Source organism: Talpa occidentalis, unplaced genomic scaffold (genome assembly GCF_014898055.3).
Source record: "Talpa occidentalis isolate TD23 unplaced genomic scaffold, MPIMG_talOcc4v2.1 talOcc4.12, whole genome shotgun sequence".
Lineage (NCBI taxonomy): Eukaryota > Metazoa > Chordata > Mammalia > Eulipotyphla > Talpidae > Talpa > Talpa occidentalis.
This window is the reverse complement of record NW_023601212.1, coordinates 17,935,104-18,076,048: the sequence shown is the minus strand read 5'-3', so window position 1 is coordinate 18,076,048 and position 140,945 is coordinate 17,935,104. Positions and strand designations below refer to the sequence as shown.

General features: G+C 48.8%; 4 protein-coding genes across 6 annotated transcripts in view; 2 read left to right on the top strand and 2 right to left on the bottom strand.

Annotated features, from left to right (window-relative positions):
* SCN4B (sodium voltage-gated channel beta subunit 4) overlaps positions 1-18,741 on the top strand; it is a 19,033-nt gene extending 292 nt beyond the window's left edge. The window contains exons 2-5 of the mRNA XM_037505362.2: positions 8,087-8,259; positions 9,135-9,363; positions 11,719-11,848; positions 14,955-18,741. Of these exons, the coding sequence (XP_037361259.1) occupies positions 8,087-8,259; positions 9,135-9,363; positions 11,719-11,848; positions 14,955-15,048 (626 nt within the window). The 3' untranslated portion in view covers positions 15,049-18,741. The remainder of the gene's footprint in view (positions 1-8,086; positions 8,260-9,134; positions 9,364-11,718; positions 11,849-14,954) is intronic.
* An 8,353-nt stretch (positions 18,742-27,094) lies between these two features.
* TMPRSS4 (transmembrane serine protease 4) lies at positions 27,095-43,141 on the bottom strand. Its single transcript, XM_054693935.1, is given in 13 exon segments — positions 27,095-27,116; positions 27,535-27,684; positions 28,945-29,087; positions 29,273-29,371; positions 30,154-30,320; positions 31,378-31,537; positions 33,722-33,762; positions 34,719-34,820; positions 37,277-37,406; positions 38,743-38,895; positions 42,805-42,870; positions 42,873-42,918; positions 43,115-43,141. Coding segments are annotated over 12 exon segments (1,269 nt in total). The 5' UTR covers positions 43,115-43,141; the 3' UTR covers positions 27,095-27,104.
* A 10,304-nt stretch (positions 43,142-53,445) lies between these two features.
* On the top strand, positions 53,446-112,463 carry SMIM35 (small integral membrane protein 35). Of its 3 annotated transcripts, XR_005124181.2 has the most exons (6): positions 53,446-53,468; positions 102,719-102,835; positions 103,873-103,906; positions 104,648-104,761; positions 111,875-111,997; positions 112,274-112,463. XR_005124181.2 is itself a non-coding variant. In XM_054693135.1 (5 exons), the coding sequence occupies exons 1-4, from the start codon at positions 53,462-53,464 to the stop codon at positions 104,745-104,747; spliced, it is 258 nt and encodes an 85-aa protein (XP_054549110.1). In that variant the 5' UTR covers positions 53,446-53,461; the 3' UTR covers positions 104,748-104,761; positions 112,274-112,463. The 3 variants fall into 3 exon arrangements, 2 of the variants coding, with proteins under 2 accessions (XP_054549110.1, XP_054549109.1); XM_054693135.1 differs by lacking the exon at positions 111,875-111,997; XM_054693134.1 differs by lacking the exons at positions 111,875-111,997; positions 112,274-112,463 and adding an exon at positions 105,416-109,131.
* A 1,204-nt stretch (positions 112,464-113,667) lies between these two features.
* IL10RA (interleukin 10 receptor subunit alpha) lies at positions 113,668-127,404 on the bottom strand. Its single transcript, XM_037505360.2, has 7 exons — positions 127,332-127,404; positions 125,213-125,333; positions 124,458-124,651; positions 123,402-123,571; positions 122,634-122,784; positions 121,148-121,269; positions 113,668-117,668 (listed from the first exon to the last, which is right to left on the bottom strand). The coding sequence occupies exons 1-7, from the start codon at positions 127,396-127,398 to the stop codon at positions 116,742-116,744; spliced, it is 1,752 nt and encodes a 583-aa protein (XP_037361257.1). The 5' UTR covers positions 127,399-127,404; the 3' UTR covers positions 113,668-116,741.
* Positions 127,405-140,945: the final 13,541 nt, after the last annotated feature.

The following is a 140,945-nucleotide window of genomic DNA, read 5'->3' as shown; positions in this document are numbered from 1 at the left end:
TTCCTTGGATGGGGTGGGCTTTGGAGTGCGGCACGCATTGGACACCGCTGCTGCCGGCTTCTTGCTGGACGCCTGGCTCGAACCGCTGCGGTTCCCGGGCACTGTGGGCATGCATCCCTGCTCCAGCGGTCAGCCAGCCTCGGGATGAGTTTTTTTTTACTGTCTCTGGTTCCTTTACTCCAGGCTTCTGGAGCAGGGTAGTGGGGTGGCAGCGCAGCGCGGGTCTTCGGTGTCAGCGGTCTAGGTGTGCTGCGGGAGGGTGTCCATGCCTTGGGTGTAGGAGATGCCAGGTGGGTTGCACGTGTGATGGTAGGGACGGTGCTTTCTCCCCACTGCCCAGAGCTGTTTGCAACTTGGATGCTTGTTACCCAGATATCAGACGTGCACCCACTGGGAGGGGGAGTGAACGCCTGCCTTCTGGTCCTTTTTATTTTTGGCTGCTCTGCCCTCAACCTCCTCCACTGCCCACTGCCTTTCCAGCAGCCCACACTAAGGACTGGAGGGTGTTGGAGGGACTTAGAAGATCGTTCAAGTGCCGGGTTAGGAAGGCTCTTGTCTCCTGCACAGAGATTCCACAGGGCGGGCTGGTCTAACCTGCTCCAGCTCTGCAATTTTGGGACAAATATGAAGACTGAGGACACACATTCAGAGACACAGGGAACAGGGTTTTAATATCCATTAATATGTACCTGATAGATTTGAGCATCAAACACTAAGAGATTAGGGGACGATATTTATTAGTCCGAATGCAATCGCCTACTAAATCATGGCGGGATTTCTATGTAAGCTGACTCCATCTCTGGCACCTGCACCTCTTCCTGTTTATATTTGTCAGATTTGGCTTTAGGCAGCCCCCTCCCCCATTGGGTTAGGCATACAAAGTAAACATTTGCACTGAAAACGGGGAGATAGCAGCCTTTAAGGGCGCTGTTTCTGCAAAAGGTACACACTGTGCAGACCTGTCATGTTGGCACCTGGTGATGGAGGGGGACAGAGTATTTCTTTTACTCTGGAGCCATGCATTTAATGACATCCCTTCGGCTGGGTAGAATAGAATATTCTGCAGTTTGCTCTTGTACCTTTGGCACAGATGTATCCTGGTTTCACAGCAATCCTGATGAAGAGGGCCTGAGACCTGCAGCTCCCCTTCATGGGGTGAGCACAGTGCCCTGCACCTTACTTTCCTATCCCCCACCTCCATCCCGTCCCTGATCAGCCAAATTCCCTCTGTGGCCATGGCAGAGGTCAGGGGCGAACAGGGAATTCAAACTCCTCCAGTCATTAAACTGACCCACCTAGCTACACCTCTGGCTTACCATCTTCTTGCTGCCTGGATGGATGGTGGATGCCAGCAACTAGACTGTTAAAATATTCATAGAACCAGTCGTCTGTGAGAAACCACACTACACACACACACACACACACTCATATGTATATGTGCACGTGTGTATATGTCCTGCGGGCAGAATCTTGGTATTTTTTCCAGGTGGAAGCCCCTACCTCCTCCAAGGACTGTTCATCTGGGCAGAACAGGTAGGGGAGGGGCCCCTTGAGCAGGTTAAGATGAATCCCTGAGCTATCCTCTGGGAACTCTAGGGATAGTGGACTGGTTTGCAAGTGGGAGACCAGCAGGCCTCACCTGCTATGCCCCCTGCCCCTCTGGTCTGCAGAGTGAATGCAACCTGGGTCCTCCCCATGACCTTCTCCAGGCAGCCCCAGTTGAATCCTCGGAGCAGCACTAGGAGGGGAGATGCAGAGATGGCTAGACAGTCAGCTGGAGAGGCTCCTGGCAGCGCCAGAGCTGGACACCACAGTACAGTGCTTTCCTAAGACCCAGGAACCATGGTCCCGAAAAGATGATGATTTATCCAAGGGTTCATGGCCAATTGGTGGTCAAGTAGTTGAGAATCCTGGTCTTTTGGGCTCTTTATATCAAGTTGCCTCCCAGTTAAGCAAAGTCTGGTGAGAGGGGAGGGTAGCAGGGATTGTGCTGAGGGGCTGAAGGATGAGTGAGGTTGGGGGGGCCTGGACATGGCAGGGGGCAGAATAGGGGTCCTAAAGCTGTTGTTCTTACAACTGTGGAGGCTGAATCCAGCAGCCCTCTACCTCTCTGCTCCCCCCACCCCATATCAAACTCAGGCTGAGACTAAAATGATTCTTGATAACCTGACAATATACCCTTTTCTTAAATTGCGAAGCTGTCCCCAAGGCTGTCGTGTTAGAGTGGAGATTTATGTGGCTGCCAGCCCCTTCCTAAACATGCAACCAGTAATATATCTGTCCTGCCCACCCTTTCCTTGTTCCCTGATTTGCTTAATTGCTATGATCTGTGTTAATTATCACTTGTGAGAGTGCTATGTTGCACAACCTTCTTTCCCTTGGTATGTATTTATTAAGGGCTTGTTTAATGAGAATGCAATTAAAGAAAGGATGCTCAGGGCCTGCTCAGAGGAAGGAAGAAGAACTGGTAAGAACAGAGTTCATGGGCAAGAGGACAAGACAGGAAGGGGAAGCAGTGAGGGAGACTCAGGTTTGAATCTGGAACTGGAGATCTGATCTTTTTCTGGAGATGCAGGTACTGGGCGGGGGGGTCTCCTTAAACCCTTATGACACCCCACCTCCTGGTGGATCAGCCTGATGGGTAGACACACTAGACACAGATTCTCCCACCTTGTTGTGTTGCCGTGGGCATTGGCATCTCTCAAACCACGGGCTGGCCATGCCTCCATGCCCATTCTGTGGTGTGTGAGAGGAGGGACATGGCATGCTGCATGAACTTGTTTGCAAAGCTGGATTTGTTGCGTATCCCGTGCCCTCTCAGGGGTATGTTTTGATCCCTGCAAAGCTCCTGAGGGTGGGCAGGAAGCAGGCACGTTGCCTAGAGAGAGGGAGGTGAAATCTTTCCTTTGCCTCTGGGCCCAGGGGCCTTGCCTAGCTCAGCCCTACTTCCCACAACCCCCAGGGCTTGCACCCCAGGAGGGGGCTTGTCCTGCTGGCCTTGGCCCACTTTCTGCCTCCAGCTTGAACTTGGAGACTGTCTGCCTTCCCTGGGACCAGAGTGTATCAGCTTCCCTATTTAAGTAAGCCGTGTTTCCACCTGCCGTGCCAGGCAAGCCCTGGGAGCTAAATTTAGAGTAGGCACACACACCCCTGCTCCTCTTCCTTCCTGCACTTGGGGTGGGGGTGACTGATCCTTGGATGTGGGAAAAGGTGGTAGAAAGTCTCCTACCTCGGCATTTACCTTGGAGTATCTGATAGTAGCCATGAGATTCCTGCTCCTGTGAGTATTTAATAATAACCTTGGCAGATATGGAATATTTTTTTACTTGACTAAAACATGGGGGTCCTCAGTTAATCCTCCTAGGTGCTAAGTCAAGCCTTAGCACCCGGATGTGGATGGAGGTAGGGGGAGTTCAGATAATGGCAAAGAAAATGATGGCTCTGAGGGTGGCCAAAAGGTTAGAGATTTTTAGTGAGCAAATGCAAGGCTATGGGTTTAGGATTGATTTCCAAGGATTATGAAGAGGTGGATTTACTCAACAACTCCATAATTCCAGAAAGAGGCTCCCAATCTCCTCCCCTCGCACCCCCAAACACAGCCACCATGTGTGCACCTGGAGGTTCTAAAGAGTTAAGTGTTGGGCAGAGCAAAGTCCTTCTTTACTCCAGGGATATAGCTGCATGGAAATAATGACCTCAAGGGTGGTACAGTATAAAACAACGTGAATCACCTGGAGACATTCTTGGTCACTAAGTTAGGGTTGCCCTGGTTCCAGCCAGGCTGTGATGGAGGCCAGCCCTGTTCCCCTCCCTCCTTTTGAAAAATATCCCTCTCTCCCTTAGGATCAGAGACAGGGAAATAGCCATCCCTGCTTTGGGGCAGTGCACACTAGATATGGCACCTCTAGCTTTCTCAAGGTCAACGGCACAGTGCGGTCTGCTTTGTGTCTGCTGACTTCTCTGCTTCTTGCCTGGCCAGCTTGCTGGGGGATCTCTAGCAGATCAACCCCTGCCCCTGCTCCTCCTCTCTAGCAGATCAACCCCTGCCCCTGGCCTCATAGGCCAGAAAGCCTGGGTGCAAGGCAGGACCTGGGCTTCAGTTCTCCCAGACCTAGGTGGTAGGACTTGCAACATCTGGCTGGGAGGGTGAGCACTGGAGGGAGCCAGACTGGCCCAAGCCTCTTGATGCCTTCACTCGGGCAGGGCCCTGGATTCCCTAGAAACATCCCCTCCATGCTACCGTGGCAATAGCGATGCTTCACCCTGGGAGGCTGGGAGTCCTGAGTGTATTAGAGTTAAGTCATCCACATAGGCGCACACTAATCAGGCAGAAATGTGCACTGTCATGCACCAGAACTTAAAGAAATGGTTTTCTCCTCTGTCTGGATTTTTTCCCTGCTTCTATCTATTTAAAGCAGCCCCAAAGATTGTACTTTTGATGTATATCTTTGGTGTTCTTGGGTGTTTTGCTCTGACTAGGGTTGGGAGGGGGAATTGGCCCATGATCCCCAGGATCCCCTGTTCCCGTCAGGGAAGGGGTGAAGCTTGCACCAATGGAGCCCTGGTGGGCACCTTCTAAGGGCACAAGCTTGGGCCCTGAGGGAGGCTGTAGCTAGCAGGAGGCTGCTTTCTCCTGAGAGTTTCCCTGTTGATATGCTGCAATTTGTTCTTTGGTTTGAGGGGGTAGTAAGGGTAAGGGCAGAGCTGGGGGTCTAGGCTGGAGGGTGGAGATCTGTTCCCTGACCTCTGGGGGAGGTGTTGATGGGGGTGGGGTGGAGAGGGGACAGAAGTGAAAAAACCAAGAAACCTGGCCCTGACTGCACTGTTCTCTTGCAGAATCATAAGCATGGAGAGGTGAACAGCAGACCTACGTCTGAATACTGCTTGCTCTGTTTTCAGGATGTGTGGCCTTGAGCTAGTTAATCATTCTGAGCTCGTGTCTCTATTTTGTATAGTGAGGATAAAAATAATAGCGACCTCATAGGATTATGATGAAGATGTTACGAGACAGTATATCTAAAACGTCTGTCCATCCTATACAAGTGCTCAGTCCCAGATCCATTTATTCTGTGGTCCTGGGGAAATTAGTCAACCTCTCTGAGCCTCAATTTCATTCATAAAACAAAACAAACAAAAACTAGACCTACCTTTGGCATTCTAGTAAAAAGCTGACGTTGCTATGTATAAAATCTCTAGCACGGTGATTCTCAAAGTGCGGTCCCTGACTACAGCAATCTCTGGGAACTTTTTAGAAATGCAAATTCTCAGGCTCCACTCTAGAATTTCTGAAACAGAAACTAAAGGGGTGGGACCTCTTTCCAGGTGCCTCTGATATGCTCAAGTTTAAAAGCCATGGCTCTAGAATAATTCCTAGTGCACAGGAGCTGATCAAAGAGTGAGGGCTAATTAAAAGAATATCTCAGCTCTAATTGTAGCCCTGCTGGGCAAATCCTGTTATGTTAGAAAGGAAGGGAGGGTTTTCTTGCTTTGGGGCTTGGGGATGCTGGAAATGTCTCCTGTTGACTTTAGGCACATCTCCTAACCTTCTTGTGCTTGGTTGTCTTGCCTATTACTTGGTGTGGTGATAGTATATCACTTGTAGGATGCGTTTGAGGATTAAGTGTGCCTGACACATGGTAAGTGCTCAGTAAATACCAGCTTTTATTGACAATGGCAGGATCCTGATTGGACCATGGGGCATTATTTCTGAGCTTTGAAGCAAGGGCATTCCACTTTGCCATCAGCAGCTAAGGGACCGAGAAGAAGCCGAGGGGAGCCCAAGAGCAGGAGCAGGTCTCTCCTTGCAACTCCTTCCCTGTCATTTAAAAAGCATCACTCAGATGGCATATGCATCACCATCTCCACTGGACACAACAAGAGGAGGCTGGTTTACGATGTACCCCGTGATGATTAAGTTAGACAAAAGAGGCTTGTCCTGGAGAGTGAGGATGGGCTGGTGACCTTTAGAACAAAGACTGTCTCTGGCTGTCTGGGAAACAAGAACCATTCTGGAAATTGCCTGCAGAACTGAAGCTGACCTGGGCTGAGGGATTCTCACCCAGGTTGGGCACTAAACCCAGGCAGCTCAGCCAAGACTTTTTTTTTTTAAAAAGGTTTATTTATTTTATTTATACAAGCACTGGGTACAGTCAGAAGTACGGGAGGGTGAGAGAATTCACCAGAGCCAGAGCGGGGAACAGAACAGTCAGACTGACGAAATACACTGCTGAGGGGAGCAGCGGGCAGCAGGGTAGGTCTGCGTGCCATGTGGGACCCTCGCTGGTGGCTGGAGATCGAACTGGCACTGCAGAGGCTGCGGGCAGCTTCGCAGCCCAGTGCTCAAGCGCTGCGCCACCAGGGAGGCCCTCAGCCAAGACTTTTCCCTTTTGGGGCTGTGGGTGGCCTGTCTCTAAATGAGGCAGTGGGATTAATGGATCAGGCTGGGTCCTTTAGCTCTGACATTCTGGGTACACCAGGCTGGAGGCTCAAGAAGCTGCAGTCTGGGCGGGGAGCACAGGAAACCTTGGCTGCTTGCCACTGCCCTTGAGTCAGACCCCAGTTGAGATTTCAACTACCCCTAGAAGTTGCACCACACCGCGTACTTTGCTCTTCAGGGCCTCACTTTTCCCACTTGTACAATGTGATTAACAACGGCCGCCTTCCAGGTTTGAGGTGAGGATGAAATGAGATTATTCACCTGGACCACTGAGCCAGGCGCCCTGTCCAGAAGATAACGCCCAGGGTCCCTACTCTTGGCATCACTGGAACCCAGAACAAGGCCCCCCTGAGTCCTCACCTGGGGCCACCTAGGGACATCATCTAGGGACAAGGAGAGGTAGGCATGGATTCTGCCTGTGACCTTGAAGTACAGTGGGGTTTCCTTAAGGACCTTGCAGGTGGAGAGACGAGCCTGGGCCTCCTTGCAGGGACTTATGAGGTGGCCCCAGAGGCCAGGAGTGGAAACTGGCTTCCACCTGCCCAAACAGCAGAAGTATATTAATGTACTGGGGGTGCAGAGGGCAAGAAGGGGACAAGAAGGGGGATGGGCATTTGCGGGGCCTTCCCAGGTCTAGGAGCCCTGTTGGGTTGCCAGATGCCTCCAGGACAGCTCCTCCTCCGAGTCGGGAAGGGACAGAGGTCCGGAGCTCTGTCCTGGCCACCCTTGCACACATTCCGCCTTCCTGGCGTCCAGCTCTGCCGCGCTGCTGTGTCTCCACCTTCTTCTTTCCCTCCCATTACTGTTCACTCGCTCCGCCCTCGCTGCTGCCGCTGGCCAAGATGCGCCCGGTCTCCACGCCATCCCCACGTTGTTTCATCCTGACCGTTAGTCTCCTTCTAGTTCTCAGGGTCGCGTTCAGTGGCCGGAGGGCGTTGCACTAGAGGGGCGAGCACAGTACCCCGGAGTGTCCCTCTGCCTCTGAGCCCCGAGTGGTCGGCAGGAGCCCCCAGGCTTGGTGATGAGAGGCGCCCTGGACAGTGTCCAGGACTGTGGCTGCTGCTTTTCTCTTGTTCACCCTAAGACACCCTACTCCACCTCCTTCACCCCCACCCCAAGCGCCCGGAAACCGAGAGCACAAGGGGGAGGCCCCGCACCCTCCTAAGGGGAATTCCCTGTGCAAACAGAAGGAGCCACCCTGCACTTGGAGGGGCTGTGGGGACCGCGCTTCCCGAGACTGCTTCTGCAGGTTAGGGGGCGCAGCCGGGGTGCAGACGCGGCGCGTCCATGAGGGCCTCATTTTCTGGTGTTGGGGTGACCCCTGGCGGTCATTCAGAGCGCTCAGCATGCTGGTAACTGGTAAGTGCTCAGTAAATACCAGCTTTTATGGACAGTGACAGGATCCTGACTGGACCATGGGGCATTGTTTCTGAGCTTTGAGGCAAGGGCATTCCGCTTTGGCATGCTTAGCATGCGAATTCAATCCTGCCAGGCCATGGTGAGGAAAGGGAGAATTATGGCTGGTGGCCAGTCGGTGTTACTGTAGTAAAGAGGCTCTGGGGGTGACAGAGACCTCCCCGTCCTGCTGTAGAGTCCCCTTCCAGAGCGGCCCGCTGCAGCTTTCATTAAAGGAGGTGGCACCTCCAACAGGTCTCCTCCTACTCCCGGTGTCGCTGTCGCTGGAGGTGTCTGTGGGAAAGGCCACCACCATCTACGCGGTCAACGGCACGGAGATTCTACTGCCCTGCACCTTCTCCAGCTGCTTTGGCTTCGAGAACCTCCGCTTCTGGTGGTCCTACAACAGCAGTGATACGTACAGGATTGTAAGTAGGAGGGGAAGGGACAGGACAGCCCAGATGTCCCTCCCCGACTTGGCCCCTCACTTCTGACTCCCATCCGAGGCAGCATTCCCATCGCCACGCGCCCACTTCCCATGGTGCCCAGAGCCACCCTCTCTCCCCTGAGGGTTTTCAGAGTCTGTCTGGAAGGATCTAATGGGAGGGCTGCTTAATTTGGGATCTGTTGGGATTGTAGGTTAGAGTCCTTTGTCTGGTCTGAAGAAATACCTGGGACTTGACTGCGTATGTAAACATTAATAATTTGATTTCAAAAAACAGGAGAGAGAAAGACCTAGAGAACTGGACTTGGAGAAAGGGAGAGGAAGCTGGAGGAGAGAAGGATCTGGGCAGGGCCAGGGTCTGGGGGTGGGGAGGACCAATGCGTGGATGTTCACTGAGTACTCACTCTGCAGTCTCATGGGGTCTCAGGGCCACCACAGGGAGACCACAGGGACCTACTCGGGACAGAGGAAAACACTGAACTCAGAGGGGGCTGATGGATGATGCTGTGGGATTGACCCAGCTCCTGATGCAGGGCGGGAATTCAGCTGAGCAGAGGATTGGGGGTGGGGGTCAGTCAGCAAGGTTTGGCAGCAGTTGACTGAGTGTGGCATCTGCAGGAGGCCTTATGAAAAAGCTTTTATGAAGGAGGCAGTAAGAGAGGGCCTCCATTCCAGGGTGACCTTAGTAAAAGAACATGGCTTGGTCTGAAGCAAGCAGAATTCAGGTTAGATGGGCGGGTTAGACAGAAGACCAAGGGGGAGGGGGCATCTCTGACCGCAGGAGTGGGATGGGGTCATGTCATGACCTTGAGGACTCTGATTCTTCCTTGGCCACCTCCCTTCTCTCCCCTCCTCTAGCTCATAGATGGGACTGTGAAGAATGAGAAGTCTAACCCCAAGGTGAAGTTGAAAGACGATGACCGCATCACTCTGGAGGGCTCCACTAAGGAGAAAGTGAACAACATTTCTATTCTGCTGCGGGACCTGGAGTTCAGCGACACCGGCAAATACACCTGCCATGCGAAGAACCCCAAGGAGAATTACCTTGAGCACCAGGCCACCATCTTCCTCCAAGTTGTTGATAAATGTATGTGCGGCTGAGGAGGGGCTCTGGGGGTTGGGAGACAACGGTGGCTAGTAAGAGGGACAAGGGGTGGAGGAGGGTACCCAGCTCAGAGTTACTGTGAAAGAGTAAAATGGATCACATTGGTGTTTTCTTTCACTTGATCCTTTCGAGTTGCATCCGGGAACTTGAATGATTTTGCTTGAATCCTCATTGAGCCACTGAATAACTTGTGAGTTACCCTTAGCTCCTCTGAGCCTCATTTTCCTCGTCTATAAAATGGGAATATGGCTGCATTTTCCTAGGGGTGTAGTGAGAGGGAAGTTCCTCGAGTGTTTGAGACAGGTACAACACTTTCTGTACTTGCTATTACTACTCTTATATCCCCCGAGTCCTGGCTGCTTTGTGTTCTGATGGCAAAAGTTGATGGAATGTCAGATCTCATACCAAAAAGTGCTGCGTATGAACACAGTGTTCTTCCTTGAGCATTTACAGTTCAGAGTAGGACAGAAGCCTGGTAAACAGATGACTGACATTGGGGACCAGCATGGTCAGGCGCAGTCAACAGATACTGATAAGAGTGGAGCATAAGTCCTCCTCGGGGTTGCCAGACTGACGCAAATGGACCAGTTAAACCAGGAGGGAACTTGCCATGAGGTGTCAGGTGCTCACATGTCCCCAGACATTGAAGGTGGTGAGAGAAGGGGGTGGTAGGATAGGGGATTGAGGAATTAGGCTGGGCTTTCTTGGAGGAAGGATCCCAGAAAGATAGGGAGGTGCAGCGCAGAGAAGAAGGAAAGGAAACTGGCTTCAGGGTCCTGATTGTACCTGAGGCTTCCCTGCCCTCCTGGAGGGTTGGAGAGGGGCCGCCTGTGGGTTCAGTGTTGGCCATGTCAAGGGCAGAGCTGGAATTCATCAGGTAGCTTGTTCTAGCCTGGAGTCCACTGAGCCAAGTATGCTGATAAGGTCACCTCTTATGGAAGCCTCTCTGGAAGTCACCCCACTTTGTGCTCAGCCTTTTTAGGAGCGAGGAGAAGGGGCGGGGGATTAATCTTACTGGAGCACTTCTGGGTTCCTTTGCTTCTCACACACTGCTTTGAGGTGGATCTTCTCTCCATTTTTTTAGGCTCATCTATCCATCTAGTCAACAAATATTTATTGAGCACCTACCATATAACAGATTACTTTAGGTGCTGAGGATACAACATGAACAAAATAGATTTCTGCCCTTATGGAGAGTTTCTTCTAGTTAAGGAACAGGATACACAGTAAACAAAACAAAGAAGAAAATATTGTATGGGAGAACATGGCTAGTGTTATGGAAAAAATGTAAAATGGGAGAGGAAGGTTAGGATTCAAGCAGAGTCACTTTGGAAGGCCTCTCTGGAAAAGGCAACAGAGAGCACATTTGAAGGAGGCAGAGAGGAAGCAGTGAGGGTATCTTTGGGAGGACAGTCCAAGTCAGAGGGAATAGCAAGTGCAAAGACCCTGTGGCAGATGCATGAAGAACAATAAAGTGGCCAGTGTGGCTAGAGCATGGTGAGTAGTAAGAGGTGAGCCAGAATGAGCCTAGGTATGTAGGGTCCCGTTCGCATGAGTGAGATGGGAGCCACCGAAGGCTCTGAGCCGAAGAGTTAATGCTAGAATAGCCTTGCTCTGGCTACTGTGCTAAGAATAGATGATAAAGCGAGGAGACCATAGGAGGTTATTACAAACATCCAGGCAACAGATGTCTTGAGGCAAGGTGGTAGTGAGAAGTTAGGGTCTGGAATGTTTAAAGTTAGGGCCATCAGAGTTTTCAGGTACCTCAGATATGGGATTTAAGGCAAAGAAAGAAGTTAAGGATGCCTCCCAGGATTTTGGCCAGAGTAACTGGAAGGATGGATGATAGAGATGGGGTAGACTGTGTGGAGCAGGCTTGTGAAGTCAGGGGTTCAGTTTTGAGATGAGGAAACTGAGGCTAGAGGGCTAAATGGCCAGGTCAAGTTTACCAAATAGCGCATAACCTTGAGATCCTGTGATTTTTTCTGGCATGGACAAAGGAGATCTAGAGAGAGGAACTGAAATTCTCAAGTGACAATGTGGGGACCTAGTCATGACTCAAACCATGGGTGTTGTGGGTGTCGAGTCTGAATGATTCCAGAGCTTGTGTCTGTGGGAGGTTAGGAGTGGGAGCGGGGTGGGAGGGCCCCCTTCATGTGTGCCTTAGCATGTTGGGAGCCGCGTTCCAACTGTCCTTCTTTTCCACCGCAAGACCTGGGGAAGGTTATGTCCTGGAGGCCGGGCTTGTAGGCTGTGTAGCCCTGAGATTCCATGGTGCTCAACTCCTGGTGACTCCTGCTCCCCTTGTCTCCCCACCTCTTTTCTTCCTGCACACAGTGGAAGAAGTGGACAACACGCTGACGCTCCTCATCCTGTCCATCGTGGGCGGCGTCATTGGGCTTCTCATCTTCCTCCTGCTGGTCAAGAAGTTCATCACCTTCATTATCAAGAAGACTCAGGAGAAGAAGTGAGTTGACGCCATGGCATGTTTCTGCCCTCCCACTAGCCCACCACCCAGTCCCATCTCAAGGGTCTTCCCAGAATCTTTGTGTTCCACTGTCATCTGCCCCCATCTGCCTTCATCCTTCCATAGGTCTCCTCTCACCCTCTCTTCCTAATCCGACCACTCTCTTTCCATTTCCTGCAAGTCTCCTCCCCATCTCCCAGCTCCTTGTCTCCTAATCTCACCTCCTCTTTCCCAGCCTTCCAATGGGCATTTATTGAATTCGTTGAATATGTAAATACAATCCACATACTCTCCTCCTCTCACACTCTTCCTGCCCACCCTATAACCCCCCGTCTTTCTGTTAGTATCACCCCAATCTAAATTACTATCAAAGCATTTAGGAAGCCCCCCATTTTTTCAATCAATCAGAGAAGATATAAAATTCCATATACATAAGCTCTATACATAAACATACACATAAACTCCAAAATGAGAAGACCCCGGTGTGAGGGAGCCCTTTATTATGAAATTTTGAAAATTCAAATAGGGGAGAGAAAATCTAAAAAGGTTGATATGACCTTCTAGGAAGTTCTGGGATAAGTTCAGGCATAAAAACAGAGATCTGCTGTTGTTTCAAAGCTTAAACCATTGCCACCCTACCCCACAGACTCACTGGGCACATGTAGAGTTCACTCAATCATTGCTCCATTCTGTGGCTGCTTCGGAGGTCCTGGGTGAGGGCTCTGTGCAGTGCTGTAGGAGACTCTGAAAGAAATGAGATTCTGCCCTTAAATAAAGAAGCCAGGACCTGGACACAAGTGCATGGAATCCAAGGTAGAGGGACCTTCAGAGAGCTCTGGTAGACTGTTGAGGGCTTCAGAAGATGGTGGAGCGCTCAGGAGGGACTTCTGGCATATTTTGGTAGGCCTTGCAAGATGGATATAATTTAAACTTTGGGGATAGTGGTGAGAAGGGTATTCCAGATGGGGAACCATCCAGAACAAAGGCAGAGAGTGTCCTGGGTATGTATCTGGAGAACAAGCTGTTTTGTTGGTTGACAGGGTGGAGGCATGGTAGGGAGGAAGGGAAGAACATACCTTCCAAGGGGCCTAGGGAGAGATGCTTGGGGCCTGGGAGTCCAGGCTGAGTGAGGCTCTCCTTCTGGCTGTGGGGAGCTGCTGGCCTCACAGCTGGCATGCTCAGGGGACTTTGGAAGAAAGGGCCTGGTCTCTGTGGGCACAGGAACTGGACAGGGAAGGATGGAGGTAGAGACAGGCCATGCGGAAGCCAGAGAGGGTGGGTGGTATTGGATGGTGGATGCGTCTTGGGGTCAGTTCTGAGCTTTCACTTCCGGTGTGGTTCCCTCTGCCTGAAATGTCCTCTCTCTTTTCCTGACCATCTCTGGTGGTCTCAGCTTAAATTGCCCTTCCAAAGAGCCTTCCCTGACCCCTAGACGGAGGCTTCCTAGGTTGGGTCCCTCCTTCATCCATTCCCCTGCTACCATTTACCACATTGTGCTGACATCATTTGTTCAATGTTACTTTCTTTGAAAGACTGCAAGTTTTCTGAGAGCAAGCATGCATTACATTGTGCACCTCTCTCTAACTTGGCACTGTTCTGGTACCAGGCAGTTTTGCAGAAAAGAAATATGGACTATTTGAGAGTCCAGTTAGGTGGATAGGAATTGACTGGGTTGACTGTACCTGGGATACAGGCAGAACTAGAGATAGGTAGATAGATAGGTGATAGATGACAAACAGATAAAAAATAATAGGTAGCTAGCTAGCTAGCTACATAGCTAGACAGACCCATTGAACAAGTCTCCAGTGGAATGCCACAGACTCTGCTTGTCCTTTGTTAATGTTAAGATTTGAGTGACATGATGAATGACAAACTCATTCAGTTTCTAAGAGTCTAGTGATTATGCTGGAGAATCAAATTGAGCTCCAGGAGGATCTTGACGGGCTGGAGCTATACACTGAATCCTGCAAGAAAAACTGATGAGGACAAATATTAAGTCTTTCCCAAAGGTGACAAACCAGGCAACATGAGTCCTGGGTGAAGTTAAGCTGTGGTTAAGTGGCAGCAGCTGTGAGAAACACTGGGGTGTTTTCATGAGCAGGAGCTGGCAGTGAGCAGCAGTCACGTCTGCCCTGGAGGACTCCGCGCATCTGGGCACTGCCCCGGAGGCGGGAAGATGCAGACTGGAGGGTATCCAGAGCAGTGCAGTCTGGGTGGTGATGGCCTGGGGTGTGTGTGCTCATCTAACCATCTCTCCTTCCTGCTGCTTCTGCCTTGTCCTGTTATGGCAATTTTCCAGAGAAATCAGAAATCCACCTCAGAGAGGTGGAGAGATTTACTTGTCACACCGGTGGGCTCAGTGGGATAGCTCCCAAAAGGCTGAGCGCCCAAGAGTAAAAATGGCAGGGTTTTATGCAGCTTGTGTGAGGAAACTTGCTATCCCATCCATCATAGCTAAGCATTCTGTATTGTTCGGGAAGGGGGTCAAGGTAGCCATGGCTACCACTGTGTACAAGCAGTGCAGTGCACCCAGTAACTTCTCCGCTCCAGCAGGCGGCAGAATCTAAGGAGCAGACTCACCCAAGCAGCAGACTTGGGAAACTTCCTGCTTCAGTCCCTCCACCCTCTGCCCGTACCTGCCATGCTCGATGCCCAAACCTCAGCCTGCTCTGCCCTGTCCATGCGTGTTCTTCCCCCTATGTTCACAGGGAGCAGAGGGAGGAAGGGCCTGTTGGGGCCCTGGGGAGTATGCCCTCTGCCCTGGGCACACACCTTGCTGGTGTGGAACCTTCCCTGTAGGCTGGCACAGCTTGGGGATAACTGTGGTATGGCTTCCCCTCAACGCTGACCCTTGGGAATAGGGCCACCTCCATGCCGAGGCCATTAGCTGTGGCTGGCCTCCTTCCTGAGTATGTCCTATGACTCCTCACAGCAACACCGTATGACTTCCATTTTAAAGATGAGGAAGCTGAGGTCCAGAGAGGAAGGCAACTTGATACAGAAGGCCAGAGAGAGGTATAGGGGGCCATGATCCCCTCTGTAATTTGCTTGTTATTCTTGGCTGCTGGCTCTTCTCCTCATGTGCCCCCTTTCTCTCTCTCTGCAGGAAGGAGTGCCTCGTGAGTTCCTCAGGGAATGACAACACAGAGAATGGGTTGCCTGGCTCCAAGGCAGAAGAGAAACCACCAACAAAAGTGTGAACCCCTGCTTGGGGCCAAGCAGCCTCCAGGAACCCCACTTTCTGATGAGGAAACTGACGCTTGAGCCGTGTCTGTGAACCCATGTGCCTGACACATCTGCTGCTTGGCTCAAACTGTAGTCTTTCTGGGTGGGGAGAAACTGGGGTCCTGCCCAGCCTGCCTCTTCCCCTCCCCAGCCAGGGTTCCCCAGGGACAAGGGCTGGCCGGGGAGGGGGCCTGTGGAAGGTCCAGGAGAGGAAAGGAGGGACTGGGGTGGTGTGGAGGGCTGGTCCCCCGACACCTGGGTAGATGGGATCTTCCGTCTCCTCCACCCTCCAGGAGCAATGCCTTGGCTTTCTTCGAGATTTCTCTTCAGGAGAGTTTTGGGGGATCTGTGAGGGTTGCCCTAATAGCTGGTGGTGGGAATGGCCTAGAGGACTATGTACTGGACCTGGGGGTGGGAAGATGCTGGGGAGGTGCCTATGTTCAGAGGCCTTGATGTACACCGTGTCCCCCATGTTCCTCTACTGGGGAACTTTCCTTTTCCCTTCACCAGGGTGCCGCCCTTGGTCCTATGCTTCTTCGTACCGCCCAATCCTAACCCCCAAAGCTTGGAGTGTCTGAACCCTCTCAACCAGGCTGGCCACCTTGGGGGGGTCTAGACCCACCTAGCTTGTTCCTCTGATCTTGGGGTTCCTGAGGGGCTCATGAAGGAACCCCTCAGGCCTTCCTAGAGCACTGGGGTGCTACCTATGCCTTTCCTAGCATTTCTCCTTGGGGAGTCAGGGTTGCAGAGGTGGACAAGCCAGCACTCTGGGCCTCTTGGCCACCCCAGCCCTGCCAAGGCTGGCACCCCCTTTCCTTGGCATGGCAGGACCATAGCCACTCCCGGGACCTCTGAGCCTGGCTCTTCCCTCCTCCTCCTTCCTTGAAGCGGCAGGCCGTGTCATTTTGCTTGAGGTGTTGCATCCTCAAACCTGCTCCTCCTGTTGGCTTGCCTCCTGTGCACCCCTCCCCCATTATAGTTTCTCCCCTGGCCTAGGGTTGCCCATCTCCACCCTCCAAGGTCAAGGGCTTGCCTTTACCTCAGGGATCCTCTTCCTTTGGATGAGAGAGCCCTTGGGTTTTCTGGCTGCTTCCTGCTCAGCTGTGCCACCCCTTCTGACACCCTGGACTGGGGACAGGCAGGGAGAACATGCCCACAGTTTTCTTTTGCTTTTTCAAGAACTGGTTTGCACACCCCTTATGTGTGGGGCTGGTCTGTGCCTTAGTTCCTGAGTCCTAGCTCATTTCTCCCCGCCTCTCCAGCCAACTCTGGTGTGGCACCTGTGAGGGTTCCCCAGCTGCCCCCTGCAGGGTCATGCCAGGTCCCAGGGAACTGGGGTTGTGTTCCCAGCAGCCTCACGGCCAGTGACTGAGTCTTGGAAACATCTGAACTGCTCCCCTGGGGAGCAGAACAGAATTTCCGACACTCCATTCTCTGCACCCCTAGGGGGGATGGCTGTAACCCCCTTTTCCAGGGTCTATGGGGACTGCCTCAGGATTCTCCCTGCCAACAGCAGGAGCAGACTTCCCCAAGGGTGCAGGTGGGGGAGATGGAGGGACAGCAGCCTCAGCAGGGAGCCCTTGGCTGTAGCCCGTGGCCCTTGCCAACCTGATGGGCTCACAAGTCCCCACTCTGATCTGCCTCTGTCCCTCCAGCCCTCCACCCAAAGCCCATTCAGATTTTCCTGGCTTAGGGAGTAGACAGACCAGAGCCCTTTAGCTGCCATCTTGCAAAACTACTTTCTTCTCCCTTCCCAGCTTCAATATTTGAATGGGCAGATGGGCAGACTGTCTTGGCTCCTCTCTACTTTCGAGAGAAAACCCAGGGGCACAGAATGGGGCAAGGCACAGGCTGTGTCCCCTCCACCCCTGGGCCTGCTGCTGGCTAATGGGCACTTGCGCATCTTCTCTGGGCTCAGCTTTTCCCATCTATGAATGGTGTGATACCACTTACCTACCTCGCAGGGCTGTTGTGAGGCTTGGTGAGCTTTCGTTTAACAAATCTTTTTGACTTGGAAAGGGTCTAGAAGGCCAGATATTATAATTGGAGGAACTGTTTCAAGTTTGTCTGGTCTTCATCTCCAAGCCCCTCTCTATAACTCACTCTCTCACTCTAACTCGCTTTTGCTCTCTCTCTCTCTCTGCCCACTCACCCATCCATTTCCTCCTTCCTTCCCTCTCTCCATCCACCCATCCATGCATCCATCCATCCATCCATCCATCCATCCATCCATCCATCCATCCATCCATCCATGCATCCATCCATCCATCCATCCACCTATATCATCTATGCATCTTTCCTATCATTCATCTATCCATATCATCTCTCTCTTTACCAGTCCCCCTTGAAATTATTAGAGTCTCTTTAATGTTAGACACTTTGACTCTAATGCTCAAAGCTTCTTGTTCACAGCTTTTGTTTCGTGGTTTTCAACAGAGGTGATTGGACCCATGGGTGGGACACTTATGGAGCAAAATGGAGGCACTACTGGCATTTAGTGAGTGGGGACTACAAATGCTAAAGTTAGTTTCCACAACAAAGAAACACCTGCCCTGGTGTTGGGATCACACCCACAGAGGGACACTGGTATGGATGGATCTGCAGTGGTGTGCGCAGCCATCTCCCAAGCAGACCCCCAGCGCATGCATGTCCCAAGGACACTCTCCAGGGGCAGGTGAAAGTAATCCCAGGCTTGTGCTTGTAGACAGCCACTTACAAAGCTGGTTTTCAGAGCCCTGGGCATCTGCAGCTGTGCTGACAGTAGAGTCATTAAGGCCAAAAACAGCCTTTCTTAGCTTCCTCTCCTTGACCTCAGACTAGGACATTAGCACTCCAGCCTTTGGTGTCTCCTCAGCAGAAGTTGAACAGAAGGCAGCCAGAATGAGTGTGTGATCCTGGAGAGGTGTGGGGGAGGGGCCGATGGAGTTCAGCCTTCTCACATCTACCTGGCTGCTTGAGCAAGCTCAAGGTGAAGTGAAGGGGTGAGCTAATGCTTTGGAGAAGGTGGCAGGTGAGGGTGCCCATGTGTGGAGTGAGCGCAGTGTGTGCTTGTGGAAGTGCACGGGTGTGGGGTGGGTGGGCTGTACGTGGAGTGCGGAGTATGGAGTTGTGTGCGAGGCTGAGTGTGCTTTAACAGGGGAGACTCCGCACATCTCAGGAACCATCTTTCTAAGCCTGAGCTTTACCTTTTGGGGGCACCCCATGTTCCTCGGCTTCATAACTCCATGACTCCATCTCACTCTTACAGCCAGCTGCCATCAGAGTGCTGGGGGGAGGGAGTGCCAGGAAGAGGGGGGACCACTCGGGAAAATCCTATGGCTTGCTTCACTTTACTTTGTCCCAGGTTGGAGTCCCTACCCTCCCACCTCCCACCTGATATGCAGCGCTTTTGACTATCTTATGCATGGTTTATTCCTCTGGCTTGGATGACAGCAATATCCATAGTCAATTTTCCTATATAACTTTAGATCAACTTGATGCAGCAAAGGGCCTTGGGGGGGGTCTCGGGTCGGCAGGTGCCTCTGGGAGGTACAGATGTGCACACACCCAACACTGACTTGTATTCAAGCACAGAAGGGATGTGATCAGACTGTCTGGCCTTTATAATGTGTTTTGCATTGTAGAATTTTATTTAGCTTTGCCTTGGATGGAATAAAAATTATGTTTAATAGAAACGGTTTGGGGTTTCAGTTTTTGAGTAATGGGGAGTTGGGTTTCAGTTTGATGATTTACCAGTTGTAATTGCTTTATGTTTTGGGCCTCAGTCTCCTTGGGGCTTAAACATGACCTGTTTAAGTGAGATCACCCATATGAAATATCTAAGAATGTCTGGCCTATTCACAGGCATTTGGGTCCTCCTAGTGCCAATACCTTCGCTGGAGAAGATGGAAAGCTGTTCTTTAATATTGCGATAATTGCCAGGGTTCTCCTCGTATTTGACCTTGGTAATGAATGATGTGGTATTGCTAAATGTCATTAACTTCCCTTTGCCAGTCCACCCCACTCCTTGTTAAATTCAAATCTAAATGAAAACTTCAAATGAAAAAGGGCAACCATAGGTACCATGTAATAGTCGTTTATAGGTAATAGCATTGGCTAGTGTTACTATGATTCATCCAAGAAACATTTATTGAACACCTATTCAGAACTAGATGCTCCATTAGACCTTGGTATTGCAAAATGGGCTAGATATGGGCCATACCCTGGGGACTGGGCTGGAACAGTCGTGGTGGAGACAAGGAGGTGTGGTGGAGTCGAGGAGGTGTGCAGCAGGCAGGGTAGGCAGGGCCCAATCATGTAGGACTTGCAGGCTAGGTCATGAAGGTTCACATATATTTTGTAGGCAGTAGGGAGTGATTAGAAGATTTTAGCAGGGGAGAGAGAGGACTGAGTTGCAGAGGGCAAGGCAGGGGACAGTGAGTGTTCTTGGTTCCATATGGTTGCCCAGTCATGAACTGAAAACAGCAAGAGGAAGGTGATGTGTGTGGGTTGAGATCACTTTGAGCACAGAATATACAGAGGTCTGTTTGGGGGTCTAGAAGCAGGTGCCATAGCTAACTTCTGAATTCGTCCTGAGATGACTCTGCATTTAGGGGTAGGTTTGTCCCGAAAGGGATCTAAGGAAGCGCACAGTCTACTGAGAGTGGAGAGAAGAGAGTAGGTTTATTGATGGAAATGTTTGTCCAAAGGACACTAAAATGACAGACATTTGCAAATAGCTGGAATTTTAGGAGTAAGCAAGCAGGTCAGACCACGGGGAGGGTGGTTTTTTCTAGGGAATGCTGGGCTCTGACCTTCAAAGGCTGACAAAGAAGGGTTCAAGGGCAAGGCAGAGTGATGTCTCTGAGGTCAAGGTCACTTGGAGTGCTAAGAACAGGTGGCCAATGAACCAGCAAAGTGGAATGGGGTGGCCAGGTGGGATGGGGGGTGGCCGTGACTTGACCCTAGGGTGAGAAGAGTCAGCAGGAGCCCAGGGAATGGCACCAGTGTATTAGGGTCCGCTGTGAAGGGTTGAAAAAGCATTGGCCCAGGTAGGAAGGAGGATGGATGGTTTTCTTTCTTTCTTTTTTTCCTTTTAATTAATTTATTTTCTTACATCATTGTTCATTTTTGTACAGTTATTGGCTTTTCCCCTCAGGTGTAGTCACCATAGTTCTCCCACTACCACAGCACCCATGACCCATCACCATAGACCCCTGTGTTCTTCCCACCCCTGATTTCCCCACCCTCCCCTGCTGTAGACCTCAGATCTATGGTCAGTGTAGGGTAAAGAAAATATCAGGCTTTTCTGCCCTCCCGCCATCAGGATAGATGATGGATCCTTGTCCTGAATGCATGCCTGATGGCGGGCACCTGGAGTAGGGTGTGGGCAGAGGTAGATGGGATTCACCTGGGCTGAGACTGGGCTTTTAAGGGCGGCGTCACGGGGACGCCAGCAGCAGCAGCAGTAGAAGCCGAAGCAGAAGCCGAAAGAGAAGCCAAGAAGCAGCAGAATGAACGCCAGAGAGTCCAGATAGAGTGAAGACTTGCTGGGGGCTGGGAGGCTGGAGGCCTGCCAGCCTCCCAGCCCCCCAGCCCGCACCCCTGCCTGCCATATGCCTGGTGAACCCCAATAAAAGACCTGCAAAACTACTGAGGACTCTGACTCCTCCTTTACCCGGTCTGCATGGGATCAGAAAACCTGCACTGGGTCCAGTCCTGCCCTTACAGTCAGCTTGCAAGTTTTGTCTTCTTCCTAACTCCTTGTTTGGGGTTTCTCTATATTCTGAATATAAGTGAAACCTGGATGTTTTTCTTTTTCAAGATAGAAGAAATGAAAGCAGGATTAAATGTAGCTAAGGGAGAGGCAGCGGAGAGGGAAAAAGCTGTAGTAGCTGAAAGCGAGGAACGAGTCCTTTGGGTAGACCTGAGGGAATTCGAACCAGAGGCCAAGGGGAATGGCTGTCCTTAGTCACGTGGGGTCACACCAGTGCTACTGTGGCAGGGAAAGGAGGTCAAGGGGAAGTGAAAGCAGGTAGATTTGCAGAGAAGGTGAGGCAAGAAGTCGAGAGATTTTGCCTTGTGGTCTTTGGTTCCTACTATGTTATCTGTTTGCTGAACAGGCTTAAAATGGAAGAGGAAAAAGCTCCCGGTCTTCCTTCCCCATTCAGGCCCCCCCTCCCCAGAATTCTACTTACACCTGTGTAGGGTAAGGTAAAAAGCATCAGGCTTTTCTGCCTTCCCGCCATTAGGATTGATGATGGATCCCTGCGGTCCTGAATGCATGCCTGATGGCGGGCACCTGGAGTAGGGTGTGGGCCTGCATAAGTGGGTTCACCTGGGCTGAGAAACGGAGCTTATAATGGCGGCATCACAGGGATGCCAGCAGAACCAAGAGCAGAGTACCACGAGAAGAGAAGAACCACAAGAGAAGCAGAGAGAACATGAGAGATGCTGGAGAGCCCAGAAAGAGTGAAGACTTGCTGGGGTCTGGGAGGCCTGCCAGCCTCCCCTGGTAAATCCCAATAAAAGCCTGCAAAAGCCACCAAGGGCTCCAGGACTCTCTCCTCCTTCACCTGTCTGCTGGAATCATAGAAAACCTGCACTGTGCCCATGCCTGCACCTACAACCTCCAAAACCATAGCAGGAACAGCTCATAGCAGGAAGAAGGCCTCCTCAAAAGGTCATGGCTTAAAGTCTTGGAGGCACTCTGTAGAGGCAGGGCAGGACACAGTGCAGGTTTTCTAAAATCCAGCAGACCAGGTGAAGGAGGAGTCAGAAGTTGTAAGAGGCCGGACTGGCCACAGTGCAGGTTTTCTGATCCCATGCAGACCGGGTAAAGGAGGAGTCAGAGTCCTCAGTAGGGTTTTTGCAGGTCTTTTATTGGGGTTCACCAGGCATATGGCAGGCAGGGGTGCTGGCTGGGGGTCTGGCAGGCCTCCCAGCCCCCAGCAAGTCTTCACTCTATCTGAGCTCTCTGGAGTTCGTTCTGCTGCTTCTCGGCTTCTCTTTTGGCTTCTGCTTCGGCTTCTGCTGCTGCTGCTGCTGCTGCTGCTTCTGGCGTCCCCGTGACGCCGCCCTTAAAAGCACAGTCTTAGCTCAGCTGAATCCCATCTACCTATGCCCACACCCTATTCCAGGTGCCCGCCATCAGGCATGCAGTCAGGACAAGGATCCATCATCTATCCTGATGGCGGAAGGGCAGAAAAGCCTGACATTTTCTTTACCCTACAGAAGTCCTCAGTGGTTTTGCAGGCTTTTATTGGGATTACCAGGTACACGGGAGGCAGGGGCGCTGGGGGGCTGGGAGGCCTGCCAGCCTCCCAGCCCCCAGCAGGTCTTCACTCTGGGCTCTCCGGCCTTCTCTCAGCTTATGCTTCTCTTGCTTCTTTCTCTGCTTTCGTTCGTTCTTGGCTTCTGCTGGCATCCCCGTGACACCGCCTTTAAAAGCCCAGTCTCAGCCCAGGTGAATCCCATCTACCTACGCCCACACCCTATTCCAGGTGCCCGCCATCAGGCATGCATTCAGGACCGTAGGGTTTCATCATCTATCCTAATGGCGGGAGGGCAGAAAAGCCTGATACTTTTTACCTTACCCTACACACTCACAGGTGGGAATTAGAGTCCCTTCCGCCACCCAAGCACTGGATGGAAAAGAACAATCCTGGACTTAAAATCAGGATCTGGGCTCAACTTCTCACTCTTATTTATCAGTGAAATGGCCTTGGGCTTGCCACCTCACCTCTCTGAGCCCCGGCTCCCTAACCTGCAGGTGGGGATGGTCACACCTGGGAGTGGTGCTCTTGGGAGGATTAAATGAGACAGTAGGTAGAAATACTTTTAAATTAAAACTACAAAGTGCTGGCCATATAAATGTAAGGCATTTCTAAGCCTGGTGACAGCTTCCAACAGCATTTTAGTACTTAGAAAGAGCTGCCCAAGGCCAGGCCCCATTGAGGCATTGCCCTCACTGGTGGGGCCCTCACTGGCCACACCCCCTATGGCCCAGGTTAGGAGAGACCATAAGCTGAGTGGGCAGGGCTGGGAGGGGTGTGGTGCATCTTAAGAAATGACTTCCTGGCAGACATGATTATGTCAACTGTCTAAAACCAAACTCATAATTTCTACTCATTCTAACCCCAAACCTGCTCTTCCCTAGTCTTTCCCATTCACTCTGTTGTTTGGGCTCCAATAGAAGAGTCTACACGAGTCCTTCTGTTATTTTCTTTCGCACCTGAATCCTTTTTATCAGCAAATCTTGGCTTCGAGTCAAGATGGAGTCACAGGGACCGTTTACTCTCATACTTCGAACAATGAAGGCATTGGAAACATAGGATGCGATGGTTTTCTAGGTGAAGATTTATTTTAATGTTTCCACCTGGGTGGAATGGCATTAGGTCACAGTCCACAACCTCAGAGCTTTCTCGGTGGGATCTGAAGCCAGCCCCTGTATGCAGGCAGCAGGCAGGGAGAGACAGGAGAAAAAGGAAGACTTCTCTGTACCGGTAGGTGGAAATTTTAATAACCAAGGGAAATTACCTAAGAGGATTTGATGAGTAGTTTTCCACACCTGCCTGCCAAATATGGATGCCTTTGCTAGGTTTCATCACATGTACCATTTGGATGGCATCACCTACAAGACTATCTCATGACTGTGTCCTCAGTCAACTTCTCAGAGCTGGGAAGGTGAGCAGGAGGTACATTCCAAGAATGGGGGGGAAGGGAGGTGCCTGCACCTGCCTGATACAGGCAGGTCAACAGGCCAACACATTTTTTTTTTTCTGGATTCCCTTCCCCAAAATAGGGCTTTGCACCTCGGTGGCTTGTTCTGTGTGTGGTGCTGTGCTTGTCATCAATTCTGGACAGTCTCAGCTGTTATCTTTTTGGATATTTGTCTTTCTTTCTCCCACAGGGGTCTAACTGGATATGTCAGATCTTATCATTTTAGCCTCCATTGTTCATAGTCTCATTTTCATATTTTTTTAGTTAATAACTTCTTTAATTTATCTTCTAGTTCATTACTTTTCTCTTAATCTATGTCTGCAATGCTATCTAACCAGGATCCAGTTTTTCATTTTAATAATTCGTTTTCATTTTTAAGACTCTTATTTGGTTCTTCTTCAAATTTGCCTGTTATATCTATTTGATTATTAAGATAGCTTTTTTTTTTTTAAACAGAAAATAAGAAGTGTTGATGAGGATGTTGAGAAATTGGACCCTTGTGCACTGTTGGTGGGAATATAAAATGGGGCGGTCATAATGAAAAATAATAAAACATTTAAAATGGAATTATCATATTCAACAATTCTACTTCTGGATCTATACCCCAGAGAATTAAAATCAGGCTCTTAAAGAAATAATTGCATACTCATGTTCACAGTGGCATTATTCACAATAATCAAAAGGTGGAAGCCACACTAATATTCATTAGATTAGATTAAAAAAGTGGTATAAATAGTATAATATTATTTAGCCTATAAAAGAAGGAAATTCTGACACATGCTATTATGGGGATGAACCTTGAAAACACTGTGCTAAGTGATATTATCCAGGCACGAAAAGGCAAATAGTATCTGATTCCACTTATTTAGGTGCTGCATCAAATTCAGAGACAGAAAAAAGAATGGTGGCTGCCAGAGGCTGGAGGGAGGAAGCAGTGGAAGTTATTAATTAAAGGGTATTGAGTTTCAGTGTTGTTCTGAAGATGCATGCTGGTGATGGCTGTACGATGTGAAGGTACTCAACACAACCAAACCATACACCTGAAAATGGTTAAGATGGTATGTCATGTATATTTTACACCAATTAAGCATAACCTCAAAATGTATAATATTAACTTCAAAAATGTATCCATTTTTAATTTATTTAAAGATTTCATGAATTATTATCCTAATGGAAGCCTTACAATGGAAGATCATAGCTTGAACTTGCAGAGAATGCTCACCTTCGACTTACCAGCATATAACCACAGGCAAGGTACTTGGCCTAATTGTGGCTTAGTTTTCTTACCCATAAAACAGGGATAAGAACAGTATCTATATCATAGGTTTGTGTGACTATTAAATGAATCAGCATATGATGAAGCACTTATAATATTGTTGGGCACATAGAAATCCTCTACGGTATCCGTTATTATTATAATTATCTGGTAATTCTAACACCTGATGTCCTGGGGGGTTCTAAATTTGCTAATTTTGATGGGGTTTTCTCTTTAAAAGTCTTGGCTGATCTTTGATTGTGAGTTCATTTTTGTAGTTGCTTTATCTGGGAATCCTAAGGCTTTACATTTGGGGATTTTTTTTTTCTGTCAGTAGAGCTGCTTCCGGGGATCACATTTGTCCTCTTGTTGTCTGTGCTTCATGTGGGGGTCCAGGTCCAGCTTCCCTACCTGTGGGGGTATAGTGTTAGTTCTGATCACAGCCTTCATATACATATATTTTTTAAAGATTTTACTGTTTTATCTTTTTTAATTTTTGCATAGAAGAACTGTGGTGTAGGCCAGAGGTGTAGAGGGTGAGAAGATTCACCAGAGACAGAGTGGGGAGCAGAAAAGGCAGATTTACTGAAATACACTGCTAAGGGGAGCAGCAGGCAAGACAGGAGGGGTCTGCTGCACCATATGTGGGTTAGCTCCCTGGCTGGGGATTGAACTCTGATTGTATGGTGATAACGCTGAGACAATCTCTACGCCACCAGGGAGACCCCTTCATATAGATCTTTGTCCTTAGGGCAACCCAAAATTTTAGTTAGCTGTTGCTTTCAGAACTTCACCTTAGTTCTAGCTCATGATGCTGATGGTTTTGTTTTATTTTACCTTCTTTTTTTGGCTTTGAATATTTTCATTATCTCCTAAGAAACTTATAAGCCATTACATAAGCCATTACATACTTATAAGCCATTTTTATAAAGGATCTGACTCAAATAGAGCAAAGTTGTCCTCAGAATATCTGGGCCTCCGTAGAGCAGCCAGAGAAGTCTATGGGGCTTACATCTCTCTGAACATTTTGAATACAGGAACCTATTCATACACCTGGCCCCAGAATCTAGCTTGGGGACTACCTCATACTTGGCAGGTGATAAATACATTTTCTTTCCAAAGAGTGAAGAACCACACCCAAGCCTCTCTAGGCAGAACTGAGTGGTGCAATATCTATTTCCAACCATTCGGGGAACTGTGATTTAATGTCAGCTTTGAATGCCCATCCCACCAGTCATCTCCCTCCCAAGCCATCAATTATCTTGGTCCATGGCTGATACCACAGGTAGGGAGGATGGCAGGAGGGCAATGGGAGAGGGCCCTTTGGGGAAAGAAGATTTGCATCCCCTGGCTTCTCCTGTAGCAGTTCTGGTCTCCATGTCTCCTCTTTCCTCTATCTCTACATCACATATGGTCATGAATGGTCTTTCCTTTTCTTTTCAGGTCAAAGAATAAAGACCATGGCTCAACAGCCCTGGCTCGGTTTTTATCAAGTGACCAGTCAAGCTTGTGTCAGACATCTGTACCTTTTTAATAACAATGACCATAGAAGTAACAATAGTATCATCAGTAAATTACAGTATTAAGTAATCATAGCTAAGTAACAGTACTTGGGTCAACAGCAGCAGCACATTTTAAATATACCAGCTGGTTTCTTCTTGTATGTTTGGAGATGGGTGGAGACAGGGAGGTCTGGTTTAGACCCTTTCTTCCCTCCACTCCAGCCTTTGGTTATCTGGGCTCTCACAAGAGATTCTACTTCTGTTTAGTTGAGTAGTAAAATTTCTTCTTGGCTTCTTGACTTCTGAGACCCCAGCTAGAAGTCTGGACTGTTCAGTGGGCTGTGTCTCTCTCCCTGGGATGCTGGGAGTATGGGAGTGGCTGAGCTGGGACTGCTGACTTCTTCCTGGGTGCCAGTGGACTGAGGAATCTCTTACAGGAATGGAGGTTTTTGCTGTGCCAAGAAATATTGAGGCCATGGGCAGAGAGGTGTGTCCAAGGGGGTTCTTGTTTTGGGGGGCCCCCAGGTAGGTGGGCTTGGGGAGGAGTTTCTGTCCTCATGCTGGGGCAGCAACATCACGACTCAGACTAGAACAAAAAAGACCAATGAAGAGAAAGTCAGATGGATTGTAACTGGACAAAGTGGTGATGTGTAAAGTTAATCTTCCTTGTTTTAAAATCTTTTCTCTCTGTCCTCCAGGAGCCAGGGAACCTCAGAAGTCTGTCTACCCTCCTTTTCAGAATTTGTTCTCTGGAAATGATCTGATAACCTCATTCTGCCAGAGAACAGAAAATAATGAAGTTGGGTGTGTTCCATATCCGAAAGTATTTACATTCAATAGGAATTTCATCTCTTAATGGTTGGCTTGCTGGCTGTCACTGGGAGGGAAATTATTTGGAATGTAAAGAGTTATCTCAGAGCTATTCAAATCAAACCTAAGGATGGTTTGGTACCCTCAGAAGAGAAAGGGGAGGAGGGCACAACAGGTAATGCAAACATGCTCACCTTCCGGACATTGTAGATCCAGTTGAGATAGGCTGTGACCTTGGTGTACACTCCAGGGGTACTTGGTCCTCCACAGCCGTGGCCCCAGCTCACGATGCCCACCACTTGCCAGTGGTTAGAGTAATACATCAGGGGTCCACCGCTGTCACCCTGTGAGAGCCAGAACAGGTACTACTGGGGTGACTGGGTGGGGTGGAGGGGTGGGTCTCTCCCACCCAAAAGGGCCTCCACCCCTTTGCCTTGGCTCATCTGTTCATCTGTACTCCCCAGGGCTCTCTGCTGGTTTACCCTCACCCCCTCTGTTCATGCTGTTGCTCCAGCCCCGGATGTCCTTCCCTTTTGGTGCAAAAGGGTTCTGTCCGGGATCAAGTTAGTTGCGGGTGTGCTGTTATTCCTCTCTCAGGGGTTTGCAACTCACACCAGGAAATTTAAGGCTGAAGGGTCCTGCAGTAGGAAGCCTGATTATCTTTGCTTAACTTAGTATTTCCCAAATTGGTTTAATGACTTATAGCATGCCAGTCACTGTTCAAGACATCTGGGATTCAATCAATGAAAAGAACAAAGATCCTTGCCCTCAGGGAGCTTAGAATCAAATGGGGAAGAGAGAGAGAGAGAGACAATTAATAAGCAAACAGCAAGATAGACAAGATAATTGCAAGTGCACTTGATTGGGTATCCTTCTTATTAGCTCTATAACCCCTTGGGCTTTCTCCCCAGAACCCAAATAGCCCAATTGCTGGTTTTGCGTCCCCTCTCCAGGTGAGTCCCCTGAGGGAAGACACTGTCCCAAATCCAGCATTTATCCAGCATTCAAGAGCTGCCTCTTGGGTGAAGGAGTTTAATGACAGAATGAGGGCTTGACTAGACTTAAATGTTTTGATTAAAAATGACTCAGAGATCCTCTGAGGGTGGGGGAGTGAGAATGAATTCAGGGGTCAGCCCGTGGGGATGTGGTGAGGGGACACTACATGAGCTTATCCAGCATGAGCTGAATTTTTAGCTACTTGAGGACAGTTACAGAGAAAAGAGACATTCTAGGAGCTCACAATTTTGAAGATGATGGGAAGTATGTGTGGATGGGAGGGTAACATCATCTTTGTATGTGAAATATACAGTTAAAATCTTTCTGCCTGTCTCCAAACATGCACCTGTGCATGCACCCATGCAGGTGCCCAAACACACCTGCATTCATTTATGCACCAACACAGGCATGCACCCATCCATTTGTGCATCTTTATCTGGCTACAGTCCTTCCTTTTTTTCCTCTTCCTCCCTCCCTTCCTTCAGCACAAAACGGGTGCCCACATGAATTCAAGACTTTGTGTGGGACATTCAGCCTCTGAACTTTCTTGTCTCTCTGGTACCTACATCCCTATCCATACAATTCCCCACAATCTTTGGAGGTCCCACCTGGCAGGTGTCCACGCCGCCCTCCAGGATGCCTGCACACAGCATCTTCTCCGTAACTTCCCCCTGGTACGCATCCTCTGCATTGCACCGTGTGCTGTCAATCACCTGGACTGATGCCTGTAGCAGCGCATCAGACATCTTCCCTGGGAGGTTGAAAATCCATTCATATTCCCATTCTTGCCTTCTACCCTCAGCCCAGAGTAATTCTCTTGGATGCCCAGCACCACAGTCTTCGACCTCTGGGGTAGGGTTTTCTGAAGGATAGTCCTATTTTCATCACCTCCTAGAGCTGCTCCTTCAGCCCTGTGGTTCTGAGCCCAGGACTTACCTCCATCCTGCTGTGTAAAGCCCCATCCGATGACCCAGAGTGGCGTGCCCGGAGTGAGTTCATCGTCAGAGTAGGGCAAGCAGATGGGCCTGACTGTGCCTGTCAGGAACAGAGAGGAGGGGGGACCCAAAGTTCAGGAGAATCCTGCAGCTAAGCCCTCTGAGAGGGTTGACACCAGAGTTTCTGTCACATAGGTTCCATGGGGTGTTGTAGAACTACCTTGTGGTTGAATGGGTTTAGAAAATGTGGGCTAAACATAATTTTTTAAAACATAAACCTCTCATATTTAATATATTAATTTACTTCAAGAGAGCTATAGTATAAAAATATCTCCCAAACTGATTTGAGAATGGAACCCTCTTGTCCCCAAGGAGGCAGTGTCCCTGTGGAACTAATGGATGGAAAGGCTGATCTAAATCCTACCCCATATAAACATGAGCCTTCTGATGGGTCCTATGGGTTCCTGAGAAGTAACGAATTGCCTGCTCTTGGAGGAAAGCAAATAGGGGCACAATGACCTGTTGGCAGGGATATTGTGGGTGCTCCTGGCATTGGTTGGGAGAGAGCACAGACTAGATGATCTTCCAGGTCCCTCAAAGCTTCAACATTGGAAGCATCTATGATTCACACTTGAGGTACTCCAAGTGTTGAGAACAAGCTCAGAAGAGGTTGGGGAGGGGAGGGAGTGTGGGGTCAGCTGACAACTCAGGGCGGTCTAGTGGCATCCATGATGTTAGTCTGACATATTTGCTGGAAACACATCGGTGACTGAAGGCTTGAGAGAGGGGCTGTGCCCAGGTCACTGGCAAGAGTGGGAGGGAAAGCTGGCCCTGGAGGCTCAGATCATGCTCTGGGGCTCAGTTCCCAGGGCTGCCTCTCACCTGAAAATGTGAGGGGGAACTGCAGCTTCACGAGGGCGATATCTTTTTCTTTGGGGTATGTGGTGTTGAGCTCAATAACGAAGATCTTGGCCACAGGCAGGGATGGAAAGCTGCCCAGTTTGTCCGAGCCGACCCTCACCCTCCAGTTGGACAGATCATGGTGCTTCCTGTAGACAGAGAAAACTGGGCTCAGGCCTAAGCCAGCACGAGGAGCCTTTGCCAAAGGCTGGTGTTGCCAAAGACAGGGTCTTTGCCAAAGACCCTGGTCTTGGGGGGCTGGATGTCCCTGCCTTAAGAGGTAATAATGAAGGTAGGGGCAGGGATGGCAGAGAAGGGATGGTCTACAGAGTCACCTACCACAAGTAAAGTTTAAGACAATTAGATCTTTTTGCCCATGTGAAATCTATTTAAGAAAACTAACTGGAGGACTCAGGAAGAGGCTATTCCCAGTACCTGAGCTCTGGGCTTGGCACTCTCCCAACCGATGCTTTTCATTTTCAGTGCTCTTCATGCGAGATTTGTATTGTGCTCAGTTACATTAAGTACTTGACATTCTTTCCCAACCACCAACAAACAGAGCTTAGTATAGAGGGCTGGGAGTTCCAGGAAAGGATTTATAGCTTTTGTCAGATTCTCAAAAAGGTCAAGAATCACTGGCCTCATCTGAGTTCCTCTAAGGCACAGATGGGACCTCATGCAAGTGGGCATAATATGGGGTCTGGTGGCCAGGAGACCCTCTTCAGATGTTGAATAATGGATGAATGAAAGTGAAGAGGGCCTGGGAATACATGGCAGATTTCTCTCTGCTGGCATGAAACTGAATCTCTACTTTCAAAAAACTTTCTGGAAATAATGAGGGAATGGCTGTGATTTAAGACTGGAACCACGTCCTAGGAGGCAGGCAAAGAAGGAGAGCATTCTCAGAACTCCAGGCAGATGGGAAGAGCTTCTCAGGTGTGAATGATATGGGAGTGGCCTGAAGACACTTGGGGATCTGATGGTTTCCCAACCAGAAGAAAAAAGGTCAAGCTTGGTGACCAGCACCCTCAGCTCAGACCCCAAGGGCCTAACAAGGCACATGATGCCTGGTGATGTCACTGGGGTGGCCACACCTGGGCACATTTAGGGGGAGAGTCATGGGGAATGAGGGCACCCAAGTATAATGCAGGCCTCCAGCCCCTCTGGCTTTGACCCCACAAGGCCTCCTTGTAGCATGGGTCTTACCTGAAGCAGTGGGCAGCTGTGAGGATCCAGTGGGAGTCCAGGATGCTCCCTCCACAAATGTGTAGCTTGTTGTACTGGATGCTGACCTGCCAAGGCCAAGAATCCACAGAGGCCTTCTCCCCGCCCACCACCCGTGGGGCCTTCAGGCTCTCCCCACAGGCTGAGTCAGTAGGAAGGAGGGAGAAAGCGGGAGTCAAAATTTTGTGGGGACAGGGTCACCTCTCCTTGGAGTCTGAAATCTATTGCAGGTAGGGCCCTTATGATCGGGATCTGGAAGGGTAGGGAGCACCAGGCCACATTCAAATGACTCATGGGGAGATACTGAGTGTCCTAGACCACAGGCTTTTCCCAACCTCCCTCCCCTTTTCGTTTTAGGATGTGTTAGGGAGTTGATATTGTGAAATGGGTGTGTCCTTTGGGCTGGGAATTCATACGCTCTAAACCAAACAGTGATGTAGAAATATCAAAGTCCTTCCCAGGTGGAGTGTCCCCAGCTGTTCCTGCTGAGTAACAGTCAACAGCCGCCCACAAGCTGCTTTGGGACCGGGAAGTGGAAAGAAAGTTCTAGAAACTGGCACTTCCCAATTCAAAACTTACCTTTCTCCAAGTCCTTTCTCCCTCTCCTGAGTGAGTCTCCCAATTTGACATCCTATTCTCTCTCTCACAACTCACTGTTCTGACTTTTACATCTGACCCTATAACTCTTATAGGAATCTTCAGTTCTATCTCCCTGCCTCCCCAATCCTTCTCGCAGTTAACAGCACTGTGATGGTTCTGGGGGAGAAAGGATCCACCCTTTCTGGGTCTAGGCTAGGCAGTGGGGCTTTGCAAACACCATCTAATCCCAAACACCGCTTTCTACATATTACCTCTCTCACTCAAAGTCTTCCAGCCTCCCCTTCTGTTGTAGGGTAGAGTTTAAACTCCTCCTCTGTCTGTCTCCTGCTGTTCTTAAATAAAGTTTCTGTCTAGCCAAATCGATCTGCTTATAGTTCCCTAAAAAGTCATTTTGCTTTTGCTTAAGAAACCTTCCGGTGCCTCACTCCACCCAGATGCTGTCTCTTCTCCTGTTTATCTGAATCATTGATTTATTAAGCAGATTTGTTTTGAGTGCCTACTGAGTGTCAGGGATGCTGGGAAGAGAGTGGTAGACAAGACAGAAAGACAGAAATGTCCCTTCCCTCCTGGATCCTCTAGTTCATTCTTCACTGTTTACCCTGGGTACCACCTCCAGGCTACCCAATCCCTGGGGGTTTTCCTTTCTTGGAATTTCCATAGCCTGCTGATCAGCCTTTCATTTTCATGCTTCATCCTTTTCCTGTTTAGTGAGACTCAAGTCTCCTCAAGATAGCATCCGTGACTTCAATACTTTCGGTACAGCTCATCAGATGAAGCAGCTATTCATTCATTCACTGACCAGGCACTGTGGGTCTGTCCCCTGCCCCCACTATTGTGTGTGGGGTCATACAATAATGAATAAAAGTCTTAACATCCATCCAACAGGGAAGAATGTATACTGTTAAACTGCAAAGGCAGTGAGGATGACCTCCTTCCTCTTAGTCTTTCTAGTGTCTGGCCATCCTTCAGGATCTGCCTGGCTTCCTCCCCTGTGAGGCTGGTAGGAGGGGTTGGGTCTCAGCATTGGTTTCTCTTCTGACCTATTCCTATTAGATCTAGAGGGTGTTCAGAGAGCTTCATTGGGCAGTTGGACTGAAGGGTTTCTTGGGAAGAGAACCTCAGAGGTCAGGAGAATTACTCAAGGTCCTATTGAAAGTCTGTGGGGCTGGGCCCAGGTGTTCTGACCCCTGTGCAGCTCTCTCTGCAGCAGGGAACTGTGACTACTCAGTGTGGCACTCCCCACATGTTGCCTTCCTTCTCTCTCTCAGCCCAGTCATAAGCTCCTGAGAATAATGGCCAATTCTTTTACTTGTCTGGTATTTTCTACATCCAATCTGCACCTGACAATGCTAGACACATTCTAAGTGTTCAGTGAGTATTTGCTAATTGGAATGTGGATAATCCCATCTTGGCTAACTGAGCTGATTGTGACAAAGGGGGTTATGTGGGCTCTGACCAGGGGTGGAGGCCCCTCCAGTTCTCTTACACTCTCATCCAGGTCTCTGCTTAGGTTGTGAGGCTGTGTGTGGATGGTTGGAGGGAATTATAAACATCAGCCACTGGAAGGAGAATTGACTTAGAAGCCAAAGGCCTAAAGAAGTAAGATTGGGCCCAAACAGAGCAAAATTTGGAGTCTAAGAGACTTAGGAATGAGGGTGAATGTTGCCCTCCATGCTCAGGGTGTGCTGGCCCAGGACCCAAGCCCTCAGAGATTGGGGGTACTCACCAAGACAGTGCAGGGAAACCAGGGAACCTGAGAGACAGGGTCTGGAAGGGAGACACAGGGGCCCTGTGGTTTCCGCTTCTCCCTCTATTCAGAGGCAGGGACTCAGGCCATCTTCAGGCCCTGTTGATTCAAGTCCCCTCCCAATACCTGGGAAATCTGGAACCTGTATCATGGGGACTGTATAGAAACTGCACAATCACTCAGTTTAGTTCCATTCAGTTCAGTTGGATTGGATACCCCCACTGTTAAGCACCTACTATGTGCTGGGCCCTGACTGTGTCAGAGTCCAACTCAGGCTCTTGGCAAGAGATGCAGATGGAACAGAGCAGAGCCTGGAACAGAGTCTGCTGCATTGCAGGTTTTCCAAAGGGAAGCAGAATGGGATTTTGATGGAATCCTGGGCAAACAATCATTCTGCTACTATCTCTTTCCTTTTCAAGATTTACTCTTTGATGAATGAGCAGCCTCAGCATCATCCCTGAATGCTAAGAAGCCAGCATCCTCTCTGAGCCACTCTTTTGCAGTGTGACAGTCTTCATGTAGACGCTGAGCTCTCATGCAGGAATAGGCACAACAGAGGCCATGCAGCCTCCTCCCTGGAGAGCCGGGGCTGTGCAGAGGTCTCTCTCTGGCCTCTGTGAGTGGTGGGGGAGGATAAAGTGGCCTTTGGAATCTTGCTTATAGGACTTAATAGGAAACATAAGGCAGTAGGAAAAGATATTTGGTTTTACTATTCAACTGACAAAAAGACCAACAATGTGTGGACAGAACACTTTGTCCGACTTTTGTATATAGTAAAAAAAATTAGAGTCAACGTAGAAAACCTTTTGGATATGTGATTCTCTAGCTCTTGGTATCTAGTGATCTGCTCCCTGGTGGTCCTTCCTGTTGTTTGGCTTAGACTCCTCGGGCCTCAGTTCAGGCCCCCTCTGTGTGGGGGAGAGGGTAGTTCATCCCCCAAGGGCCTTTCATAGTCCACAGGGGCGCTCTCACTTACCCACTTGAGCCTTGCACTTGAAGCTCCAGGTTGTTCTCTGTAATTTCAACAACATCCAGATCCTGGGCTGGGCCAATCTCCACGGCTCTGAAGGTGGGTTTGCTGACATGTCAGGAAGGAGAGAGCTATGAGCTGCGCAGGAGGTGGGAGCAGGATGGTGGGTGTGTCCCCGCAGCCAGGAGAGGGGGTACAAGAGGGAAGTTCCCTTGGTATCCCAGGACTCAGCCCTGGACCAATGCTGACGTAGTCTTGCTTTTTTATACAGGGAAGATGGTCCAGAACCCAGAGTTGTGAAGAAATGTTAAGGATCCTCTTTCCTCTAATCTTAGTCCTGTCCTATTCTGAATGTCTCAGCAGTCTCTTCTGGCTTACGGAGAGGTGAACAAGGAGGCAAAGGGGCTGAGCTAGCTCCCCCTCCACCTTGGAGGGAACTGGAATGTGGATATTGGGTTCTGGTCTGAATTCAACATCTGGTCTGAATTTGAAAGTGAGGGTACATTCCTGGCCCGTGTGGAGACAGGACAAGATGAGGCAAGTCTTTCCATGAGTCCAGATAAACATTTCTCTCACTTTGGACCCTCTCCTTCTTCATCTCCACTAATCTGTTTGTCTCCTTTCAAATCTTGGGTTATGTCTTCCCTCCTCCAGAAGGCTTCCCTGATAAACTTCCTCTCTCTTTTTCTTGATCAAATTTGCCTCACCTCTCCCATGTCTCCATCCTTTCCCATCGAGTCATGCCAGTGCAAGCTCTGAGTGCAGGGCTCAGGTCTAGCGGTGGCACTGGCTGGCACGTTCTCATGTTCCCTGGTGGCCATGTGCCAGGAGCTGCACCAGGAGCTGCACTGGGGTCCGGACTCTGGCAGTGCTGGGTTTTGTGTTAAGAGCCCTCAAGACTGAGGCTATTTCTTGTCCTGGCTCTGACACTAGCTTGATGTATAACTGTGATGGGGCACCTTCCATTTCAGTTTCCTTCTCTATAAAGTGATGGGGGGACACGATGACCTCTAGACTCCCTCCCACCATGATTCTGTGGGACAAGAGGGCCTCCAATCCATGTGGAGGAAGGAAATGGCAAAATTTGAGACCCTGAATGAGCAACAATGGTGGAAATGGACCGTCCTGCGAAATTTAACTTCTGTTCACCAATTGCATCCTGATGAATAATTCTGACCAAATTTGAATTTGTAAAACACAAGAACAGGGTGGTTTGGTGGCCTGAGTGAGCTCTGGAAGGACAGAAGTTCCAGCAGCCTATTACCTTAAGAACCCCAGGAGGCTCCCTGGTTTCATAATCAAGCTGCAGCCTGCTGTGCTGGGTACAGCTGACACTGCAGTTGGCTGGACTGCAGGGGAGGGGAGGGGCTCGCTGCAGTGAGGAAGCTGGGCTGTGTTGGCTGCTGGGAGGTGGGGGTGGGGCAGGCTGAGAATAGAGGGGCAGGGCATGCCTTCCCAGCTCTCCTTCAAAACGTGGGTAGCAGGTTGTCCTCTGCAGATGGTGCAGGGAATTTCACATCATGAAGGGTAGAGAGCAATAGAAGCCTGATAACCGGGGAGCAGAGGGGGCTGATAGGTCTGATGGATCAGTAATGGCTGTCTGGAGCATTTATTGAAAAAGGACCTTGAAGCTGCTCTAAGGAGGGATGGGAGAGAGGTCTGTGATTGATAATGTCTGCCTAGTACTATAATTTCTTCCTTGTCTCTGGGTCCAGTTTCTCACAATCCTGAAGAAGTTTGGGTTCTGCCAGGGAGAAGTTATTCCACCCTGAATTGAATACATGGGTTCTTTTCCAGCCTCCCCTGTTAGGCAACCTGAGTAGTCGCCTCCTGATCCTTAATAGAAGCCTCAGGAAAAGAAAGAACGAACCAGATTAGAAATGGAGATGGAATTAGGGGTCTTGGATTCAAATTCTAGCCCTCTCTCTCCCAGTTACTACCTGAGTTACCTTCTCTGAACCTATTCAAAAAATAGATGTAATAATAACTACCTTTTTAGATTTTACCAAAATCAAATGACTATGAATATGCAAGGCTAATTACCCGTTATAATTATATACTTTTTTATCCACTGAAGATTTGGAACTGCTTTTGAAATTTGCTGAAACAGCTGGGATTGCTGATGGGGCCCCAATGAAATCAGGTATGTTTAAACTAAATTCTAACTAATGGGACTTTAAATAATAAGACTTGTATTCTGGAACAGGAACAGCTTCTTGCAAAACCAAAAAGGAGTGAGGATTGAAGAGTAAAGGAAAGGAGAGGGTTATGAAGGAGTTAAACCTGTGCCTGAGTGTATGGGGGGGCTTAACCATTCCTTAACCATCCCATCAGGTTGGCATTATTTTACCCAATTAACTCTTGAGGAAACTGAGGCTCAGGAGATTGAACTTCATGTTATTTGTCAATGAAAGTGCAGACAATCAAAAGCATTTGTGTCTGACTACCATGTCTGTATATTTAGGGGATCAGGAGGAAGGGTGGAAGAGGGGAGGGAGAGGAAGAAAGAAAGAGGAGTAGGGCCATAGGGTGAGATGACAACCTGGGGAGCCTGGGCTGGGTACCTGTCATAGCCCATCTGCCCACAGGCTGTCTTGGCCAGGGCTTCTGTGAAGTTGTCGAAACAGGTGGAGGCCCAGGTCCTCGTGCTTGGGTCCAGCACTTGCAGGGTGGATCGGTCCTTGGAGAGGCGGACTGGGAGGGGAGGAAATTGCATCAGCTCAGGGCAGGGACCCATCTGACCCCTCTCCCTCAGGATTCGTCATATGATCAGCCCAAGCTACCCCCACTCAGAAGTGGGCCGATACCCTTTAAACACTAGTCTTTTCGACCTCAAGAAAAGTTCTTCCATTTGGCTTTGCCTGATGGAGCCTTGTTTTGATGGAAGCTAGGGTGAGCAAATGTCTAGGGGACAATCTCTGTTGCCCTGGCACAATTTTTCACAGCTTCCCTTTAATTCATAGGTGTCAGTTTTGATAGATTATGTGGTCTCTCTACCCACAGTCCACACAGCTTGCCCAGCCCGAGGAAACTTCTCAACAAGGGACCTAGGTGCTTCTCTAGGGAGAAGGAGGTTGAGTGAGAAGTTCTATTGGCAGTAGGGTAGTAGCATGGCAGATGCCAGGGGCATTTGACTTCTGGTAAAAAAAAAAAAAGAGAACAAATACACTGACAGCCACTCAGCCCTGCCACTTGGGAGCACTTATTACCCACCTCCTGAGCTATTATTTCTCTTCAGAGCCCAAGGTCTACGTGGATCAAACTGTGCTAGCCCACTCCAAGAAAGAACATGAGTTTCCCCCTCAAATCCTCACACTTCTTTGCAGGATCTAACTCAATTTTGTTACATAGCAAGTCACATCAAAAACACATATCTAGGGGCCTCCCTGGTGGCGCAAGGGGTTAATCACAGCACTATGAAGCTATCCGCAGCCTTTGCAGCACAAGTTCGATCCCCGGCCTGCCAGGGAGCTACCCCATGGCGCAGTAGACCTCTCCTGTCTCGCCCGCTGCTCCCCTAAGCAGTTGTATTTCAGTCAATCTGCCTGTTCTGTTCCCTGCTCTGTCTCTGGTGAGTCCTCTCACCCCCCGCCCACATCTCTGGCCTATACCCCAGTTCTTATATGCATAAATAAATAAATCTATCTTTAAAAAAAAAACTCCAAACACTTACCTAATGAATACAAGCATCAGTGACCTCATTAATAACTTATTAATGGCCTTGAAATCTTTCTACTAATCCTTTTGAAGTAACAGATGTCATAGAAAGGAGGGAATGTCCCAAGGCTATCAAATCCAGCCCTCTGGTGCAGCAGGAACGGGCAGGCTCACTTATAATTTCCTGTCTCCTCTTTATTCATTAAATATGGTTGTTTGTTATGAGGGCTGGGGGTCAAGTAGACGAGAACTTTACTGTAGGGTAAGGATGACTCTACCAAGTCGGTTGGCAGATGCTACACCATGGACCATGGGCACCTGTGCTGGCTTCCTGCCGTGCCCACTCCCCAGGTCACACAGCCCCTGAATGCACCTGTCACTGGAGGTCCATCGGGGAAATTCTTGACACAGTGCTGCTCATCCTCCCCGGAAGCACAGTCCTGCTGTCCATCACATACCTGCCTCCTGGGGATGAAGTGGAGGGGCTGCCCGCAGAGGAAGTAGTATTTGTCCAGGATCACCTTGACTAAGAGGTAAGCACGGGAAGGGGACAGAGAAGAATGAGGGTCAGCAGGGAGAGTTTGTGTTTCCCTAAAAATACGCTGGGCTTGGAGACAGACAGATACAGATTCTAGCCCAGTTCTACCACTCAGTTCTTGGTCCTGAGCCTCAGTTTCCTAATCTGCAAAAGAGATATAAAGATAATATCTATAATAATACCCTGCCTCATACCTAAAGATGATTGAGGAGTCAAGTGTGATATTTTTTGTGGGAGAAACTTAGACACAGCCCCCACCAGCTTCTTAGACTCAAGTGCTGGCACAGAGCCTCTAGAAACAGAGTAGACTACACTGGCCTAGAGTCTGAAGACCTGAGCCCTGGTGCTGCCCCCAAGGTGTGACCGAGAGCCAGCCCCTGCCCCTTTCTAGGTCTTGGTTTCCTCATTTATGTGTGGAGGTGAATGTGCTGACCTCACAGGGCTGTGAGGCCAGTAGGTGGATGGTAGTCCTGACAGTCTTTAACCATCAAACACAGTTCTAGAATTAGGTTTTTTCATTGGTTTGGGTAGATTCGTCCTAAGTTATTGCCACGAGCATTTTTGCCACATAACTAGTTGGCCATAAGGCAAATTTGCCACAAAAGATAAAAAAAACTGGTTGATAGTTTAGTTTTGAGCTTGGTCTGTAAAGGGACCACTAAGTATGGCAATCTTAAAACAGTGGTGATAACAACTTCATATATTGACTTGATGGAAAATTCAGTGATAAAACTTAGAGGGAAAATAACATATCAGGGCCTCCCTGGTAGCTAAGGGGTTAAGTCTTAGCACCATGAAGCTATCTGCAGCCACCGCAGCATGAGTTCCATCCCTGGCCAGGGATGTGACCCAAATGGTGCAGCAGACCTCTCCTGTATTTCAGTGGATCTGCCTGGTCTGCTCCCTACTCTGTCTCTGGTGAATCCTCTCACCCTTCTGGCACCTCTGGCCTGCACCCCAGGTCTGTATGCATAAATAAATAAATAAATAAATAAATTTTTTTTAAAGAAAAGAAAATAACATATCAGTTTGCAAATCCTTTGGGAGTATGGTCATTCCTCTGTCCTCAAAACCAAAAGTTGACCAAGCACGTGTAAAAGAGAAGGCTAGCAAATCATCTCATTACTCATCAAGAGCATCAACTATGGATTTTTTAGCTATCTTAGAGATGACAGTTTGCTTTTATATCCTCTTCACCAAATTTATCCCACCATATTAGAAACTGGAGGCAAAAGAGGAATCAAGCTCTCCATACCTGAAAGAACTGAATACGTCGTGATTTCTTCCACTCTGATGAGTGGAAGTTTCTAATAAAGGGTGAACAATTTTTGCTCTTCGACAGTAAACATGATGTAGACAGAATCTGACATTTACACAGTCTCTGGCTCAAATGACTAGGTGAGACAAAAGGACCAGGCGTGGGATGAAACATTCAAATGCAGACCAGCTACTGGTCACACGCATCACAGTCAAGGTTCGGGAAGGGCAGCGCCGGTCTGGCCCGTGTGGAGGCCTTCACAGGCGAGAGAAGCTCAGTTACAAACACGCGTCCCAGTTCTCGGAACCTGACACCTCTCTTCATGAAGAGAGAGATTTTAGCGAACAAGAAAAAGTATTGCATGAAGTCCCTTTAAATGACTGTCCCGCTATTGTTTTACGACACTTTTTTGCGACAAAATTGCCTTATGGCAGGCTACTTATACGGAAAATATTTGCGGCCCAGAACTTCCTGCGAAAATACCTAGAACAGTCATTTCTCTGGAGAGGAAAGGCCTGCTAAGAGGTGGGTGTTTTGTTTTGTTTTCCGCTTGCTGCTTTCAATTCTGTTGTTCCTCTGCTGTCGTGGACTGACGGATCTGATGGAGTCTAGCATTCGTCACCCCACAGACAGCAGCAGTTTTAACACTTTCTGAACTCTGGCAGGAAAAGGTTCTCCTGCCCCGATGAGCGCCCCCTTGGCCTATAGCTCCCTTTATGGTCCTCACGGCTCCCAGCAGGCCAGTGAGGGGTGCTCATAAGCCCATGAGCAAACGCTTGCTGTGCATGGCCTCTGTAATCCTACAACTTTGGCGGATTTTGGTACCTGTATTAGCTCATATTACAGATAAGGGCACCGAAGTTCAGAGAGCCAGGGTTTCTTTCCCAAGGCCACACAGCACTAAAGTGATAGATTGAGGATTTTGTGCAGGGCCTGTCAGTCTCCAAAGCCCCTTGCTGCCTCTCCATGCTTTCCCCGAGGAGGCTGAAGATGTGCTTGCTGGCCCAGTGCTCCTGGTTTTAGTGAAACAAGGGAGGAGGAGCAGGTCAGGTATTTCCTAGATCTGCAGAGTTTGGTTCATGGTCAAGAGTTAGGGAATGGCAGGGTCACACCAGCCTCCTGGGACTAACGCAGGACACAGTGGCACCAGTTTAAATCCCAGAAGCCAAAAGGTTGAGGGGACCAAATCCAGGCTGGAGGCCCCGGTTTTCTCCTGGTTGTAGAAGCCAAGGGACCCAGGGCATGGAGGCCATATAGGACAGGGGGCGCTCAATTCTAAATTGAGTACTAGTGTCTGTCTTGGCTCCCCAAATTGCTGGATGGATTTGGCCCCTTCTCTTTCTACTATGGCTGGGCATATGCTTAGAGGAAGCAAACTCATTTCAATATTAGTCTGAACAAGACAGGGTTTGGATGATAAATCTGCTGCAAAATCTGCTGCCACTTTGGGCCAGTGAAGATCAGGAAGAAATGATGTGGGGTTATCTGAACCTCACATGGGGCTCTCAGGGACCTGAGTGATGTTTGTGTCGTGGATCAGCTTTTCTGCCTCCACAAGATAGAAATGGACCTGCCTGAGGGCTTGTCCCTGCTCTGTCCCCAGCTGCCCTTCCTCCTCTCTGAATCTCAGTGCTTAAATGGAGAGTGAGAGGGCGGACCAGATGATCTGCGTGTCCTCACTGGTGGTGGCTGCTGCCAGTGGAGGTGCACCATCCTCACAAGTGCTGGGCCTGAAAGGCCCGTCCTGGGCTGTTAGCACATGCATGGCCTGGTCCCACCTCTGCATGCTTTTGCACAATCTGGTCCTTATGGAGGTGCTTCACACTTGTTATTTCACTGGTTCTCAAATATCCCTCTGAGGGAGCAAGAATGGTTCACAGATGAGGAGACTAAGATTAGGAGATGTTGAGGAACTTAAAGTCACACTGTAGTAAGAGGCAATGCCAGGGTTCTCATCTCAGGTTCCTGATTCCTAGTTTGGTCTCTTATGCCCCTGTGAAGGTGTGGTCAGTAACCTGCTATGACTGGGGGTAGGGGTGGGGGGCAAGGCAAGGACTTAGCCATAGGATGTGGCTCAGTGAGAATCCTCAGTGGGAATTGCTACTCATTCGTTTAATCTTGGTGCCCAGGATCACAGAGAGGCTCAGGTCACGATGAAGACAAAGCTACAGGTGGGAGGTGTGCCTCCTGCTTTGGTGTTCTTTGCTGATGTCTCCTCTCTTTATCCCCTCCTTGCAAGCAGCAGACATGCTCCCTGCTCTTCTAGCTGGTAGGGCTTCTCAGGACCACTGGGCTCAGTCTGCAGGCTTGGGAAGCAGGAGGCAGGGTGTGTGGCCGCCTGTGCAGATTGCCTGCGTGGGCTAGTGACATGTGCAACTGTGCTCTCCCTGCAGAACAAATCATCTAGGATAGCAGCTATCTGGGCTAGGTGGGGGCTGAGTTCATCTGCATCTATCACTCTCAGAAGAAGGCTCCCTTCAAAGCAGGGGTGGATTCAAAGGTTTATGCGATCACCTGCCCTTGACATTGCTGGGGTGGGAGGGTGACAGGTGGGGTGTGCTCTGAGGTGAGAGGGTGGGTGGGAGCTGCCACTTACTGTGGGGGTGAGGGTGGGGACAGGATTGGGGGCTGCCACTTACTGAGGACAGCCACGATGATGATGGTCGCCAGGCTCAGCAGTGCTGCGATGATGGGGACCCCCACCTTTTTGAAGTTCTCCAGGGGAGTGCGTGCTTTGCGCAGGGGGGTGACATCTGTGAGGTGGAGGGAGGAACCCACAGTCAGCACTTGAAGACCACCTCTCCCTGCCAGGGCTTAAAGCCTTTCCACCCGCCGGTCCCCTGTGCTGATGTTGCAGGAATGCTTTGGGGACAGTTTTTGCTAGCCCTGTGGGTTATGAGGTTTATAACTATAACCTAGCTGAGCTTCCTCAGCTCGTGGTCACTCTACCTCTTTCACTTCCTCGGCTTATCGTCTTTCACAAAACACCCCTCAAAGGAGCCTCCAGTCCAGGCACCTTCCCTTGTCTTGACTTGGCCTCTTCTCGAATGTTCCACCCTGTCTGGGTTGATCTGCCTCTGGGAATCTGAGTGGAAAGGTTGTGGCCATTGAAGGAGCAAGAGCAAGATCATACTAACTTCTGAGATGTACTTGTGCTCACTGTATTGAAGTTTTCTCCAAACAGAGATAATTTTGCTGCGAGCAAGAGCAAGAACTTTGAGATGTCTTTTCTAGGTATTTGAACTATCTCTACAGATGAAGAATAATTTATGGTTTTGTGTCTTTGCTAACAATAAAGAGAGGTACGATTGTATTACTTCCAAAAGAAGCAAGAAGAAGAGGCGGAAGATGAGTTAAATCTCATTTATCTGGAATATCTTGTATGAGTTCTATTTTGGGAAAACTGAAGAAGATGGAGGGAAGAAGGATGGAGGAAGAAGGAAAAAGAGTGTAATCAGACCTCACATTCCTAGCCCGATGGGTGCCTCCAGTGCCAGTTCTCACTGACCCCCAGTCCCTCACCCTCACACAACCCTCATTTATTCTTACCTGAGTCCTTGCTCCTGCTCTTCCTCCACCACTGAGCCCTTCATTACTCTCTTCTGTTTTGTGATCATTTACACCTGCATGACCCTGGTCAAAGTTTGCCTAACTCATGACGCACTCCCTGACCGCTTGGTCCTGCCCTTTCTCTCCCAAGCTCCCTTCACGCAGGGCACTGGCAGCAAATTAACCTGTGTTGTCTGGTTTGTCAGTGCTCAGGATTACTCAGGTGGTGGAGCGCTTGGAAGCCTGGTGTTCTTTGGGGACACTGTGGTCTACTAGGCTATTAAATCAAAGTATAAACTAGGCATCATTTTCCTTGCTGAAGATTACATCATTTGTGATCATTATTAACTTGTAACCCTGAAACACATAAGCTGTCAAAGTAAGTGAGATTGGCCATTTCCTTATTAACATAAAGAACCTAATTGTTCTTTGTTCCTTGTGTTGCTCATTCAGCAGACTATCAGGAGTATCAATGGTTTAAGAAAATGGAGTAGGAGGAAAAAAAAAAAAAACAACCCTGTAGTTTAGGAACATGCTATTAATTTATCTCCTGCAAATCAGGCAAACACTGTCATTTTTATTCTACTAGTGAAAATGCCTTGGTCCAGCTTGTTCCTCTGCAGCATGGTCAGATGCTGTGAGGATAAGGATGTTGGCTGTCTGTTTTACTGCTGTCAGCCATCATCCAGCCCAGAGGCTGACAATGGCCAGCTCTCAGTGTTGTTGTTGAGGGGTGTTGAGTGAGTGAGAGAATAAGTCACTGGCTGACTGAATTGGAAAATCACTGCTCTTGGGGGTACTGGTCTGTTGGTTATCTCCCCCAAAGACCATGTCTGCTACTTTATATTGGAACATGCAGTTGCTCAATAAATGTTTGTTGATTGATGGATGGATGACTCCTACAGCATTTAGCTCTTGGTGTTTGGGGTGAGGGCCATGCAAGGGGTTTAGTGTTTACTTGGTAACTGATTGAAACTCAGAGGTTGATGCAGACAAAGAAAATTTGGACCACAGCTTACCACGGCTATTCAGGGGTTGATCACTGTCAGGATCCTGTAATTGAAGAAAAAATAGTCAATGAGTTGGTAAGGGATGCTGGCAGCCTGGGACTAAGAGCCCAAGGGAGACTTGTCTGCTTTTCCTTTTCCCCTGTGACTTTAAATTGGGGAGCTCTGTGACATCCAAATAATTGGTTCAAAACATAAAATTCAGTTTTATATATAAGACCTGGTACAGCTAGTGTACTAGTTGTAATAACTAGAACATTTGTTGAAAGGACTGGCCGCTGGGTTGTGTGTACTGCAGCTCCTCTGGATGATTCTGCTGTATTGTCTGCTTTTGTCAATCATTTTTACAGATGTTATAGTTCTGTAAAAACTTGAACAGATTCTTCACAAAAGGGGGTACCCCACTGGGCAATAATTGCTTAAAGATGCTCGATATCATTACTCATCAGGTAAATGAAAATTCAAACCACAACGAGATATTTCTACAAAGACACCAGAATGGTTAAAATGAAAGACTGACAATACTAAGTGTTGATGAGGAAGTTGAGTAACTGGAGCTCTCATATATTGAGAGAGTAAATTGGTATAGATACTTTGGAAAGTGGTTTGGTTGAATCTACTAGAGCAAGCAATTGACTATTCATGATTCTATCACCCAGCAAATATAGCCAAGAGAAATGAGTGCCTATATCTAGCAAGAACCTATATGACTATTCATAGTAGCTTCATTCATAATAGCTAATAATTAGAAACACCCAAATGATAATTGCTGGTAGAGTAGATAAATCAATTGTGGTATATTCATATAATGGAAATAGAACTTAGCAAGAGACAAGAATAAATTAGTACTGAATGCAACAGAAACATGGATGAATCTCATTGACAGAATAATGAACAGAAGAAACAAGGCACAAGAGTAGACTCTGTATGGTTTAATTTATATGATGTTTAAAGGTAAAGTTAATCTGTGGTAATAGAAGTCAGACTAGTGATTACCATGGGGGAGGTGGGTGGTTATTGGAAGAGCTGCAATGGAAGCTTCTGGAATGTTGGAAAACTTCTAGATATTGATCTATGTATGGGTTACTGGGGGTATATATGCACAAAAATTCATTGAGTGGTATTCTTAGGTTTGAGTACTTCTCTGAATGTTATATGTAATAAAACACACAGAAGCAAAGAAGCACCACAGCACTATGGTATTTCTGCACGTGTAATCTTAGGTCACATACACATTTACACGTGAGACTCTGTTCTTCCACTTACACCACTTCAGGTGCACACTCTGCACACACATAGCCTAGAGTCACACACAGAGTCACGTACATGATTGTCTCCATGCAAAGTGCATGTACCCCCTCTCCTGCAAGGCCAAGATTCAGGGCGGGTGCCACTGAGGTCCATGCTTTCCAAACCCTTCCCTTACTCTTGTGCCTCCCAGAAACCTCCCTCTCCTTTTTTCCCTTTCTCAGTCTGGCACAGGACCTGGAATCCCTGGGCTGGGTGAGCACAGGCCTCCCCAGCTCTGGGTCTCCACCCAGCCACTCCCCTACAGGGGTGCTGAGGTCATGGTTGCTTCAGTGGTGGCTGGACGAGTGCTGGACCCTGGACATGTGTGAATGGGAATTTTTCTGCTCCATTTGGGAGTGAGAGGGTTTCTTTGAACCCTGGATTGGTGCTCAGAATAAATGTACATGTGGGGGGTTCCTGGGTGTGGCCCTGCTCCCATCGTTGAACATGGCAGACTTAGTAATGGGAGGAGATTCTTCCTTTCCTCCCAAACTCTAGTCTGCTGGACTTTTCTACCTGGTGTTGCCCTTGGCTGAAACTAGGCCTTTGGCACCAGGAGGATGTAACAGGGACAGGCTATGCTGTTAGATACAGATGCTGCTGCCAGTAACTGTGAGCCTTTGGGCAAGATACTTTACCTCTCTGAGCTTCAGATTTATGCTCTGTAAAGTGGGGAGAAAAATTCCTACTTCAAAGTGTGACTATGAGGAATAAATGAGCTATCTGGTAGAAAGTGCTTCCGTCCTCCTGCCCTGCCACCCCGTGCTCTCAGTGCACCCAGGACTTCGTGCCCTCGTTGCTTTGCATCAGGCTTGTACCTGTAAAGACCTGGTGAATGACAAACTGGGCTCTTCTCTGTATTCAATCCAGGCTGTTTTTCTTCCACCATCACCAGGGCCTAGATGGGGGACCATTTCCAGGATAAAGATGAGAGTGAATTGGGCTACGCTGTGTTACTCTGGCTGCAGAGTCAGGTACTAATAATACTAACAGTAATCTATGAACAATTGGCACGTAACACTTTACAAAGTCCTTTGTCCAACTTGTCAAATTCAAGGACGAAGAGGATTGCTACCAGTGTTACATGACCAGTGTGGGTAGTATTAAATAATTAAGTGTTAAATTAAACAAATATTTGTTGGATGTCTTGGTTGCACTGGGCACTCCTCTAGGAGCTGTGGATTCAAAGACAAATAAGAAATAATTACAGCAGGGTGGGAGAAATGCACTAAGAAGAAAGGTGAGGCAAGGGCAGGGGTGTGGGGGGGATGTGGAGGGAGAACAGGCCATGAACAGATAAACCAGAAAAGATCTGAGTGTGCTGGGTGCTTGGCAGAGAGGAAAGCAGGTGTTTGGAGACAGTGCCTGGAAGGATTGGTCACATGGGAGGTGTCGGGGTCAGGGTGGTCAGAGTGAGTCTGCTGCATAGACTTGAATGACAGGCAAGAGCCAAGCAGGCAGGTGCAAGCTTGGTGTGGGAGGAACCTAATGGAGATTGTCATGACTGAGCAAAGTGTGGGAGAAAGAGGTGGTGGTAGAGGATTCGATGTGTAGTTGAAGGCAATAGACCTTGACAATGGATGCTCTTGGGTTTTTAGTGAGAGGAAAGAGGGTATTTGCTCAGTTGAGGAAGACTCCCAGAGGGGTGTGGGAAGGTTTCAAGAACAGCCATTTGTGGTCCTTCCCCTGTCAATTCATTCTTTTTTTACTGAGTCTACCTGCGTCTACATGTCTGCATTAGTAGAGGCAGGTAGGACAAGTCTCTTTTGTTTATTATTAATTCAACAAATATTGACTGTATACCTTTGCTGGGCCTGGAATGTGCTAGAAACTGAGACACAGAGGGAACAAAAGAGCCTTACAATCTGCAGTTTCTGGGGCTTTGGATTCCCCGCCTCTGAACTAGAGGGACTTCAGAACCCCTTAGGTCGCAATGGCTATTCCCTGAGTAGTGGTTATACAGAAAAGCTGTGTTCCTTCTGGAAAACAAATGAGGAAAAAAATAAGTAAAATCAAAACTGAAAGCTACAATTAAAAGGACTGTGACTATTTCTGATGTCTCCTGCAATGCCTGGCATGTAGTGTGTATTGAAAAATAATTTGTTGGATGAAAGAACTAAGGAAAGTCTCAGTTTGGGGGCCAGCCTTGAAGATGCTGATCATGGTATATTCACCCTATGATCTATTATTTTGTGGTCAAGACAAATGAGCTCTGGTGCCACGAAGTACCATTTAATGTGCACCAGCCATTTAATATTAAAGGGGGCCTCCCTCGTGGGGCAGCGGGTTGAACGCAGTGCTGTGAAGCTGTCTGCAGCCTCTGCAGTGCTGGTTCAATTCCCAGCCAGGGAGAATCCCACATGGCGCAGCAGACCTCTCCTGTCTCACCCGCTGCTCCCCTCAGAGTGTATTTCAGTCCTTCTGCCTGTTCTGCTCCCCGCTCTGTCTCTGGTGAATTCTCTCACCCTCCCGTGCCTCTGGCTCGTACCCCAGTGCTTGTATAAATAAATAAATCTTTAAAAAAAGGAGATTAAAAAATATTAAAGGAAAAAGTCAGTCCTGTGATATCACATAGAACACAGCATCTTCTCCATCAGGAGGCAAGGGCAGGGTGAACACAGGGTTCGGGAGGATGGTTCCTCCGGTGGGGAGGCTTCCGCATATAGTACCTGGTCTGTCCAAGTCCTGCAGTCAAGATTTGTTGAGTAAATAAACAGAAGAGACTTGCCCCCTGCCTGGCAGGGGCATGATGCTTATGCGGGCCGGGCAATTTCATGATTAGTTGTAGGTTATGGGTCACTGCTGTTTGGGTGGCGTGTTTATGGTGGCTTCTTCATTGTTAAAACCATCTGAGGGCTTTGAGGCATCTAACTGCTGTCCTTCCTGTGCTCTGCTCCAATGCCTGTGCCACCCCTGTTAGTGACCCATTCTTGGACTTTTGGTGAAGCCTCTCTGGCAAACATGACTGACAGGGAGATCAGAGATGTCGGGGCGCTAAACTTCTGGGAAGGGGAGCTGGTGAAGGTCTCATGTGTCGGGGATAATGGGCAGGGAGGTGGCTGCTTTTTAGGTCTATGTGTGGCAACTGGGGACCACCACTGACCATGACTATCAGGGGGAAGGTTAGAGATGGGGACTCGGAGCAGCTGCACCTCCTCCGAGGCCAGCATCAGTCCTGAGCTGGGGAAGGGAGAGAGTGGGTCTGACAGATGCGGGCACCAGAAAGGTTTACTGTGATAGGTCCCTGTCATGGATACAGGGTGCAAAGCAGAAGGGCCTGTGGGGACTATCCCAGGAGACGCCTTCAAATTTCAGATGAGGACCCCTTCCTTCTATCAATTTCATGCCCATGTCCATACTGTTTCCTCATCTGAAAGAGCCTCTGTATCAGCTTTGCTGGAGGCGTTTCTGTTTATCCTCAAATTGAACTCAGTCTCAGGCTACAGCTGCCACAGCCCAGGCCCAGCCCAGACCAAGTGAACACAATGGCCTTTCCCTTTTGGTTGGGGCCACTGGCTAGGTCAGTCAGTCCATGTGCTCTGTTGATTCAGCCTGGGGCAGAGCCTTGACTCATGGGTCTAGCCCAGCAGGTGTCTGACCTAAGAATCATCTGGGAATGAGGCCTCTGCTCTCTGGAGCACAATGGAAGGGTGGGAAAGCCAGTAGCCAGAGCCCAGAGGGCCTGAGGACGTGGTGGTGTGAGATGATGGAAAACACCTGTCCATTGCCTGATTGCTCAGCTGGTCACTGGTGGCAGAAAGACATTCACTCAAGTCCCAGAGGTGGAGGCCGAACAGTTGACTTTTGCAGCTTGGTCTTTGTAAGGGGCAGGACAGGGCACAAGGCAGGTTTTCTGATCCCATGCAGATCGGGTAAAGGAGGAGTCAGAGTCCTCAGTAGTTTTGCAGGTTTTTTATTTGGGGTTCACCAGGCATATGGCAGGCAGGGGTGCTGGCTGGGGGGCTGGGAGGCTGGCAGGCCTCCCAGCCCCCAGCAAGTCCTCACTCTATCTGGGCTCTCTAGCGTTCGTTCTGCTGCTTCTCGGCTTCGGCTGCGGCTGCTGCTGGTGCTGGTGCTGCTGGCGTCCCCCCGTGACGCCGCCCTTAAAAGCACAGTCTTAGCTCAGCTGAATCCCATCTACCTATGCCCACACCCTATTCCAGGTGCCCACCATCAGGCATGCATTCAGGACAAGGATCCATCATCTATCCTGATGGCGGAAGGGCAGAAAAGCCTGATATTTTCTTTACCCTACAGTCCACCCCCTCAGGGTTTTCTGCCATACAGTCTATACATATATACACAATTTTCTAAGCAAACAAACAATGCAGCCATGGCCCACAAAAGCAAATACATCAAATAACAAAATACAACATAACAAAATACAACAGAACATAAATAAGTCCAGGCAGGGCACCAACCAAGTGCAAAAGACAATTATTGGTACCAGCAGATGAGCCACCAAATCTGCTGCCGAAGGCACTGCTCATGCGAGGGAGGGGAAATCACACACGGCATCTGCTATATCACACCAGGAGCCGTCAGGCTTCCTGGCCTTCTCTGGCTGTAGTCTCGGCTACAAGGCACACACCGCATCCACCCCCAGGATGCACTAGCTCTGGGATTGGCAATTTTATTCTGTTGGGGGTAATCGCCAACCCTCAGGGTTTCTGTCTGCAGTCGCTCCAACACTCGGCCTTCATGGCCACCCATGCGACTCACAGACCCCTGCTCTCAAGCCAACCCACTGCACAAGCACATGGGTTGGGGATCCAAACTTTGCATTTGGCTTGGGCTCTACCCCAAGCCACATTCCCCACCCGTCCCCCAAGGACGGGCTCCTCAGCTCCTCACCCTCACTCAAGAATGAGCAGGGCATCACCCATAGGTGATTTTACGAGACTCACAGGGCTTCAGCATACCCAGGCTGCTTAACAGCCGCTTTAGGGCTTCTCAACTTAGCATCAGTACCAGCTTTTGCCACCTTAGATGGCTTTTCTCCTCCACCTGGCCACTGGGCATACACAGGCTGCTTTTGGCCATCTAGGCCCACTGGCCACCCCCAGATTCTCAAAAAATAAACATAACCTGCTAAGGTCCTCCGCCTTCTGGCGGGATTGTCAGTCCAAAATCATCAGTTCATCAGTCTATCAGTCCATTGGCCTCTCCCTGCTTCAGCAATGGCCTGCTGCCTCAGGGGTCATTGGCTGGTCCTTTCCGGTGTCGTTGGCTGGTCCTATCCGGTGTCGTTGGCTGGTCCTATCCGGTGTCATTGGCTGGTCCTTTCGGGCGTCTCCTTCACGCCAGGTCTCATCCTGTAGCTCGTGGACGTTGTCCACCTTCTGTGCCGCCATTGCACCTCCAGCGTCATAACAGGCAATCTGTTCTCCTTAGTCCCTCCAAGTCTTCAGAGGGCTCCAATACCCGTGTACATGGATCCTGCCGACTTACGCCAATTGTAAAGGCAGGACTGGATACAGTGCACGTTTTCTGATCCCATGCAGATCGGGTAAAGGAGGAGTCAGAGTCCTCAGTAGTTTTGCAGGTTTTTATTTGGGGTTCACCAGGCATATGGCAGGCAGGGTGCTGGCTGGGGGGCTGGGAGGCTGGCAGGCCTCCCAGCCCCCAGCAAGTCCTCACTCTATCTGGGCTCTCTAGCGTTCGTTCTGCTGCTTCTCGGCTTCGGCTGCGGCTGCTGCTGGTGCTGGTGCTGCTGGCGTCCCCCCGTGACGCCGCCCTTAAAAGCACAGTCTTAGCTCAGCTGAATCCCATCTACCTATGCCCACACCCTATTCCAGGTGCCCACCATCAGGCATGCATTCAGGACAAGGATCCATCATCTATCCTGATGGCGGAAGGGCAGAAAAGCCTGATATTTTCTTTACCCTACAGTCTTGTCATCTATAGCTTACAGTACCGTTCACAAATGTTCCCCCACTTAATCCTCAGTACAGTCCTGAGACATCGTTCTCTTTGTACAGAAGAGAAAACCAAAGCTCATGTGGATGAAGTTGCCACTTTGGCCTCAGAGCAAGGGAGTAACAGACCAGCTCTTGGGGGAGGCTTTTGGACTAGTGTGTTGTTTTAGGACCCATTTGGGTAAGTGTCACCAGCGGGGGCAGGGTCCTTTTGCTTCTGTACTCCCCTGCCGTAAGTGTAGTTGCGTAGAGTTGGTGTTCCATCAACCTGCAGAAATTCCTCCACCTCTCCCCAGCTCTTCCTGGTCTGAGGACAAACCTACCTCTGCTTGGTTCTTGGCTTGTTCTAGTCAACCATGAATAGGGTAAGCCCTACTGCTGTGGTTGGCACCTCTCCCCGCTCCTCTGTTAAATTTGCACCTTTTCATGGGCTTCTCATTCCTTTCTTTACTGTGTGCTCTCAGTCCTTGCTGCTTTAGAACCCATACAAACTTCTGCTTGGGCTTAGCTCAGCTCCAAGTCACAAGTGAACATCTCAGGGACCTTTTTCCATTCCAGCTTAGAGAAAGAACTCAGACACAGGTGGCTCTTGTTCTTAAATGGGGGTGAGGATTAAGTGTGCTGCAGAGAAGCCATGAGACCCACTCTGGGGAGTGAGTTCTCCTCTTGCCTTGTCTTTGACTTGCTATGTACCTTGGGCATGCCCTTCAACCTCTCTGACTCTCAAGATCCCTTTGGATAATTGGAAACTTTCTTTCAGAGATGGTGAAGCAGATAAAAGGGTTAATAACCACACAATGAAGTGGGCATTAGTGTTCCACCAGGCTAATAATGAGACCAAGAAAGAGGCAGTTGCTTATAGAGGCCAAAGGAACAGAAAGTCTGGCCAACCTCTCTGTCTGTTCTCTGTGCCAGGCAGCCTGCCCCCGGGGCCTATTTCTCTCCTCCTCTCTGCACTGCTGACTCTGCATTTCCTTGTTTTGGAGAGAAGTCAGTATAGGACCAGAGTGGAGATGCTTAGGTATAGAAGAGGGACAATCTGGGGCACATGAGAAGGGGCTTCTGGCTCTACTCCAGTCTGTAGCAGCTTCAGGCTCCCACAGGGACTAAAGCCCTGACTTCCTAAGGTCTCTTGGGGAAAACCCAGAGCCAGGGATCCTGCTGTTGCTAAGTGATGGGATAAACAGGTCCTTTGTGGCCCTGGCAGGTGGCTGCTAGGTTGTTGAGATGAGCGAGATGGATAGGGGTGCGGGGAACCCAGAGGAGAGGGTGGGGAGCGCTCTCAGGTGAGTCAGGAGACCCAGATGCTACTCTGAGTCGCCTTGCTGTGTGGGGTGCCGAGTGGGGCTCAGTTGCCGGTACTCAGGTGCTCAAGTGCTCAGGGGGTTGTTTCCAGCCTGGCAGCACTGCTCTTGGACCCCTGAACCTGCATCCCACTCTCAACCCGATGGCTAGCAGCTGCAGCTGGGAGAGCACAGTTTGATGCTTTTGCCAAAGTGGAGCGAGTCCCCTCTCTCTTGGGTGTCTTAGCCATGACAGGTAAGGTGAGGCGAGGGGACCTGAGGGCTGGTGGTCAGGAGAGAGGGGAGGAGAATTGGGTGTCCAAACACAAGCCTGCCTGTGGTGCGGCAGCCCTGAGTGCGTGGCAGGTTCTCAGCCATGGAAATCATGCTGGCTTTCAAGTATCCTCTGAACTGTTCTGTCTCCACATAGATTTCCCCCAGCCTGGCCCACACATAGGTGGGACCCCAAGATCTCACATGACGGAGCCTCAGGAAACATTTCCACTCCCTGCGCCTTGTTAGCAGTGCCTTTTCCTTTAGGTCTAACCTCAGCCTCGGCTGCTACATTAGAAACCATTTTGCCTTGTTCTAAGCCACATAGGTGCTGACCTGTTGGCAATTTGAGCTGAACACCTCAGCCCCCCTGTCAGCACATAATGGCTCCAGGGCAGGGCCCGGGGCAGACGGGAGGTGTCAGGTGGCCTGCCATTGTCCTGCTGCCAGCCTGTTCAGTTGCAGTCATTTAAGAATCAACCTTTGTGTTCTGGCAGAGTGCTTAACTGGAGCTATGGCCCTGGTAGAGGGCGGAGGTGTAGCTATTCCTTTTCACAAATGGGGACACTGAGGCACAGAGTTGTTAGGCTATCTGTCCCTAACAACCTGATAGTTGTTAGGCTATCAGGTCTCATGGCATGAGTGTGAAGGACAGGAGGGAAGTATTAGTAGCTTCCAGGTACGCTAAGTCAAACTAAAGGAGGACCAGTTTCCTCCAGGTGACATGACTGTCAACAGTAGCTCTTCAAATATCCTCCACCTAACCTTTGTCTTGGGTAGCAGCCTGTTCTCCAAGGGCTTTCTGAGTTCTCAGCAATTCAGCTTTGTTCCGTGTCCTTTCTGCCCCAGGGTGTTGGGTCCCTTCGGCCTACTCTCCCTTCCCTGGTCTGATGGCCTGGAAGCTGCCTCCCCTTTCCACACACTGAGGACAAGGGCTCGAGGGACACCAGAAGGTCATCAGTGATCAAGTCCTCTACGCAGGAGCCTTTAGGGATTTGGGGTGAGAAGGGCTGATGGACCTTCACTTCCATCAGCAAATTCCCTGAACTTAGGAGCTGCCATCTTTGCTGCAGGCTGATGTTTAGGAAAGGATCCCACAAAAGTCTCCTGCCATTGAAAAGTCATGCACTCTCTTTGCTTGTCCAGAATTGTCCTTTAAATTTCCACGTGGAGGGAAGTGGCAGGGAGGGAAGAGGGACTTTGTGTTTGGAAGTCCCACTCTGCTATTTACCTGCTTAACAACGCAGGCAAATCAGAACATCTCTTGGACTGTTTCCTCCTCTGGAGCCCACTCTGAGTATTGTTCCATTTCTAGTATAGGTGCTGCCCAAGCAAACACCCGATCTGAGTACACTGGCCGTGACACAGCTAGGTAGTGGGGAGGGTTGTGTCAGTGCCCCTGCAAGTTCCGAAGCCCCCTTTCAAGCCCACAGGACTGCATTGGTCCTCTCATAATTTTACGGACTTGCTCATGGTTCCCCTTGGTGGTCTTTGTGGTTTAGGGGTCTCAGCTGCTCTGGTCGAGGGGTTGTCCTTGTTCCCTCTCCTGCTCAGCCAAGTCAGGAGCTCTGCCCTGCCCCAGTTGTGCCCATTCCTGGCCGCGTGGACTTGGATCAATGACACAGTTTTTCGAAGTCTTTCCTCATCTGAAAATGAGGAGGATGAAATCTGCTTCCCAGGGTTGTTGGTTAGGATTAAGTGAGGCCGGGAGCCTGGTGTGGGCTGGAACTAGAGAGGATTTTAGTATGTGAACATTAGTCCCCTGAGTGACAGTTGTCCTGGAGGTCTTTGAAGGGCATCTGCGTGGCAGTTCTGTAAGGGCGAGACTGAGCATCCTAACTTGTTCCAGATGCTTGCCAAGAAGCAGCCCTGGTGGGCAGGCTTGGCTGTTGCAGCAGCAAAGGGCTGGGTGACTCCAGCCTCTCCTGTGAACTCCGAACGCGTGATCCTATCAACTGTGTGTTCCCTCTCCTCTGCATAAATTACTTTGCTGTTGCATAACCCAAAGCTCCTTTATCACTTTCCTGCCCACTCACTAACTCTGAAGTTTTTCCTTATGGGTTGATGTCTGGTAGGGAGCTTTACAGTGGAATGGAGCAAGGCCTAAGTGAGGCAAGGTGTTTAGTGACTATGAGCCTCAGTCCTATGTGCGGGCGGGTATGTGTGTGTGTTGTGTGTGTGTGTGTGTGTGTGTGTGTTTGTGTATTAGAGAGAGAGAAAGGAAATGAGTCTTCCTGTTTATGACACCAAAATATGCATAGCATGTGATAATTGCCTTTTATGTGGTAAGTGTGCAATAAATGTAGTATAGTAATAACGCACTAATACTAATACTTTATCCATTCAGTCAGGCAGTATTGGGGGGCTGGATATATATAGTAGTGAACAAAGGAGGCAAAATCCTTATATTCATAGAACACAGATTCCATTCTGTTAATAATTGATAACAATACTAATATAGAACTAGCAAGTGCCTGACATAGTAGCTACTCAAAAACCATTATCAATGGGAAAGGTCCTATTAGAGGGCTGGGATGTCTGTGATGTTCAGGAGCTGAACAAATGGTAGCGGTTTTGATGGTTTCATGAGGGTCAAGGGGGCTGACATCTGGAGGGGACTCAACAGAGTGCACCAGGGGAGAGTGACCAGGGCAGTTAGAGGACCCGATGTGACGTCAAGTGACTGTGTGGCCTCCCTCTGAAAAAAGAGTGGAGGATGCAGGGTGGAGACCACCTGCAGTAGCAGGACCCCTACAGGGGTGCTTTAGTATGTGTAGGACCATGTCAAGGAAGAGGCAGAGACCATGCTGAGGAAGAACAAGGAAGTTACAGAGAGCCTGCTTCCACCCAGCAGAAGGGAGAATGTTGGATGCAGCAGGGATATATGAGGAACAGCGTGATGGGGATGGGTGGGGAGGCTCCACAGTGGATAGAGCAAGCCCTGGTAAGGGCTCTTTGGCACCCCTGGGAGACTCTTTGGAGCCCCCAGTGGTTGCTGCCTGGCAGGGATGTGTGCAGTGGATGAGGGGTCACAGTGCTTTCAGAGGCTGCAGCTCTGGTTTTCACATGGGCGGTCTGCAATAGATTTCAATGGGTCACAGGACTCTAAGGCTTAAACCAGTTTGGGGGAACCACTTATCTAGACAGCCTCTAAGGTCCTTTCCTCGGGGCCTGTGATTCTAAGAACTTGCTATTCACCTGGAACTTCTGTTGCCTCCTCCTATAGATAAGACTAGTCCTAGATCTGATTTACTCATAATTTTTTTCTTTGATAATCAGTTCTCTATCCTTAATGATCTCATGGTATCTTGGGGTTTTTTTTTCCCCCTTTCCTAAGCAGCATGGAGAATGAAACTTTTCTTAGTCTCCTTGAAAGTCTTCAGTTAATTATGCCCACTGGTTTCTTTTCTCCTTGTGTTTATTTCCTTCTTAGTGACCTCTAGTGAGGGATGTGGTCTTGCAGAAACATTGTTCTCCCTCCTCACGATTGTGCCAGCTGATGCAATCTTCATTCAAAGTGCTTTGTTACAAAATCTGTCTGCTTCTAGGTAGAGAATCGGGGTGTTCCCCAGTTCTGTGGATTCCAGTTCAGTTTCAAGTTCTCATTTCTCTCTTTTTTTTTAAAGAATTATTTATTTATGCATGCAAGAGCTGGGGCACAGGCCAGAGAGGATGGGGGGTAAGAGGATTCACCAGAGACAGAGTGGGGAACAGAGCATGTAGACCGACTGAAACACACTGCTGAGGGGAGCAGTGGGTGAGACAGTAGAGGTCTGCTTCACCATGTGTGTTTCTCTGGCCGGCCAGCCATCGAACTCATGCTGCAGTGGCTGCAAATTGCTTCATAGTGCAGTGCTTAACATTTTGCACCACCAGGGAGGCCCTCAAATTTTCATTTCTAGTTCAGGTCTTATGGTCACATCCAGATCACATCTTGGAGAAGAAGGAGGGCATAAATGACAAAGCAGGGCACTTGCTCTGCAAGTCCCAGCCCAGGCTCTTCATAGCTAAGGGGCCCTTTTAATTTGCTTTGAGCCTTGATGTCCTCTTCTGTAGCATGAGGACCACCATGCCTGGGAGTTGGTGGAATTCAGGAGATTCTGGATGTGACTGTGCTTATTAAGCTGCAAAATGCTGATTTTGGGAAAGACAAGATGTCGCTGCAGTTGTGTTTGTCTTCTGTAGAACACAGTGATTCCTCCTCAGCAGAATCAGTCCCCACAACAGCCTGCGGGACCTTCCTCCCCAGGTATCAGAGATGGGATCATGCATGAAGTCCCCATGCGTCAGGGCGAGAATGGGACGAAGATGAGAGGAGGGTGACGTCAGTTACGTTGCCCCCTTCTTGGTGACGTTCCATGGGTGAATGAACATCCTGCTGTGCTGAGGTGGGGGAAGGATGTTTACCCACCTCTCTTCCATCTATGGCATGTAATAGAGAACAGAGGACTTTGATTTGGTGTTTTCTCGGAATCTTCCAGCATCTTGCCAGCGCCTAGCAGAGTGTCTGCTCAGGCAACACATGCTAAATGTGTGAATGCCCATAATAGGGGCGCAAGCGAGGTGGCAGGAAATGCCTAAAGCAGCAGGCAGGGCCCAACCACAACGTCGTGCAGGACATTTATGACGGAGGACACTGCTGCCACCCCTGGACAGGGGCCCACCTGGACAGGTGTCATTGCAATCTCTTGCCTTCTGTCTCCAGTGTCCCTTTCATCTACTGTCCTGTGAGAGTTCCCGGTTGCATATGGATTATATGGATTATGCTAGGATGCCAGAAGTGGTGCTGGGAGGGAGGGCCAGGGAGGGGTGTTGTGGTTTTGAGTCTTGTTTACAAATTTCTCACTGTAATCATGATAGTTAGTCAGGGCTGCAGATGGCGAGGTGGAATTACGCACGTCATCCAGGGGAGTTGTCCCATGGGCTCTACTCAGACTCTCCCCCCATCCATCTCTAGGGTTTCCAGGCGGGCTGAGGCCTGTCCCTCCCTCAGTCTAGTCCCATCTGGGATGAAAACACCATGTAACACCTCTGGTAGAAACTGGCATGGTTTCCAATCAGATTTGGCTAATGTTTTCGGTGCCAAATAAACCCGAAGGCTGCTCATATGGGAGTCAATCCTTTGTCATCTATTTGTTATTCATTCACCAAATTGATCAGATGCTGACTCACAGTTCAGGATCTGTGCTAAGATTGGCACTAAAAGATGGAAAAGACTGAGGCTCTGTCTTGAACGAACTCCTGTCTGGTGGCAACATGTTTATAAAAAAATGTGGCAGGGGGTCAGGTACATATCAGGTTGTGGGGTGTTGGGGAGCCATTGCTTGGGGCTTGAGATGCTTGATTGAGGCAGATGTTTTTATCTGAGCACGCAGGAGAGGGGAGGGGAACAACTGGGAAACCTGAGAGGCTCAGGAAGATCCACAGGCCTGAGTGCGTGTGTCTCCTGCTGTCCTGGGAAAGTGTGTGCAGTTTCTGAGCTCTGCTTCGGTCCCTCATCTCTCTTCATCCATGTTCCCCTGGCATCCTCAGTTGCCCAGTGGGAGGTGTGAACCCCCATGCAGCCCTCTGCCTCCCCTGGCCTCTGGATATGGTTCATCTTGCTCCCGGATTGCAGCATCTCAGATCGCATCTCATAATTAGTAAGATGGGAGTTTGTGCGCTTATTGATGTGCTAACTTTCTATTCTTCCCCACCCTCTACTGCTCTAGGCTCTAGACGCTAAGCTGCGTGACAGCAGGACTCATGTCGGCTTGCTCTTACCAGCAAGTCTTGTGTAGGCACAGAGAGGCACGCTGGGAGGAAGCAACGTAGCTGGATACCTGCCGATCTGCCTGGTGGGGGAAGGGAGGCCTGTGTGCAATTCTGCAGGTGACTCAGTCCAAAGTAAAGCCCCTGGCAGCTGCCAGGGCCCACTAGCCCAGCCCCACTAGCTCATGGTAGAGACCCTGAACCTGAACTTGATGTAGGGGTCTGCACTGACACCCATAAAGCCCACTCTTAGCCATGTCCCCCTCTGCTCCCTGTCCTTGATGCTGTAGTTATAGCAACCTCCCTCTTGTCCCCTCTCCACTCTTTCTTGCCTTTCTCATGTGGTTCTCTCTGCCTGGGAAACCCTTCCACCTTCTCTGCTTGGGGAGAGCTTGCCCTGCCTTCAAGTCCAGTGCAAAGACTTTCTCTTCTGGGTCACTGCCCAATCACTTCAGAGAGCCTTTTCTGTCTCCTCTGTCCCCATGGGATCTTGCAGTCAGCCCTGGTGTTGGACCTGTCACACTTGCTGAGGCTCCTGCTTAAACAGCCCTTCCTCTGGATTTTGAGCACCTCTAGGGCACAACCTAGGCCTGTACCCTGATGCTCTCTTCCCTGGCTTCTGGAGGCTGGCCCATAGCAGGGACTCATGCAGTTGGTTGGATGGAGAGAGCTGCTTTAGGGTCACAGGAACATTGAGGCCCTCATCCAGGTGGTAACGGTGTTTGAGAGCAGATGGGGCCCAGCCCTTCTTTGCCGACCTTGCTCCCTAGTCTTTCCACTGCCCAGCCCTTGGTCTGTTGTCAAAGAGCTCCAAATGGACCACCAGGGTGAGTGGGTTCCTGGACTCTGCCTCAGCCTGAGGTGGACCCTGCCTGTATTCCCAGACCCCTGCTGCCAGCATGAGACCTGCCACGTTCCTGAGTCCTGTCCAAGCCCAGCAACCCCCTTGCACATCAGGCACTGCAAGGAGGAGCCAGTAGGGAGGATTCACTTCCCTCTGAGCAGTCAGGGGCTCAGAGAGACCTCAGGGGTCAACACCTTCTCTGGTGTGTCTGCTGTCTCCTGGGCCAGGGGGATCAATCCCACGTTCCAGGCTTCCCTCTATGACTCAGCTGTAGCCTACATGTCAAGGGACACATTCCCCTGGGGGACAGAGGTTGAACTCACACCCCCCCCCCCCGCCCCCTTGGCTCTCACTGGGCATATCCAGTTGCATAGGTTTGAGGGAGAACTGTGCTGAGGAGCAGCAACCATGCACGGGTTTGCCTCTGCCTAGGGAGGGGCCTAGGGTGAGGGAGAAGGCCGGGAGGGGCTGGGAAAGGCAGAGCTGGGCCAGGGCAGGAGTTGTGTCTCTCCCCAGGGCTGGGAGCTATGGTTGTCTTGGCCTCATTAGCGGGAGATGACAGGGTTATTAGGCACGGGTGGTTTCATGCCTCGCTCAGGGGCCAGAAGCTCCCTGGTTCTACCCTGGATCCTGGCCACACTGCTGCCTGGCCTTGGGCTCCAGGTGTGGCCCCTCTTTCTCAGTGTGCCCGCTGCGCTCCCTCAGCACACAGCAAGGCCCGGCTCTCTGCCTGGAAGCAGAAAGGTCAGGTTGGTCAGGCAGCCCACCTGTCGTGCCTGGCGTGGATTCCTCTTTAGTCATTAGTCCTTACATTTCTGCAGGGCTTTGTGGTTTACAGAGTCTGTTCCCATCTGTTATTATCCCATCAGTCATTCCTCTAACTGGTGTGTGCGTAGGGGATGGCATAGATAATATTTCCATCTCACAGAGGGAGAAAATGAGTCTCAGGAAGAGTGGGCTCAAGACTAAACTGCTAATTAGAGAGCTGGCCATGTGTCCACTTGATTCTACAAGTGCTCCAGTAACCTGCCCTGCTTCACCCTCTGTGAGGCTCCCCCAAGAGAGGCCCCGGCTTCTCCAGGGCCACCAAGAAGCAGCTCACAGCCTGCAGGCAGACCCCTCCCTGCCCTTTTCTGACCCTCAGCAAGCCCGCACTGGGGCTAGAGGGGTGGTAGACTTTTCTGTTGCAGGAGTGGGAAATGCTTGGGCTGGTGCCCCAGCAGGTCACTTTGCCCTCCTGAATGGAATGTTCCCCTTTTCTTCAGTTCCTTTCCCTCCCCTTTCCTTTAGCAACTGCAGCATCTTAACCAGGGATTAGAAGATTCCCTGGGTTTCTACCTCAGATCTGGCTATTCTCTCTCCCCTCCCTGACCTCATTGTCTTCCTTGACAATTGGGATTGAATTTCTGCCCCAAGACAGTGAAGCAGCCCCATATGCAGAGGAGGAAATAGGACGGGGGCCTAAGAAGAGACTAAATAGATCCCTGAAAACATTCTATGTGGCGTGGAGGCAATTCGCCACTGTTTTCTTTAAAAAGAGGAGTCTCTTTCCCCAGGGAGGTGGCAGAGGGCCACTGTGCATCACAGCTGCCCCTTGCCCTTGGAAGAACAGTGCCAGCCTCTAGCCAACAGCTGAGGAGACACTGGGCAAGAGAGCAGGGGGATTTAAGAAGGGGAGTCAATGAGGCAGCCTGTGCCTCTGCATCTCGGCTTCTGAGGTTCTGGTTCAAGGGCTTCGGCAGCAGAGGGAGAGAGGAGGCAGGTGGCCACTAAGACGTCTAAAGGGCTGGCGTGTAGGGGTGTTGGGTGTTACCTCTCTCTTAACCCAGAAGGTGTTACAAAATTCTCAGCTGGTGATCCTTCGGTTTGCCTGAAGGCCATGTATAGGGAGACCGGTCCTCCCCCCATCTTCAGAGCAGAGGACCCCACACTCACCATGCTGGCTCTGGGATCTTCCCGATGACTCTGAGGCCTGGAGCTGAGGTTGGCAACCCACGTCCAAAGAGGGGGGGTGGTCTACCTGGAGTGGCCTGGCTGGCCAGCAGGTTAGCGCATCCTGGGCAGCACTGGCTGGAGGAGGCCCTGGTTTAGGGCAGGTCTTCGTCCCTGATGGACAACATCCCTCTCCCCTTAGGGAGCCGTCTTCACCGCTGTATTCCAGGAGTGACTTGGGGACTGTGGGGCGAGTAGATTAAAACAACCCTACAGGTGAAGTTGCCAAACTGGAATGATTATGTGTCTGGTAACCCGACACCGGTCTTAGGGGCTGGAACAACACCTGGAGTCATTCACTGGCCCCTTGGCTTCAGAACAGGTGACACACCTAGATGTCGAAAAAGCCTTCCCGCCTGAATGACTTCCACCCAACTGGGTGTTGGCTGATGGTGTGTACAAAGGCTCAAGAGCCCTACCCCCCAGGCCCCCAGTTCCATGACTTCCCACTGGGTGTGTGCCTCTGGTTGTGGGAAATTTTTTGGGGAGGGTGATAGAATTTATTGCTCCCCAGAACTGGATTGTAGCTACAGAATTGGGGAGCCCACGGAGGAGAGGTTTCTTCCCTTAAGAAGATGAGATGCCCCCTTCCCTGGAGCAGGAGCAAGGCTGTCCAGGGCAGGGCTTCCACACTTTGGCAATGGCTTGGGCCCCATCTCCCCTCCTCACAGTGTCACTTTGGAGTCTCATCCTGCCGCATCCTGTGCCCCGACCTGCCCCCTGGCCATGGGGTGTGCAGGGAGCCCCAGAACCAGAGAGCTGGAAGAGATGTGGGCAGCTGTTTTCTCCCATCCCTTTTGTGGGTGAAGAAGCAAAGTTCCAGAGAGGCAAAGCCAAGCAGCCAAGAGCACACACAAGGAAGTTAATTCCTCAGCCTTGGCGCTTCCTGGAGACCAGGGCAGGTTAGAGGTATAGACCGGCCCTTCATGGACAACATGTTTCTACCAGCCCTCTCTTTAATTCCACAAGCTGAGGAGATTTCCTCATAGCTCGTGGAGATGGAGTGATTGGCATCCAGTCACCCTGAGTTTTGGGCAGAACTGGACTTGAACCTGTGTCTTTTTCCACTGCCAGCACATGAGCAGGTGGAGTGACCAAAAGCCCCCAGATCATGGTCTGGGGAGAGGCCCGTGGAAGAGCTAGGGATTGGCTGAGCAGAAGCAAGTAGATGTAACTGATCTCTCTGCCTTGGACTTTTCTGTCATTAGGCTGTCTGGAGGGTCTCCCAGTGTGGGGCTGTGGTCTTGAGAATTGCAAATTTGGGGCAGAGTCAGTGCCTGTGATCTCAGAACAGGTGACTTCAGGGGGCAGACTACAAAGATCCAAGCAGACACCCTCTTTTGCAGAAGGACCCCAGCAGTCAGACAGTGAGACGCCAGTAGCTACCTAGCAGGCTTTCGCTGGTCTTGCTTCCTCTATGCCCAGACTGAACATCTGGCTTAGGTTTGCATCCCTTTGCTGGGCACTCAGGAAATGAACCAGGAAAAAGGTGGCTGCCTGGGCAAGAACGCTGCCGGTGTGTCATGTGGAGTGAGGCTTACTCAGCCTTTTCTGCTCCAGTGCTGGTTCTCAGAACCTGAAGGAAGGAGGCACAGGAGCAGGATGTGGCCTGGGGGAGGAGGCTGCAAGGTTGAAGGTGTATGGGTACCATTGAATAAAGAAAAAACTACTCCTTGCCCAGCAGGTAGGTTTGGGAGGCTTGAATAGATAAGGGAATTGATAAGGCTACCTTGGGCTCAAGGCCATAAAACTGACCACCATGGCCAGAATAACCAGCCCGGCTTCAGGAGTGCAGAAGCACAGCCCAGGACATGTTACTGTGTAAAAGGCCAGTGCCCCGAGACCAGACCTCCCAGCAGATAACTGGTGCAAAATGGCACCCCACTTTAGAAAGCCCTCGAAAACAGAGGACAAAGGAGACTCAAATCCTCTGCCCACAGACTTCTCCCGTGTCTCCCACGGCTTCTCTTTGCAGTGTGTTTCAGTGACTCCACCTTTTCTGCTCTCCACTGTCTCTGGTGAATTCTCTCACCCCCTGTGCCTCTGGCCTCACCCTGCTATTTCTCCCCACGACAGAATGTGGGAGCACAGAAGTGCAGAGAGAAGAGGGCTCTATTCCCTTCCCCCATTCATCCAGAGGTAGTCTCAGCAGGCCCCTCTGCGCCTTCCTGTCCCGCCTCTGAGCTCTTTCTCCTTTCCACCCTTCTCTTCAGATTCCCTCCAGATCCCCACTCCTTTCCTTCCTTTTGCTCCCCTTTTATCCCTTCCTGTCTTTCCTGTTTCCCTCTCCCCTCTGCCTTTTTGCCATGTTTCCTGCATGTGTTGAGATCAGAGGTGGTTTTGCCATGAAGCTATGGAAACCCAAACTGCAGAGCCCTCCCTGACCCTCCTGCCGGGAGGCTCCCAGACATGTGTCCCTATGGCATATGTTTTTTATAAATCTCTAGTGGACTTTTTCTGGGTATAGTCTCCCTTCAAGAGGGTCTCTCAAAATGTGTGAGTTTTGGGCCTTGCGAAACTTGGCTGTCTCCTGGTGCCGAGCATGGCAGCCTGGAGCTGTGTGTCCGACCTCGAATTGTTTGACGCTGGGCTTTTTCTGTAATCCTCCTGAGCTTCTCTTCCTCATCTGTTCGGCAGGGTTACTAGTACTGACCTTATGCATTTGTTGTGAGGATTAAGTGAGATCATCCGTGTGAAGTGTCTGGCACCTAAGAAGAGGTTTCAGGAATGGAGCTGTTAGCCCTGTTTATTTCATAATGGATGTATTTGTGGCGCTCTGCCAGAGCCAGCGCTTGTGCTAGGCACGGGGATTAGGAAAAAGATGTGGGCCTGGCCTCATAGTCCACTAGAGGGGCGCCACATGTCCATAAATCAAGCTAAATTAAAAAGATGTTCTGGTGAGGGGAAAAGAAAACGTTGTGGGGTGCAGAGATTCCTTTTCATGGATATCTCTTCTCTCTCCCTCCATCCTTGTCTTTCTTCCTTTCTCCTTCCTTTCCCCTCCAGGACGTTTTAACCGGCTATATAATTTATAGGACAGTATATTAATTACCAGTTGTTTCTGATTGCACATTTGATCTCAATATCAGCAACCATCCATCTGTCCATCCATCCAACAAATATTTCCTATGGTGTTATCAGGCCCTGTGGTTAGACACAATGCCTGGAGAAAATAAATAACTCTTTTGCCTTGGAGAGCTCAATTTGCTCATGTGCTCTCCTAACCTTACTAACGCAGGAGATTCTGAGGGCAGCAGACCCTCTAGAACCTTCCCGCTTAAGGTGTTCTGTGCGAGGGCAGCATCAGTGTCACCTGGGAGCTTGTTTGAAATGCAGAATCCCAGCACCCCCAGACTTACTGAATCAGAATCTGCATTACAAGATCCCCGAGTGACTTGTGTGCACCTTACAGTTTGAGAAATGCTGTTCTAGATCTCTTCCCACGCTCAGGAGTGGGTAGAGGCTGTTATTTCTGGAGCAAGTTGAATTCAGAGACTGGAGCTTGACATACACGAACCCTTGGGGTTCCTTCCAGCCAGCAGAGTCTAGGGTTTTTTCCTCTGAGTCCAAGTAATTTGAGATAATTTTCAGCGACAGGTGCTTTTGTTTGACTCTTTCCCAGGAAATTAAGTGGAAAACGTGCAGCCAGGGGACTTGTGCTGACAGCAGCCTGCAGCACCCAGGCCTGGTGGCTCTGCAACAAGGCATAGGAATGCGATGCTTGTCCAATTGCGAACAGCAGGGACACCTCAGCTCAGCACGCTGGGTGCCAGTGTGGCCCTCTTGATTTACACCACCCGGCAGTCTTTCTTCCAGGCATGGTTTAGGCCCTGTGGCTGTAGAACTAAGCCTGAGATGTCTGCACTGAAGAGGCAGAGAATTGAGAAGCCTGCCCTGGCTGACTCCATGTACCCCCTGCCACCCCCCAGCATGAACTTTCACAGGTGTGAGGACCGAGGCTGGGAGTGTAGGGTAAACTCTGACAGAATGACAGGACAGATTTTCTTCAACAAGCCCCCAGTAAAAAAACAGCTAATATATAAAATGTGTTTCTGTGTGCCAGGCTTTTATGTCTGCCAGGAAAACACAGCCCCTCATTCAGCCCTTGCAGCTGCCCTAGCGTGTGGGTGTTACTGATACCTCCATTTGACAAAGGAGGAAGCTGAGGCTCAGACAGGGTAGGGATCCAGGTCTGTGTGACCCAGGAGGCCCAGTCTTTTCCCACTACATGGTGGGCCCTGCCTGGATGGTGGAGGGCATCTGCAGTGGCCTCTGCAGCCCTCCAGCGATCATGTGGGCTTGTCTGGTTCCCGCAGGGCATTTTCCACATTACCAGTATAATACAAAATCAGTCTCAGGAAAAAAAAAAAAAATCTAGCAATCAGCACTTTTGCCCCCAAATTAGGTGAAGAATGAATTTCAGGTTATGTCTGAATTTAGCTTTTCTTTTCATCTGTTTCTAGGGGATTACTCTTAACTGTATCCTGGAGTAGCCCAATGGATTAAAGAAACAGAGAGCCATAGGGTAGAGATACATTGTTTTCTATCTTAACATGTGAGATGGTGAACATACAGTATTTGATGGGTTTTAAAAGAAGAATCTGGCTAGCCATTAATTAGCATAGATGGAACCTTAATTTTTCTCAGGATCAAGATAATCTGAGCACAGCTTCATTTCTTAACCGTGATGCCCCCCCACCTGTGTCTCCTTCAGGGGCTTTATTTAACCTCTCTGTACCTTACTTGCCTCATCTTTAAAATGGGCAACAGTCAGAAGACCCCCCCTTCTACAGCTGTTGGAAGGATTAGGTGACTGAATATTTGCATAGTGCTCAGTGGTCCCTGCACATAGGAAATGCTGAATAAACACTGTCAGTAAAGTGAAAATGATACTTATTTCAGCCACAGATTAAATGAATCATTACCTTCAAAATATATTTTCCAGTGACCACATGCCAGGCCTCTATCCACGTCATTCATTCTTTGCAGCATCAACAGTGCATGTTTTGTTTTAGCTGTACCCATTGTGTGGGTAAAGGCAGGACCCTTACTGTTTTTTGACCTCAGTTACCTGTGGGGTTAAAATAGCTGTGCAGCCTGTCCACGGCATGGCCATGAGGATGCAGGGTGAGGCTGTGTGAGGGCTTTGTCCAGTGTCCATATCAGGGACCAGGGTCTCACAAATCCAGATCTTATGAGAGTTGAGAAGGCCCCAAAGAGGTCCCCCCACTTACTCAGGGATGGGCTGCACTCTTCTGCAGTCTCTGTTGGTCCTGCCAGAGTTTTGTTTTGTCATGTGCTTGCCTCATTCTGCACACTAGTATCCCCAGGTTTTCATTTCCTGCACACTACTGTCCTACTTCTCCAGGACTGAGTCACAAACCTCCCTGGAGAGGTGCAAAAGCAGAGCTGGGTACAAGAAGGGGCCTGAGCAGGAGGAGAAGGTGAGCCATTCAGAGGCTTAGCAGAACAATATGCCTATTCCCTCTGCTTTGGCTACTCAAGGGCTACTTATGGATGCCTTCTAGAAGTTCTGAATCATACTATGATCCAGCCTTGGCTTTCTTCAGAGATAACTTGGCAAATGCTTGCTGATGAGATCAGGGTAGCTCCCAATTCATTCAGGAAGCCAACATGTAACTAGAGTGAGACAGATCTCACAGGTACAGTTGGGTGTTTTAGCAGAACCAGTGGGTCCAGAAAACAGGCAGGGAGTGTCCATATATCTTATCTGGCATTGTTGAGGGAGAGAAGGAACTGATGATTGGTGAAAAACTATCATGTGTATCTTTGTACAGGGCTTTATAGTAGCAAAGCACTTTCTCATTTGACCTTCAAAATAGCCCTGTACAGTTTACTGGAGAACCAATGCTCAGAGAAGTTGAACGACTTGTCTGAGGTCACAGTTTACCAAGGGGTTTGGAACTGATCAGTCCCAAACTCCTTCATGTGCCTTTTATTCTACTTTTTGGCAACTTGGCAGTATTTCTTCCTGTTAGATTGTTGATCCATTGTGGTTCTGGGTAGAAGAATACTGTCCCCCCAGAATCCATGTCTCTCTGGATCCTCCAAATGTGATCTTATTGGGAAATAAGTTATAAATGGGTATAGATGTAATTAGTTAAGATCAGGTCATGGTGGAGTAGGATGGGCCCTTATATTCAATGTGATGGGTGAGAAGAGACACAGAGACAAAGACAGACAGAGGGAAGACCATGTGAAGACCCAGAGGGAGGACAACCAGGTGAAGATGGAGACAGAAATGGGAGCGATGTGGCCACAAACCAGGGAGTGCTGTGGCTACTAGAATTTGGAAGATGCAAATAAGGATTCTTCCTTAGAGGCTTCAGAGGCAGGATGGCCTGACAACACCTTGATTTCAGACTTCTGGGAGACAATAAATTTCTGCTGGTTAAGTCACCTAGTTTGTGGTACTTTGTGATGAGAGGCCTAGGAAATGAACACAGAGCCAATGGCAGGAGTGTTGTCTTGCTCTTCTTTGTGTTTCTGTTTCCTCTAGAGTTGCACGTCCTTCCCTTCCTTGGTGGATGTACACATAGAAGGGCTAAATCCTGCTGCTTGTGACCTACATAGAAAAGGGTTTCTATCCTTGACCTTATATTTATTGCAGCAAATTCACTGTCTAATCCTATTTGGCTCTGGCTTTTCTTCAGTTTATGTCTCCTCTCAGCTACATCAAAGGTGTGCCCTGTCTGTGTGGGGCGATGGTGTCTATGAGGGATGGGAGGAGGCATTGAGGCCTTGGAAAGTGACCTTTGGCTTACAGGCCCTCAGAGAACCCCTAATGCATCTGCTTGGGATTGGTGATCTCAGGATGGGAACAAGAGGTCATTCTGGCTCTTGGCTCTTGATCTTCAAGTACAGACTGGAGCAGCGCTGCCTGAGGGTGCGCAGGGTAGACTTGAAGCCATGGGCTTGTTTTTCAAGGGCAGAGGGGCTGAGTGAGGATTTGAACTTGCTCAGGCTGCCACCTAGAGGGAAATGCTGAGGAGGGAAGTGACCCCCCTCTTCCCCAAGCACATCTCCCACCTGAGCTGTTGAGCCAGATGCTTGCAGATATTTGAGTCATAAACTTGGCCTGTTCGCTGTCACTGTCACAGGGCAGCCACTTTATGCTGGGACTTCCTGCAGCTTGTTGTGCTGAAGGTGGGCTGGGAGGAACATAAAGAGGGTAGGTGGGGGTGGGGGAGGGAGATGAAGGGGTAAATTGGAAAAAAAAATGGGTTCTGTTCCAGACCCAGCTTTGAGACCTGCTAGCCGAAATCATCTTAGGTACTTATGGCGCCCCCTGCTGGGCTGCCAGGGAGAGCGCTCATTTATCTCCATGTCTGCAGCACCAGGGCAGTGCCTGGCACACAAGTGGTGTTTAAATGTTGCTTAAGTAAACTTAGGTAAAAACTCCTCCCACGGAGGAAGATAATTCTGGCAACGGTGTTAGGAGCGGTAGGGAGGCCAGGTAAGAAGAACTTGCGGGAGATCAGGTGAAAGCTGGGAGGGTCTTAATTAGAGCATGGTCTGCAGGGTTGGGGAAGATGAAGAAAAGGGGTATTTTCTTTATGGACATTCTGTGTTGTGCCCTACGCTCCCTATTTCTTGTAAGATGTCTAATTTTGGCCTAAGAACCTTGCAAACTCAGTCTTCATCTTCCCATTTTACGGGTAAGGGAACTGAGGTGGCTGGCAGGAAGCCACCATCTGTGCTTGGCTGGCTGACCCAGGGCACAAGCTCGGCAGGACACCGGGCTGCTGGAGTTAGCGACATTGCTGATGCAGAAGAAACCAGGGGCTTGACTGTGGAGGAACTGGGGACAGCTCTGAGGTTTCTCTGTGGGTGATGGAGTTGATGGCTGGCCATTAACAAATGAGCTTGTTGGGCTGACCCGCTGAAAGAGGGGATGCTTTTAGATGGGCTTTGCCAAGGCCCTGCTGGATTCCAGGGCCGATCATTTATTGATAATGCTGGTGCCTCTGGCTTGACTGAGTGCTTTTAGCTGGGGAGTGATGCTTGGGGAGAGGCTGCTTGGCTCCTCCAGGCCATTTGGCCCGCGAGGGGTTGCCAGGATGCCGACACTGTGCCGCCAGTGGGTGGAAGCTCGCCTCCTCACCTGGGGTTCCCACTTTGGCTCCGAACAGACCTCATCTCCTATGCCTGAAAGGGCATCAGTGATCAGCACTGCTTCTTGACATTCACCATGCAGACACCACCTCCCTTGATCCTCATTCTCTCCCCATCACCCAGGACCAAAGTTCTTGAACTGGAAAGTCTCTGGCCCATCCTGCACTTTGACTCCCTCCCTGTCCCTGCGAGTCTCTCATTCATCACACATTTACTGCAGCCCTGCGGTGTGGGGGACGGGGCACACACAGACAAGAGGGTACCTCCCCTGAAGCCCGTTAACAACCTGGCCCAGATGTTGTGCTGTGACCTGTGGGAAGGCACTGAGTAAAGGAAGGTGCAAACAGCAGGAGGAGGTAGCATTTGAGCTGAGCTAATGAGGATGAGCAGGACTTGGTCAGGTGAAAAGTGGGAGGTCAAAGGGGGAGAATATTCACAGCACAGAGAGGAGATTGTGTGTGTTCAAGGAACCGGCTATTAATTCCACAAATATTCATTGAGCTCCTTCTCTGGGGCAGCCTGTGCTGGGGCTGGGAAGGTAAAAAATGGCCCCAAGGATGACAGGCTCACAAGACACCTTCTTGGAAGGGCTTGTGCACAAAACGAGGTATGGGATCCAGGCCTATGTCCAGACATGCACCCAGGGATTATGCACTGGCTTTGGAGAAAAACACTGAACCTGCTATTTATCTGCATTTTTAAACTAAAAACAAAGAATTTGAGCCTCTCAAATATTTGCTGTAGGTTGTCTGCATTTGGCCACTACCCCCCGGCATCACAGGAGGTCTGAGGGAGGAGGTTGAGGAACTCCATGACAGCCAGCAGGGGGGTCCTTGCAGACTCCTTCAGTGTTAACACATTGTGACATATTTACTTGAGCTCGGTGGAATGGATTTATGGGTGATCTTACCAAATTTAGACTAAATTGACCCTCACACAATGGCGCATTTCCAGAAAAGGCTGGGTCTGGGGATGTGGGGTTAAAGGAGCCAAGTACAAGCGGAGAGCAAGGCTGCTGCTGACACCCCTAGAACGGGCTCTGCATCATCCTTCCCTCTTGAGTTAAAAGTTGTGGCAATCTAATCAGCACTGTCAAAACTGGCCAGAAATATGCAAAATTATCAAAATAACGTAAACTGTAGCTTGAATTTGCCTGAGGTTAGTAAGATTCTTTCTTCAAAGGTCTTTGTGCCTTCAGGTATTGGCTGATGATGATGGTGCATGCAAACGTAAGTTCAGCATGATTAAATATGTATGTGGGAGCGAAGGTGCCACATTTTTGGGGTTATCAACTGGGACTGAGAGGTTTGGAGACCTCGACTCTAGGCAATAAGGAGCAGCCAGTAGCAGTTGTTTCAGTAGGAGGGTGACTTGTTTCTGTTTAAGGAATTTTGGAAGACTCTGGCAACAGTGTGGAGCGAGACTGGGGTAGATGCCCAAACAGGTGACTCTTGCCAGGCACTCGTTCCTTAACAGGACTAGTCACCTAGTAGGCGACTCATTCAGGGGAGCCAGGAGAAGAGAAAAATTTTACAAAGGAGTTGGATTTGATGACTAATTAGACTTGGCAAACAGGGAGGAGGAGACTCTGGGGTGATTTCCAGTTCTCCAGGGTGAGTGGGCAAGTGCAGGTACCATTTATCAAGGTGACCAATCGAGGTGGGTGGGAGCGGGAGGAGGATGACGAGTTGAAGCTGAACAGGTTGAGTTGGAGATGCCAGTGAGAACCCAAGATGGAGCTGTCCCCCTCTGGAGGTCCTGTGCCTTCAGGGGCTGTGGGTCCCCCTCCCCTAGGCAAAGTCCAGGTGAGTGATGGTGATGGTAGTATTGAAGGAAATGAAATCCTTGGAGTTGGACAGTCGCGATGTCTTTTGTGCAGTCTTTTTGATTCTAGCTAGGCCACTGGCACCATGTCCCAGGGATCAGACCCAGATCTCTCCTCATATGTTACCTCTGGGGTGTACCCAAAGTGTCCCCCATGTCTTCTTTCTCCTCTGTGACTAGGCTCCTCACCCAAGATGCCTCAGGTCAAAGTTATTGGGAAAGACGAGACTGGGTGTCTGCTTGATGTCATCTTCTGGTGCTAAGATAAGCAAAGTGATGGGCAGGGAAGGGCTGTGAGGCGGGTGGGGTGTGGGTGCTGTGGGTGGGGTATGGGTCCTTGCCTAGGCAGGGACAGGTGTTGGATCACTGAGAAGGACTCTGCGGGGAACATGTGTTCATGCTTTAGGACCAAATATTTTGTTCTGACCTAATCTGGTCATTTCTGACTTGGGCTCTCTGGGCTGCCCTATTTCTGGATGTGCTTGACTGAGAGTTCATTTGGGTCTTGATCTAGAGAGCTAACAGTTTACAGGGATCATGCTGGCAGGATCTTGGAGTCTGTGTGTAGGGGTTGGGGTAAGGTGTGAAGTCAACAGAAACTTGGTGATTATCGGCTCTCATTTTAGTAATTTCCTTTGGAAGGGAAAAGAAAAGAGAGAGATAGACAAAAAGGTTGAGCAATTAAGGGGATAAAATAGTTTTAGAAATAAAGATAGAAAACTGGAGATGAGAGGCAGAGTAGGAGAGACAGTGAACAGGGAGGAGACAGGGAAAGACAGAAAGACAGAAAAACAGGGAAAATGAGCAATTGGAAGAAACCCAAGAGTGGAAGTAAGGTGGAGAAAAGACCAAGTGAGGGAGATGGATGGAGAAATAGATGGAGGTCCAGGAAAAGGCTGCAACTCGGAGACAGGGAGGAAATGGAGGTCAGGGGTCAGGCAAGGGGGCGCAGAGGGAGAAGCCTGCAGGGTTGATGCTCCACTCCCAGATTTCCTTTCTCCCCACCCATGTGCCTGGTTTCTAATCACAAAAGCAAAGGAGCAGGAGCCCCAGTGAACTGCTGTCTCTATCCATGACACCCTGCTGGGCCTCAGGAGAGGCCAAGGGCATCTGTCTGCTTTGCTTCTGCTGGGAGGGACCTCAGGTAGATCTGCTGAGGAGCCAGGCTGACAGGTGGTCTGGCCCTGTGATCTGAAGGGCAAACCTGGCTTGATGCAGATGCTCTGGGTGCTCCTCTGGACCTGCTTTTCTTTGTGATGGAACAAAGTTATGTGGTGGGGTAGCTGAGACCTTCCAATTCAGAGAAAAGACAAAGCAAGGGAGATGGATGGAAAAACAGACGGAGGTCCAGGAAGAGGCAGCAAATCAGAGTCAGTGAAGAGATGGAGGCCGGGGATGGGGTGGGGTGGGGCGGCAGGCAGGGGTCAGGCAGGGCCTGACCCTTCCCTCCAGGATCCCAGCTCTGGGTGAGGAGATAAAATGTGCATCCAGTTCTGCTTGGCCTGGCAGTTCTGGGCTTGCTGCAGGAATTCTTCTAGTTTCCCTGCCACAGAGGTAGTTGGGGCTCCTGAACTTTAAGTGAGGCACTTTGTCACCACCCCACTCCCTGTGTGTGGTGAGTGGGGTTGTTATTCGCATACCAGCAGGCAGGCCGTGGGCTGCAAATGCAGGAAGCTGCTGAGCAGTGAGGGTTGGTTTTGTGAAGTCAAGTCATAATGGGAAGAGAAACACCATCTCAGAGGCCCAGGGAACAGAGACCTGACATGGTGAAACACATCTAGAGTGAGCTTGGAACGGGATCCCAAGGTGTTGAGACCCAAACTAGGCCCCGTCGGGGGAGGGGGGGGCAGGGTTGGGAGTGGGGGGTACCAGCAGTTTCTGTTTACAGAGCAATCTCTGTGAGGCCTAATGGTATTTATGGGGCATTCCCAGAGGACCTGTGAAAATTGCTGCCATACCCACCCACTTCCCTTGACCTGCTCTTGTGTTTATCTGGTGACCTGGTTACGGGTTGGGCTTCCCTGGGACACAGATGCGGGGAAAAGATAACCTGAGGTGGGGACCGCCACACCAGCCCTGCTGCTGCAGGGAGCCCCGTCTCTGGTCAGGCAGAGCTAGAACCGGATGCTCGAGCTGGTGACTCAGCAGAAGTTGTTCCCCTGGGAGGCTCTGCTGGCCCTGGCACCTCGGTGTCATTGTCCCCCAAATCTGCAACCAGGAGCACTGTAATTGGAGGGCGCTTTCTTGTCCCTTACTCTAGAACCAATGAGGGAAAACTGAAAGAGGCCAGTGTGGGTGTCTGTCTGGAATCCAAAGGATGAGGCCAGTTAAGCAGGAGGGGTTGATGCGAGGGCCTGTGTCTGTTCTCAGGGCTGGTTAACGAGAAATTTGGAAGTGAGATTTGAACCAGAATTCAGGAAACTGGAGCTGGCAGGTAGCTAGAGGAAGAGAGGGGAGAAGGGAATTGCTACAGGTATAAAAGAGAGGGACTCTCCCACCTAGATTCCAGCTCTCTCGAGAGGGTTCCAGGCGGCCCATGGCAAAACCCAAAGGCACACAGGATCCTAAGCTTTGAAGGGAAAGGAAGCTGAGGACAATCTCTAGGGGGCAAGGCAGCTACCTCTGGATTTCCAGGCTGCCTGCACCCCTTTCCCCAGCCCCGTCCTGCCCTCTACTACCAGGGAAAGCAAATTGCTTATGGCATTGGCGGCAGCAAAACGGAATTGCAGCAAAACCTGACTCATGCCTTCCAAAACCAATAGATCTTATTTCAATGTCTCCCACCTCTTTGATCAGCGCCAAGAGTTAATGACTAGCAAGAGGAGGTGGGGGAGGGTCTTCACACTCAGAGCATGGAAAGGGGCTGGAACTCCTGTCACCCCCTGCATCCCTTCTAATTGGGAGGCAGTGAAAGGATTTGCTTGCGCTCTGGGTAGAAACTCCAGGCACCCTGCTGGGAGAGGAAGAAGTATGGTCTGAGAGAGCCCAGGAGCGTGTGAATTGGGCTGGTGGCTCAGGGCCCTGGCTGCCTCCTAGCATCCCTGCCAACCCCTCCTCTGGTCTCACACAGGTGGGTCTGCAAGTTTGTCTGCCAGAGCTACGCAGCCTCCACCCTTCCCTCCGGCATCCCAGCTCTGGGTGAGGAGATAAAATGTTAATCCAATTCTGCTTGGCCTGGCAGTTCTGGGCTTGCTACAGGAATTCTTCCAGTTTCCCTGCCACAGAGGGAGTTGGGGCTCCTGAACTTTAGCAGGCCCCGCTGCCTTGAGTGATACCCTGGTTCTATACCAGTTTACCCAGCAGAGTTTGAGAACCTTACCCTATACCCCTGACCTGGGGGCTCCTAACAATGCTTCGAGGTTCCACGTGGGCCCCAAGTGTGGCTGAGTGTAGGGAGATCAGCTTTTCTTGGTGAAGCAGACACGCCCAGGGGTTCACCCACATAGAGGGAGCGTAAGGCCTTAGTGTACCCCAAGGCCATTATTGTGTTGGCAATGGCACCCCAACAACAGATGTGTTTCTGCATTTAAACAACTTTTGCAATGGCACGTGGTGCTTTGCAGTTGGTAAAGTTCTTTCACACTTTTATTTTTTGATTTGAGCTATATGAAAAGGCTTCATGGAGGGCCTCAGAGGCTCCTCCTTGTTCGCTGGAGGGAGGGCACCTCTCAGTAAGTGGTGGGGCTGGGACCAGCTGCTCTGTGGGCTCCCTACCCAGTGTGTTCCTAACACTTCTAGAGAACATCACTCCCCTTCCCACACCAAGGGCCCCCTAACGTGTCCAGGGCTTCAGAGGGCTCTTCACATGCTTAACTCACATCCTCACTTGTCACACTCTCTTGTGGGGTGGGGTGACATGGATGGTGGGGAAGCCCCACGGCCCCCCAGGGTTGGAGTGTGTTTGCAGGACAGCCAGAGACTCCCAGAGCCCACCCTTTCCCCTGAACCCCTGAAGATCCCAACACCAACCCAGTAGGTGCTCAGAGGTGCTTGGAGGTGAACGGGACTGCTGTGCACAGAAACACTAGTGTGGAGGGGCTGGGGGGACCCACCTCCCCGGGAGCCCTGACTGGTGGAAGGCGCAGGTGGAGGCCTGGACTGGGAGAGGCCTCACTCACAAGGCCAGGAGCTCTGGTGACACTTCTGTTCAACGTATAACTTGTCTCATCTGCCCTGTTTTGATTTCTCTCCTACTTTTCGAGTGTTGCCAGCACAGCCTCAGAAGCAAAGTGATGTTTTCGGCGTAGGAAGGTGGGGGAGAAGCGCAGAACCTCTCTCTTCTGTCGGAGGGCTTCTCTCACCCACTGTTGCCCTAGGTCCCCACAGCTGGGCTCCCAGAGAAGTCTAGCCTAGGACATACTCCAGACTCTGGCCAGGGGCCCCTGCTCTCATCTCCTCCACCTCCGAGCTTCCTCAAATTCTGAGTTTTCTCATGTTCTTGCAAATGGGTTTCTGTTCGGTCCCTATTCCAAGTCCTTGTTCCAGGATTCTCTGTTCATCCCACCCTGACCCTGGCACTTGTTCTTACCCACCCGTTGGGCACCCTGTCCCAAGGGCCATCATTTCCCCTGCCCCCATGCCATGAGTGCCTGGGGGGCCCCTGATCACAGCTGCCCCAGCTGCTCAGGCTCACCTCCCACTCCTTGGCTCCATTTCCACCTCTGGTACCTTCTCCACAAGCCCAGCCCTGGGGTGGGCATTGAACCTGACCCTGGTCCAGGAGAGAAACTGCAGTGGAAGAAGAGGCAGACCCAGGAATGGAACACCTGGGAGCTTCAGTACCCTGAGAGAGACTGGTAGCCAGAGTGAGCCTAGGGAGTGACGCCTCTGCTTCTGGCCCTCCAACATAGCAGCCCACGGGTGGCAGGCCCCTCCGGGTGGCAGGCCCAAGGGCTTGGGTGCCCAAGACATTTTTAAAAACAATTGTAAAACTTGTTCTAATTAGGGAGGGCCAACTCCCCGCCAGGTCATAGGGCCAATAGACTTTAATCCCCAGCATGTTGTTACCCTGCCCCTGTGGCCAGGGTATCAGATTAAAGGCTTGGATCAACTAAAGATGAAGGGAATTATTTATTTTTAAGCTGTTCATGTTTAATTCCACAAAAAAAAAAATCGCACCATGAAGCAGACATTATGGAGATTGAGCGGGGGAAGGAAAATAGAAGTGACTTCATATTCACATTCAACATGACTTCCAAGGCACCATCAGTTTCAGCTCCTGCACACTCATGTAGGCCGTGCCTGAAGGTGTAAGGCTTCTGGTCTCTGTGCTTGGAGCAGTTAGAATCAGGTGTGGGATCTTCACCATGGGCTTGGCCATGGCAAGTGATCATTACATCTTTGCTCTTGTTACTAATCATCCTAATGACAGCATCCCCACAGACCACGGGGAGGGAAGGAGGTGAGATCTGGGAGTTGGGTGGCAAGGAACAGCAGGGTGGAGAGAATCAAGATTCCATGTAAGTCAGGTTGTTTTTGGAGTGATTCAGACTCAATCCATCTGGGCTACAGTTGCTCTCCACAAGAGACCGGGCACTTGGGATGGCTGCTCTTGAAGCTCCAGGCATGGGGCTCCTGAAGCCTGATTGATCCTTTACGTGTGGCTGGGATTTCTTGGGAAGGGAACACTATTGTAATGTCTCGTCCATGTTCAGCTCAGAGCCCCACGGAAAGCATGCACGGTCTGGCTGGTATCCCCGGCCTTTGTCCCCAGACTTCAGTCTGTTCTGGAATGGTTAACCAGAGTTCTGGCTAGTTCTCTCCCCAGCCTCCAAAGCCTTCCATCTCTGTCGTCCAAGCTTAACTGCTAAAAGCAGGCAGACTCCCACAGCGCCCTTCTCTCCACACTGTGCCAGCTTCTCTCCCCTCCCTTCTGCTCTCCAGGCCTTCCATTCTGGAAGAAAAACTCCTTCTCCCTTCACCTCCTTTCCTAAAGACTAGCAGAGGACTCTTGCTTCCTTTCACTCTGCAGTCAGAAGCCGCTCAGTCTTCCAGACCCCACATGCTCGGAGCCAGGGAAGTGGTTTTCCAGCCCACCACTGCCATTGCCCAACCTCCCCAGCTCCGAGTCCACAAAAACTCAAACCCTTCCATCTTTGGGACTCAAGCCCTGTCTTTGCCCCCAGATTCTGCCTCCTAGTGCCAACCCCAATACTCTCCTTTTCATTGGCGAGTCTGGCATTTGGCCCCTGATCTTCCTCTCCCCTCCCAACACAGCGCTCTCCTGGGCGACTTGGATGGATGAGTCTTTGGCCGATACTTTAACCCCCAGTTCCATCAGCAGCCTTCATCTCCCCCTACCCTGCACGGTTATCCCGGCTTTGTGTCCTCGGGCATCACGACACTCAGTCTCTTCTGGCCTTTCCACTCCAACCCTGGAGCAGGCCACCCACCCACCTGCACCACTCCTGTCCCAGGAGGCTGAAAAACACCCGTCCACCTCGCCAATATGGCCGCAGCGACGGCGTTGCCTCCTCCCCAGCCATCTCGCTGTCTGTCCATGGTCAGCTCGGTCCCCACAGTGATCGGTTTTCTGGCTCTCCTCAATTTCCCCATCATGCTGCTCCCCCAATACTCTCAACAAATGTCCTGACCCCCTACAGCACAGAGAAAGTAGAGACCCTCAGACTGGAACACCTCCAATTTCTCCCTTCTCCTTACCTCGCCGTCCACAGCCACAGCCACATCTCAGCCCAAGCCCCTCATTTCCCTTCGGTTTCAAGGCAAGGTTTGTTCTTCATCCCTTCAAAGCTCCACACTCCACTCCCTCCGCCTTGAGAACGCGAGCCCGAGCTAGCAGCCCCGGCATCTTCACGCCTGCTTTCTAAGGCGGGTCCTGTTGGTGTGCGGCCATCTCCCTTCTCCCGTCCCTCTTGACCCTGCATTCTGCTCTAGCTCCACTGCCACATTGTTTTCCTTCCCTTCCCTGCTCGGCTAGGGGACAGAGTGGCCAGCCCACTTTTAACGGCAACACGTGACCTCTGTTTTGCTCTGTTCAGTGCCACGTCTTCCACCTGCTTTCACCGCACAGCCCACACGGCCCGGCCCCTGCCCATTTATTCCAGGGAACTGCGTCTGCTGGCTCGGTGCTGTGACCTGCTGTGGACTGTGTCCTGCTCTCTGGACTGCTCTGCAGGATCTGCCTGCCTTCCTGAAACCTTTCTCCACCATGCTTGCCCCCCTCCTTCTGCCTGGATCTTTTCTATCTCCTCCACCTGGAGGTTAGCTTCTTCAGCCTCCCCCTTTTTTCTTTCTTTTTTTTTAAAGATTTATTTATTCATGCATACAAGAACTGGGGTACAGGCCAAGAGGTGCTGGGGGTGAGAGGATTCACCAGAGACAGAGTGGGGAACAGAATGGGCAGATTGACTGAAATACACTGCTGAGGGGAGCAGCGGGTGAGGCAGGAGAGGTCTGCTGCACCATCCCTCTCTTTTTCTAGCTTGAATTCTCTTCCTGGGGATTTTCCCTTCTCCACTTGGGTGCTGTTAGATCTTCCAAGCTTTCTAATCCAGAGAACTCTTCTAATCCACAAACCTGTATCTCTGTCCTGGTTGATACCTCTCTTGAGAGTCTGATGGTACCTTGAACCCAATAGGGAAACACAGAACTGCCTTCTCCTATGTCCCCATCTTGACCAGTGGCACGGCCTCCTGCTTTGTTGACTGCACCCACATCCTAGGAGCCACCAGGCTCTCCCCTCTCCCTAACTCAGTGCATCCATTTGATCTCTAAATCCTGCTGATTCTCCTCATGTCACACCTCCCTCTCCACGGTGCCCCTTCCCTGGACCAGGCCCCATGGTCTCTCTCCAGGGTGACTCATGGCCGCCTAAAGTGTTCCCTTATCCTGGCCTGGATCCGCACACACTACAGGCCCACAGCGAGACTGGGGAGATCCTTCTAAGGAGCTAGTATAATCATGCCTCTCCTTGATAGACCAGCAAGACCCCCATGACCTGCTGCTGGTTACCCCTCAACACTCAAAACCTCTGGCGGGCCACGCTGAACCTTCAGTGCCATGTGGTCCCTCTGGCCTTTCGTCCTTCAGCTTAGAGTGTCTTCTTCCTTCACTACCTCCTCTGCAGGTCATTCTTTACAACTACTTAGTCATTTTTACAATGCAACACTAAGGTCAACTCATCCAAGATCCCTAAATCTAGTTCTGTGCTGACCCCAGTGCCCCTGAAGCCCCCATGCTTGCCCCTTAAAGCCCCTATTGCCCTGTAGTAATCACTGTCATTATACCTCAACTCTGCCTCCCCCAGTAGAGAACTGGGGCTGTATCTCTTATTTCCATGCCTGGTGTGTTATAAAAAAAAAAAAAAGTATGTGATTATTGAATAAATAATCATGGAGGACTTCCTAGAAGAGGCAATTATGAAGTGGTATTTTGTAGGCAAACATGATATGAAGAGGAGGATGTGAATGAAGTAGATATATTATGGAAAACAGTCTGCCAGGCTGGAAAGGACCAGTTGGCACTCTAAGGTCAAGCAGGCACAGGTTTATTGATTATCACACCGCAGGCACTAGACTGGAGGGGTCTCCAGAACCTGAGGCCCTGGGTATACACGAAAGCTTCTTTTTATACACAGTTAGTTTCACATAGTTACATGGGTAGTCTACAGCTTGAGTTACAAGGTCATGAAGCTGGAGGATGAGCAACAAGGGAAAACATCAAAGGAAGGGCTGAAGGTGGTGGATGGTCCTGCCACCCTGCTCCCTCCTCTGGGAATGCAGCCTTGTCACTGATAAGGGAAAACAGACTTGCTTACTGTATTACTGGTTTTCTTTTTTTTTTTTTTCCCCTTTCATTCCCCCCTTTTCTTTTGATGGCCCTTAAAGCTGGCTGCATGACTTTACAGGGCCTCATCTAACTCAGGACCGACCAGTGGCCGGTATGGGGTAAGAAGTAATTGGAGTTTAATTTTTGATATTTGAACAGGTATGAATCTTGTAAGCAGATTAAGTAAGCAGGGGCCAAAAGCTAGCCCTAGGAATAGTAATACCAAGGGCCCTGTGAATGGGGTCAGCCACGGGAGCCATCAGGAGAAAGAATCCCACCAGGTTGATGTAGGGCTCCCCACCTGCAACTAATTCGATCCTGGAACTGGTGAAGAGATTCCTGAACCACACCAGACTCCTTTGCATAAAAACAACATTCTTCTTGTAAGTATAGACAGATACCTCCTTGGGCAGCGATGAGGCGATCTAACCACCGCTGGTTTTGGAGTACCACAGCTGTCAGGGAGTCAAGCTGGTGCTGAAGGGTCAGAGCTGAGTGGGTAAGAGTGTCAAAATCTGATGTGAGTTGGGTATTTAGTTCAGTATAATGAACTTGAGACACTCCTAATCCAGCTGCCCCCATGGCCGCTCTGGAGGTGGATAGCAGGCCCAATATGAGTGGGATGGCCATGGGGACTCTCTTGGTGCAGTGAGGGGGTTTCCATACCGAGAGTGCATCCCTCCCCGTTAGGACAGACAGGTCGGGCATCAGTTTAACAATGAAGCATGATTGATTGTATGGGATAACACACAGATATAACCCCTGGGCGTGGGCTAGAAAAGTGCTGTTTGAGGCACAAATCTTAGAGGTGTGTGTTAAAGGGGTTGTGGCATTACCCAGCAGGGGCACCGGATCTAGAATGGGATTTGAAGGGGAGTTAGGTGAAGTCTTTGGAGGGAACACTTCTGGGTCTAATATGACTCGGGTATAACGGACAGGACCTGACTTCATGCAAATCCTGCAGTCTGAAGCAAGCGCTGCATTGGAGTGGTTGAGAGCCAGGTACGATGCCTTAATCATGACTTATAGCTGGGATACAAATGTTTGTTGGGAGAGATCAGGGGAAGCCCAAAGTGGTGGAAGACCAGGAGTCTCCTTTGTCGTTTTTGGACTTATTGTCAGGCCGGGTATGAATACTGGCCTAATCATGAAGCTGACCATCGGGTGCCTTGGCAAGTTCACTAGTTGGCAAGTTCCCAATTGGAGAATGATAACTGGTTATCCACATGGAGAAGCTCAGGTTTTTGACTGTAATAGTCAAGGGGACATATTGGTTATTAGGACAGGCACAGATAGGATATGCTAATGCCACATCAATAGGAATATCTGGGTGGGGTATTAGGGACCAGTCCTATTTACCCTTTCTTCAAGTGGACGGGGTGACCCAGGACTCACATCCCCATCCCAGGGAACAAACATGTTGGCACATGCCAGGTCTTTCTAGTGTGGGGCCCTCATATATGTATACATCTCTTGTCAGAAAATTTGAATGTTTGCCATAATATGAACATATCTGAGCCCCCTCCTGATGTGTATCAAGGAGTTTGCACCCATCTATAGTAAGGCGGACCCAAGAATTTCCCTGCCCCCAAGGAGTGGCAGCAAAAGGGATGTTTGTAGGGGGGTCTTGTGGGAGGATCCAGAACTCCCACTTTCTGACCACAGTCGCCCGGGATTCAGAGAAGAAGCCCCTTCATACAGAAGGGAAGGTGAAGAATAGGGTTAAGAGGATACTGACAAGCAACTTCATTTTACAAAGCATTTAAAGACAATTATACTCCCAAACAGTGTCAGGTAGCTTAAGGCTAGAAGGAATCGGGCTGTCATGAGACCAATTGGAGCCACAAACCAGAAGTCACATGTGTAGAGGGTCCTCAGGCTTCTGCATTGCATTGACCAACCAGCTTCCTGATAGTGGTTGGAGCAGGGCTGCTGTCTGGGGCTGCTTTGCTGGGTTGATGCTTTCGCAGCCTCAGGTGGAGGGGTATGTCTGGGTCAGGGGCTGCTGTCTACCCATCAGCTGTCAGCTGAGGCATCCTTCTCAGGACTGCAGGCCCACTTAACTTTGGAGTGATGCACCCAAGGGGTAAAACCTGAGACTTTAAGAGCAGTGGGGTAGTTAAAATTACAGTAGAAGGGCCAACCTATGTGGATTTGAGGGGTTCCTTTTTCCAGTCTTTTACCCAGACCATATTACCTGCTGAAATGGGTGCACTGGAGTCCCAAGAGGAATAAGTTCCTTTCCAAAGAGTACTGTTTAAGCTCATTAAGAATGGTGTCTATAGCTTGAAGTTGTTCTACAATGCCCTTAGTACCTACCTGGTTTAAGTCTCCTGGAATGCTTCCCACCCCTGGAGAGGTCACCACACTTCACAGAGGAAGTCGTGTGGGCAGTTTAAAAGACACCTGTGGGTTTTCACAGAGTAAGCCTTGATATTGGAGGTGGGAATTGGAGAGAAACCGATATTTCTACCCGTTTATTAAGGAAATTACGCGTGTGGATTTTAACACTGAGATTCTGCCTCAACCTGAGTTTATCAGCTTCTTTTATGAGAAGTAAGGCACAGCTAGGGCCCTGAGGCTGGATCCAGGCACTTGGGAGGTGCCTGCCAAGTCCCACAGTCTTTGTTAAAACTCCTGGGGCTACTTTGTTCTTTTCACATGCAAAAAGATCAAACATTTTGTCCATATCAGGTAATCCTAACACAGGCCTGTCCCAGGGTGTCCTTCAGACTTTGAAAGGCAAAGTTAGCTGACTCTGACCTTGGGGGAGCATAGTCCAGGTCATTTTCACCTGCCTTTCTGTATGTGGGTCAGTTCATTCATGAGCGAACAGCAGCTGGCTCTAGGGAGCCAGGTGGAGGCCGAAGAAGACATCTTTCAAACCCAGGCAGGTGAACCACTGGGCCGATCCTGGGATCTGCCCAAGCAGGGTGCACGGGTTTAGAACTACCAAGTGGAGAGAGACAGTCACTTTATTAACTGCACAGAAGTCCTGGACTGGTCTATAACCTCTCCAGGCTTCTCCACTTGGAGTGTTACAGGGCAGGGAGAGGGGCAGCCCAAACCCCACAAACCTGCCTATTCTATATAGGGTTCTGCCATCCGCCGCATTAACACAAAACATGAGACTTTAATGGGAAGGAACTTTAATATAATTAGGGAACAATACAGGAAAGGCAAAGAATCTAGTTTCTAAATCAAGCACCCAAAGTGACCTGTCCCCTCGTGGGTAAAACTTCGTCCAAATGGGATTGGCCCAGAGCAAGGCCCCAAAGCCTGCCAAAAATCTAAAGCACCTTCCAGTGGGGACCCACAGAAAAGGGTCAGAAACAACAAGAGAAGCCCGGAAGGAAAAGAGCAAAATCAAAATCAAGATAAAAAGCTGCCATTGACACCTCCCCACGAGTCTCACCCACATCTGTGTCACCCCGTCCACGACCAAAAGACAAGCACAGTTTCTTCACGCGTCTCTCAGCTCCAGCCTCCTCCAGGATCTACCTCCTGCTTCCTTCCTTCCTCAGTCTCCTCTGCAGCTTCTTCTCTCCCGCTCAGCTCCACCCTCCCTCGGGTGGGGCAGGGAACCTGGAACCTCCCCCTTTCCTGGGGACCACCCTGTTACAGGAGGAGAGGGGTATCCACTGTGACTGACACTCTATCAAGATGCTGGCCTCCCTAAGGTGCATTAAATGTTCCTGGATACCCTTCTGAGCTTCTGATGGAAGCAAGCACTGGTGCTGCCTTTGGGGGCACAGTCCTGGGAATTAAATCCACAATGATGGGGACTCGATTGAGGGCCTGGCTAGGAGGTTTGTTTTCAGCTCATACATGAGGAAATTCATTGAAAAATCAACTAGGCTGGCATTATAATCTCTGTGTCATACAATCTCCACTCTTCTTCTCTCGGGGTTACTACAGTCGCATTAGGGATTCCCCCTGTGACACTCCTTGCAGGGGAATCCGGTCAAGTCTCAAGTCAGAGGATGGCTTCTCCGGATGTCTCAAAAGTAAGCTGAGCTCCCAGTTTGGTAAGAATGTCTCTGCCAAGAAGAGGAATCAGGCACTCTGGGACATAAAGAAATCTGTGTCTGACTGTGTCCGCCTATCTCACATTGGTGGGTCTGACAGAATGACTTTTGAGCAGCCCTTTCTCCTGCAGCCCCGAAGATGTTAGTTTTATCAGAGAGTAGGGCAATGGGGGTTGCAAGAGTGCTTCTTGGTATCGTCAGTTGTTTTCCTGACCCTCCTCTGTTGTGAAGCCATACTCAGGGCGGTGCTCTGGCGCAGCTGTATGTACCCATGCCCCCCGATTTGCCATGCCAACCGGGACATGCTCTTCAAGATACTGCCCCCCGCCCCTGCCAGACACAACCATTTGTGCAAAGTCCCCAGACAAGGGGAGCAAGGCAAGGGGGGAAAGATGCAGGCATTCGGGGATGGCCTTGGAGAGAGAGACCAGCTGGTTGGCTGCTGGACCTTGTAGACAGGAGTGCTGAGGCCCTGGCCATGAATCTTGAAAGGGAAGGAGCTGTAGGTAAGCAAACTTGTTAATTAGGCCTGCATTGGAATGTTCATTGCACCTGGGCTGGAAAATCTGCTGGAATCTTTTTTAAATTTATTTGCTCAATAATATATTTTCTCTTCATTAGGGGGTGTTATGCTTCCAGTTAAGGAGGTCAGTGGTGAGAAAAGGCTGATAGTACAACGTAGTATGACCAGGCCGGATAGTTCCATCCTCCCCTGGTCTCGCTGGTTCCCGGGTTTCCCGGACAGGCATTTGAAGGGTTGTTGCAGAGCCAGGCTGAGGCCCAGGGTCAGGGAGTTGTGGTGGAGCCAGCGGTGACACAGAGGGGGGCGTTGTTTCTATATCAGGAAGCAGGGCTGCTGGAGATGGCTCACCCTCACCTGCCGAGGCTGATACGGTGGAGGAAATAATGTTGGGTCCTCTGGCTTCCTCATGTGAATTCGGGTCTTTGTGGGACTGTCTTTGGAGGCCTTTTTTTTTTTTTTTTTTAAAGATTTATTTATTTATTTATACAAGCACTGGGTACAGTCAGAAGCGCGGGAGGGTGAGAGAATTCACCAGAGCCAGAGCGGGGAACAGAACAGGCAGAAGGACCGAAGTACACTGCTGAGGGGAGCAGCGGATGCGGCAGGAGAGGTCTGCACACCATGTGGGACCCTCGCTGGCAGCTGGGGATTGAACCGGCGCTGCAGAGGCTGCAGGCAGCTTCGCAACCCAGCGCTCAACCGCTGTGCCACCAGGGGAGGCCCTAGAGGCCTTTTTTGAGCCATGAACAGCGGCAAAGAGAATCTTTGCCTGACCCTGCCTACCTTGACTGAACCACACCCATGGAGGAAGTGTTTGGGCAATTTCTAGCCAGGAGTCCATGTATGGAAACTGATTGGAGTGTCCTGCCTTGTGGGTAACTATCTTCCAGACTCGTCGAATAGTTGGGATGTCTAAAGTGCCCTCTGCAGGCCAGCTGACAGCAAATGCCACTTGAGCTCACAGAGAGTATGCAGCTTTCCAGGACTAAGTTTAATACCATAATCTCCTGAGAATCCCTTTTTGAAGTACCTAAGACTGTCAATTTGCTCCCCCCCTCCCCAACCCATCCTAGCACAGATGCTGGTCTGGCCACCCCCCACTCCCCAGGAGAGTTGTCAGGTGATGCTTAGCCCTAGCAGATCAGCTGAATGTGACTTGCAACTGAAATCTATTTTTATACTGCCCTTGACCATATGCGTTCACCATGGTATTGCAGGCCGGCCCAATCGGAACCCCGTAGCCATTCGGGGACAGTAAGGTCTTCCCAGCTGTGGGGCCATATAAAATACACCTGGATAGGAGGACCAGATCAGCATCCACACTCACTCACACCAGAGGTTACAATTTCCTCCCCCCATTAGGGATTCCCTACCTGTGAGACACTGAGGTCTCCTGAGAGGTGATCAGTCTCTCCTTCTACCCATATGGGGGTAGGCCTGACTGGGAAAGGGTCCTGGGACCTTACCTTGTCCGACACTGGCACCAGATCCTGACCTTTCCTCACCTCGGGGGACCACGACGATGGGGAGGCAGCCGGGAGCAACCAGGTTGGAGACTGCCAAAGGACTCAGCAGGGTGCCCTGTCCCTCTTTGATTTCTCCCACACGCAGTTGACTTCCCGGAGTCCTCCCAAGCCAGTGGCACAAAGGGTCAGGGCAGTTGGGCCTTCCTGGCCAATGCACCGAATGTTATGGAAAAGTCTGCCAGGCTGGAAAGGACCAATCAGCACTCTAAGGTCAAGCAGGTACAGGTTTATTGATTATCACACCGGCGGGCACTAGACTGGAGGGGTCTCCAGAATCTGGGCCCTGGGTATACAAAAAAGCTTCCTCTTATTCAGTTTCACATAGTTATATGGGTAGTCTACAACTTGAGTTACAAGGTCATGCAGCTGGAGGAGGAGCAACAAGGCTAAACATCAAAGGAAGGGGGAAGGGCTGAAGGCGCTGGATGGTCCTGCCACCCTGCTCCCTCCTTGGGAGTGCAGCCTTTGTCACTGATACGGGAAAACAGACTTGCTTACTGTATTCACTGGTTTTCTGTTTTGTTTTTATTTTTTGTTTTTTCCCTTTCAGATAGAGCAGGGGTCTCTGATTCCTTCAGCAGCTTAACAGAGAAATGACTAGATATATGTAATGTCGGGGGGGTGAAGAGACACCAGCACAAGGTATGCCCCACTGAAATGCACCACATTCAGTGTGACTATAATATTGCACAGGTCAGAAAAGCACTATGATTTGCTGTCTCCGATTCCAGGTGGCAGGACAAGCTGGGGCGGGGGCGGGGGTAGGGGAGTGGGGTGGGGGCTGGCACTATATGGCACACAATGAAGAAGGCTGTTGAAATAGATTGGCTGGTGGATCCCTAGGAAGCCACAGAGTTAGGTGTGACTATACTATACTCTCTGCCTGGGGGGCTGAGTCTCCTTAGCTCGTCTTGGCTCTAGCACAAATCCCTGATGTCTTGGAGGCCCTAGGATTTGAGGTACTCACTTGGAGGCTGTCAGACCAAGCTTGGATGCCACGGGCAGAGTGACAGGCCAGGCACTCAGGAAGCAGAGACAGGGTTCCTTTTTTCTCTGATGTCTCCTAGACACCTCCCACTGTCAGGGGAATTGAGTCTAGGGTAGACTCTTTGGGACATGAATTCTCACAGCCCTTTACAGTTTAAGGAATAACAAATCCTAGGACTTCAGCCTCCAAGTGAGTAAGACACTGCAGACACGTTGCTCTGGGGTGGTCAGGAATCCATGCAGGATGGGCACTGGATCTTCCCCAGTGCCTCCAGTTCTGGGGAAAGGTGTCAGTGGTCATTTGAACCACTAGAGGGCGCACAGGCTGCAGAAATGGTTTCTCAAGCTTGGCCACAGCATGAAGGTGGTGACAGCAGGTGGGACACCAGGACTGAACTCTGACCTTCCAAAATCACTCTGTCATTGTCCCTAGCAGTAGGGCCATTTACTGATTCATTTATTCAAGGAGCATTTGCCCAGCACCCTCGAGGGGCCACCACAGAGCTGGTCAAGCTCTCAGATACAGAATCAGAAAAACCCATCTGGAACCTGGAGGATGCACAGCCTGGGCAGGGGTGGACCCTCAAAATGGAAGTCTCCATCTCAGGTAGTTTTGCTGTGTCAGAGGGAGGTGCTGAGTCTGGTGGGGGCGCCCAAGAGGGAAGACTGATTTTACAAGGGACTGGAGGAAAGACTTCTAACACTTAGTTATATTTTTTGTGGGTCTTGAAAAGTGAATAGGAGTCCAACAGGCCAAAAAGTTAGGGAAAATGTAGTCCAGGTAGGAGAATGTCATGAACAAGTTCCCGGACGCAGAACTTGCCTGCCTGAGTCAACTAGACACATGTCAAGTGAGAGGAGGCTGGCTGGTGGAGGCTATTGAGTCAGATAGGAGCTCATCTCTTGAGGAGAGAGAAGTCCTACCTGGGAGCCTGGGGAGACCCAGGTTTTGTGGGACCTGAAGCTGATTAAGGTTTTGAAGGCTTCTTAGAATAAGAATACATTAGCTTCAAGGAAAACCCCCTTTGCGTGGGAGACATTTTTTTCTTAGCTTCCCTGCTTCCTTTTAGATCTCAGGCCTGCCATCAGCAGCTCCCCGCTGGCAGCAAACTGTTTCTGCTCTCTTCTTCCTCTCTCTCCCTGAGCCCCAAGCAGGGGCACAAGACTGGATTGAGGAATCCAGAGTCTGAGGGAAGGGGGGCAGAGCTGCTTTGCTGGGGGTGGGGATGCTTCTTTGTATTGAGCCTGTGCAGGCTTGTGGCCCTACTGGTTCCAAGGGGAGTCTTGGAAATTGACAAGCAACTGCTGTTGCCACTTTAAAGGGTCACAGTTGTGGAGGATCTGCCTTCACATCTGTCTGTCAATTTTACCACATCCTAGTGAGGCAGGTCAGTGGTTCCCTCTGCAGAAAACTGTCAATTGCTCCTAAGGACACCTGGCACATGGAGCCATGGAAGGTGGGGCATCACATCGAGTACTGTCCCTGTCGTACTCCAGTGCTCTTGCTTACTTGGTTACTTGGATATCAGCCCAATAATATTTTAACCTGATAATACTCTACTTCAGCACCTGCACAGGGAAATGGTTCACCATAGAAGTGAAACCACAGATGATGTGACTGGCTTTGGTATTCTCCCCCACTTCTGTGTGTTTTGCTGTTAAGGGCCTGCACAGGTAGGGTGAGGCCTATGACCCTATGACCTTTTAGGCTTCATCTCTGGAGAGTTCACACCTGGTGCTCAGGCTGTCACCTATGTAATGGATCTTTCAGACGCAGCACTGATTTGCAAGATCTTTGGGGTGGTTGGAAGCCAGTACTCATTTGGGAGAGGTCAGTCAGGGCACAACGGGGAGAGGGGTGGATGGCTAATTCCAGAACTTGAATCAAATAAGCAGCACTGAGCATCAGCTGTGTTAAGCCCTGGGCCAGCCCCCAAAGAACAGAGCTCAATCAGCTGTGGCCTGGTCCTCATGACACTTCTGTGTCTACAGAGGCCTCCAGTGTGCTGGGCCCTAGACTGGCTGGGAGACCAGGAGGTGGGCAAGCTTGTGCATAAGAGGCCCACACTCTGTGTCAGGGTCAGCAGAGAACAGTAAAAGGCATAGCACAGCCTGAGCAACATCGACAATACTACTCTGCTTTGTGTTACCAGCTGTCTTGAAAGGTGATACTTTTGCTGTCACTGACTCATGGCCTTGCACACAGGCAAAGATGAGCCTGCTTCTCCCTCTCTTCACACCCCACTGAAGGTGCAGAGAAGAATCTTTTCTTCTGTTCCCCCAAACGACAAGAATCAGGAATAGGAAAATGGGATGAGCCAAAACTGGTCCTGGAGAGGTTCTGTTGCAGGGACTTAGGGGAAGGAGATGGTGGCAGTGGATGCGAGGTTAGTGCAACCCTTTCCTCTGAAGTATGCACGAAGCTGCGGGGTCTTCAGTACACATCAGGTGACTGAGGCGATAATAGGGATGATGAAGAGGGGAATCACCTAAGCATTCAGATGTTTCTAGATGCTTTAAGGCTAGATCCAGAAAATCCCAAAGCCCCTGAACTTGCAACCACACAAAGCAGCTCAGGTTTATCCTGTTTTCTGCAACACATGAATCTCCCTGTCCTTGTGTCCAGGAAGCAAGAGGGGGAGGCTTGTGAGAAAAGGTTGGTCCAAGGCTGGAGAACCCCTGAGGTGTTCATGTGTCTGCTGTTTCCGCTCCTTCCCCTCCCTGCTCAAAGGGCTGGCAGAAATCAACAAGAAGAGTCAGCCTCCTTGCCTTCAACTTCCCCAGTTGCTGCATGGGCCTGGAGCTGGCAGGGACAGCTACTGTTGGTGTGCACATCTGGGTGTGAGAGCTCCAGCTTACCTGGGCTGTGCATGACTTCTGCCCACCTCCGTGGATGCCTGGCTTTGTCTGGGCAGGGCCTCAGCATGGGTTCCCCAGGTTAGCCTTGTGGCACCCTGTCCTTGCAAGCTTTGGAGCTTGGGAGGGCTGTGGGGCCACTCCGTGCCCGAGACATGACCTGGGAAAGAAAGATGCTCTGTAATTTCCCAAAGCCCTTTTCCTGTTCCTCATGTGATCTTGCAACAGTGCCATGAAGTATGTACCAACCATTGGCTCTCTATCTCTCGGGGATGATCTTGAAGGTCAGGCTCGCCCGAGAGGCACAGCAGCTGTGTGCTAGGGGTGGGGCTCATTCCAGGACTCTAAATAGACTTTACAAAGTCTGCCCATACCCCTTCTTCCTGGACTCCTGGGAACCCTCTTACCCTCAAAGACCCCAATACAGGAGGTGATATGAACTCAGAGGCACAGCTAGTGGTGGAGCTGTTTCATGGAGAAAGTGTTGACAGAGGTCCGGGCAGGTAGTTATGTGATGGAGAATTACAGTCACCAAACTTATTTGACGGTGCCTCCTACCCGTAATCAACTTTGAGTGTGCATTTTTTTGATATTATGTATTTGTAAATTCTGTTTGTACATATATTCTAGTATATATGGCCATTAGAAAACACACACCCACAAATATAAATTTGAAAAGGGAAGGCCAGAATGAGAATTACAGCTTCCCTTCAAATTCCCCCAAGACAGGCTCCTTCCTTTCTTTCAGGTTCATGTTCAGGACCAGCCCTCTCGGCCACCCCTTTACAGAGCCAGACCCCTCCCTCTCTGGCTCATGGTGGCATCAAACCCTGGTGCTGCTAATTCCAGCTCAGGGGCTCCTGCTGCTGCCATGAGTCTGGTTCCTGGGTGATGCCCCATGGGCAGTTTGGCACAACAGCACTGCTAAAATTTTTGTTGTTGTTACAAAAGTAGTGTATTATGATGATTGGCAAAACTGTTGTGCTTTTTATTCTTTTTTGTAGCTCTTCAGGCAAGAGGTGGAAGGTAGGTGGGAGGAAAATATGAAGGGCAGGTTTTCTCCTCCCCTGTCCTGGCCCAGGGCCTACCACATTTTATCCATTTAGGAACTATTCCTCCAAGAAGGTGTCTCCAGTTCTTTGGAGACAGGCTTTTCCTGACAGATGACACCGGAAGCTCAACTCTTAGCCCCTGGGTCTTCCTGTACAGTCTTGGTCTCAGTACAGCCAAGATGACACTCAGCCGAGAGAGCTACGTAGCCAGCCCCAGATATTTTGGAGGACCTCAGACAAAAAACTCCCACCAAAGAGACCAAGGGTTGGAGAGATGGAGAAGATAACACCTCTGCTTGAAGAGTCTGGACCCCATGGACAGGAGATGCAAATAAAATATTTCAGCTGCCACCAGTTTGGAGTATAAGCTGTGGAGGTGGCCTGGTGTTTGGCTACTACTCATATATTTAATCCAGATCTGTGTTTTTTCAGTCCCTTTATGACCTTAGCCTCACCCCCAAACTACCCATTTGTTATTAAGACTGACTCTTGAAACAAATCCCTCCTCTAACCTTGTCTGAGGCCATAAAGTCCAAAAATCCATTTCTGATATACTAATTAATCTTCTTAAACACATTAAAATAAATGCATAACTGTTAAACATTTGTGGGTGGCCCGGTACTGCATAATCCCTCCTGTTTCACCAGTGGTTGTGCCCACACTTGGGAGTGCTGGCATGGAGTGATGGAGGGATGGAGAGCGAGCCCTTGATCAGGTTCCCTCTGAGCCAGAAAGGTCACCTCCTAATCCACTTGACACTCCACTGGTAACAGGAATGCTTTCTGCATCCCTTCCTTCCCCTACACCTGCTCAGCAAAACTTAGGTACTAAGCGAGAGCCCTGGGGAGTGGGTGGAGGGGCCCAGGGATCCTCAGTCCACAGCAGCCCCTGGCTTTAGCTGATGACAGGTGAATGACTCCCCTAAGGTGAGTGGCCACAGCTTATACTCCAAACTGGTGGCAGCTGAAATATTTTATTTGCATCTCCTGTCCATGGGGTCCAGACTCTTCAAGCAGAGGTGTTATCTTCTCCATCTCTCCAACCCTTGGTCTCTTTGGTGGGAGTTTTTTGTCTGAGGTCCTCCAAAATGTCTGGGGCTGGCTATGTAGCTCTCTCAGCTGAGTGTCATCTTGGCTATACTGAGACCAAGACTGTACAGGAAGACCCAGGGGCTAGGAGTTGAGCTTCCGGTGTCATCTGTCAGGAAGAGCCTGGAATGCCTATTCTAGGAGCTTGACCCAAGGTTCAGTCTTTATATGTTCTGTCTCTGTCTCTTCCTCTCTGTTCTCAGACACCCATGTGAGTCTTGTCTCAAGAACCCCACATTAGGAGTGAGAGTTCACTCTCAGCTGTCAGTTAACTCCTAAGGCTCACTTATCAGAATGAGGCTCACTTCTGATTTTCTCATTAACTTTATCTTGCTCAGGGAAGAACTAAAACACAGTATTCTTGTTACTGGCATCTACTAAGAAACCCACAATGTTTATTTATCTTAAACTCTTACACAAAATAATACGTTTCAAATCTAAACTTTTTTGTGTCAAGCCTGAAGTACATTCACTATGACTCTCTGCTTCCTCTTCAGTCTGAGATAACCGGAACTATTTTCTCTGGGAAACGCCTATACTAACTCTTATGTAATAGACTTTGGCGGACCCATTCCTCTGTCCTTCGGACTCAAATGGTGTCAGTCTGACTGTACCCTGGAGAGCTTACTGTAAGTCACAGATTCCTGGGCTATCCATCTGTGGAGTTTGAATGGACAGATCTGGAAGATCCTAAGGACATTCTGCTCTACACCTGCCCCGATTGCCTAAATTGTAGGGAGAACTTGGAGTGGGCTTAAGCCGGGTCTGTGATACCCTGAGGAACGCAGAGGCCCAGGACTGCACAGGCAGTCCTGGTTAAGGTTGCATTTCTGCACAGGCAGGTGCCAGAACATAGTGTTACTTGAGGTGTCTTCAGGTTCTTCATAAACCCTATCATCAGCATAATGGGTGATGCTTATCTTCCTGTGAGCTTAGAAGGAGACCACAAACTTATCTAAACTACAAGCATTATCAGATGATGTGGAATCACTTAAAGAGAAAGAGACCCACCACTTAGGCTTGTATTATGATGTTGTGGGAGATGGTCATCTGCTTTTCTTACTGACTGGCAGCCTCATTAATACATATTCCAGGGGAGTTTCACTGACAGCTCCGCCCTTGGGCTAGTGTTGTGATATAGTGGTTGGCTCCAACTAGGATTCTGATGGTGAATAACTTGGTGCTTGTGGGAAGTAGCTATTTCCTCTTTCTTCACTCTTGACATTTTGGCCCCTGAGTTTGTTTTAACTCATGCTTGAATTGTGAAATTGATAATATAGATTAAGCCAGTGCTTTAAAAAAAATTATCATCATCATTATTATCATCATTGATAATTACTCTTAATATTTCTTAAGTGCTTTTTTGTGGTGTATGTATGTCATCTTGAATAAATCTACAATAATTCCAGGCAAGGGCTTTTATTTCCATTTCTTACATGAGTACACTGAGTTTTATTTAAATTTTTTAAAAAATTTTTTTATTTTAACATTTATCATTTTTAAAATTTTAAAACAATATTTGCTTCCCCCCACCCCCTCAGATTGAGTCCCCATAGAATTTCTTTCCCCAAGGCACCCGTGCACCATCACCATAGTCCCCTGTGCTCCTCCCTCCCTCCTTCTCATCTCTCTCCCTCCTCCTTCCCTGCAGTATGTCTCTGGTTTATAATGGTCTGTTTTGGCTTTGTTTTGTTTTGTACTGTTGTTATTATTTTTTTGCACTGATGTCTTATTGGGTTCCCCTATATGCCTGTTATAAGTGAAACCATCCGATATTTTTCTATTTCCTTCTGGCTTATTTCACTGAGCATAATTCCTTCTAGCTCCATCCACATTGCTGAGAATGGCATGAGTTTATCTTTTTTGATTGCTGAATAATATTCCATTGTGTATATATTTCACATCTTCTTGATCCAGTCATCTATTTTTGGGCATTTGGGTTGTTTCCAGGTTTTACCTATTATAAAGAGTGCTGCAATAAACATAGGTGTACAGGTGCTCTTTTGAGTCGATGTTTTTGTGTCCTTTGGGTAGATCCCTAGTAGTAGAATTGCTGGATTGTATGGTATACACTGAGTTTTGTAGAGATCAAGAACTTCGCTCTAGGACACGTTCTAAGTAAATGGTAAAACTAAGACTCAAACTCAAGGCTGTTTTGTACCAGCACCCAAACTCTTAACCTCTGTCCTCTATTGTCTAGAATTCTGTAACGTGATTTCTTGATGTCTGACAGTCTTCTGAAACTTTCACGTGAAGTGCCTTTTGAAACTTTCATCTTGAAGAGCCTTGAGAGAGGGTGGTTTCTCTTTTCACCTCTTATCAAGAGATCATTGAAATCTAAAATCTGTTTTAACCATGTCATCTTAGAGTAAAGGTGAATCTGCTCGAGACTTTCTTGATTTCACACAGACATTATCAGGAAGGCAACGCACAACCATGATGACAGGAAAAGTCCCTTGACCACTCATAAGGCAGCAGGTGAAGAAACATGGCAGAAAATGCACAGGGGTTCAGCACATTCTAAATTTCATTTAACTTACTTATCGCCACCCAAATTCTTAATTTTGGAAAATGCTTGCCCAAGGACTTAGAATCAAACAGGAAGATACATGTTCAAACACATTCTGCAGGGTGAGGCTTTGGTGAGAGAAACAGTGGAGGCGCAAAGCTAAATGAACAAACCAGGGATGTCTTTTTCTCAGCAACATGGGATTGAGGAAACATACGCTGAAGCCTGTGTGTGTTCTAGAATCCTTATTAATCGGTGTTCAAGGACATTCCTTCATTGGATTTAATTGAATTGAATTTAAGTAAATAGATTATTTAAGATTTAATTATTTAAGATTGAATTTAAATTTTCAATTAAAAGGCCTAAATTAAGTAAAACACCAAGTGAAGACTTTTTGCCACCAGAGTTGTTCAAAGCTTCACTTAATTGATGATATCTGAATCCCATGAAACTTTACCCTAATGCTAGAGAAAAAATTTTAATGTGTGTGCCTGTAAACATTTAACATTAGTCATTAGTTATTTGCTTTTTTTGAATGCATGAAAATATAGAGAAAATAAAAAATGATACGTAATTTCACTTTCCAAAAAATTCTTTCAAAGAAAATGTTAGGGGCCTCTCCGGGGGCACGGCGGGTTGAGTGTTGTGCTGTGAAGCTGTCCGCAGCCTCTGCAGCGCGGGTTCCATTCCTGGCCAGCTGGGGAGATTCCCACATGGCGCAGCAGACCTTTCCTGTCTCACCCACTGCTCCCCTCAGCAGTGTCTTCGATCTGTCTGCGTGTTCTGCTCCCCACTCTATCTCTGGTGAATTCTCTCACCCTCCCGTGCCTCTTACCTATACCCCAGTTCTTGTATAAATAAACAAATCTTTAAAAAAAAACTTAAAAAAATATTGGGAGCTTCCCCAGTGGCACAGGGGTTGAGCACAGCGCTGTGAAGTTGTCTGCAGCCTCTGTGGTGACGGTTCAATTCCCGCCCAGCTGGGGAGATTCCCACATGGCAAGACAGACCTCTCCTGTCTTGCCCACTGCTCCCCTCAGCTGCTCCCCTCCCCTTTGGTCCTTCTGCCTGTTCTGCTCCCTGCTCTGTCTCTGGTGGATTCTCTCACCCTCCTGCACCTCTGGTCTGAACCCCAGTTCTTGTATAAATAAATAAATATTTTTTATTAAAGTATTGGGTTAATATGTGTACCTGATAATAACATTTAAATCATGCAAGATTATATAAAATGAAAAATAAAAGTTCCTTCCCAAAGCCACCCAGTCTTAAATTACTACGTTGTCTTTCTTCTGCATCTGTCCAGAAAAGTTATATATATAATTTTGGTCCCTGAATGTGTGTGGGGGTGTGTGTATGTATGTGTGTGTGTGTGTATGATATATATATATATACATTATATATAATAAATATAAAAATATAAAATATTAGCATGAAAAATATATAACAAGTATATATACTCTGGAAATGTATACAAAAAAGATATTGTATCCACTTAAACTTTCCCTTGTTTGGGAGAAATTTGTAAATCAGTAGCGTTCCAATTTTAAAATGATCAAATTTTATTTTGAAATCATGACAAACTTACAGAGAAGTTAGAAATTACATTTTAAAAGAGACAAACATCAAGACTGTCTTTCCCTGAATGACTGGAGAATAAGTCCCTGGCCGATGTCCCATCGAGCCTGCCTACTCCAGAATGTGTCTCCTACAAAAACATTTCCTCCAGAACCACGATGCACTCATCAAAATCAGGAAATTAACATCTCATACGTTGCCATCTGATGCTCAGATTATTCAAGTTTTGCTCATGGCCTCAGTAATGACTTTTACAACAAAAGGATCCAATTCTGAATCACAGGTTGCTTTTAGTGGGTGTCTTTAGTTTGCTGCAGTTTGGAAATTTCATTAGTCTGCTCTTGATTTTCATGACCTTTTACACTTGAGGTCATAGGTAAGCTCTCATAAAATGCCCCCCAATTGGGCTTGTCTGCTTCTCTTCCTGATGAGACCCTGTGCCTTTGGCAGGAAAGTCCAGCTCTGTGCACACGATGGCCTTACAGTGTTTACTGACAAAGCTCACTTTGGTCACTTGACTTTGGTGGTGTCCTCCAGGCCTCTCCTCTTTAAAACTGCTCTTTCTGTAATGCATAAGCATTTTGTGAAGTGAAACTTTGAAATTATATAAATATCTCCATTATGCACTAAGCATTTAAATAGTTAATGATATCTGTCTGGACTTAAGGTTGGATATCTTTGTCTTCCATAACATTAGTGTTTTCACTGATTGCTTTAGTCTCTTGGTATCCCCCAACCCCACTTCTATCTCAGGCCTTTTCTCTACTTCAGTCACTTAGTTGTTAATGATAGCTATTCCTTGCTGTTTCTATTGAATGCACAATTTCCATAGTGATACCATGTTGGCCTCAATTTGTTTCCTTAATCTTCCATTTCTGGTAACCTACCTTTTTTTTAGTGCATGATTTTAGCTAGCGGTTCTAGTGGAGAAGCAATTTTGAGGTATTGCCCTCTAGTATTTGAGTAATGTTTTGTTCCAGGTTGGGGTCTTTGTCTCTTGCATTTGTTTTTTTTTTTTGTTTTTTTGTTTTTTTGTTTTTTTTTTTAATTATGTCGCACTTTAGGTGGCCAAGTCCGGACATTCAGTTTTGCTGACTTATTGCAACTGATTCTATTCTTTTGCATCTCCATTCTGTTTTCAAAAAGAGAAACTAGTATTTTCACCAAAAACTGCTTATCCGCTTATTTCTTCTTCTCTTCTCAATTCCCTTCCTTAATTTCCCCAACCTGACTTACCTCCATTTGTTCTCAGACTCTTCCTCTTCTGCCTTCTCCTCTTTCATCTTCATCATTGTAAGTAAATGTTATGCCAGTTTTCTTCCTTACAAACTAAAACCTGACTCTTCTAGGTCAGTATTTTACAAGAGGACAAGGATAGGCTTGTTTGGAAAATCAGTATGTACAGTTTTTTTTTTTTTTTTTAAAGATTTATTTATTTATTTATACAAGCACTGGGTACAGTCAGAAGCACAGGAGGGTGAGAGAACTCACCAGAGCCAGAGCGGGGAACAGAACAGGCAGACCAACGAAGTGCACTGCTGAGGGGAGCAGCGGGCAGCAGGAGAGGTCTGCGCGCCATGTGGGACCCTCGCTGGTGGCCGGGGATTGAACTGGTGCTGCAGAGGCTGCGGGCAGCATCGCAGCCCAGTGCTCAACCACTGTGCCACCGAGGCGGCCCTGTACAGTTTTTATTCACAGGTTCTGATGGATTTGAGATGGTGTTTTGGCCAGGCCCAGGAATACTGAAATCCTACCAAAGACTACACAGTATCTTTGGGGGATATATACATCAAGAAAGGAGATAAATGTTAAAGAAAGGTGGTGATACCATACCTGTCTTGTGAGCTTGACTGGAGCAATGACTAAGGCTGAAGACCTGGGGCATTTTTTCCTCCTCCTTAAACCCAAATTCAAGTTCTGAAACCTAATATACTCTACCCTGCAAGGGCAGGGGACTCTCCTTGTGAGAGTTCCTGAACAAAGATGAGGGGCACATGATGGCTACACTGGTGCCGGGCAGTAGGAAGGAGGAAGTGGGACAGAAGGGCCAGAATTAAGGATTACCACCTTTTGACACATGCGGACCTTACTCACTCAGCATGAGTTGGGGGCTGGGTAGTAAAACAGGGAGGGAAAGGGGATATAAATCTTGAATCTTAAATGTACCCCTTTCCCTAAAGTCCATGGTCTTTTGTGGGGTCAGGACTAATAAAAAGGTCACAGTTACACTGATTCTTCATTAGTCCTTGAGTATTATGGCTACTGATCCATACACAAAATCTTCATCTTAATGGTTAAGAGTGGGGGTGGAAATAGGTCCCCCTAGATCAAATGACAACTATGGTGACATGAAACAGGACTCCCATTTTGAGTAATCTTATTTAACAAAACTTAGTGGCTAAGTTTAGTGGCTAAGCTTAGTGGCTAAGCTTCTCCAAAGCTGTACAGATGGCCAACAGGCACGTGAAAAAAATATCATCACTATGATCAGGGGAATGCAAATCAAAAACACCATGAGATACCATCTCACACCTGTGAGACTGGCCCATATCAGAAGGATAGAGGATGTGGAGAAAAAGGAGCTCTCATACCCTGTGGCAATGTAGACTAGTCCCGCCCTTATGGAAAACAGTATGAAGGTTTCTCAAAATTTTTAAAATAGATCTACCATATGGTCCAGCACTTCCACTCTTAGGTAGCTACCCAAAGAATGCAAAAACAGCAATTTGAAAGGATTTGTGTACTCCTGTGTTCATGGCAGCACTACTTACAATAATCGTTATGGGAACAGCCTAAGTGTCCCAGGACAGTTGTAGATGAGGAAGATGAGGGCTATATACACAGTGGAATACTACTCAGCTGTAAAAACAAAGATCAACTCTTGTCATGTGCAACACTTCGGATGAAAGTTGAGAGGAGGACACTAAGTAAAATAAGTCAGAAGGAGAAAGACAAATACCGTATGGTTTCATTTACATGTAGACGATAGGGAAACAAAATAAAGGCTCAGATAAAATGAAACCAGTAACAAAACCTAGAAATCTGACTGTAGAATTGAGGTTTCCAGAGGGAGAGAGCAAAGTAGGAAGGGGCCACAATGGGCTTTGGTGAAGAACTGTGGATGCCTTGGTGGTGGGTGTGGTGTGGTAACATACGTCTGAAGGGTGTGACCCTATATCTCTACATCATATACAATTTTGTAAGCCAGTGTTATCTCCAAAGCAACAAAATTTTTTTTTAGTGATTTGAAACTTCTTTTGGACAACATGGATATATGTGCCCCTGCTTTTTTTAAATTTAATATATTTATTTCCCCCCCTGCTTTAGATAATGGGAGTATGAATTCTTTTGCAAGCTGATGGCATGGGTGTATTGAATTATGGGTCGCTTCAGTAATCAGTTAATACTGTTATCTAACTATTGATGTGTTTCATATAAACTAATCTAAAAGTGATAACATAGTTTGGGAGATGTTATTTAAAATGTATTTGGCTTATATCTAATAACCTTATAGCATAAGTCATTGTAAGCAATTAAAGGATAATGCAAAGGGCATGGGCTTTGGAGTTAGAAAGAACTGGGTTCTTGCTGTGGCTCTAACATGTATCTCTCTATAGATTTGGGTGATTATTTAACTTCTATGCCTGCAATTTACAGTTTCCTTAATTGTATAATGGTGGCAATGATTTTGCAGCCTGAAAAAGTAACAACTAATTCAAGCAAAACTTTTTTTGTATTCACATAGCTGACAGCCTCCTTGACAAATCTGATAGAATTTTCCTCTACAGCAACCAATAAAAACTAAAGAAGTAGGGCTTGCCTGGTGGTGCAGGAGTTAAAGTCTCTGTGCTGTCAAGCTATTGCCAGCCACTGTGGCCTGAGTTAACCCGCAGGCCAGGGAACTAACCCTCACAGCACAGCAGGCCTCTGCTGCTCCCCTCAGCAGTGAATTTCAGTAGATCTGCCTATTCTGCTCCCTACTCTGTCTCTGGTGAATCCTCTCACCCCTGTACCACTGGCCTACACCCGAGTTCTTGTATGCATAAAGAAAAAAATCTTTAAAAAAATAAAAATAACATTTAAAAAAAGCAAAGAAGTAGGGCCTCCCTGGTGGTGCAAGGGATTAAGCACCACACTATGAAGCAATCCACAGCCTCTGCCGCAAGAGGTCAAGGTCGATCCCTGGTCAGCCAGGGAGCTGCCCATATGGTATAGTAGACCTCTCCTGTCTTGCCCACTGCTCCCCTCAGCAGTGTATTTCAGTCAGTCTGCCTGTTCTGTTCCCCGCTCTGTCTCTGGTGACTCCTCTCACCCCCCACATCTCTGTCCTGTACCCCAGCTTTTGTATGCATAAATAAATAAATTTTTAAAAAAAGTAAAGAAATATAGCAAATAATGACAACATGACAGAAAATGTTCAAAAATCTAAAACTAAGAGGAGAGACCCCTTTTCTCTGGATTTGACTGTCACATTCGCTTCACTGAGCAGAGAGTAACCTGGTTACTTTAATGGGAAGGGTGTGAGAGGACATGGGGGAAGGCAAGGCATGGGTGGAGGAACTGTAAGATATTTAAAAAATATGTTTGTACCATCTGATGATAATAATGGTGATGATTATGATGTAATGAACAGCTGTGAGTGCTCAGTGTATGCCAGGTCCTCTCCTAACCACGTCATCTATGGCATCTCAGTAATCACAATAATTCTACACATATTTGTGAGTCTTATTTTCCGTAAAAGCAAGTGAATTTGAGGTAAAGAGATTTGCTTGGGCAAGTCATTTTGCAAATGATGGACCTGGGCTTTTTTTTTAATTTATTTAAAAAAATTTTATAATTAAAATTGTTCATTTTTGTGCAGTGTTTGATTTCTCCCCTCAGGTGTAGTCCCGTAGTTCTCCCACCATCACAGCACCCATGAGCCGTCATCATCACTGTAGTCCCTTGTGCCCTTCCCTCCCCTGTTTTGACCCTTCTCCATTCCCTCCCTTGCTGTAACCCCAGATCGATTGGATCTAGGCTTTGGACATAGTCTGCTATGCCAAAGGCTGTGCTTAACCAGGTACCTCTTGGCCATCCCCCTGGGATCTCAGGATACCGAGTCATGTATATTCTTCCTCCACATTCCTGGCACCTCACCTGACAGGAATGGGGCTGACCTCCCAGGGTGGGGGGTCTCCACGGTGCTCCCACCTTTGATCTCTTCCTATGAACATGGTTTCCCATGTCCAGTCTCTCTCTCTCTGAATTTGACTTTACAAATAAAACATAAATATAACTAAGAGCTCATACCACAAAAAGGGAAGAAGTGATAAGAATAAGTAGCAAACAGAAATGAGGGGTTAATCCCTTGCCCCTAGGTACACAGGACCTCAGGTCCTTGTTCCGGGGTCTTCCAGGTGACCCTTTCTGATCAGCAGCTTCATGTTGGGGAGAGGCCTCCTGGGCTCTGCCTCACACAGCAGTGCCTTTCCCACAAGTAGAATCCCTATGACTTCAGAAAGGCCTCCTTGGCTCCACACTCTTTCCATGGTCAAGGGACTATTACTTTGGACAAAGAAGTCCCAAATGGGCTAATTAAAATGCAGGTCTCAGGCATTCACTTGTTAGTGTGTCTTAGCTGAATTAGCCAGCTCAGACCAGAGCTCCTTGGACACAGTCACCTTGATATAGTTAAGAGGGAGGAAATTTGGAACAGGGTGTAGTGGATCATGAGAGGGTTCTGGGAAGTGAGTGAAGCTTTGTTTCTCTGCAGGTGAGGACTCCATTAGCACCTTGGGCCTGATCCTTGGCGTGGGGCTCTCACTGCTGCTTGTATCCATCCTGGGCTACAGCCTGGCCAAGTGGTACCAGCGCGGATACTGCTGGGATGGTGAGTGAGCATTAGACCATGTCCCTCTGCTTTGCCAGCCCCTCCTACAGCAGTTGGCAAGTCCAGGCAGAGCTACAAACTCTTCAGTGTGGAGCCATGCAAATATATTTCCTGTGGTGGCTGCAGTGGTTAGAGACTTGAGTGGGTGGTTGAACCCTTGAGGTAGTAGGGTGGGGTGGTAGAACCTTTATTGAGGGAGTGGGGGGCCCTCCCATCCTAGCAAGCAGCCAGTTTCCTTTTCCCTCAGTGCCCATTGGAGTCTATCCCAGAGGCTTATGTGGGCTCAAGGTCAATAGTAAGGGGTTAAATGGGCCAAATTGTAGGAATTCCTTATTTTGGCTCCTCGTATATCTCTTTCTCTGCCCTTGGGTCTTGGGGTCCTTTATTTAGCTGGCTGATGCTTCCAGGGGTCTTCTGGAATTTTCTGTGGGACTCCCAACTTGGACCCACATCTGCACTTCCTGTGGGACTAAGCAGAGCTAAAAAGGCATGTGGGAACATGGAGAGGTGAACACTTTCTAGATCTGCAATGAACTCTAACAACTTCCATAGCTGTTTGTGGAGCACCAGCTGTGTGCCAATTCACTTTTGCCCTCCACGATTCTCTCTAAAATTCCACTTGGAAAAGAAATTCTTAGTTTCCATTTTTTATAGATGAGGACCTGAGGCTAAAGACATAGGGTTGGAGGTGATGGAGTCTGCATTCAAGCCCAGTCTGCTTCTTTTGGGCTCCAAGCTAGGCCTACTTCCCTCTACAGTTATCGGGGCCCTTCATGGAGGATCCCTGAGAGTAGGGACTTCCCTGAAAAAAAAAAAAAGCAACAAAACTGGGGATTCTATTTGGGAAGACAGGGTGCACCCATGGGCATGGGGCAGGAAGCAGACACTGAAGGTGCTTGGGACTCTCACAGTGTCCTGAGCCCTAGCCCAGTCATCCCACACCTCCCAGATAGGGATGAGGGGATACCAGATGTTCCCAGGTAGTAACAGGCAGCCCTCTGGAGGTACTGACTCTTGTTTTTGGATTATCTCCCTAGGACCCAGTTTTGTTTTCAACTTGTACCAAATCCGGTGAGTAGATCTGGGGGGTGTAATGGGGGGATGGGGATTAAGCATGATCCAGAAAGAGTCAAAGATGAAGGCAGAACTTTTTGCTTCCCTTCCCTGTCTCTTCTCTATGCCTATGAGCAAACAAGAGGAAGGAGCCAGTGTCCATTTAGAAAGTTCCTTGAATAAAAACTTGAATATGGAAGGGACTTTAAATCCCTGATGACAGTGACCTTTTTAACAGTCACCCTCATTTAGGGCCATCCATCTATCATCCATCCACCCATCTGTCTTCCTCCCATCCATCTATCCATCCACCCATTCTCCATCCACCCATCCTCTATCTATCTATCTATCCATCCATCCACCCACCCATTCATTTATTCTCTCATCATTTACTTAGTAAGGCTCTATTGTAGCAGGTTTTGTGGTATTAGTTCCTAAGGGTACCAAAATAACTAAGCATAGTTTCTGTCTTTAAGCTTCTCACTGTCTATGATGGGTACAGGCCTGCTTACATAGATAAAATCTCAAGCATGACATAGTGTCAAAGGGAAGAGCACGTGAAGACAAGCAGGGATTCAGGAAGCAGCATATCCTCTTGGGTATTCTCTGTTAGGGGCAGGACTGGAAATAAGTCAGTGAGTTGGTGTCCTAGAGATTCTCCCTACCAGCAATTCTTCCCAAGCTCTGTTCTAGGGAGTTGGGCTGCCAGGGACAGGCCAGGTTTCAGTGCCAGTAGCTTGATGGGATCATCTTTTTCAGGAACCTGAAGGAGGTGGAGACAGGTCCACCTTTCACCATCAGTGGCCAGATTAGCAGTCCGGATGGCAGCTATATGAGATTCTCCGACAGACTAGTCTGATGAGCCTTGGAGAGGTGAGTAGCGGAAATATTGGGGAGTTCCTGAGTAGGTTTGCTGTCCCAGTAAGATCTTGAGGTGGCCCACATGTCCAAGGACTGCCTGGAACCCAAAGAGATGATTAGGCCTATCCTTTGCCTCTGGAGAGTGGGCTCCATAGGAGATGATCTCAAGAATGAAGGCCTGGCTCATGCTGTCCCCACCTGCTGCCAATGCTGAGTCACTTCTTTTCTATTTGTCTGCCCAATCCATGTCCTGCTTTTCTTTCCTGGGAAGTTTCTATTTCTAATCAGAAGGAAGCTTCTAAAATAGAGCTTTCTCTCTCATATTTGCTCTGAGATGGAGGTTCCAGATGACTACTCTCTCCAAGAAGCATCGTTCTAGAGCTTCCATCTTTCAGCTTTTTGAACCCAAGAGCATTTGTGGCCGGCCAGTCCTTTTGTCACACTGTGGCAAGCCCGTTGCTTCTCTACATCATTGTTTCTCTCACCTAAGTTATTTCCTCCCCCAGTTTCTCTCATCTCCTCCCCTCTAAACACCCTCAGCTTCTCCTTGTGTCTTCTCTCTGAAGCCCTCCCCTTGCTTAGGACTGGCCTTGCCAGATGCAATGGTTCAGAGGAGTCCTTCCCAAGTCTCACATCTTTCTCACATTCCCTTCTCTTTTTCTGCAGGAGGAGGCTCCTGGCTCAGCACTGGCCTCTTTCCAGGTTCCTGGAAATGCCTTTCCCTCCCTGGGTTTTTAAGACCTTGCCTGGCCTGTTTGTGACAATGAGGAATCTTTTCTGGGTATAACACCTATCTGTGGCACGAGAATCGCCAGGGGCAGCTATGACTTTCTCACAGAAATACAAAATGTCGTCATTCTCAGGAGGCCCCAGGGCCTGTGGGAAGTGTTCTAGGCATCCTGGAGGGCAAGGTCCTGCCCAGTTTCAGACCTGTATGGGCAGGAACTGGACACTTCAGAGGGAGCTCCTCACTTGGTGTCTCTGGTCCCTTCCCCTTGCAACGCCGACACCAGGGCCCGGAAAACCAGTCATTTCTTAAATTGGCAAAGTCATGTAGAATGGAGGTGATTCCAGATACTGTTTTCTGACCTTCCTATTGGAAAGTGACTTCCCCTAAGTGCTAAAGACTGAGTGTGGGCCTTTCCTCTGTCCAGCCTTCCTTTGTACTTAGTTCTAGCACTTCGAACCCATCCTGCTCCCTAACCCACACTCTTATCCACACCTGGCTCTATCCAGCCTTACTAGCTCCTAAACAATTTTGAGGGCAGTGCTGAGAAAAGTACTCTCTTTTCCTAAGCTCCTATGATGCAGTGGGCTTGTGGGAACAGGGGGGCGGGGGGCTCTATCTCCCCGTGTTCTGCATTTTCAGTGCAAGACCTGGCCTGTGATGGGGAAGGTGGACCAGAAATGGTGTGAATAGGGAGAGAAACCCAGATAGGCTGAAAAAAACAGACAACACACAAGGGAAATCAAGAATCCAGCCTAGCTTGGTGGACAGCACAGCAAATTGCCCTGTGAGTCATCACATCTTCCTCTGGTTTGTGCCCTAGTGGACCTGAGGTGGAACCTGCCCTGGGATGTCAACTTAGTGGGCACTTAATGTAGAGTTGTTCAATCCAGAGAGACTGGGTTCCTGGGTAAAGCAGAACCTGAGAGGGCCAGTTAGAACTACCAGCCACTGGTCTCTCCGCCCATGTCCCAGCACCAAGGCCAGCAGGAGCCCAGAACAGCGACAGAGGAGGAGAGGAGTCATATTATTTGTCTTCCTACTGACTCTTCCCTGAGGCCTGGTGTCCTTACCTGGTGTTCTAGCAGGTTGTAGTGGAGGGAAGGAAGAGAGGGGCTTACCAGCTCTTACTCCCTCGATTCCTGCGAGGATCTGGAGGCCAGTCTCCCAGTGTGGCCAGTTTTCAAATGAATAAACTGAATTTCTGGATTTAGAGGTCCTTGTCTGGATCCCAATTCTTCTGGCCTTGAGTAGATGGGGGGGGGCGAGCCCCCAATAGCTCTGGATCCTTTGCTTCATTGAAGGCCTCTTGAGGAAGCTGTAGCAGGGAGATGAGCTGCCTTTGGCATCCCTTTATGGATTTCAGTTCTGAGGGCTGGGCCCCATTCCTTAACCTTGGGGTGTCCAGACTCAATAAAACCGTATATCTTGCTTAGCACAGCTCTGGTTCTGCAACCCGTCAGTCAGTGGGGTGGGACCAGGGGGTGAGGGGCCTCTGGAAGTGCTCAGCACTCAGTGGCTTTGGGAAAACTTAAAAGAGGATGGGGCCAAGGGCCCAAGTAGTCCTGGCCCCAGGTTTGGTAGCTTCAGGTAAGGACACAGGGACAGCTGCTGAGGGCAGGGAGAATGGAGGGTATTTCCCATCCTTGGGAGAGGAACTGAGACTGGGCTACTTCCTCTTTTAGAGCTCCCTGGTGTGCTCCCTGCTCCTCTCCCCTCCTCCCCCTTTACTGACTTCCGCAGTCCCACTGGCTAATATGACGTGAATTTCTTCACCCTTGGTTGCAGACCCCACCCTTGGTCTCTGTTTCTGTCCAGGGTCCTCAATTGGCAGAGTCCAGCTTGCTCAGAAAAGATTAGGGAGCAAATGCCTAGAAATCTGGCTCCAGGGCTGGCTGAGCTGGGTGCCCAAGGCACCCAGACCCATGGCTATTCCAGCGCCCCTCCAGGACTTCCCTCTCTTTCACTTACCCATCCTGTATGCCACTGGCCCCCAAAGCCAGGAGGCAGCAGGAGGTCCAGCAGTTTTGGGAGCTGGCCACCTTTTGTTTTTTGCTGCCTTTGCCAGGGCTGTCCTCTTTCCTAGCTGGAAAGCCTTCTCCCTGCCCCTTCTAGTCACATTTAGTCTTTATGAATGGCTCAAGGTCCATCTTTCCTGTGGCTTACCATGGGACTCCAGACTGGACGCTAACCATCTTGATCCCAGTTGTTGATGGTTTTGTTCTCTCCATTACTGCTATTCCCCAACCAGGCTGAGACTTTTACAGGTAGGATTCTGTCCCATAAGTTCTTAGCCACTGCTAAAAGTGAAGCACAGAGGAAGTGCTAGCTAAATGCCTGCTGAGCAGAGTAGAAACACCCAGTGTGGCCACAGAAGCCAGCTTTGTCTTAGAGAAAGATGCTCAAGTGACTGGAGAAGGAGCAGAACCTGCTGGCACAGAATACAAGGCATCTCCTGCACAGCACAGCATCCTGAACCTTGTGGAAACCTGTGACATGGGGATTATTATTGGCCCCATTTTACATATGTGGAGACTGAGATTCAGAGAGGTGGCATGCTTTGCTCAAGAATGCACAGCCACTGAGTAGTCAGTACCCACAGATGCAGCCTGACCTCAAGGCTCAGGGCTATGAATAGAGGCTGGCTAACCCTGCCCTGCCATGCTCTGTGGCCACGGCTACTCACTTCACCACTCTTGGCTTAAATTTCAACATCTGTAAATCAAGAGGTTAAACTATTTCTCTGGGGTTCCTTGGTGTTCTTATCTATAGGAGAAAAAAGGACTTATCTGTTAAAAAAAAAAAAACAAACTCTGTATTCTCAGTGTTTAGTATAGAACCTGAAACATAGTAGGCATCCAATAAACAAACCTTGTAAATAAAAGTGTACTTATAGCTTTCTAACTTAGGAAGGGGGCAATTGAAAAGTGAACACTGCAGTTCCTTCAGACCCTGATGGTCTAGGATTCTGAGTGTTACTCAACCTTTCTTTGACCTTGGATTTGGCTACCCTGAACCCAAGACTGGATCATTCCCAACCAAACCCTTCTTTATCAGGAAGGCAAAACTAACCTTTGCTGAGCATATATTAGTGTAGAGTAGGGAGCCCACAGGCACCTTCTCACTCTAGACTCACAGGTAAGGGGACAAAGGCTCAGGGTCTGGTGAAATAGTTTGCTTAAGGCTGGGTAAGAATGTATTTTCGTTGTCATTCTTTGGCATCCACTCCTAGCCTCTGTCCACACTAGCAATCTCCCTGAGCTCCTAGACCCCCTAAGGAAGCAGGTTTCTCCCTCTGGTTTCTAATCTCTTTTTCTGGGATCCTTGGACAGTAAGAAAGACTTCTAAGAAGCCTGGGCTCCTCAGACCCCATCCTTTGCTCTGAGTTTCTCAATGGCCCATTTCTCCTTCTTCCTCTTAATTTTTATACCCCCTTTGATTGTCAAATCATCAAATTCTGTCCATTTTTTCATGCAACACAGATTTTACTTCTCAGGAAACTTTCTTGAAAACCTACAGATCTTGTCTCCTGACTTTTAATTGGAAATATTCTCTGCCTCCCATAACTTAATTATTGATTATTTCCTTGTATTCATTTATGAATGCAGCCTCTAAAATGTGCCCGGCATGGCGGGGGGCTCCAATCTCTTTTGAGATTAAGCTAACTCCACCCTGCTTGAATGGTGTTACTTGCAGACAAAATGGGCATGTTTCTGTCAAGGACCCTCAAGTGGCAGATTCTTAAAATTTTTCTGAGTCTTCTACCTTGTCTGAGTTCTGTATGGCTCTGGTCAAAGCTAGGAACTTCTCAGGAAATCGAGTTGATGGATTCCTTAGTCTCTTCAAGGAATCTTGAACCTTGTTTCATCCCTGGTCCAATCCTTGGTTCTCTGAAAACCAAAGCTTTTGGTTTTCTCTTCTCATCCTCAGCATGTTCAACACTTGCTTATCATCAGATACAGTTGTGAAGACAGTGACTTTTTTTATTCAAGTGATAACCTCAAAGGTGGTCAAAACCAGGAAGAGGCTAGGCAGGAGTGGAGGGGGCTCTATTCTCCTGTAGGCATTCTTTCAGTTGTATTGACCTATGCTGTGACCAGTGGCCATGGAGAGGTCAGTGTCCATGAAGCCCCTCTCAGACCCAGAGGTCTGAGAACCTCAAAGTGGGAACAGATGGGAGAATCATTATTATATTAAAAAAAAAACTGCTTAGTGATCAAAAAGCATTTAGAAGCAAAGATATTTGAGCAGTACAAAACAGGAAGTCAGTGGCCTGCTAAATTCTCACACTGGGGGACCAGAAGTGAAAATGTTCTGCCTGCCCAGAGTAGCAACAGGCCAGCAAAACAACAGGGGCCAGAGGCCAAGTCATGGTGGACTTCCTGTCTCCTGGACTTTTACCTGCAGAGGCATGGTAGTTCTCGTCCCATCCCCAAAACCTAGGATGAGGTTTCTTATATACAAGCAAAGGGCCAGTGGGATGGAAAGGGTGAGAGAATATAAGAAGACTCATCTTCCATTCTAGTCCCAGTTCCTCCTCGTAGCTGGTGAGCCCAGGTGTCTGGTTTGTGTAATAAGGTTGCCATTGGACTTGAAGTCTGTGAGGTTCCTTCCAGCTGTGAAGCTGTTTCAGAATGTGGGTAACTTCAAATACACAGTGCTGGAGGGAAGGGGTTGAGGGAGGTAGTTGGTGAAGGAAACTCCCTCTCTCTCTCTCTACTCCTCTGTGTGTGTGTGTGTGTGTGTGTTTTTGTGTGATGCAAATAGTCAGGAAGGAGAGGGATCACCTCTTGTTACCTGCTGCATTCCCAGAGGGCCTGCTCAAGGCAGGTGCTCAATGGAGTCTGCTGAAGGAGTGAATGACTGTATCTTGAATATTTTCATGGCCCTTTGCCTTGCCTCCTGACCACTTCCCCCTGCTATAGACTTCCTGTTTGGTCTGTAGCCCTGGGTCCCTACAAGAGCTGGGTGGGGGGTGGGAGGGTGAAAACAGCAGGAAAGGGAATAATCATAGTGTATGTAATATGACTATACTAAGAAGATCATAAGTCTGAAAATAAAATTAAAAAAATAATGTACAGCCTGCTTTCCTTTTGACTCTTCCCAAGTATCCATTCAGCCTCAGGAAGCCACCCCCACACTTGCCAACTCAGGTTTGGATATCATATTTCTCCAACTTCTCTCATATGCTATTCCTTGTGAGCAAATTAATTTGTTCACATATTCACTATGCATCAATACTATATTGAGCACTATACTAGTGTTAGGTATTGGCTGGGTGTAAAAGACACTGAGTTAAAAGCAAAAGGAGGGTCTGTTCTGCAAGAGGCTCATAGAGAAGTAAGTACTGAACTACTCCACGGTGCCGGGATGCCCAGGAAAGAAGTCAGATTAAAGATCACCATCTCCATCGGACAGAAGACCTGAGGCCCTGACAGGGCTCATGTGAAAGATCTGATATTACCAAGTTGGATGGGCCTAGAACCTGGTATCCCTGAACTCCAGTCCAGCCCAGCACTCCCTCCCCTCTTCCTGTTGCCCTTGGGGTATGTCTAGACCATCAGCCTTGTCATAGGAGTCCCTTCAGTCTAAGTGGTGGATCACCATTCCCTTTTTGTGAGTGTCCTGCCTGCTTCCCTCTGCCGTAGCAGGCTGTGCAGTGCTTGTTCTGCCACCCATGCAGTCTCTTTGCCCCAGGTTTGAATTGTGGGCTCGGATCTTACAATCCCTCAGCTTGGGGGGAGAATCTTCCAATCTCATTCAGCATAACTTAATAAATCACGTATCTCACTCCTTTCAATTCAGCAAAAGTGTGCATTGAATACCCTAGTTGGACCAGGTGCTCCTTCCCTGCACCCTGTAGATCCCCGTGCACCTCTCCTGGCAGCACAACAGCAGGAATGTCTTGTCTTTCGTGCCCATCATACCTCCCTTTCTGCCCCATTCCTCCTGCTCTGGAGGAGTTCTGCACCCAGTGCATGAGCAGCTGAAGAATGCAGAGGGGTCAGCACCTCTAGGAGAAGCCCTAACCAGTGGGCTTCAGGAAATGGTGGATCAGGGCTTCTCCAGTCAATGCTCAGGGGAAATTGGAAGAGGCCTCTATACCCTCCACAATACATTTTAGTGGGATCAAGGCCCAGGTCCTCACATGACCGGCTCAATACCAGATCTGTGTCTTGGCTTTGCCTTCTTTCCTTGTCTTTCATTCTTGTTCCCCATGAAACTTCCAAACAAACTACCTGCCCACAGGTCCTTGAACCAGGTTCTGTTTCTGGAGGGGCAATTTAGGCTAAGTCAGCACTTATAATACTATGTTGCCAGTTTGATTTAATCCATTTATTTACTTGCTTGCTCATTCATTCAACAAATACGAACTGAATGTGGATTATATTTTCTAGGTTGTGTGAATGGAGGAGTGAAGAAAAGAGATAAAGTTCCTGCCTTCATAAGTCTTATATTTTATTTACAGTCTGAGAGACAGATGATAAGCAAATAAACACAGAAATAGAAAACAATTTTAGGTAAAGATGGGTATTCTGAGGGCAACAAGAGAGGGATGGGAGGGAGATAGAGAGAGGGGTGGTACTTAGGTAGGTGGCCAGCAAAGATCTTTCCAAGGAGATTCCACCTGAAAAGACCCTTGAATAAAACAAGGAAGGCATTAAAGAGAAGACCTGGGAAGAACAAGAACAAACGAGCTGAGGTGGAAATGATCTTAGAGTGGGCAAGGGGGAGAGTGCAGGGGTCTGGCAGAGAGTCAGGAGATACCAAGACATTTGGATTTTTCTTCTCTTTAGGACCAAGTGCAGAAAAGAGGGATTTCAGCAAGGGGATAGCGTGACTCGAGTTGTGTTTTGTAAAGGTCATGCTGGTTACAGTACTAGACAGCACGGGGTGAATCATGCTACACTAAGAGAACAGGAGCAGAAACAAGGACAGTAAGGTGAGAGCCACTCTGGACTTGACCAGGATGGTATGTGCTGGTAGTGGCATATAGTTATATAATTGTATTTATCATATAGTTGGAGGGGAGAGTTGTGGGACCTCCTTGATATATCAGATCTGTGATGTGATGGCATTGCGACTCTTAGGTTTTGTTTTGAACAACTGGGTAAATGATGGCATCATTTACTCAGGATGGAAGACTGTGGGAGATACCCTGGTGATACTATGAGAAAGTAGGGGGTAGGCAGATGGGAGTGTAAGGACAAGGAAGAAGCAGGTCACCTGCAAGCTAGCAGAAGTCCTCAAGAACTGAATTGGGTGGCACCTTGATCTTGGACTTCCAGCTTCAGCATTGTGAAAAACATCTGTTGTTTAAGCCCTCCCCCTACCTTCTAGGTATTTTGTTAGGGCAACCTGAATTGCTCAGCTAGCCAGCTATTTAGTTTCCCTCCCATCCCTAACCCATATGTGGAATATTAGTTTCTTTCATTCACTTAACACTGGTTGTAATATACTTGTTTATCTGTTTGTTAGCTTGATGCTTATTTTCATACACAGATGGCACCCTCCAAGAAGCCAGGCCCCTTTTATTTACCAGTCCAGACCCAGAGCTGAGCACCATGTCTGGCACATAGTAGGTATTTAATAATCAATTTCTTGAAATGAAATGCTGATTATGCTAAGTGCCTTTAGCCAGGTCTCCCTACATCCTGCCTTGTCCCCTCTGACTCATGCTCTTTGCTTTGACCAGTGTGACGTTTTTAAACCCTGATTTCATCCTTCCTAACCCTCCCTTGTCAGTGTTTATGGGTCCCACCACAATTTTTGAATGTTTATGGGAGCTAGATGAAGTTCAAGGTGACAGTGAGGAAGGTGCTCTGGGTTATTAATAAATATACATCAAATTTTAAATTGTGGATTTGCTTTAAAAGAAACCCCCAAACCATGAGCACTACAGGAAATGGATGAGTCATGCTTCCCACTGCGTAGTGTCCTTTAGGTTGGGGCTCGATAAAAATCAGCCCCAACTGCTTAAACCTCTCATTTGGTTTCCAGTGTGCTGCCCCAGGTGGGCACAGCTGATAGCTCCTCTTTCTCTGACCTTCATGTGTGGGGTTCAGAGAATGTCCAATCAGCAGGCCCATGTGAGCCCTGTAGGTGGGACCCAACCTTTTTAGGAGCAGTGAATATTCTGTGGGGGTGTGTGTCTTAGGGTGGGGTGGGGCAGGCCAGAGACCTGATGGGAAAGACAAGGCAGACACTTCCACTACAGCTCTTTACAAAGTTGGGAAAACACAGTTCAATAGAATTTCCTCTTAGGTCAATATTGGCCTATTTCCCCAGTCCCCTTACTAAGAGGAAGTTCCATTAGCTCATTGAAACGCAAAAACCACACATTCCTCAGCCTGGAAAAGCCCCTGAAGGAGCTTACTCAGTTTAACAATCTGGGCTTTCTGCTGGGGACTTTAACCCAAATTCCTAAGAAGGCGGGAAGGATATCACTGCCTGGCTATTTGGAATTTCTCTCTCAGCCCAGGCTGTGCTGCGCTGTTGAGAGCAGCTCAGAGGCTGAGGAGACAGGTCTTCCAGCTCCCCCTCATTATCCTTCTCGCAGAGCCCATGTCCCAGGACTCTATTCTCCCCTAGGAGCTGTTCCGATTTTTGTCTTTTCCAACCAAACCCACCCCTGTTCATAAGCGTGAGCAAGGTTCCCCTCATTTTCTGAATCTCTATTTCACCTCTGGCCAGTCTTCATCAAGCAGTCTCGGGGACATTTTCCTTGGGACAGAAGCCATCTCCAACACTCATTTCCAGGAGGAGCTGGCCAATTTGACAGGGGATCCTCTGGGGACAAAAGTCTGAGCAGGTCTCAGATGGGGTGGTATTAGTCAAGTTCTCCGAAGAAGATAGGATCAGCGCTTCCCCGGAACCGGGTAATTTCTCAGGGTGAAAGCCATTCTGAGATGATACGAGTATAACGTGACAAGGCGTCCCTGGTCACCTCCTGGCAGATCCAGCCTGGGACAAGGAGCCAAGTGTACTGGAGATGCAGGCCCTGGGTGTTGGGTTTGCTCCACCTGCTGGGCTGAGTTTGCGGAGAGATTCAAACCCACGTGTGGTTTTTCTTGGAAGGAAGAGGCTGCTTGTAGACTAGAATGCTGATGGCTTCCGCACTTATGAGATGTCCCCTTGGGACACACCTCCAGGTGGAGGGGAGCAGGCAACCTTGCTCCAGGTTTGCTGTCTTCCTGGCAGGGAGAGGCTGACAGGGTTGACATCTAAAACATGGTATTACACTCTCCACCTTATGTTTTCCTTTCAAAATTCTGAAAGAACCTTCTACACATACTTTTATTACCATACATTTTCATTATCCTTTTCATTATGTTTTGTGCTATCTAGCCACTGCTTTATGTTATGTTAGTCATTATCTACTTTCATTTCAGACATTTTCATGATCTCTTTCACACTCCCCATTTCCAAGAAAAACTGTCCATTTGCCTTTGTGATTTTAAAAGCCAATGACAATTAGTTAAACTCTGGATGTATGGCCTCATTTAAACCTCTGGAGGAGGTTATTCCCACTGTATGAGGGAGGAAACTGGAACTCAGAGAAGAAAGGTATTTTGCCCGAGGTCACAAATAATACATATTAGCCGGAGGACTTGTACCGATTCTGTCAGATGTGAGCTGGAATCCTCAGTCCTGTTATCTCAAAGTGAGTGACATCACATCTTATTCATTATCATCCTCAATCATCAACAATTCGAGGCTTCCACCAGCCACCATGTCATCTGAACTCTGACTGGTTCACAAGATTCATGTGGTCCTGACAATTTATTGAAATTTAAAAAATGCATCACTCATTTACAGAGCATTGTGTTCGAGGCACAGTCTCATCCTCCACCTCAGTGGAGCTGCAAAACCCAATGAAAGAAACAAGTCAGGAATTGTTTTCTGGCTTTACAGGTCTTTCCCAAGGTCACAAACACCAGAAAAGTGGAGTAAGAACTAGAACTCCCAGGCTCTTGACATACCCAGAGCTCTCTCACTGTACTCTGCTGCTACTTCAATAAATAAATGATTAATATAAATAAATAAGCATTTCAAGGGAACCCTGAGGAATCCTCCCTCAAGCCTGTTTCCAGAAGGAGTTGTTATCAGACTGGGATCCAAGGACTTCCTGGAAGAGTGGGGAGGGTCCTGGCTGATTCCCTGGGCTGGAATGTCTGTTCCCAGAATGCCCCAGAGAAAGGCCAGTGATGGCTCAGGGGCATAGCCCAGGTCTGTCACCACTCCCAGCCTCTTGCTTACAGGCTATAAACTGGCTTTGGGGAAACAGGACCCCACCTGCCCTTTCTGGCCTGAGTCTGGCTGCTCTCTGGGCAAGATACCATGGCTTCTGCTAGATCTGGAAGCCCTCCGCGTGAGAACCAAGCTGGCTGTGTAGACATAGTTTCCGCAGCCCACCTCCTCCCAGCCCAGTGTCAGACTGGGTTGGAAATGTCACCCCAGACACCAGCCAGGTTAACATCCAGCATGGAGGACTAGAGATTCAGTCCTTATTTCACAGCCTGGGTAACCGAGGCCCTTTGGAAAGTAGCTAGGCAAAGGTCACACAGCTGAGCACTGACAGCAGGGATCCCAGCCCAGGGCCCTATCCTGTGGGTCTGGAGCTGGACATTAGTAGCAAACATGAGGGCAGGTCCCACCCCTGACCCTTGGGGTTGACTCATGCATCCAAGCCCAGAGGCCACCTGAAGGGTTGAGTTCTGACCAATACAAACAACCAAGGTTTTTGTAGAACTGTCAGCAAGATGATGGGGGCAGCTGGGTGGGGATGATGAGTGGCCCAGTCACTTCAAATGCCTCAGTGCCACTTGCTGGAAATAGTGAGCTGTCTGCAGATGGACGCAAGACATCCCCAGAGGGACAGGTTCTGAGCCAGAGCACCTTCTGAGTCTCAGCTCCCTGCATCTCAGGCCTGCATCTGTGCTGACTTCGCCTGGCAGTGTCAGCACAATTCTGAAACTCCATGACTCCCCTGAGCAAGAAATCTTTTCTGACACAGGAAGAATCTCGTCTCAAGAAGAAAGGAGGTCCCTGCCCTTCTCTTCCCAGCTCTGCCAGTCTGTAGGGCACTATGCACACCGGGCAAGGCTGCCCACACTCCCTGAGTTAATTTGGCCAAATAGCCTCCTCCTGTCATGGGGACCATGGCCAGGCTCCTGGACCTGGCTATCCTTACTGGGCTCAAAGGAAAGTGCCCAGACTGACCTCATGTTTTACCTCTAACCTCTGGGATCTCCTTAGCCTGAGTCACTTGTTTGAGTGCAGGCTGGAGATCAGTGGCTGGGCGCACAGTTCTGAGTCAAAGCTGCCCAGGAGACTACCTGGAGCTACCACACAGTCCAGAGGGGTAAGAACAGGATCAAAGCTCCAGTCAGAAGTTCCTAGGTCGCCACAACTGGTTAAGCCCAGAAGTGACCATTCCTCAGTTGGGTGGTTCCACTGTTCAGTTGGGGTCCCTGAAGGAGCGAGAGTCATTCCTAGGGCACCCTGTTTCAAATAGCCATTGGCCAGAGCTGGTGAAGGCCAGCCTACCTCTGCATCCAGGCATGTCCGGAATTCAGGGCCAAGGCTATCTGTTGAGGAGGATTCTTCCTCCAGGCAGTCTGCCTTGGCTTCATTCTCCTCTGTGCATCTGGCCTGTCTCAGGTAGCCCTGGTATACCACTGCGGTTGAGTCTTCTTCCTCGGGAACCTCAGGCCTTGGGGACCTGACATGGGCCAAGGCTGAGCTGCCCTGTATATCCACAGGCTGCCCCTCAGCTTTCTGGACTAGGCCAATGCCACTGTCATCCTGGCCCTGGCTGTTGCTCCCCTGCTGCGGCTCCCAGTGGGGCGCCCTGCTGGGACACAGGCTGTGCTCCTGCAAGCAGATCCCACTGTCTGTGCTGGTGCTGCTGCCACTACTGCAGTTGTTCTCCAGCTCCAGGGGTGCCCCCTTTCTCATAGTCTCCTTGTCCTGGGGGTCAGAGGTAGGAAGGAGGAACTGGGGTTCTTCAGTCTGCAGGGATGGCTTGGCACTGTCAAAGCCACTATCCGTGCTGCCATGCAGTTCCGAGTTCCTCAGCTCTGGAGACACTTTGGGGAAGGCCGCCTCGTCCAGTGGGTGGATGGTGACATGGGTCTCTGGCCAGGAAAGTTGGCTGCTCGGGACAAAGGGACTGGGCTTATCGAAGACCTAGGGAGAAGAGCACAGAGTGAGACACGTGGGACCGTCTCCTGGAGGAACCGACCTGAGTGTGAGGCTATGGGTCCAGACAGCAAGCTCACGGAGGTACACTCCAACAGAGGGAAATCTGGAGTCTGCATTACACTGTAACATGTTCTTCTTGTTTCATTTCAGAATGGAGTTTTCTGCCTGATGCAATTCTCAGTTTGGCTCAGGCCAGTTTAAAAGAAAGCAGTACTCTCAGAGCCAGATGGCATCACAGGGAGAGTGAAGAATCTTCTTAGGTGGCTCCATCCTCGTGCGGTTCAAACCTAAGAGTAGGTTAGATCCAGGTAGATCTACTAGTGTGTTTCAAACTTTTTTGACTGTGACCCAAAATAAGAAATGTGTTATGTAATAGCTGATATATAAATATATGTGTGTGTGTATATATATGTAAATAGCCTTAAAATATATCACATATATGAATAATTTAAGTCAGTTTCACAAAATAACACTTATCATTACTGCCTGTGTACCATGATCTATTCCATCTGGTCCTATCTTAGCCCATATTATCCATTTCATTTTTTAAACAGAGCTGGACGTAGGACACCAAGTTAATTCCTCTGCTGAGTTGTGACACACATACACAGGGTGGCTGTACTGTGTGAGTGGTGGAACAGACAGACATAGCAGCTGAGGAGGACCTGCTGCTGATTAATTGCTGAGTTTCCAAGGAAGTCACTTAATCCCTCTCCCTGCTGCTCTTCTCTTTCACATTGGTGTTCTTTCTGCCCCAGAACATGTCACCACAGTATAGTCTTGGTCTTTGGACATGCTACTCCATCTGGATGGACCAATATCTCAGTGCTTTATATGGTTGTATCCTCCTGATTGTTTGATATCAGCTGAGACATCACTTCCTCAGAGAGGCCTTCCTAACCATCCTGGCAAAAGCAGTTTCCACTCCTAGTTAGTTATACGTTGGAGATTTAAGGGGTATTCTAGAGCTAGACTGCTCGGGTTCAAATCCCATCTCTGCAACTTACCAGTATATCACCTTAGCTAAACTATTTATCCTCTCTGCACTTTAGTGTCTCACCTATAAAATGGAAATAATGACAGTACTTGCTTCCTCATGTTCTAAGCGTATTATATTATATGCTTAGAACAGTGCCTGGTATATAGAAGGTACTCAGTGGAGGAATTTTTCTCTCCAGTAATTCTCCAAGAAAATACTATTTCTGCTTCCTAGTGAAGAAAGTTGAAACCAGAGTTACAGAGCAGCAAAGAACAAACCCAAAAGTTGTACTCAACTGTCCTGATTTGAAGTCTCCACTTATCCAACAATACTAAGCTTGATACATTGTTGAAATAGCTGATGAAAGGAGCTAATAAATGAGAATAGCCAATGAGTTGGAAAGTACACTGTGCGCTATAAGGTATTCATAGAGTTAGTAATAACCAAGACCTTTAGATGAAAAGAATTGGGTTGTATTTATCTTAAGGAAGAAAATACTCTCAAAGACAACTCAAATCTGTGCTCCAAATAACAGAAAGAACAAAAACCCAGGAACTGCTGTCAACTCTTGGCATTTGATGCATCTATGTCTGTTATACTCGTTTGCATTAAAGTTAAGTTTCAACCTAGGCTGTCCACAAGGCCCACAAGCAAGCCCCCTGGGACCAGGGGCTACATTAGTCAGCTTCTTCCCGTACCAAGTTTTGCATGTCGTAGGTGCTCAGTAGTTGGTATAACTGCCACCTTGTTTACTTTTTTCCTAGATGCCTTTCCTAGTCTAGAAAACTACCATCTCCCATCCAATGTGCCAGGACCTCCCTTCCCCCTCCCCACCCTTCCGTTTTCCAGTTACCTGTTCCTGAGGACAGGCCCCTTGTGTGTTCATCTCTAGCCCACCACTATCCTAGATTATGCTCAAAGTACTTGCTAAACAGGCCAAGGAATACTCTCCAGAGCACAGAGAAAGGACAATAAGGTAAACACTTCAGCTAGATACAACGAAGAAATTTATAATCACTGAGGCTGTAGGGGCTGCTCAGTCTTCCCACACCTTTCTACTCACAGCAGGAGAACCAAAGCTCAGAACATAGCTCTTTTTTTTTTTTTTTTTGGGGGGGGGCCTGGACAAAGGCTTGGATCAGGCCAGGCCATCCTACCCCCTTCTCTCCTGGGGGCCTACCCCCCACTTCCTTGAGTTCTTACTCAAAATAATTTCAGAGGTCTGTGTCTTTCTATTTTTTCTAGAAATTCTGGGATCCCTCTGGAGAGTCTCCTTCCAGCTGTGTACTTCCCTCAGACCCCTGTCTCCAGGCCCAGCCCTCTGCCCTTACAAAGATGCTAGCTGTCGAGGGTATGGGAGACAAGCTTTGATACAGTCTGAATCCCGGGCCAGAGGCTGAGGTCTGATGATACTGCACCAGGCAGCAAGTGGAGTTTCGGGGCTGGCTGACCACAAATGCAGCATTTGTCAGCACTGCCTAGCAAGAGGAGACACTCTGGCAGGGTCGGAGATCCAGGCGCCTCCACGAACCTCTGTGCTCCAGCATCCCCTTTCCACTCTGCCAGTAGCTGTGTGGCCCTGTTTCCTCACATGTAAAATAAGATGGTAACTGTACTTGCTCAAGATGTACTAACACACCGGAGCTGGTCATGGCTAGTTATTAGTAAAGAGTAACAAAATGGCTGGGACTACTAACAGGAAGGCAATCTCAGCCCTGGGCTTTGTGTTCAAGTCCTCCCTCCATCTCATTCTGGGTAATTTCGCCATTAACAGTTTCACCACAAGCATTTTTGTCACAGAACTAATTAGCCTTACAGCAATTTTGCATAAAAGAGAAAACAATGAAAAAGAAAAGAGGAATATTTAAAAGGTCATCGGAAAATATGAAAAATGAATTGTAAAATTAAGAAGACAAAATATAAAATATTTGAATACAGATCTATTGCAGAAAATACAAAGTACATCGAATACATTTACAAACCAAACATGTGCAGATTCATGGTAATACAGTCCCAAGAACTGATTTTCTTTTGTAGATTATACCTAACCCTTGTCTCCCAAGTCTTTCATTCGTTCATAGTATTATAAATTGGGGGGGGGCGTACTTTTTGGTGATCAAGCTTACTAGAAATACGAAATCAGAGAGTAAATTTACATCACATATTACTGTATTAGAAAATGATAGTATATCTGTTGCAAAGAGTTGGTTTCTTATTTCATCAATGGAGAAATGAAACCCACTGTCAACCAGTTAGTTCTTTTCTCTTTTATGGGAAAATTGCCTTGTGGTCAGTTAGTTATAGGCAAAATGTTTGTGGCAAAACTGGCATGAAAAAAATAGCGGCGAAAATACAGGACATACAGGTCCGCATAGAGAGAGCCTGACGGGTAACAGTCAGGCCTGAAGGGCCTACTGAGGCGCTCCCTGCCCCCGGCAGAGGTGTGGTTGGGCAGGGTGGGACACTGGCCCCCCTAAAGACTCACCAGGACAGTGGGCAGCTTCCTGCGGCGCCGCACGTAGAGCTGAAGGACCAAGCAGTAGGACAGCACTCCGCAGAGCAGCAGCAGAAAGATGAAGAAGATGCTGAGGTTGGTCACGGTCAAGTCTGCAGGCCAAGAGAGATGCAAGTGGCCTAGGGATCCTCCCAGGCTAACTAGGCCACATCTCTAGTCATGTCTAGGTTCTGGGGAATCCCTGCCTGCACTTCCTGGCTCTGCCCAGGATTCCCTCACTGGACGCCTTGATGCTGCTCCCAGCTCTTTGCTCAGGACTTACATGGAGTAAGAGGCAGGTGGCCAGCAGGTAAGAATAAAGGCTTTGGGAGCAGTGCAACCAGAGTTCAAGTCCCAGTTCCCCTACTTACTAGCTGTGATATTAGACAAATTACTCAGCTTCTCTGAGACTATTTCCTCATCTGTAAAATGGGGAAAATAATAGCACCACTACATCAGATGTTGTAAAGCATACAGTGTTTATAACCTGCCAAGTGCTTAGTTCTCTGATCCTTCTAATGACCTTAAGAGGTAAATAATATCATTCCTAATATTAGGATCCTGAGGCCCAGAGAGGTCAAATCACTTGCCCAAGGTGACATGTGTTACCAAAAGTGATAATCTCATAAAGCTGAGATTTGAGCCCAGGCCTGCACACAAAACTAGTTATCACATCAGAGGTGAATGTACTAATAGCTCTTAAAGCTGCCTGACACTGGTGGCCTCTCACTCTGCTTGAATGAGAATGAGGCATGATGGCATTGAACTTGTGTGTCCTTTGTAGGTGGAAATGTATTGTAGAAATGTAAGAATTCACTTTGGTCTTTGCCAGACCCTGTCCACACTGGACTGGGCAGTCCTGGCACACTGACCGTTGACATGATTCACCAGCACTTGCCATATGCATCCTCACAGAGCTGTTAGTTGTAGCTTTCACCGAGCATCCCATCTTCCCAGCCAGGCTGTAAGACGGTGTCCAGGAGGACTGTGGCCTTCATAGCCTCTATTGCCACCCCTCTTCCCAGTTGAGAGCCTGGCACTGTATTTGTAGATGTTACCAGCTGTGGCCAGGAGTTAGCTCAGTTCTACTTCTTTTGAAGGGGAGTAAGGGTAGGGAGAAGGACCTTTGTGCCCCCAGCCCCAAGAAATACAGCAAAGGAGCGAAACAAACAGGAGGTACCATAGCTGACAGGGCATGGCAGGGGTGCTTGGGGAGTGGATTTGTGCTCAGGAATAGCACCACAGAATCATGAAGCCTGGCTCTGCCACCATGCCCTTGGAAGCTGCTTCCATGCACCAAGTCTCATCTCTAAAAGGGGGACAATCAGAGTTCTTGCCCAGGGTGGCATGAGGATGCACAGCTAAGTGGGGAATATCTGGCATGATGCCTGGCACTGGTGGCCCTTGCAGGGGTTTTCTTTTTGGAATGTCCTTCTGGCCTCCATCCCTGCCCAGCCAGCAGCCCTGCTGGACTCACACTGTGGGGTCAGGGTGATGCACTCCTCCATGGACCACACACCCTTGTTTGTTCGGGAGCTGATAGATGGCTTCACCTTGACACAGAACTTTCCCATCTCTCCAGCAGTTGGGAGGCTGAAATTTTCCCCTTGTACCTTCTTGTTTGGGAACTGAAATGAAAACAACAACAATAAACAAAATAACCTTGTTTCATGGCACACAATAGCAAGAGCTGGAGGGGCTCTTAGAGGTGACCTTCCTCAGCCACCTTCAGTGTTCTTTTTCTGAGATAACAAACCCTATATTATCACTGCAGCCCAAGATCTGAGTGATTGCCAGGATTTATTTTGTATTAAAAGAGAAAAAAGTGCTTGTAGAAGTTGAGGACCTTCTCAGAAGGGGCTGGGACTAACTGGTGGAGGAGAAAGAGGGTAGATTTTCCAGATCTCCCATTTATGGGGGTGTTCTTGGGCAATTACATAACCTCCTGGAGCCAGCCTCATTTCCCCATCTCTAAAATGGAACAAAAGATTCACTTGCAAGGAGGTCAGAAACAATAGCTATAAAATGTCTCATGAGGTACCTGGCACCTATGGCAGTGTCTTCCCTGCCACCTGGCGGGAGCACAGGTTTAAGGACTGGCTCATTCTGCTCCCTCTCCCACCCCCATGACTCCCCTCTATTCTGCCTACAAAGCTCCCCAGAAGGTGCACAACAGGTGCTTCCAGCCCAGGTGACAGGAATACCTGGGAAGCCCCAGGTCTTACAGCCTTGGGAAACACCTTACCTTATAGTCTCCTGGGACCTTGCGAACCTCAATCTCATACTCGCGGAACTCCGGGAAGATGCTTTCATATGTGTCACCTGCAGGGGCGATCTTGGGCCTGGAGGGATGGATTATCCCGAAGATGGAGCTTTTGCGCCTCTCCAGCGTCACACTGCCAACTGTCAGAGTCACTGAGTGGGGAGACAAAACCATGAGGTACCCCTCTCATGCCTGATTTCCAGGGTCAAGCTTTCCCTACTCCCCCAAAGTCTGGGAAACAGGTTCCCAGCCCAGCAGAACATACAGACTTCCTGGGAGCACATTACAAATACAGATGCAGGGGCCCACTGAAAACCCAGTGAATCTGAATTTCGAAGCCAAGCCCTGGAAACATCTACTGTAAAGACACACCCAGGTAATGTTTCTGCAGCCAGCTGAACAATGGCCTGTAGGTAGGCATTTGGGGAACAGTGACCTCCTAAGCCATTGGTTCTCACTCTGGATTCTGCAGAGCAGGTTGCTCTCCCCACCCCACCACCCCCCACCTCCCCTCCCCCCTTCACAGGAAACCCGATCAGTCCCAATCTGTGAAATGAGAGAATCCCATCAAGTTTGGGGTTCTTTTTTCTTATTTCTAAAGAGAGAGACTCCTACTTTTTCTTCAGTAGCACCTCCCTGCTTCAAAATCTCACACCTTGATTCCTGGGATTTTATCCCTAAAATGGGGAGGATGTGATTCAAAATCTGTCTACTGCTTGCTGCCCTGTGCTGAGTGCTTACGGATTTGCTTCCTCTCCTGCATCCCTCCAAATACACAAGCCTCGTGACTCAGCTGCTGTATCTCACCCCCAAGACTTCTCTGCTGTAGGATAAACAACTCTAGTTCCCTTTTAAATCTTGGACAACTTGGCTATTTTCATATAAACCTTCTTCACAGTCCTGACTCAAGCTTGCTTAGGCAACTAGGTCCCTGACCGGGAAGCCAGCTGACATGCCCAGCTGTGGTAACACAGAGAAAAGTTCTAGACTAGAGAGAACTCCAAAAGTCACATTCTAAACTCAGAGGGAGAAAAGTACCATCATCCAGAGAGAAGCGTGTGTTGGTGATGGTCCAGTTGGAGTGCTCGCCTCCATCCACTGCCCGGACTTTGGCTCTGTAAAGAATGTTGTAGTACATGTGGTACAGGTCCAGGGTCACCATAGTGAGATCACAGGACAACATCCGGGTCTGGTTGCAGTTGTGGATAGGCGTCCAGTGGCTTGTTCCATACCTGGGAGAGATCAGGGTAGAGAGCGCCCATGAGGGTACAACCCCAAGAGTGTTTCCTCTAGTCCAAGACATCTAATTGCAGGAGGATCTCCCTTGGTTCTGGGACCCTGTGCCAATTTCTCCATGGTCTAGAAGACTCTCAGATTGGAATATGAGTAGCTCCCATCCTGGCTCTCCAGGAAATTTTGCTATGCCCTGGAACACAACCTAATTTCTTCCTTCTGCCACCTGCCTTTGCAGTGGTTGGGGTTTTCTTGATGCTTTTCCTGTTTTTTTCCAATAAGATGGATAAACCTCGAGGGTAAAGGCAATACTCTGCCTTCCTCATCCCAGATAAACCTTGAGGGTAAAGGCAATACTCTGGCTTCCTCACCCCAGAGGTCCCAGCACAGTGCTCAGCACGTGAGACTCATGAGTAATTGGCAACTGATGGCTATATGCCTGGTTCCTTCTGGTGTCCTTTCAATAACAAGGCAGGCGTCATCTTCCCATGCCAGGGGAGGAGGGGATGGCCCACCCATTCCCTCACCCACCTCCTTTCCCCACCCTCCCCTTTCCTTACCTCTGGAGCTCCACTTCATAGTAGGTGCTGTCAGATGAATTTGGGATGGGAGTCCAGTGAAGAACGTGGTGGAAAAATTCTGCTTCAAACCACACAGATGGAGGGCTAAGCAGTTCTGTCCCTGGGGAGAAGAGTGTCAGTAGCACAGCTAGCAAATCCCATCCCCCAGGGATGAAGATGATGATGGTGATGGTAGCAAATATCTAGCAGTTCCCATTTATTGAGTATTTTGCTATAAGTCCATTGCTCTGCTAAGTACTTTATGTATGTTATCTCATTTAATTATCACACCAGTCCTTCAGGTGGGTACTTATTGTCTCAATGTTTCCAGAGAAGAAATGGAGGCTCAGAAAGGTTAAATGACTTGCCCAAGCTCAGTGGAGCCCATGGGGGCTGGGCAGGGCCTTGCAGGGGCCATCCAGGCCCCACCAGTCTGACTCCAGAGTTAGTGTTGTGAACTGAAATCACTATCTTCTACTACTCGGGATCAGAAGCAGAAGTGGTAACTGAAAAGAGTTAGGTTGGGTCTGATGTATCTCTGGTGAGAAAATGAGGGATGAGAGAGAGGACTATAGTGCCCAATCACTAGCCCTCCCTCCAGCCCTGACCCCATCCCTGCCCCTGGTGTCCACCCTGGTGCCAGCATAGGGCTCCAGCCCAAGGCCCCCTATCTGGTGTTTTCTGGGTACACAGATATCCTGCATAAATCTGCTTGTTTCTCTCTGCAGGTCCCCTGTGCAACCCCAAGCTGGGTGCTCGCCCCATCTCCCAGTTTCTAGAAGGGCTTCTATAGCCGTGCACAACTTCAGACTGCATGAGGACACACAGAATGAAGCAGCTCTGGTTCTAGGCTGTGCTGAGCACCTTTGCACAAGAAGGTAGCACCTGTGGGTCTGAGGTGAGACACTAAATACCAATGCCCGCCCCCATCTCCTCTCTCCCTCCTCCCCAGCCTCCCGCCACTCACTAAGGGAAATGCAGCTTCAGGAGCCTCAGACTCACACTTCCCAGGGTAGCACGGACACATTTTTAAACCTCACCGAGCTGAACCCCCTTGTGTAAGAACACAGTAAATACACCCATTTCAAGTCTCCTGCTCTGGTGAAATGAAGCAGCTGAGGCTATTTCCCTCAGTCAGTTTCTCTTCTTTCCTTCCTAATCCCTTAATCTCTGTCTCTTCTTCTGACAGCAACTCTCTCCCGCTTCCCGGGTCCCCTCATCTCCCTAATAATGCTGCTTCCCCTCCCAGGCCCTACCTCGTTCTTACTTAGAAAGTATAGCTGTCCCTGGCTCTTACTTTTTTTCTTATACGGTCTTTGATTCTCAAGTCTGTGTCTCGATTTCAAAACATTAACATGGAAAGTGAGAAGTGCAGCCCGTCTTTGTGGTGTTTGGTCTGTACATTCCGGTCATGTGAATGACTGACTGTGAGTTTTAATTTGTATTCTCGTGTCACACCGACGCGGTTTCAGGCCCCCCTCGCTGCCTCTGCTCTTGGTCCTCTCCCCTCTGGTCCTTTCACTCTCTCCCTGGGGTTTACACTTCGTAGTTGCAGAAACTTTCCAGGACTGCTGGGTGCGGGGTGGGAGTAAGCAGGGGGAGGCGCAGGCAGAGGGAGCACTTTGGGGGCTGAAGAAGTAGCAGGGATGATCAGACGGGGGTGTCAGGTGAGAGTCAGGAGAAGAGCTGCAGTGACCGAGAGCGGGGACAGCAAGCAGAGTCAGATGGGGGCTCAGAGTCGTTCCCATCATTTGAGGAGCAGTCCATCATTTGAACTGAAACAACTAAGCAAGACGAAATTCACGATTTGCCAGGAGGTGGGTGGGCAGTGAGTTGGTGGTGGCAGGTGGTGGGGACCGATAGTCATTTCCCTTCCCTATGCCCACCTGCCCACCGCTCGCTCAGTCTCAGATTCTTCCATTTCTACAGCTGGTGAGCACGAGAGCCAGGCTCGCCAGAAGGACCCCTCTCTAGAGGGCAGGGAGTCAGACCGGCTTCTCCCCGGGGCGCACGACTTTAATGTAGGGGTGACAACGGCTGAGAGACAGGTCTGGTCACCCACGCAGCCCAGCGCGGGGGGCTGCGGAGGGCAGGGCAGGGCCGGGCCGGGGGTCCTTACCGTGCGCGCCGGCGCCGAGCCGCAGGCCGAGGAGCGCCGCCAGCGGCACAACCAGGCTCGGCAGCATCCTAGGCGCGCCGCATCCTCCAGAGGCTGAGCCGAAGCTTCGCCGAAGCTTCGCTGCGGGCCTCCAGCCCTGGCGATTAGGGCTCAGACTGAAAGGTCCCGCCGCCGGCCCCGCCTGCTTCCCGCCCGGCTGACGTCGGGGGGCGAGGCCTCGAGGTCCCCGCCCTCCGAGGCTCCGGAGTCCGGAGCGGATGCGCGGCGGGTACCTGCAGCCTAGCGCGCACCACCCCAGCGGGTGGAGAGGATGGACGCGCAAGGCGCCTACGTGACTGTCCCGGGACGGGTGCGGCGCCCTGAGGCGCTCTCCCAGGCCCTGGGCCTGATGGAGCCCAGCGCGACCCCACGAAAGCGGTCCGGGGGTGGGGGTGGGCCGGAGAGAGAGGGGTGGGGTGCAGTGCAGGTGACAAGGTGTAGGTAACCTCGCTTTGGGTGCAGAAGGTGGGTTGAGACTCTCAGAACTGATTTTGCTAGATGAGGAGGGTTGGCCCCCGGAGTCAGCTTTGGGGAAGGTGATGTCCCAGGTGCTTGGGTGTCTGTGTGAGTCTTGGTGTTGCCCTAGTGCAGGGGTCTCAGTAAAACCAATGGTGAAGCAGGCAGTCCTCTTCCTGACTTAATATTTTTGGAGGAGTGCCCATGTCGGTTCCCAACCCCTTTTGATTTTCTTTGCTGTCCTGAAATCTCGCCTTTAGAGCGATTTTTTTCTTTTGGGTTACAACAAGCCTAGAGAACGGGGTAACTCATCGTCAGCCACCTCTGGGTCACTTGGCTCATCTGAGACTTCACTCCAGGTGCACCCAAGGTGGGACAGCATGGGAGATAAACGTGGTCGGCTTCCCTGTGGGATGTGCCACCTGCTAAAGAGTGTGTGTGTATATGGGGGTGGGGGAAGCCCCATCCTGTGTCTGAGGGTCTCCACTGGGAATAGCAAGGCCTTAATTCATGATGATGGTCAGTGAAGGTCAGGGAGGCCCCAGTGCATGGAGAGTGGAGAGTGATGTGTGCCCAGTGGGATACACGGTTAGTCACCTAAGTGGACAGCTCTTGTTGCCACACTCAGAGCAGTTGGGTGGAAGAGAACCAGGGTGTTTAAAGTTTGAGGGTTATTTTTGCACTTCCTGTTGTTCACCTGAGAGATTAAGAGTGGCCAATTTGTCCTCCTCCTGGGCACACAGACCACTCTATTTTCGAGGTGGAGTATATGACTGGGTTTTACAATGTAAAGTCAAATTGATAGGTGAAACTTGCTGGCCTGCCCTCTAACACTGTCCTTGTAAATCTGTTGGCCACGTGGAGGGGGCTCAGTAGAGAATTCCAGGGGGACAAAGAGAGCTTGATCCTGAATCACCTCTTGCATGGGAGCTGTGCAGGGAAAATGCCCAATTACATCAGCCTGTGACTTGGATGAGGAGGGAACTCATATCTAGCCACTGAGATTTGGGAATTTTTGTTGTAATAGCTGATGTTAACTGTGAGTCTGCTAATCCTAAGCGGCCTGTTCTGCCACCATTTTGTTACCTACAGTTCTAAATCCTAAACAAGGTCAGAACGGCCTAGTCAGTTATGTACAGGAGCCCAACACTGCAAGGAGCCTTTCAAATCAGTCAAGCACACAGAGCTGGATCACTCTGGGAAGGCTATGCAGCATGAGGTATGACCGGGAACGCCCAGGGGGCTGAGGACCAATGTATAACAAGGGACCCCAGAAACTGATCAGTGGAATGCCTTGTTTATAAGATTGCAACCATGGCTGGGGAACTAGGCCTTGATCTCAAAATACTGAGTCATCAAGCAGACGAGAAGTGCCTGGAGAGCAGACTCACAATTCCTGATAATATAGATGTCAGCACATTTTCTAGTTACATTCTTCCGCTTTTCCTTTTTTCCTCCTTCCCTGTACAACTGATGCTGTATGATTATTCTATCAATAAAAAGGCCAGGATCCTGCTCTTCAGCAGCATCCTGCACTGTGCAGCCTGCTCCACAACCCCCATTTCTTTTATCAATGTGGCATTGCTGAGGCGCAGTTAACGACTTTGATTAATGTGCAAACATTGTATCATTTATGCCTTATCACCCCCATGCAAGCTTGGCATCATAACTGTTTGGTAGGTGATGAAATAAGGTTAGAGATTAAGTCACTTGTTTGTGTCACTTAGACAATGAGTCACAGAGCTAAGACTTCAGCCTAGGTTAGTTTGACTCCAGAACTCATATCTTCTCTCGCGTTAAAATGCCTTCTGGATCTGGGGGAGAATTCTTGGAAGAGACAAGTGTCCAGTGGGTTGAAAGAGAGAGAATGGGGGTGGAGGGAGGAGGGAGAGGAGGAAGATCTAGGGGCTGAGTGTTATGGGCAAATAGAATAGGGGGAGCCCAAGGGAACCTGTGGATAGAGTTGGGTCCACCTCTTGCCCCTTGGTCACAGAGGAAAAGTTTGAGGGCAAAGTTTGACCTCTGGATGGTTCCATTGTCTCATTTTACTTTACTTTGCCTTCATCTTCAGGGCGATCCTTCTCAGTGGGCATCACTGGGGGGCAGTGTGGGCATGAGAACCAGTAGGAAGCCCATTCTCTAATGTGGCAACAGGTACAAGTTGCAGTTTCTATCCTTGGACTGGGGCTTAGGGAAGTTCCAGGCCTTATGATCACTGTGTCAGAGCTCCACAGAGAGACCCAGAGGGAACCAATCAAGAAGGGAACAGAGAGAAGGAAACTGCTTGGGGACAACTTAATTGTGGTTGGGTCAAAGAGAAGCTTGGATGTAAGGTAGAGGGGCCACCAAAGGACAAGCCCCAGTCCAGGAAGAGCCTTCTGGCTGCAAAAGAGTGCAATCCCTTTACTGTCTGCTTGGCTCCTCCTGACTGAGTGTAGTCAAAGATCTCAGAAAGGGTAAAACTCCCTACTGAATTTCTCTGTCTTCTCTGTTTAGGCTTGAATGGGGAGTTGTTTGGAATTTATTAGAGTGGGTGGTAGACTTCCCTGAAAGGTATGGGACAGGACAGGGATATAGTTTATTTGCATTTTAAATATTGTAGAAGAGAAAACCCGAAATATGGAGATGACTAGCTAGGATGACTATGGTGATAGAATCAAAATGCTGGTCTCTGAGTGAAGTTCAGCTCTCTTTGACTGACACCCTATAGTAGCTAAACTTGTGGAACTATGAAGTCATGTGGTGCTTCACCCTTGGCCTTGAGGAAAAGGAAGAAATTCTCATCTCCTAGTTGAGGGGCCTTCCCTGTGAATTCCCGTGAATCAGCAGAACTGGGGCTAAGGGCCTTCTGACAAGTGCAGTCTACCCCAGTGACCCCATTCTTGGTCAGTGTCCGAGGTTTGTAAGCTGCTTGGAGGAGGCTGGGGAGGGACCTCAGAAACAGGAGACCTCATTCTAGCTCCCACTTGGTCATGACAGCTGTGCGCCCTTGAATCTAGGATAATTGCACCCTTCCTGGGCTCTGTAGGGCCAGATACAAAAGTGTTCTGACAACTGATAAAGGTTTTGAGTGGGAGTGTGGCTAGTGGAAATATTTAGCTGAAAAGAAACCGACTGAGGGGCCAGCCCCTCCTCCTATAGTCTGCACTCATTCTCCAGGCAGTTAGGCTGGCCCTGACCCACTGTGGATGACTGGGGTCTTTGACTGTGCATGGATCTCCTGTCCTCCAAAGTTTATGAAAATCATCTTGTCAGGAAGGGCGAGAATCTGGTCCATTGTCATTGCTTTGTGAACCGGAGATGCAAGAAGTTAAGAACAGAAGAACAGTGACAAAAATACCCCCCGTCATTTCAAGAAACAACTGTGTCTTCTCCTGTAGTCTTGATGACTTTGACTTCTCCAGTTTTCAAGGGTGTCATTTCCCTATAATTCTAAAATTAACAGCCGTCTGAGTCTCCATCCCACGAGTACAGGAAGTCCATCTGCTCCTTGGTTTGCATTCTCAGATAAGGTGTGGGTTTTCCCGGGAAGCCCCACATGCCTGAGAGCTACTCTGGGGTCTCATCACTTACCTCTTGGTGTCTCACGATGGTGGCCTCTCGGCTGTGCCTCCTCATGTCAAGTGTGAACACAGACCCACAACATTTTAAAATGCGATGTGAGGCTTGTGAATAGCAAGAGCACCAAAGAGACAGTTGCCACTACTTCAAAAGGGAGCCACTCAGAGCTGCCTCCAGTGCTGCTGGTCTGATTCTGAAAAATTCTCTTAAGCTTCTGGCAATCGCTGTGGAAGGAGAGACAGGCTGATTTCCCATCTTTCTTGCCCCCACAGAGAGACAGGGCCTTCCTTACTCTGTCCAAAGCCAACTTCTTCATCTCCTCCTCTTCTTCCTCTTCCCTCCTTTCCCCTCCCCTCCCCCTCTTTCTTCTTCTTCTTCTTTTTTTAAAAGAGGATTCACAGCAGGACTATATTAATATCATTCAAAGGAAACTCCTAGCCCCACCAGAACTTACAGTTGGGTTCCCATGGCCCACATGGAGCTAGTTGGTGGACTGTTTCCTTAGTCGGCCTTGGTCTTAGATAACTGGGCAGGTGGGATAGTAGCTGTGTCCTGGCATGGGTGGCATGTCAGGTCTAGTTTGGGCCATAGTAACTCAACCACGGACAAAAAGAGACTCTGAGGTGTTAGTCTTCTGTAAAGAATGCCACAAAAGAGTGATTTTTCAGGTGTGGGACGGGATGACCTAAACCTGTACTTGGGAGAAAGGTTGCTCTAACTTCTCAAGACCATGGTTCAGCTGAGTAGGTGCTCAGGGGACATTGCCGGACAAAATCCATCACTCCTCAGTCTGAGGAACCTGCCTTGGACTCACTGATATCTACAGCTTTGTCCACAACGATGGGCTTATGCTTACTTAAGACTAAGAAGGTCACCCAGAGCAGAGGGAAGCTCCCACCTAAAAACGAATCCTAACTGTCTCTCTGACACAGAGGTTGCTTGTAGTCCCTTAATTTATAGTTGTTTAGCTTCAAGAATTTAAAGATGGATGCTCTACCACATCTCTGATAGCAGCAAGAGCCCTAGATGAGAAAACCTAAGGCTGGGATTCAAGTCCTGGGTCTTTCATTGTCTTTTGTGATTTTGGGTCCAAATTCCCCAGGTCTCAGATTCTTAGCTGTTATATGAAGGTGATACCTCCCTTTCCAACCTCTGGTGGTTGTTGAGGGGATTAATATAGGCAAGTATTTGTTAAGGTACTCTTGAGTAGACACTGTGAGATACAAAAATTAGTCAGACGCCAACTGGTAACTTCCAGGGCATTTAGACTTTCTTAAGTAACTTTGAGATGAAATAAGAAAGGTCAGCATAGATAGAAACTATTTTGTAAACTCTAAGGTATAGTACAAAGTAGGGTATTAGTACTCTTATTGCAATTTTTATGGATTGGGTCTCTGTTCACTACCAGGCCAAGCAAATATCAACCAGTTCACAGTATGAAGCCTCTTATCCCCATCCCTCATGGCTTTAGGAGATCTCAGTGGGAGATCCTGGACCCATGAGATCCTGGCATCCTTGCATGGTTGTCAGTTCATCTTCCCCTGTTCTGTTCTAGCACTTTGCCCAGGACATATTGGAAATGCAGTGTTTCATCTTCCCAGAATTAGAAAGTACAAGAAATGATAACTGGAGCTTAGCCAGGGATAGTGAAAGGTGTGTGCGCATGTACCCAGCAGATTAGGTGGGAGTGGGCAGCAAAGAGGGAAGTTCTTCAGTCCTGGGGTGCAGTGGAAGTTCTTATAATTTATAAGAAAACGAAAGTCAGAAAAGAAGAGCTCACTCAGATAATGGCAGGTTCACACCTCGCCCTCAGATTCATTCTGTGGCTATCTGACCTTTTGGGATGTAAGAAAAGTCACTTGATGCTCTTCTCACCTTCTTTCCAAACTCTCTGTCACCAGACAACATCTGGGTAGGGAGGTCCTGCTGGCTTCTCTGCAGCCAAAACGTCCGCTTTGCCATCACTAACCTGCTGTCTCTTCTCCTTCGGGCCCTTCTTCTTAAGACTCCTGAGAAACCCATAAAAATTCTTAGATTAAATAATGAATGTTTGGAAGTAGATCTAATTTTTATCAGCACTTTGGTGTACAGTATGTGCCGGGGACCAGCCTCGGCAAAATGTCGTGTCAGGGGTTCCTGAAAGGATGAGACGGCGTCGGTGAAAACGGAAGGGCTAAGGGGAAGGGGATGAGGTAAAATGAGGAGACACTGACACTTGGTGAGGTGCTAGTATCTTCTGCCGAGAGACTCAGCAGGTCTTTATTCATTTTTAGTAAGCAGAAAAAAAAAATACATTGTCATGTGTAAAGCAGAAACAATTAGTGTATTTTATTCCCATGGACTACCGGCTCCTACGGGTCCCATCTAGATGGTAGCCTTCAAGGTTAATAGACAAAAAACCAGACCTAACACTAAAACTTATTATTTCAGCTAGACAATTATCTAAGACAGTGGATAGCCGCCAGTGCATCCCTATCAGCTAAAGCCTAAGCATCAAAAGACTATTCTATTCACATGGCCTTCAGCTGGAGACCAGCTGCTGCTCAGCTATCAGAACTTTTTCTACCTAGAAACTCCTTAACTCAAATAGCTTCATTTAAAAACTTCCCCAAGAAACTTCAAGAGAAGGCAAAAGAAGGACCTACTATAATTGTTGTATTGTAATGCTTGTCAGGCATGCTCAATAAATTGTCTCCCATTGTCAAGTGGGCCAAATTATTTAATAATTAGTTTCTAACAGATAATTTTCCATGCCGTTTGTTTGCAGTATACTGATGCATATAATGCAGTGCCTAATGTACTTTTAGGGAAATTTTTCTCTTTTTATGACCAAGAACAAAAAGTGAAGGAATGTTAGATCTTCAGCCCCACGGTGTGAGGCTCTTTAGCTTTGGCCCCAGGGCCCCACAGTGTGAGGCCCTTTGAGCTTCGCTGCTTGCTGGTGTCTTATCTGGCTGGGGCATCAAGGCCTCCTGCAGCAAGTATGAAGTTCCAAATAGGTGACAATGCTTAAGGTTCCAATGTGTAGAAATCCTAAGCCCGATTTCAGAAATCTGAAGTAAATGAATGGTCTGTGGTTCATGCAGTCATTATAAGCAGTCACTATTCATGTTCATCTTTATAAATGACCAGAAAATTTTCTGTGTGATTACAGGGTGCTTGCTCATCCACAGATAAGACTCCTTGTCCGGCAACACAATGAAATCCTTCTTCTGGCTCTTGGCCATAATCTCTTTCTATTTACACCGTATTCTTGAACTCAGGAATCTGTTCCATCCCCAGTTTTCCTCCCAGGCCCCCTCTGGTCACTACATGTTAAAGCCTACATCAGTAACTCAGCTCTTCCGAGGTCCCATTTTGGTGACAAGCCCATAATTGCTTCATTTTCTTCAGCTCAGATCTGCTGTAACATTCACTGAGTCCTTGCTATGTGTCAGCCAGGCCCCAGGCTACAACAATGGAAAAAATGCTTTGTTTTCTCTGGAGGATGTTTGGTTTGCAAGGAAGGGGGAGAAGAAACCTGGGGGGTTTCTTAGGTGTCTTGAGAAGAGGGGCCGAAGAAGAGAGAGCAGGTTAGTGATGGCAAAAGGGAGGTTTTGGCTACTGGCTGAGAGAGCCCAGCAGGACCGCCCTACATCAAAGTCACAGATGTTGTCTGGTGACAAAGAGTTTGGAAAGAAGGTGAGAATAGCATCAAGTGACTCATTAGTGTGCTGGGTAATGTGCTACCTTTGCTTCACCTGATCCTATGTGAGGTATTCTTTTCCTGTTTTATAGAAAAGGTAACTGTGTCTCAGTGAGCTTATATGACTTTCTCAAGGATACTCAGCAAGTACACAAACCAGCTCTGTCTCACTCTACTACAGCATGTTGCTCCTACCCTCTACCTCCCCGTAGCAGACATAGACAGAAAAAAAAAAAAAAAAGCAGATAAGCCAACTTTTCCAGCAAATAAATAGATTAGGGCCTTCTGGCAGGTGTTTGGGTGCAGTTGTGTCCACTTACAAGAATCCAAGGAGCCCAGGGTGGGGTCCATGATGATCCCATTGTGCCAGGCTTCCTGGGCCCTGTGATATGAAAGTGACTAGTCACTGTAAGAAATGCCCTGATAGGCTTTGTGTTTGGCACTGAGTCCTGTGGAAGAGATCACTGGGCTGACAACTTTGGAAGCAAAGACTTCATCACCCTGCTTCTAGTTATTCCCCCCGCCCCCAACTCCCTGACAGATCTCACTCCAGCGCCTATATTTTCCCAGGAGAAAGATGCTCTGAGAATCTTTATTCATTCAGAAAATAGTTACTGATTGCCTGCCATGTATCAGGCTTCATTCTAGGCAGACAAAGCAGCTCAAACCCCTGTCTCATGGAGTATTCATGCTAGTGGGGGGAGACAGAGGCAGCCAATCAAGAAATCAGATGAATCTGTAGTATGTTAAATGGTAATAAATCTTAAAAGAGAGCAATAAAGTGAGGAAGAGGTCGAGGGAATGGTGTAAAGTGTTATGGATTTAGGTAGCGTTGGCAGGGAAGGACTTACCCAGTAGGTGACATTTGAGTGAGGACTGAAGGAGGTGGGGAATGAGTCATGTGGCTGTGGAGAATAAGAGCAAGTCCCAAGGCCCTGGGATGGACTTTTCTTCCTGCAGCTTTGACCCTCCTTCTAACATCTGAATAAAATACACCCCTCCACACATACATACTCATTCTCTAGTCTTGTTGCCGCCTCTCTTTTTTCTTGATTTGCCCCTTTCTTTTTTCCTTGTGTGATCCTTCCACTTCCCCTCAATCTGAAGATTCTGATCATGAAGAAGGTTGATGGGAAGCGGCTGGGGGTCAGAGTGAGGAGGAAGGTCAAGTTTGCAGGAGTGTAAATTTCTTTACACTATAATAAATTATAGTGCTGCTATAATAAATTATCACAGAGTTGGTGGCTTGAAACAGTAGAAATGTATTCTCTCATTTCCTACAGATCAGAAGTCTGAAATTAGTTTCCCTAGGCTGAAATCAAGGTACTGGCAGGGCCATACTCCCTTTGGAGGCATGAGGGGAGAATCCTTCTTTGCCTCTTCCAACTTCTGGTGGCTGCTGGATTCCTTGGCTTGTGGCCACATCACTCTAGTCACTGCCCTCATCTTCATTTTGCTTTTTCTCTCTCTCTCTCTCTGTTAAATCTCTCTGTCACCTTTTTCTAACAAAAAAATCCTTAAAAGTCTAAATGTGATTCCATTGAGAACTCAACCTTGATAAGCCTTTTTAACCACCCCAACTCAAGATCCTTAATTTATATTTTAATTTTTAAAAGATTTATTTATTTATGCATACAAGAGCTGGGGTACAGGCCAGAAATGCAGGGGGTGAGAGGATTTACCAGAGACAGAGTGGGGGACAGAACAGGCAGACTGACTGAAATACACTGCTGAGTGGAGCGGCGGGTGAGTGAGGAGAGGTCTGCTGCACCATGTGGGTTGCTCCCTGGCCAGCTGGGGATCAAACTCGTGCTGAAGAGGCTGCGGTTTGCTTCATAGTATGGTGCTTAAACCCTTGCGCCACCAGGGAGGCCCAAGCTCCTTAATTTAATCACACCTGCAAAGACCCCATTTACGTATAAGGTAATATCCAGGAATTAGGACATTGAATTTTTGTGGGAGCCACTTTCCATCCTATCAAGAAGGTAGGATGAGCAGTTGTCCACATTCATATATTCAACTTATGTTTATTGAGTATTTACTCAATATCAGGCACTGTAAGATTCTGGGAATATGCTGTGAGCAAAGCAGAGCCCTCCTGGATCTTACGGATTAGAAGGGGAGATAGATCTTAATCAAATGATCACCCCAATAAAATGTAAAATTGTACCTGTGGTAAGTGCTAATGAAGTCCATAATTGGGAGTTGACTTAATGAGAAAGTTTCGCTCAAGAAAGCTTCCAGGAGGAGGTGCTGCTTGAATGGAAATCTGAGGGATGAGTTGGGGTCACCAGGTATAGAGGGAAGGGAAGAGTATTCCAAAAGAGGAAACAGAGGAACTGGGCAAGAGCACTAGTGTGGGATGTGCAGAGTCCAGAGTGGGGCCAGTGGGGAGAGGGGTCTAGGTTTCATGGACTCTATGCGATCAATATAGTGTGACTCCTTCTCCCTTTACCCTAATTCTAGCCCTTGGTCACTGCTCAGTATCCAGGGCTCCTTGCTCCTAGAGGCCCCAGGCCCTCTCCTCCAACTTCCTGCCCACTGTGACCTGTGGTTTAACAAGGAAACTCCCTGGGCTCGATGTTGGGCAGACCTCTGCTCTTTGGTCAACAAAAACTTCCTAAGAGCCACTATAGTGCAGACATTGTTTTTGAAGTTTTACAGAGACTGGGATGAGAAAATGACCTGATTGTGGCCCTTGAGGCAAGAGACTGTGGGATGGAGGGGAAAGCACTGGGGTTTAAGTGCTCAATGGTTTGTCAGCCTGGGTTGAATCTCATGTCTGCCAGTTACTGCTGTGTAATCTCAGGATTCTGAACTCACCTTTCTGTGCCTCGGTCCTTTACAGGAACACCTCATTCAGGCCAACAAACATGAATGTGGCCCCACTGTCCATGTGAAGTAGACCAGGTGCTGGCAACCCTTGGAGACCCATCTCACCAGGAGCAGAACAGTGAAGTTGGTTGTTTCTGCTCCTGGAACTCTAGCCCAGTTCTGCTGCTCCGGCAGAGCTTCAGCCATGTGGTTTCCCAGGGAGCAGGCCACCAGGTGGTTCCTGCATGGGCCCCCCACACCTGACATAGGGCTCCAGGAGATGGCAGTCAGAGAGGAGATGCGTGTTCTGGGAGTGAGGACCCATTGGGCCTCCTTTCTGCCTCCTTTCCCCTCCTCTGCCTTTCTTCTGCAGAATATTCCACACCTACTACAGAAAACCTTCCTTGGTGAACATTAGCTGTGCTAGTCTTCCTAATGACCCCCGACTTAGAGGGACACTGTTTTGATGCACTATTCTCATTTACATCTTTGTTTATTGGCCACTATGTTCAGGGACCTCTACTAGGAGTTTTTGCGATGGAAAAGCCCGAGGTAGGGTCAGACAATGTGCTGACTCATTCTGCCATGCTTGCCAATCATTTTACATCTCTAATCCTCAACTTCTATGGTGGAGTGAAGATAGAATCCCCTGCCTTGTCACCCTTCCAGAGCTTCTGTAAAAATCAAATGTGATTCTGCTCAGGGCTGTTTTTACCTCACTGTGGCGCTTCTGGGGTGGGAATGAGGAGGGACAAAGCCCTCAATATTGAAAGATGGGACTTTAAATCGGCCAAGTCGTACCACTCAGTGATACCCGTGATTCCTCCTCCAGGTGCTATTGTGGGAGCAGAGGGGGGGTGCTAACGCCCAGCCCAGAAATAGCCTTGTCTGGTTTTTGGGTGTTTTTTCCAACCATAGCTGCTGTTGCATCTTCCACTACCCCTCTCACCTTTTAACATCTGGGTGGGGGATTTTGTTCAGAGTGTGAAACAGACTTTTAGGTGTTAGGTGCTGTTTTTGTCCTCTGGTGGGCGCTTTCCATGTGAGCAGGGGTTTTGGGGCTTCCGTGGTAACCAGAGTCTTGTCTGTGTCAGAGGCTTCAGGCACCCGTGGGAAATCATGGAGCTGGATTCTGAGGCACTGAGGCAAGTGCCCCATGCTATAAAAGGAAGCCCAGCAGAGAAGGGAGGATAGGGAACCTCAGAGATAGGCTGAGAGAAGTATGGAGACAATTTGGAGAACTCGCCTAGCAGCACAAAATCTGCATGTTTTAGAGTGTGGTACAAGGCAAACACCATAATATGATGCTCTTAAGCAGTGTGACTCTTTGGTCTGTTTCTTTGTCCATGAAATGGGTATGTACTGAATAAAGTGATTACAAGGATTAAATGAAATGAGATACACAAAAGGCATTTTGTACAATGTAGTAAGTAGTAGAGGTCAAAAAATGTTAGGGATGGGAAAATTCAGTTTAAACAATGATGGGATAATTTACCTCTCTGACTAATAACATTGATAAACTCTGAATAAAATACAAAAAAAATCCCAACTAGAAGAAATGAATCTCCCATGTAGAATTCCAAATGATTTAAGTACATACTCTACCCCCAATGAAGAGGCAGGTATCACTCCCCAGAGTCAGTGCACACAGTGTAAGTGTATCTGCACATAGTGATTTCCTTCTGAAGAGGACGGTATAGGAGAGAAAGAGGAACTTGAAAGTAGAGAAAACTGGTGAACATTAACTCTGCCTGCCAGATATTTAAGGTCAACATCAACAGTGTAAGTCATGTTAGTGGAATCTGCTCTTGATATGGTGTGATTGGAATAGCACTTAACTTCTATATGTCTTCCTCCCCTAAACCTATAAACCAGGTACCATCAAACATTAAAGAAATTCCAGTAGAGAGCTTTCTACAAAATATCTGACCAGTACCTCTCAAAAACTGTCAAGATGGTCAAAAACAAGGAAAGTCTGAGAAACTGTCACATCAAGAGGACCCAAAAGAGGTATGATGACTAAATGTAATCTGACGTGACAACTAATGTGATGGGCTATCCTGGGTGGGATCCTGGAACAGAAAAAGGACATTAGATAAAAACTAGGGAAATGTGAATAAAGTATGCACATTTCATAAAGACATGTCAATATTGGTCATTAATTGCAACCAAATTTTTTTTGTGTTTGTGTGTATAGAAGAACTGGGATGTAGGCCAGAGGTGCAGGGCCGGGTTGTGGTGGTGAGAGAATTCACCAGAGACAGAATGCGGAGTGGAACAGGCAGATTTACTGAAATACACTGCTAAGGGGAGCAGCAGATGAGACAGGAGAGATCTGCTGTCATATGGGTCAGCTCCCTGGCTGGGGAGCGACTCAGGCTACACCCATGATAGCACTGAGACTTAACCCCCAGGTCACCAGGGAGGACCCTGCAATCAAATGTTGTTCTCACAATAAAGGAAACTAGGTGTGGGGTATGTGGGAACTCTGTACTATGTTCTCAGTTTTGTTCTTTGGTAAATCTAAAGCTATTCAAATTGGTCTATTATAAATATTTATACTGAAGTACTAGGGTTTAGGACTTTAATATATTAATTTTGGGGAGTACAATTTCACCTGTAACAAAAAGTCAACCATTAGTCATATTCTTCCTTTTAAAATTCTATTCTCAGACTTATTTCAAGATTTTCTATTTGTATTTGTCTCTTGCTGGTTTGCTGTGTACCTAGGTATGGTTTTCTTGGTATGCATTCTGTGTGGGGTTTCTTGAGCTTCTTAAGAATTCTGCTCATTCACTCAGACACTATCATTTATTTGGAGTTCTCATGTCCAGTGCCTGCTCCGTGTGTCTAGGTTTTGTATATCCTGGTCCTTAGAGCTGGCTCCTTGAATAACCCATTTTGAGGGTTTATCTCTTTCTAAGTACTCCAGGGACAGGCAATACTAACAAATCCTGGCATGTGGAAAAATTCCTCTCTCCCAAAAAATTCCTATCTCCCAATGGAATTTTGCTATTATTGAATGTTTAAAATAAAATTTAATATCCTACTCTGTTACT

Excerpts from the sequence above, each read along its gene's own strand:
- SMIM35 (XM_054693135.1), top strand. Across the intron at positions 102,836-103,872 it reads GCGCGGATACTGCTGGGATG|GACCCAGTTTTGTTTTCAAC; the intron begins GTGAGTGAGCAT and ends TTATCTCCCTAG. Across the intron at positions 103,907-104,647 it reads TTCAACTTGTACCAAATCCG|GAACCTGAAGGAGGTGGAGA; the intron begins GTGAGTAGATCT and ends CATCTTTTTCAG.
- IL10RA (XM_037505360.2), bottom strand. The coding sequence starts at position 127,398 with ATGCTGCCGAGCCTGGTTGTGCCGCTGGCGGCGCTCCTCGGCCTGCGG. Across the intron at positions 125,334-127,331 it reads GCTCGGCGCCGGCGCGCACG|GGACAGAACTGCTTAGCCCT; the intron begins GTAAGGACCCCC and ends TCTTCTCCCCAG. Across the intron at positions 121,270-122,633 it reads CATCACCCTGACCCCACAGT|ACTTGACCGTGACCAACCTC; the intron begins GTGAGTCCAGCA and ends CTTGGCCTGCAG.